Source organism: Saccostrea echinata, unplaced genomic scaffold, assembly GCF_033153115.1.
Source record: "Saccostrea echinata isolate AGI-Se365-2 ecotype Australia unplaced genomic scaffold, CSIRO_AGI_Sech_v1 ptg000065l, whole genome shotgun sequence".
NCBI classification, from domain to species: domain Eukaryota; kingdom Metazoa; phylum Mollusca; class Bivalvia; order Ostreida; family Ostreidae; genus Saccostrea; species Saccostrea echinata.
The window spans coordinates 698,572-827,258 of NW_026889814.1; the positions used below are offsets into that span (position 1 = coordinate 698,572).

General features: G+C 32.3%; 4 protein-coding genes, 1 long non-coding RNA gene and 1 pseudogene across 5 annotated transcripts; 4 read left to right on the forward strand and 2 right to left on the reverse strand.

Annotated features, from left to right (window-relative positions):
• The first annotated feature begins 1,277 nt into the window (after window positions 1-1,277).
• On the forward strand, window positions 1,278-17,325 carry LOC133176101 (uncharacterized). Its single transcript, XM_061311271.1, has 7 exons — window positions 1,278-1,425; window positions 5,544-5,725; window positions 6,566-6,624; window positions 6,735-6,804; window positions 11,751-12,020; window positions 16,397-16,433; window positions 17,109-17,325. Exons 1-7 carry the CDS (start codon window positions 1,278-1,280, stop codon window positions 17,231-17,233), a joined length of 891 nt encoding a protein of 296 aa, XP_061167255.1. The 3' UTR covers window positions 17,234-17,325.
• A 7,681-nt stretch (window positions 17,326-25,006) lies between these two features.
• On the reverse strand, window positions 25,007-28,313 carry LOC133176028 (uncharacterized; annotated as a pseudogene).
• A 9,562-nt stretch (window positions 28,314-37,875) lies between these two features.
• On the forward strand, window positions 37,876-40,782 carry LOC133176078 (uncharacterized). Its single transcript, XR_009719380.1, has 2 exons — window positions 37,876-38,310; window positions 40,344-40,782. It is a non-coding gene; the product is annotated as an uncharacterized LOC133176078 (long non-coding RNA).
• A 21,627-nt stretch (window positions 40,783-62,409) lies between these two features.
• On the forward strand, window positions 62,410-118,936 carry LOC133176085 (uncharacterized). The gene is made up of 4 exons (XM_061311257.1): window positions 62,410-62,517; window positions 115,369-115,617; window positions 117,911-117,953; window positions 118,436-118,936. The coding sequence occupies exons 1-4, from the start codon at window positions 62,467-62,469 to the stop codon at window positions 118,582-118,584; spliced, it is 492 nt and encodes a 163-aa protein (XP_061167241.1). The 5' UTR covers window positions 62,410-62,466; the 3' UTR covers window positions 118,585-118,936.
• LOC133176084 (uncharacterized) lies at window positions 70,115-88,792 on the forward strand. Its single transcript, XM_061311256.1, has 13 exons — window positions 70,115-70,375; window positions 71,451-71,591; window positions 71,900-72,017; window positions 73,406-73,590; window positions 74,553-74,697; window positions 77,869-77,943; window positions 78,986-79,148; window positions 80,056-80,195; window positions 81,345-81,419; window positions 83,779-83,841; window positions 84,029-84,085; window positions 87,123-87,164; window positions 88,500-88,792. The coding sequence occupies exons 1-13, from the start codon at window positions 70,367-70,369 to the stop codon at window positions 88,658-88,660; spliced, it is 1,374 nt and encodes a 457-aa protein (XP_061167240.1). The 5' UTR covers window positions 70,115-70,366; the 3' UTR covers window positions 88,661-88,792.
• On the reverse strand, window positions 96,448-109,202 carry LOC133176079 (uncharacterized). Its single transcript, XM_061311248.1, has 15 exons — window positions 109,001-109,202; window positions 108,493-108,604; window positions 106,495-106,727; window positions 105,121-105,255; window positions 103,397-103,567; window positions 102,670-102,806; window positions 102,237-102,348; window positions 102,050-102,130; window positions 100,748-100,928; window positions 100,493-100,582; window positions 100,318-100,380; window positions 99,998-100,055; window positions 99,462-99,524; window positions 97,716-97,897; window positions 96,448-97,456 (listed from the first exon to the last, which is right to left on the reverse strand). Exons 1-15 carry the CDS (start codon window positions 109,175-109,177, stop codon window positions 96,903-96,905), a joined length of 2,349 nt encoding a protein of 782 aa, XP_061167232.1. The 5' UTR covers window positions 109,178-109,202; the 3' UTR covers window positions 96,448-96,902.
• Window positions 118,937-128,687: the final 9,751 nt, after the last annotated feature.

The following is a 128,687-nucleotide window of genomic DNA, read 5'->3' on the forward strand; positions in this document are numbered from 1 at the left end:
TTTTCGCCCAATATCTGACATAATTTTCGACAGAATTTAATATAAAAGTGAAGTTCTGTCACCAAGTAAAAGATCAGGTTTCCCTGTATTTAGGACCTTTCAAAATGATTGCTTATAGGTCGTCATTTTCAAATATTATTAATATCAGTAGTAATGACTTGTGCAGCGGTATTATAGCTGAAAGAAGAGAAGAGCAAAAATACTCATTATCTGTGAAGTGTAAGGTTTGTTTATAATTGAACATCTTTGAAGCAACAACTTTGGAATATCTGTAGAGAATGCAAGGTGTAGACTTCACAACATCTATTCATTTGTTGAGTTTAAGGAACCGGCGGGTTTAATCGAAATTATTATCTTCTATTATGACACTTACCCTGTGTTTATGTTTGCAGATATCTTAGCTTTTAACTGCATTTTCTTTTTATTTTCATTCTGAAAGTTAGTTGCTGTATATGACAAAATGATAGAAATGCTAGAACAGTGTGTCATTTCTGAATATCAGATGTGTAGATAATAATGTGGAAATTCAAGCATTTAACTTTTTTAACGTAAGAAAACGTAATGATACTATTTCAATAATTTATGATGGAATAGCACTACTTTTCCCAAAACAGGGGAGACTGAGGGCAGGAAACTCCAAATCTACTTCCCCAATGTCCATTCGTCCTTGGCTAGCAATAATTCCATGACACACAAACAATTTGAATCATGGAATAATCAAAGGTCCTTTTTTTCTACAGGATCATTATTCTACGAGCAACACATGGAATAGTGACCACAGGAATCAAATTTCCACAAAAGCAAATATGTATTGTACAATAAAGGGGTAAATTTTCTACAACAAGAGTAGACCACCCTGTCATCTTTCCATGGGGATCACTATTCAAGAATTTAAAAAGTTCATTTTCTGACCTCCGTGGGATTCTTTTTGTTTGTTTGTTTGTTTCTTTTTTTTTTTCTTTTTTTTTTTTTTTTTAAATTTTTTACTCTAGTAAAACAACTGTTTATTATTATCAACATTTACTATTTTTTTATCTAATTAATTCTACACTGCAATGGTGTAAAGAGATTTTTTTTAAGTAGCTATCCATACTTATTAATTATTATTATTATTATTATTATTATCATCATCATCATCATCATCATCATTATTATTATTATAGAAATCCTTGTTTTTATTTTGACAATCTGCTGAAAGTAAACAAAACTACCAGAGAACTGCAAGTTCGGAATGCACAAGGGGAGGGACTTTCTTGTCACTCAGAACATTTGCATGCATGGGTGAACAAAGAAGTCCCAGAAAGCAGTCCCAGGAGCTGTTTGGACTGCTAAGTTTGTTTTCTAGAACAGTCCCACAGCGGTCCGTGAGCAGTCCCACATTGTGGGAAAGCAGTGTCAGTGACTGGTTTCTGGGACAGCTTGGATGTCAGGTTGAGTCTGGCTGGTTCTGCATGAAATGATTTTCCAGATAATTACAATGGCAAACGTTATGAATATATAAAATTGAAAAGTTGGTAGAATTGACTAAAATTGTCTTGAATATGCTACAGCTGAGAATGAAAACGATATTTTTTTCCCTACATTTTGCATTTCTTGGGTGGTCCTTTACCGTGCTGTGCAGTATAGTCAGCAGCAATCATTGGCATCATTAGGTGACAAAAATTTGTCAGGACGTGAAATATTTATCCTCAACAAGAGGCCCATGGGCCACATCGCTCACCTAAGTAACTTTGTCCATGCTGTTCTTTGCCAGATTTCCCCCTTTTAATATACCTATTGTGGCCCGCCCTATCCCCGGGGGTCATGATTTGAACAATTTAGAATCTACACTACCTCAGAATGCTTCCAAATATGACTCAGCTTTATTGGTCCAGTGGTTCTTGAGAAGAAGATTTTTAAAGAATTTTCTTATATATTTCAAGATAAAACTTGGACTCCCTATTGTGTCCCGCCCTACCCCCGGAGGTCATGATTTGAACAATTTAGAATCTACACTACCCCAGGATGCTTCCATATAAGTTTCAGCTTTTCTGGCCCAGTGGTTCTTGAGAAGAAGATTTTTTCAGATTTTTCCTATATATTTCAATGTAAAACTTGGATTCCCTATTGTGGCCCCGCCCTACCCCCGGGGGTCATGATTTGAATAGTTTATAATCTACACTACCCCAGGATGCTTCCATATAAGTTTCAGCTTTTCTGGCCCAGTGGTTCTTGAGAAGATTTTTTCAGATTTTTCCTAAATATTTCAATGTAAAACTTGGATTCCCAATTGTGGCCCCGCCCTACCCCCGGGGGTCATGATTTGAATAGTTTATAATCTACACTACCCCAGGATGCTTCCATATAAGTTTCAGCTTTTCTGGCCCAGTGGTTCTTGAGAAGAAGATTTTTTCAGATTTTTCTTATGTATTTCAATGTAAAATTTGGATTCCCTGTTATGGCCCTGCCCTACCCCCGGGGGTCATAATTTGAACAATTTAGAATCTACACTACCCCAGGATGCTTTTATATAAGTTTCAGTATTTCTGGCCCAGTGGTTCTTGAGAAGAAGATTTTTTCAGATTTTTCCTATATATTTCAATGTAAAACTTGGATTCCCTATTGTGGCCCTGCCCTACCCCCGGGGGTCATGATTTGAACAATTTAGAATCTACACTACCCCAGGATGCTTCCATATAAGTTTCAGCTTTTCTGGCCCAGTGGTTCTTGAAAAGAAGATTTTTAAAGATTTTTCTTATATATTTCAAAGTAAAACTTGGACTCCCTATTGTGTCCCGCCCTACCCCCGGGGGTCAAGATATGAACAATTTATAATCTACACTGCCCCAGGATGCTTCCATATAAGTTTCAGCTTTTCTGGCCAAGTGGTTCTTGAGAAGAAGATTTTAAAGATTTTTCTTATGTATTTCAATGTAAAACTTGGATTCCCTAGTATGGCCCCGCCCTACCCCCGGGGGTCATGATTTGAACAATTTAGAATCTACACCTTTATTAACTGAAAGTACGTGCCCCTTGAATTATCTATTTATCTTGCAATTTGTGCACTTTTGGTCTTCTTTGAAAAGTCTGAATTAAAAATCTTCACTCTTTAAGATTTTTTATATTGCTTTTGTAAAGAAGGCACCCACGTCCTTCCAAAAGAATTTAAATCATAATAGATGGACACATCAGGTCATATTTTTCAAAGAAAATTAAGGTCTTCGGAGTTATTCACCGGGCCATAAGACTTTGATTCTTATAACTTAGTTTAGGAGCATCACATCTTTCCATTTTTTCATGATTAAAAGTTTTCCCTACTTTTAAAATAATTTTCATAGAACATGTTTTTTCTTAATTTAGTGTACCAAATTTATTAAAAAATATTTGATTCATTTTTCTTTCCATTATTTTGGGTAATTTTTCTAAAATAGTTTCTTAATTCAGGACTAATGAAATATTTTTTTAATGATTGTGCTTGCCTTCTTCTGTCTAATTTAACTTTGTCTAAGACAATGACAATATTTTTTTAATTGATTAATCTCCTATTCTACCAGTTAGTTCTGTAGATTCTTGTATAAAATTCTCTTCAAGACATGATTTCCCTTTCTAACTTCAGCTATTTTCTTTTCTTATAGGCTAAGTTGGGAGTTGATTTTCCCCTTATTTCAATTAGTAATGTACAGTACCAACAAGACCCAACCTGACACTCAAGCAGTCCCAGAAAGCAGTCCCCGGGACTGCTCTGGGACCGCTGGAACTCCTCTAGAAAGCAAAACCAGCAGTCCAAGCAGTTTCTGTGACTGCTATCTGGGACTGCTTTTTTCACCCATGCGTCAAAATGAAAAGAAAGCCCCGCCCCTTGTGTATGGCGAATTTTGTACAGTACTTTTGTTTACTTTCAGCAAAGGACTTGTAAAAGTAAAATCAACAAGAATTTTCCAAAAAAATAACAAGTACGGTTAGTTACTGAAGAAAAATGAGATAATAATACGTCAATCGCCGATTTTGCACCATTGCAGCAGACAATCAATCAGAAAAATTAGTTAAATGTGGTAATAAAAAGTTGTTTTGCCAGTAAAAAAAAAACGGAAGTCAGAAAATGATTTTTTTTAATCCGTTTATTTAACGTAAATGCAGGTGTTTGAAACTAAACTATTTATTTAATTAATTAAAGCTGTTAAATTATGTACTCAAAGCTTACATTACTCTATGTCCTAAAGAAGGAAACAATCACGTCATTAAAGTTTTAAAAAATAATCAAAGCTACATGCTGCACTGGAAAGTGATTATTTTTAAAATCCAAAGGCCACTATCACGGAAAAAAAATCCAGTGCCTTTTTTTCGGCTTCAAAATAAAACCTAATAATTAATTCAAATAAAGACAATCTTTTTCTATGAAATAAATTTATCTGACATTATCCCGTCATATAAACAACGTGAGCAATTATTGGTTGATTTTTTTTCCCGGATTAATTTTCAACTTATAAATAAGTTTTAAAAAATATATAAAATTATATTTTTAAATAAATATGGTTGAAAATATCGAAATTTGAGTTTTATTTCTTATTTCTTTTTGTGTACGTTTGAAGAAAAGCAAGATACATGTAGCATCTGTAATGTCCGGCCGATCAAAAGCCATACACAGTGTATAAAATGTGTAAACACCTGGCTAAGGTTTCAATCGCCTTTGGACATGAATAGCAGACAGTTCACGCGTGTTATTTGGGCATCAGTGTTACACATCATTTACCATGCTGGTCGAAATGGCATTCATTTCGTTCTTCAGACTGCAAAACCCTTGTTTCAATAAATATGGTATATATGTTTTTCAGGATTATGTAATTATTAAATATCTGAGGTAATCACTTGCACGATTTACATGTATATGCACAGTGATGTAAGGGCTCAGGAAATATTTAAGTGAAATTGTTTTACATTGCGTAAAGATTCTTACAATAATTATATCGACAAGTCAATGAAAATGATAGCAAGAAAATATTAGTAGGCAAAAATTTGATAAAGAATTAACTGTCACCAGATTCATGATATATTTTCTAAAGCTTCAACGTCAATGAAAAACGTATACGGAGTAATATGGGAATCGGTCTTGCTCTATAATTGTAGGACCTATTTCAAAGTCATTAAATTCTAGACTAAGTCTAAAAATAAACCATTCATTTTATTTAGCACATAATTATTTTTTTATTAAAAAATATATGGTAACTATTATCAATAAATCAAATCTAATAAACAATTGGTTTAATTTGGTGTCAAATTAATATGCTACAGATGTAAATATTTAGTGTGAAAGTATCTTTTCTTCTATTATTATTTTTTTCTTATGTATACTGTAATTTTAATAATTATTCAGAAATAATTGTCACATACGAATTGTAAATACGCTGTACATGTGACATGTATAACACTTTTCCCCCTGAAAAAGTGTGTCATTAATTTCAACTGCTTTTATATTACTGACATTGTTTGTTGATACAATGTGTAATCTCAGTTACGACTAAGCTCTGCCCGTTGAATTATTAACCCCGCCTACTGGGACTGCTGAGACTGCTCTCTGGGATTGCTTGGGATACTTTCTGGGACTGCTGGGACCGCTTTGGGACTGCTCTGGGACCGCCCTTGGACTGCTTTGGGACTGCTGTGGGACCGCTGTGGGACTGCTTTACCAATCCCAAAGCAGTCCCAGAAAGCAGTTCCAGGGACTGCTCTGGGGCTGCTTTCTGTCAGGGTGGGTCTGTTTGGTACTGTATCTTAGAATAATTGATCACTTAAAAAAAGGGGATAAGCAGTATTAAAAATAGAATTAATATTTTCAAAATTATGAGAAGGCAAACTGAATTTCATATATATTCAATTAAAATAAGATTGTATTCTCTTTTTTCAAGTAGATATCAGAACGGTAACTGATGTCATGCTATATATTTATAGATACAAATTTAATAATGATTCTGAAATTTTGAAGTACTCAAATCTGGACTGTTAAATTTGTTCCTTACATTGTGTTCATTTAAATATTCAGATAAGACAATGAAATTGATATTTTGTACAATATTCAAAAGAAATTGTTATTGTTGCTGACGACTTCCACTAATGCAAATTTAATGTTAAGTAACACTTGTGATATAACTTATGAATCATCCTTTATTTTAATTATACATAGGTTCATGATGTTCCCTGCAGTTGGCTTCATTGCCATTCTCACCTGACAAGTTAAAAAAAAAATGCATTAATCTTGTTAATTATGATAAAAATAGCGGTAATTGATATGCACACAATGCATAAAAAGTTATGTAATTATGTCATTTATATTATGTATTTATAGTGCACGTACAGAGGAGAAATGTAAAACTAAGATATAAATAAAAAAGATAGCCATAACTTTGTATTTAAGAAAATACACTTTAAATGAAAAAAAATATGACAAATTTGGAATTATTTTTCGTTTTGACATTTCTTTGTTTTACTTTGGTAAGTATTGACATTATTTTTTATATATTGTTTAAATGATTTATTTTTGCTCATTGAAATAATTTGTTAATATTTACACTGGTTTGGCATGTACTTAAAGGCCGGGTCGCAGGGAGTTAGATCTACTTCAAAAGAGGAGGAAGGTAACCAAAAAACAAGGTAAAACTCTCTCTCTCTCTCTCTCTCTCTCTCTCTCTCTCTCTCTCTCTCTCTCTCTCTTAGCCAACTTTCAAAAAAAAAATTGCATTAATCTAAATCACTTCTCTTAGAGACTCTCTTAGACGGTGCTCAAGCAGAAAGACGATCCATCGTCTTGATGGAAATTCAAATGAAAAGCAGGTATAACTCTCTCTCTCTCTCTCTCTCTCTCTCTCTCTCTCTCTCTCTCTCTCTCTGTGTGTGTGTGTGTGTGTGTGTGTGTGTCAAATTATTAGCTCACCTAAGCCGAAGGTTATTTGTGCTTTTCTGATCGTAACTTGTCCTTTGTATGTCGTTGTCGTTGTTGTCGTCGTTGTTGTCGTTTTCATTGAAGACTTTTCAAAATTTCATCATCTCTAGAATCTCTGTGCCACTTTCAACCAAGCTTAAAACAGAGTAACCTTCGGTAAAAGGAATTCACATTTCTTAAAATATAGGGGAAAGTAATCAAGAAAAGGAAAAAAAAAAACAATTGGTTTCATTAAAAATTTCTCAAGAACCACTGGGTCAAAAAAGTAGAATTTTAGTGAAACCGTCTGACATAGTGTAGCTTGTGGGTAATGTTGGAGCCCGAGCAGGGTAAGAAATTTTAACATGAAAATACAAAGTAAATTTCTTGGATTTTTTTCTCTCTCATGACCAGCGGGACCATGATTAGATATATTTCTATTACGCAAGCCTCCGCAAGCGTTGCAGAAATCATGCCCCTGGGCGTAGGGTGGGACCACAATAGGGTTAAAATTTATACTGGAGTTTATAGGGCATTTCTTTAAAAATCTTCACAAGAACTACATGTATTATTAGAGATATTAATATGCAAGTATACCCAGGGCTTGTTGTAAAGTAAAACTCTGGTATAAAGAAGTCACTTGGACCTCCATATTTGCTTCTTTATAAGGCAATCAAAATCAACGTTAGAAACTTATTCACTATTCATTATTCGAATAGCGAACCGTATTCAGAGTTGGGTTCACTATTCAAATAACTGTAAGTGTCCATTTTTTTTTTTTTTTTAAAGTACTAGATTGTCTCAATTTAAGGAAAAGCTAATCAAAGATCTCACTTACAAAAGAGAGACAGAACTCCAAAACCAATATAGCTCTCCCGCCATCCTGGATTAAAAATTTTGACATTCATCTGTGGACAGGGAAGAGGTCTGGGAGGGAACCCTGACTTTCAAAAGGAATTGTGTTTACAAGACAGGTAACTTACTTAGTTCTCTCAACCACGACCAAAACATAGTAATGGGCAGTGTAGTTCAAACGCAACTTGGTTGTCTGGAATGTTAGAAGTACTCAAGACTGAAATATTATTTTGAATTATGTAAATAAAATCCCTGTAACTTTGATCCCCCTTTTATACATATGTATATCTGATATTCCTTAAAAATATTAGCTCAATAAATATCAAGCTCGGAAACATCGTAGTTCTTCACTCCAGGTTCTGAGATTTTTAGGTTCAGGCACAAGTTGTCAACGACCTCTACTCCGCAGCCTGGGACTATAATTTCAAAGTGGGATTCTAGTCGTCAATTTACATCAGTCAATTAAAAAAATCCTAGAGAACTTTTCTTTGGAAATAAAACATTACAAAATGACGTCAACTGGATTCATATGTCGTCCCTCCATTCTTCTCACAAACCTTTATTACTTTAACAATCCATAACATCATATTTATTGTTATTTAATGAGTTTAATATGTTCTTATTTATGTTTTACACTTTGCGTTGTCTACCTTATAAGTAAATCCCCACCCGGCCCTTTATACTTAGGTAATTATGTAAATTCTTTTCATAACTTTTGGGGAAAGTATTTATATAATCTAATTTATTGGGTTTATTGAATACATTTATTTCAACAAAATGCACTGATTTCATTCAAGATAATGATTTTCTTTATCTTAAATCTAATGAATTCATAAAGTAGTATCAGAATAAATTGCTTGTTACAAACTACATGTGTATTTGATTGACTGATACAAATAGAGAGCATATATTTTATCGGTATGGGAACAACCCCTTGACATCTAGCAGCTGTACTTTTATTTATTTTTACAAATTAAATTTTACACGTATCTATCTGTATTTCCATTCGTTATGAATGTTTTTAAGAAATGAGACTAATTTTTACTAAGCAATTATTAAGAAAGAGCTAATTGCGCCAAAATTATGTTATATCGTTTAATATAAGTAAAAATTAAACTGGAAAATAATTTAGTTTGTTATTTTTTTTTATTTTGCACAACGATTTTGAGAGCATGACGTGAGAAAATTCTTGAAGGTTGGTCGAGAAAATGGACCAGTGGAGAAAATGGCAGTAATTCGAATATTATCCTCATAAATGCATGTAGTCACGTTAGTAAGAAAATATTTCTTTATAAATCATGGTCATGCCCCCTCTCCCCCCCCCCCCCCCCCCCCAATTAATTTTGCTGATTTTTAATACATTGGTAACCTAACAACAAAACTTTATGATAAACATGATGACGTCAACCTTTCTGTAAACTTCCATTACTTATGTAGCAATATACCATTTCAACCTGCGTATTGAATTTATGTCTCCCTGTTAATTCGATACGCAAGAGCATCCTCTACGTACGAACATTCTTTAAAGTTAGAGGTGAAGTAAGCTATTGAAACAAGAATATCAACAGACTCGTTTGAAGTCAACATTTGGCAAATTATATAGTCGATACAATGACCTTGTCAGCAAATACAATCTATCATAAAGTCAAATGTTGACTGACATTTTCATTCAAATTATTATTTTTTTTTCACACTGAATTGTCTACGGATTTTTCCGTTAGTCCCTTCATGACAAGAAGCAGAAGGCGGGTGTCAATGAGTTTTTGCCAGGTACTACCCTCCAAAACTCAAAACGTTTAATTGTGCCCCCCCCCCCCGCTCCGATTGAAATTGCGTCCTACGGGCCTGAAATTTTTATTGAGTAAAAATATTAAATATCAAAAGAACATCTTGTGTTGAATAATACAACTACTGATTTCTTTTAAGTATTTGATATGATCTACTACAGCTCACAAATGCTCTATCGGAACACCACCACCACCCCACCCCCCACCCCACCCCCCTTTATTTCAAAGTTGCAGGATCAAAATGGGGAATCTCCTCTTAAAACAATCCAAACGACCAACATTTCTTATTGATTATGTTTAATGGACAGATTTTTGATAATGCTGACTTTTTTCCCTCTGGATTCATTTTAAAATGGAATGTTGCAGGGATGTTCAAATTCACTGTACTTTACGGCTCTAATAGAATTATGAGGAAAATAACGTATTTCATGGAATTCAATTTGAAATCATATGAAAAGTAATCCCGATACCTATATTAAATTTGATATTATTTCAAAGAAGAGGCCAAGAACATACAAATTACCGTTTTCTGGGAGACTATAGGCAATAAGGATACATTTCCTTTGTCTGATAATCAAAAAACTCCCATATTCATGACTGGTTTTCTTAATTTCTTATTGAAAATGACAGTTTAAAATATGTTTTTTTCATTTTGTTTCATACCAATTATGTCCCGAAACACCCTATTTGACAAAGCTTAAGTTATAAAACACCATTAAAGGAATTTATTGCTCAAATTTGAGAAATCTGTAGGCACCATTCATTTACTAGATCTTGGCCTTAAGCAACAATCATTCAAAAAATGCACATGCCTCTGACTAGATATGAGACTCAAATTTTGGGATTCTGTATGATATCCAGTCCCATGTACAAAGTTCACTTTGTAAGAGTATTTTGGTGTGGCTAGCTACTTTCTGTCTTGTTTGTAAGTGAGGTCTTCCATTCGCTTCTATAACATGTGTTAATTTGAGTCGATTTAATTTCTTGAAAAAAAAATTATTAGGACACTTACGGTGATGTAAATAGTGAACCAACCATAGAAGATTTATTGAATAGTGAATAATAAAACGTGAATAAGTTTTTAACTTCTGATTGACTCTTTGTAACCGAGTTTCTTTATATCCATATATTTACATTTACAAATGTTTTCTTTTATATAACACTATTAAAAGCAACGCGTATCTATATCCGTATAAACACGGGTTCCTCGCGTCATAAACGTTCGACATAATTACTCAGTGAGGTCATAAAGGGTCGACGCGCAATCAATGGATCAAATACGTGTCGTTGAGCTTGAAAAAATAAAACATTTCAAGCGTTAAAGATTATAATCAGGAAAGTATAAAATATGAATAAGTCATAAATGTAAATATAAGTAATAATGTATCATTTTTAAACATCTATCGGGATATAAATACGGGTTGGTACAAGATCAAATTTACAATAAAGCACTTCGGGCTTTATGGAATTTGATCTCGTGTCGAACCCGTATTCATATCCCGATAGATGTTTAAAAATGATACATTATTTCTTAAATAAGGAAAATAGTGAAAAGTCTTCTAAGGAATTCGTTAAAAAGTTCTTTATAACCGAGCTTTTCTACTTGGTGAGTTCTTTATAACCAACTCTTACTGAATCTAGTGATAAAATATCAACATGACCCCCAGGGGCAGGGTGTGGCCCCAGTAGGGAATTAGATGGGAATTAAGAGGAAATTGCGTTCAAAATGTTATATACTAATCTAGCAGGACCATGATTAGTGATATTTATATGCAAGTATCCGCAGAGAATGAAGGTTCTAATCTGTTCAAAACGTATGTGGACCTCGGTGAAAGGGTGGGGCTACAAAAGGGTATCAATAGTTTTACACGGGAATATATAGATAAAAATTCTTACTTAATCTTCCTTTATAAAGAACAATAGGGCTATGATTGGTGATATTAATATACAAGCATTGTAAGGTCATGTATATTGAAATTGTTCGGCCCCTGGATGGTTGGTTGGGGCCACAGTAGAAAATCGAACAAAATATCTTTTTTGAAATTCTTTTCAAAAAAAATCGTGATCAGTCATTTTAAACGCAAGCATCTTCAGGTAGTGTAGATTCAAGTTTGTTCAAAGCATTGCCCCCGAGCTAAGATGGCTCTGTGTTCTGAAGAAAAACAGTGCCAAGGTTTCTCAGGTGAACGTTTTAATCTATTGGTCTCTTTTTGAAGTCGGACTCAAGCGAATCCAAAGAATCTCAAAAATCTGATGAAAGTTATTTAAAAGAGGACCAAGCGTTGGCGGTCAGTAAAACTGAAGAGAGTGTGAATGTTAAAGATACAGACTCAATGACAATACCCAAAGAAGACAAATCTCCAATGATTACTGACGGTACAGACCTAACGCCAATTCATCAAGACACAGAAACTATGGATAGGACTGATGAAATATGCTGGGATTTTGAAAAGGAACGTTGCAAGGAAGTCCCCGAGTTATCATTGGTACGGGCAACGCTGTTTATGTATTCACCGCGCTTCCCTGCGGTGTTAATATCATCGTGATTAGTACCGGTGTCTCAGGTAAAAAAAAAAAACGCGTGCCCCCGCGGTTCGAACATCCAGGTAATCCTTTCAACCTATGGATCATGGATAGAAAAAAATTCTTAAGATAAATTGCGAGTTGTCTCCCTTGAAAATTATAAAACAAAACAAAAGAAAAGAAACTAAACATGGAGAAAGAGAGAATGAAAGAGAGAAAAATAAAGAATGAAAAAATTGACTAAAAAAATATAAAAAATAAAATACGTCTGAAACGTCAAATTATAAATGTGTAACCTACTTTTCTTAACGTAAGGCTATATGTTTGGATAATTATTATATTCAGATTCACTTAACGATCTCCTGGTCTTGATTAGATCGAATAGCTCTATTTGCTCGGTAACGTTGGGATAACACTGAGGGCTATCCTAAATACCCTCAGTATTACGGCAGGCTATTTTACCGACAGGTGAAGTTTATATCATAAGATAAGATACCCGAAGCAATGCAGGTGTGAATTCCTCAGGGCAGAAATAATGATATTTCTTTTACACTTGGAAAAGCCATCATATGGAAAACCGATTCATCTTTGTTTTTTAACAAATAATGAAATAATGCAACCTCTTTTTTTCAATACGTAGCCTAATTTGTATACTATTTGCATAGTTTACCTGTCTTTAATCTGAATGATCATAATAAAATTGAATATCGTAGATATATATTTATCAGTGCATAGAAGCTACAAATCTCCTCTTACACGCATGTTTGTATCTTAATTAGTAAACAAAATATTTACAGTTTTTCTTCTATAGTTATGTATGTGAAAAAGTGATTCTTTTGTATCCAACAATTAAGACAGGGAATGTCTAAGGTGCAGGCAACTTATAGAAGTTGAAGAATAAAAAGGGATGTCAATTTATTTTTCGGGGGGGGGGGGGGCTACGTGTTCTGATTCCTATTGATCTTTTCAAGCAAATTTCTACATCTACGGTGCATGTTATTTTGATACAAGAAACCCTCTTTTAATTCTGAGGTTAATGGTCAAGGCTACATGATAACTATACAAGATAGATGTTTTAAATAGGTTCGATGCTGAGTTTTGGGGAGATTTTTGTCCTGACCTCTGTTTAAAAAATCTGCATAATAGTTTAGTATACATGTATAAATAAATTTGGATTCTACAATGCCATTTATTTAAACTATAATCAATTAAAATCACACAATTAAAGTCCACATCAAAACCTTTAATTCAGGAACTCTATTTTGTGGCGGAAGTATTTTTTAGAGGATAATGTTCATTTTTTTCTCTTTCATGTAAATGTATTTACAACACCGCTAAATTTGGATTTCTATTTTTTCATGAAGGCTGCACACAGAGCTATTTTGTGCTTTGAAATGTTTTATGCTGTTCCCAAATTATTTTTCAATTAACTGTCACGGGTTCTGTCATCATAACATCATCGTGACAAATATAGCAAAAATATTGTGAAAGTCCAGAAAAAAAATAGCCCAATTTAAGCTTAAAATTAATATTATTTAAGTTATATCTAAAATTTACATAACAAACCTCCACTTTTCATTTTCGTTTCTGAAAATATAAGACATTTTCAACCATTCTGCTTTAATTCAGTAAAATCTAATACTTTAAAATGATTGTATTGCTTGTTAAATATTTGATGCCAGAAAAATATTTTATAAGTCCATAAGGGTCAAATAATTGACTCTACGAATTAATTTGAAACTTTTTCATTGCCATAAATTTCAGGTGTCTATTGATTGATTGATTGATTGAACGTTGTTTTACGTCCCGTTCGAGAATTTTTCACTCATATAGAGACGTCACCATATACCGGTGAAGGCCTTCAAATTTGCACCTTTACTCGGCACTCAGGGCCATCAGGCAATGAGGGCCGTTTATTGTACCAACGCCTACAGTGACACAGGGCCTCAGTTTTTGAGGTCTCATCCGAATGACCAACAACTTTCACTTCAAAGTGCCGAGCTCTTGGCGAAGGAACAGTTGCTACCTATTTTTTATCGACTTAGGTCAGTCGTGGCCGTGATTTGAATACACGACCTCCCGATCACGGAGCTTCATGTGTCTATTCAAGATAAAATAAGACTGTATTTGGTCCCATGATTTATTTGGATGAAAAAGATTGGAGGAAAAACTTTGAAAATTTGATTTATTTGTTAGACGTAACTACAGTGCAAAAAAGGTCAAATTAAATGCTCTGTAGCGCCAAGAAGCGCATTAACAACCATTTTTCCTTCTACCGACTGAGCTACCGTGAACGATCAGTACTTATTGAAGGACAGCAATTTGATTATTTCATTTGCACATTGAAAGCAAAGTATAACTGAATTAAAAAAAAGTGTGATACGGAATTATGAAAACAAAGTTAAGGCACGTTTTAAGAAAATAATAACCGATTTATTTTCCGACTCTGCATTTAAATAACAGACACAGTTTAAGGTCAATTTAACTATGGAAACATAGTAACATGAGGTTATTCAAGTTCAAAATCAGTGAAAATTTTAATTTGAACGTAAATAACATACAGTACCGACCAGACACAACCTTACAGAAAGCGAACCCAAAGCGTACCCCGGGTTCGCTTTCTGGGTTCGCTTGGGGTTCGCTATAGCTGACCTCGAGCGAACCCGGAGCGCACCCCGAGCAAACCCGGAGCGAACCCGCAGCGGACCCAGAGCGAACGCCGAAAAGGAACCCCAAATTCAGTAGCGAACCCGGGAAGCGAACGCGCGTTCGGTGTTGCGTAACAGAGCTGTCAATCAGGATTAGCGATAAGACAATCAGTGCGTTGACCTGTCAGCATGCCAGTTTGTCATTCGATGAAATTAAAACATTGTACAAGCAAATTGTGTTAATGTACAGAGTGAAATTATTATTAACATGATTATGAAAATTATATTTATCTTTTAATTATCCAGATGGCATGTTATATTTACACATTTATTTTCTTTATTTTTTATTTTATTTCTTCAGTGTTCCAAAGTCGATGAATTGCAGCAATAAATATTTTCAATCTAAATTATCTACTAATAAAGCTTTATTTCTTTTTAAAAATATCCACTCCTAAATATTTTTTACTATTTTGTGTAAAAAAAATCGTGCATTTGCGCTAACAGTCGTGAATGATCGTGTAACGTGAAGAATCGTGTGCGTGAAGGATCGTTCGTGTAACAGGTTTAATCGTAGGGAATCGTTCGTGTAACGTGATCGTTCGTGTATTGTCAACAATAACGTTGCAGCCACTGTACATGCACATGTATCGATCGCCGCAAAAACAACAATGATCGATTTCATTACTGTATTTGGAATATACAATGGGCGGAGCTTACTGGCGGCAGGATTGAAGCGGTGTCTGCTTCACGCATGAGTGCGTAAAGCGAACCCAGAAAGCGAACGCCGGGTTCGCTCTAACGGACCCAGAGCTGACCCCCAGCGAATGCAGAGCGAACTCAAAATTTCTGAAAGCGGACCCGTAGTGGACCCTGAGCGAACCCAGATATGCGCTTTGGGTTCGCTCTGGTGTTAGGTTGTGTCTGGTCGGTACTGTATATGATGTTTATATACACTCATTTCGTATTTTTATTTTTAGCTCAGATACGCCATATATAGATTTAAGAAAGACCATGTCCATCTGCATTACCATACTTTGACAAGATCATATCAAACGAATCAAACCGGTCGCGGTAACGTAGTGGTTGGACATTCGCTTCGTGACCAGAAGGCCGGGTTCGATTCTCTTTCGCCGTACATGTTGCATCATACCTTAAACGTAAACATAGGTAGAGACTGTTCCTTTGCAAAATTCCCGGCATTAGAAGTGAAAGTTACAGGCCTTTCAGATAAAACCTTAAAAACCGAGGTCTTGTGTCACGAAGGGCATTGGTACGATAAAAAACGCTCACTGCTCAATGGGCCTGAGCCCTTTATATTATGACGTCTCTATATGAGTGAAAATTTTAAAGTGGGACTTAAAACGGCAGACAATCAATCGATCAGTTGAACTACTAACAGTATATGAAGAAGATAGTCAACAGTAAGTCACACAGCTGCGAAGAATTCGGGCTACTGGTTGAACCGCGATGAACTGACCGCAGGTTGTGGAGAGCGGTTTAATACATAATCTGCGTTGGCAGCACTGTATTTTTGTCTTAATATACAAACCATATGTTTATTTCAAGACAAAACAAGTGGTATAATTAGAATGTATTTCAGATCAAGTCATATTTATGTCTTTTTTCGCTATTAAGTAGTTAATTGAATACTCAAGCTAGTATTATCAGACTGGTTTTTTTTTTATTTTCAGTGGGGAACCCGTTGTGACAGTGACGCTATTTGTGAAGGTAAGTTCCTTCTATCTTTGTTGGTAATATTTGTTGAATAGAAACACGCGTATAACTTTGAAATTACTCAGACTTCTATATATCCCAAAAAATTTTATTAAAAGCAAATATTACGTTTGTGTCATAATAACATTTCTAAATTTAAAAGTATCGCTATTGAATTTGAAAAATACTTATAGTTTTCAAAAAAAAAGTTCTACGGTAATGTTTCATAAGAAATCAAAGTTCATATAAAGTTTCAAAGTATCTCCAAATTCTACACTGGATATACGACGGGATTCTGTAAATTTAAAAAAATTAAATAAATTTATGAAAAAGGGATTTGCGGGAATCAGATGAAATAAATTAAAGCAAGTGTAAAACGCCTATTTATATGAATAGCTTAAGCTCTTGCTCAGACATGAAAGGAAATAATCTGCAACGTTTTCAATCTGCTAAGAGATGAAAGAGGGAAAACAATAAAAAGAATGAATTTTAAAAACAACATAAAGAATCTACCTTTTTGCATAATCAAATTATTTATTTAACCTGATAAGTATCGATCAATTATTTTTTCTTCTAAATTGTGTTCATTAAAAAATGCATTTGATGTAAAGCCATTATCCTCATTAGTAGTAGTAACATGCATACGTATCTAGAAATGCTCATGTGTTATTGTTTTTTTTCTTTGTTTAGAGCCTGAACCGTACCAAAACGGAAAATGCTGTGAGATACCTTGTGATAATTTTCACAAGGTTTGCCGGTACCCAACAGATGATTTCAGAAATTCTTTTATTACAGAGTACTATTGGTCAAAATAATTTTATTGATCAAGTGCTCATACGACGAATTGAATGAAACTTTCTTTTTACCTCGAAAATTGAAGAAATAAACCTATCCACATCCATTGACATTTTGATTATTATTCTCTGAGTTTATGCCTCTTGTTTTGAGATATTTTAAAAACACAGATTTTAATTATACGATTCCGTGTGATCTAAAAACAAAAGGCTTATGGTCCTGAAGTATTGAGGAAACGTCTACCTTATATGAAAGACTGATCCCTGTATCTCGTTTTAACGTCTGCAATTCTAAACCATCCATTAAACTAATGAATATAAAAATCAACCTTAGATACAGAAATCCATAATTAAGAAAAGAAAATTTATTACTCCTATAATATGTTTCATCACTCCAAAAGAATGATTACTTTAAAAAATATTTGTCTAACAGGTTAGGGAAAACTCAAAGAACAATTATCACCGTGCAAAATTGACTTTTTGAACAAATATTGTTTTGAACTTTTAATTTATCAGAGATTTATCTACTATTTTTCCTAACATAAACTGCAAATCGAATTATTCCTGGACAATGTGTTACTGAATTATTTTCTTAATTGCACAATGACATTTTCTGGACAATCGTTGAGAACATACAAATAAGCAGAATGTGACCGCCATCACTACCTTCTGATACCTTATTAAAACATTCATGAAATTATTTCATTGATCTTTCTTTCATGCCCATCCTATCAAGTCCCTTCAAGGAACAATTTTATTTCATCATTCAATTTGCTAATTGTTGTCAAAGAACTGTTTTATATACCAGTGTCTGAATTGTATGTAGCAGTTCGGGGGCCAGCCGCATTACCGGCCACTTCTGTCTGTCTGTCTGTCTGTCTGTCTGCAATAATTCCTTGATTGATAAAATAACTGCTAATCCTTAAAAAATAATAAATTCGGAAACCGTATTACTCGTTATTTTGGACTTATTTATTTTCCGAAAGAACCCTAGGAATACAGATTTACTTTTTCTTGCCCACGGCGCCGTTCATTCACCTAACAACATTCCCTCTTACCAGTTCAACGTCATATTATTTTGGACCCAAACTTCGTGGTCATAAATGGTGGATGAATCCTTAGGGTACAACGCCCTAATTAAGCTGCTCCATATATTTTGAACTAGTCTGATGCTGTACCTTAACCCTATGGCGAGTTCCCAAACGTTATCTTGACTTCACAGCAATAATGATGAACAACTATCAATTTCGGACAGCATTGTCAATATGTACCTTTCCTCCAACGTGTATTATTTTCCCTCGGATTGAAATGTCACACATTCACTGGTTTAAACGCGACCCGTGACTCTCGGCTATATTTCTATGTCCCGCAGGTTAGAACTGATATTTGGAATATGGCCGACGTGTTTCGTTTACATTTCGATATTAAAATCATTTATTACGGAAACCACTTTCCATAATGATTTCATTTTGAAATTAGAGTAGCGGGCCTTTTAAAAAATGGCGTCAGATTCGTTGTGACTGCATCACAAGTGATGGTAGCGTCAAGATTCGCTCAAACAAGAGAGTGAAAATGTATTGAATTAGAATTTAAGCAGAAACAAATTATTAAAAGGAAATAAAGATGGTCAAAGAATTATCAAGCTTGCATGACGGTAAAAGGTAACATTGATAATTTTGAAGAGTTTGACTCCATATGTGAAATTGGACGAATCACGCTACTGTCGATAGATAATTGAGATGTTAGGACACTTTAATTTTGAATTGATATATGTTAAATTCAATAACTTGATCATTATTTCTTGCAGGACCGTTGTACTACAAGGTTCGGGAGGAGGGTCCCATTGTTTTAAGAATAGTGTTTTGTTGTATAGTATTGTATATCATTCAAACGCCATACCCCCCCCCCCTTCCCACGCACACACTCACACTTTTTTACAGTGGGCTGGAAAGTGTGTCATGTTATTTCATTAAAAATTCCCAACAATTTAGAGAAGGATTCTAGCGCCGCCCGAGTTCAAACAGTTAATGTTTTTGTCTGGTTTGTCTTTTTTTTTTTTTTTTTTTTTGGTGCCTCCCCCTTTCATAAACGTTCCTATGGGCCTCTCTTGTGTTCATGTCTCTTACACTATGATCCTCGAGAAAATAAATCACTCATTGGGTTTGTTACTGGCTGTGTACAGAAATATATTGGCCGGTTTGATCAATCTCATAAAGGGCAAGGTAATGAGAGCATCGCCGTCTATGAGATTGATCAACCCGATATATTTCTGAACACAGCCAGTAACAAACCTAAAAAGTAATGAAAGACAACATAAATATCGTTTCAACAAGTGCTTTTAATGTCATAGACCTGGACACTTCGCCAAGAATTGCACTTTTTGCTGTGAACAAAAGTAAATGTCTAAACAGGTACGTGATCATTGCAGAATTCAAAAATGTTTCGAACAAACAAAAAAAACAGCTTCTCAAGTAATTTCCGTTTACAACATCAGAAAATCGGCCTTAAGTCATTTTATTGACTTTTCATCTGTTCTTAAACACAAACTTTCCAAGACAAAACAAACTAGAAAGATTCCCAGGATAAACTGTTAGGATTAATTTCAAAACTTCGTAAAACAGAAAGTGAATTGAAGTAGACCTGAAATCAAAATTGTTTGCTTGAAGAAACTTCCCGACGGAAAATCTCAGAACCTCAATCCAAACTGAAACACGCGTCCAAGAAAATAGTTTGTAGCGGCAATTTGAGGAGCTACAGAAACAACTCGACTGATTTCAGCAAGTTCACAAAATGGCTTCGGACAGAATTCATGGGGACAAAAGCTTCCAAATGTGTGGTTTTTACAGTTCCGGTTTATACAATGAACCTCCTCTACTGATGACTTTTCATTTACAACCGCGCGTCGTTATCTTGCATAAATCGAAGTATAAATTTAAGGATGAAGTTTGGATGAAATATATGGAGATAACGAACAGTATTCAAGCTCAAAAGTCCATAATCAATACAAAATAGGAGCAGAGCAAACACGGACCTCCAAACATCAGAGGTGGGATCAGGTGCCATGGAGGAGTGAGCATCCCCTGCCGACCGGTCACACCCGCCGTGTGCTCCTTGTCATGATCGGGAAATAACGGAAAAATCCGTCGACAATTCAGTGTGTAAATAATGGCCTAACAATTAGTGTGAAAAACGTCAGTCAGCATTTGACTCAATGATAAATTGTATTTGCTGACAAGGTCATTGTATCGACCATAGAACTTACGAAATGATGACTTTAAAGGAGACAGCTGATATTCTTGTTTCATCAACTTATTTGTCAATAATTTACCTCGTTTTAGAAATTGTACATACGTAGAGCATGCTCTTGCGTATCGAATCAACTGAGAGATATATACCCCGTATGCAGGTGATGAAGGTATATTGCTGCACAAGTAAGGGAAGTTGACGATTGAAAAGTTAAATTCATCACGTTTATCATAAAGCTTGGTTGTTAGATTACCATTAACGTCTTTTTCAAGTAAAATATCCAAATATGAAACAGATGTGTCAGACTCTGTGGTATCTTTTATCTCAAGTTCACAAGGATATATCGTATCGACACAAGGATATATCGTATCGTCGTATTTATTTAAAAAAAAATGGCTGATTTCTTTTTTTATTTGGGGGTTACTCATTATAAATGCCTTCATTGTACAAAACTCCGTATAATCTTCAACTTGTTTAAAAATAATTTAATTAAAGGATACGTCGATGAACTTTACAAACATGATATAGGGATATTGAAATTATACTAATGAATATTGACTCGAGTTGGCTGTACAAATGCATTTTTACAGGAAATGAGTGCCAATACTCAACAATATAAGGTCTATAACGCCTTTATTATATAGCTTAAACATTTTCCAATATATTTTTATTAGTTATTTAAATGAAATTAAATTAATGAGAACTATTCAATATCGGTGTATACATTTAAAGTGTGCAATATCAGCGTATATTCTGGAAGTGTTCAATATTACATATCATTCAAGTGACCCTACCAAACGTTATTATTTGCTTATTGAAACTTATAGGCACAAAATTATTAGTTAATAAATTAAAATTTTGAGTGGAAAAAGACACATCCTACCTAGCTGCTACTACCCATCTTAAGACCAGACGACAGTTTTTGTGTACAACGGCGCGTTCGATATTGAACGCTAACATGTACATACAGAATGTTCCGGATCATACTCGTGTACGTTATGCAAACTCAGCGTTCGTTAGAGAAATACCAACATCTTACGAACGAAGGTAACTCGCCCTAACTTCCCGTATCTCCGTTTCAGGCAGTACTCCTGTATCGGGGGTAGTTATTGTTTAAAAGTTTAAAATAGGAAGAAGTGTATGTTAATTATAGAATGGATACAGGGTTTTTATTCACTCTGGAAATTCTTATTTTCTTATTTTCTATATTCAATTCAGAGTCTATAAAAGCAGACGAACTGAACAGATGAAAATAAAACCACAATACCTACATATGAATCATGTTTGTCAAGTCAATGATTTAACTACAGTTCATTTGGACGAAAAGTTACTTTTACCATGAAGAAATCTAAATTCACATCCTGTATCAATGTTCATAGGCGACAAGACACTGGGACAAGGCGCTTAATCTCTTGTCAAATGTTAATGTGTGTTTGTGTCTGTGTGTGTGCGTGAGAGAGAGAGAGAGAGAGAGTAGCAAAGTCTCCGTTGATTTATGAACAATAACTGTTGTAAAGAATAAATGCCAGTCGGGGGACGTACCTGAAAACAATATTACCAAACAAACAAAGGGTGACACTACTTTGGAAAACATTTTTTTCTAAATTGCCTCCGATAATTGGTGCTGTTTTTTTTTTTACTTTTATCACAAGTTCATTCTCATAGGATTTTGTTTTCATAAAAATGATTAGTCACGATGGTTTTGGCGTGAATTTGATCAAGGCAAATATTGTGGAATTTAAACAGTGTAAAACATGGAATAGCTAGGTGTAAACACGTGATAAAAAGCATCTAGTTGTGTGTTTTATCCCCTTGCCAAGGCTTCGGGATAAAACACATAACTCATTGGATAAAAAGTAATTTCTAACCACAAATCATGGGAGACCCTATACACCCCCCCCACCCCCCCACAACCCCCCCCCCCCATATATATATATATATATATATATATATATATATATATATATATATATATATATATATATATATATATATATATATATATATATATATAAAGTACATATAAACTTTCAGAAAATTCAAAAAAATCAGTGTGAAAGTCTTATTCTATCGATATAAAAATACGTTGAAGTACAAGGAATTATTTGGGAGCATCCTGTTTTACTCTCGTCTGATCCACGGGCGAGAGGAGAAGGGGGGCGGGGGGGGGGGGGTGTCTTGTATATATACTGAAGAACCGTATTATATAAATAATCATCAACGTTTAGGGATTATTATTTTTTTTTATCACATGTTTATTCCTTTATACAATGGGTTTATCTTATAGGAAATCGTTTTAATTTCCACTGGCGTGACGTTACAATGGTTTTTGCATTATTTGATCAAGTTAAATTTGGCGGATTAGCATTCATAAAATAGTGTAAAACGTGATAGCGATGTGTAAAATATGTAATAAAAAGAATTCCGCATGGATTGTGGTTAAATATTATTATTATTTATTCAACACGTGATGTGTTTTTATCTCGCCGCTAAGGCTTTTTGATGAAAATTTATATCCAACCACAAACCGCCATGGGAGTTCCTACATTTATAACACTCTTTTAGTATATCATTACCTAATTTATCTGTATGAAAATAAGGATTTTCCAAAATCTGCATTTTTATTTAATTATACATTCAATTCAAAAACTATTATTAATAATACTGTTTTGGTAAATTGTAATAATTATGTTTACATCAATCGATTAATGAGAGTAGCATGAAATGAAAATCCATTTATAAGGGTTTTTTTTTAACTGTCCTTTCCCCTTCTTTCCGACAGACAATAAATGAACGATTGAATACTTCAAAATACGCCTTGTTGGCTCCCCGTCTTTCCTTTAAATGTCCACAGAAGTATATTGTAGAGTCACGGTAGCGACTACGACGAGAAGTAGTTTTGAAGTTTCTCGCAGGCATATTATCTATTGAAATTTCCATAACATCGACGAAGTTAATTATGCAACCGTGAATACAATGTATGAGCCCTTATTCTTGAATCCTTTTGTTACGTTTGTTCTTAAGATGTCGGTATTTCTCTAATAAGACGCCAAAATTTAAACCGCTAAAATTCTCTAGACTTTTAGTATTTTTTTTTTAATTAAAAACTTTCTAATTTTAGATAATAATATTCAAATATTTCTTATTCACTCTTCTTTCATATAACTCACTTTAAAAGGGGGGGTTCGTTTTTGTTTTGCAAATGTTCTATAATTTACTCTAAAATAGCCGTGTTCATATCAAGGGCCCATACGGATCCTGCAGTGCTCAGGGTAATGTATGCTGCTGAAACAAATCAGATCGCTTACTTTACCCCTTGTTTAGGAACTCCTCTGGTTTTTTTTTTTTTTTTTTTTTTTTTTTTTTTTTTTTTTTTTTTTTTACGTCAGCATTTTTGTCGGTTATTAGCAGACAAATGCCGCTATATTTTCAGTAAAAAAATAATAAATCCCATGGAAGAGCATAAATACCTTTGCAGTCTGAATAGCAGACGATCTGTGGACAATTAGACGATAAAATGTAAGAAGAATTACAATCAGTGGGATTTTATCTGTGATGAAAATTTGTAAACCTGATGTTACTTAAACTCTGGCTATTGTAGATACTGATTAAATCTTGAAAAAACGTAACTGTGATCCTGATAGCACACGTATTCTTTAATTGCCTTTTAATTTATATTCTTGAATTACGTTTTATTATATTTTTTTTATTATGTGATTAAGTCCTTTTAATTGAAAAGTACCCATTGGTTACTAATTAGTATTCGCCAAAGTAGTGATTTTTTTACAACGTAATCTTAAACCCTTAAGCTTTGTATTTCATTATAAATAATGTAAAAATATATCGTTTGTATGAATAATACACTCATTTGAAAACTTTATTCTAAATTTTATCCAGGACATGTTTTTAAATTAGCATTCTAAAGATAATGATTTGGAAAGAAAACATTTGGACATTTACAGCAAGCCTTTACATACTTTTCAAAATATAAGGAATTGTCTCTGTTAAAATAATAATTTTGCCACGTTTTATTTTTTTCTAAGAAAGAGTCATTAGGGAAATTTATTTAGATCTCTGAAAGGGCAATGCGACGCAGAAACTGATTTATATGGCTGCATTTTAAATGAACAATGCTATTTTCAACAATTTATTCTAATCACGTAAAGTGGCTATGAATTCGTTGAAAATTTAACGATTAAGGGGGAAGTAATTTTTTGATAAACAGATCAAAACGTTCTGTATAATAATTATAAGCAATGGACCATATGCCTTTATTTATCAAGGTCGTAAATGTGTGAATTAACTCAAAGATTTGTTATATATGTCTGAATAAAAATCTGCTGAAACAATGGATTCATAAAAGTGACTTACATTATTGTTAAAAATATTGGAAAAAGTATACACTATGCTCGCATTTTTTACAATTAGGGGGGTTGATTCAAACGTACGAGGGGTGATCAAAAAGTTCGCGAACTATCTCTATTTTTGTCATCTCGCCCAAGCAAAACTATTAGCTTTGTTTGATTTGCAGCAAAAAGATAAACACAGTTTGAATTGAAAAAAGGTCATTTATTAACAAAATGACGAAACTACTAATGCAGTATAATACTTTTGTAATGAGAATTACATAACACTCCATGAGAAAGTCAACTTAATGTACTTTGTAAAACTTCACAATATATACACTCTATGAGAAACATCTGACTAGTTCAATGATTATTGCAAAATCAAAGGTGGGGACCAATAAAACAGCCTTAATTACGTAACACTTCATGAGACAGTCAAATTAATGTACTTTGTAAAACTTTACAATATATACACTCTCAAGAAACATCTGACTAGTTCAATGATCATTGCAAAATCAAAGGTGGTTACCAATAAAACAGACATAACAAAATTACAGGTTTGGGAGGGTGGTGGGTGAAAACACTAAATAGCCAGCTTTCTACTACCGTAGAATTTCAGCTTTTGTTTACAAACTTTGACGTATTGCACTGCCACCTAACGGCAGTGTTACTCTGCAGGGAGATAACTCTCCCAACACACCAACTACAGCTCATGCCAAAAATGCATTTATTAACATAAATGTAATTTTTTGTCATCTCGCCCAAGCAAAACTATTAGCTTTGTTTGATTTGCAGCAAAAAGATAAACACAGTTTGAATTGAAAAAAGGTCATTTATTAACAAAATGACGAAACTACTAATGCAGTATAATACTTTTGTAATGAGAATTACATAACACTCCATGAGAAAGTCAACTTAATGTACTTTGTAAAACTTCACAATATATACACTCTATGAGAAACATCTGACTAGTTCAATGATTATTGCAAAATCAAAGGTGGGGACCAATAAAACAGCCAACGTATTACTAATAAGTATGACTGATTAGTAATACCCCCCACCTAATAGTTTAGTCTGAATTTTGGTTTTTAAGCCAATCTGTAGTGCCTCAGAATGAAGTTCCTGGTTGATAAGCTGCCAGGGCATAAGACTTGGGCTATCCGCTCTCCACAGTCGAAATTGCTCATCATAATACAAAGCGGCCTTTTCCCCAACATCTGCATTTAATTTCTGTACAATTGCCATGTACTTCATCATGTTGGAAGACTGGTTAGGAAATTTCTCACAATAAATTGACACAAAAATGTGGAATGCATTTATCCACTGAGTGAAAGATTTCAAATAAAACTTTTGCTCTTTGTGCTGAAAAGTTATTTCATTGTTTGCACCTTGCACTGCTTGTAATTTTGAATATGGATTCTTGAACAGGAGAGCGCCAAGTTGGATGTATTCTTCCGCCCAAATTTTAGCTTTCAATTTCTTGTCAATGCTTTGTCCTAAGGGACGACCTGAGTGTAATGGACCTGTTGCATTTTAAACATTACCTTGGGTACTGCTTGTCAAGGGTTGACTTGGCAGGGTTGCTGCACTGCTTGTACCCTGTTGACTAGGCTCTCCTTGATGGACTGTTGCTACAACATTGTTATCTGGGGGCGGTTGGCTTACATCCAAGCTGCATACGTTGGTAGGAGATCCTTGCTCTGTAGGCAGATGCGACATATCTCCCTTTAATTTCTGAGTAACCATTTCTACAATGTTTGGTACCATTGTTTGCAGCATCTGTGACATCAGATCGGAAACCTCCTTTCTAGTTGTATCATCTAGTCTTCTTCTTTTGCGTGCTGGCGGCATTTTGAGAGCTGAAATAAATATAGCTTTATTACAATACCAGTACTAACGTACTTTATGGCATTTAGCATTGATTAACATCAAAATGCAAAAAACAACTTGCAATTACCATTGCCAAGACAATTAAGTAAAATCCTTAGCAGGAATAAACTTTCATCTTTTTGATAAAATTCCTTAACAGGAAGTTCCTTAACAGGAAAAAGAAACTTATCATCCTTAGCAGGATGAATAAGCCATTATTCATTGCAAGGTCCTTAACAGGTCTTACATGTATTTAAAAATTCCTTAGCAGGAATACAATTTCATCCTTAGCAGGATAATTCAGAGACTTCTGATTCTAAGTTCCCTAACAGGAAGTTCCTTAGCAGGAAGAAACTTTCATCCTCCGCAGGGTAAATAGAAAACAATTGATTTCAAATACATAAATTCCTTAGCAGGAATAACTTTTCATCCTAAACAGGATATAAATGGATGATTGCAAATTCCTTTACAGGATTTAAAATAATTTAAAAATTCCTTAACAGGAATCAATTTTTTCAACCTAGGCAGAATAACTCAGCCTGCTTACCATAATCTTAAATAGGATATACCTGATATTTCCTTATTGTTAACATAATGAGAGAGACCGAAGACTCTGTAAATTATCTAACATGGTTAACACCACTGTCAGTACCTTAAGAGTATCCCTTCCAATTCTAGTCTTTGATTGATGCGAAAAACTTTACTGGCATGTACTGCTACTTAATCTGTAAAACATGTCTGTATGCATTAAATGTGAACGTCATACAAATTCATACGCAATGAAATTTTTTATATCAACACTGAGTGCAATATGTCACAACTATTATTTAAAATTTTCACAAAAGATACATATATATATAGTACTGTATATATATACAAAGCATTATGGATTAAAGTCATTCATCTGCTCACTATACTAACTTCAGAGTATGCAGAATGGCACCTCGAATGTTCCTATAATATTTATGGTAGCCAACAGTCTCATTTAAATGTACACCATCCTGCTTGTATATATCAGCCTGACTGTTTTTTAACCCCTTTAACTTCCAATACCTTAAATTTGAATGTTTAGACAATTCCTTCTTAAGAATTTTGTTTGCAAAACTCACAAAATTATTGTAAGTACAATCTGTTAAATATCTTGTTCTTTGACGAAACAGTAATTGGCACACTATTATTTCAAGGGAATATCTTTTTGCAAACAAGTTTAAAAGGGCCACATATCGCAAAATGATTGTATTTACTTCATCAAATGTCACTTCTTTAGAGTCTAAATCATTCCCACCCAAGTGTACAACAAGACCTTTCGGTTTATGTGTCTTTATAAAAACTTCAATTCTTTCAACATGTCGTGAATTTTTAATACATCCTCCTGGTATTCCATAACAAAGAACGGAGCAGTCTTCAATATCAAATTTTTTATCACGATAAGAAAGGAAAGTTGCTAGTCTTTTCACGTGTGAATCGCCTACAATCACAACATCGGTCATGTCGCTTCATTTACATATTGACATGTAACTGACCAATCAGCATCGAGGATATCTTTAGCACAGGCAGACAATATCTCTCAGATCCGTATTTTCACAGCGTCCACACAATTCAACCATAAATAACAGTTGTTTTGTTTGTTTGTTGTTTGTTTTTTAAATACCTACATGTATATACTATGGGTTTCCTCACGTTAATGATGCTTTTCTTGTAGCAAATTGTTGATGGTCAGTCCGCGCCAATTTTCACAATGGATGTTCACAATGCAACCCACGCTATTCGTTTTTCCGACGTTTCCGCCTTGGCTGAACACACACAATAGAAAAATTACACTACAGTACATCTACTAACTTGCGACATAAAATGGATCCCACTCACCGTGTTTGAAAACACTAAATAGCCAGCTTTCTACTACCGTAGAATTTCAGCTTTTGTTTACAAACTTTGACGTATTGCACTGCCACCTAACGGCAGTGTTACTCTGCAGGGAGATAACTCTCCCAACACACCAACTACAGCTCATGCCAAAAATGCATTTATTAACATAAATGTAATTATTTTCAAAACCACAATTCAGATCAGAATGAAATTTGGCATACATATAGTCATACATGTGTTCTATATATAGCAGTTTTATGTAATGTTTTGATCCATGTTTGTGACGTCACAATGTGAAAATGACGTCATTAGGTAGGTTACTTGTGACAAAAAATGATTGACTCAGTCGTACTCGAGCAACGAACTGCCGTAAAGTTTAATGTGTATCTTGGAAATTCCTTTGCAGTAGCATATAATACTTTGTACAAAGTTTATGAAGACAAAAGACTTGCCAGGAGTTCAATCATTAATTGGATTGATTGTTTTAGTGAAAGAAGGGAGATGGTTAAAAATTATGTTTGTTCTCTTGCCCAGTGAAAGCAAGCTGGGGAAGAGATGTGTCCACAGTTGAGCAATTTGATATGAAAGACCGCCAAGTTACAGTTAGAAAAATAGTTGAATATCTTAACAATAATACAGTTATTAAATCCCTAAAATATCGTTTACTTTAGAATTTAATCATATCAGATATGATAAAAAGAAGGCGCCATGTCTTATATCCACATTGGATAAACGACGCTCCCAAGACGGAAAACTCGGGTTGCGATGGTCACCATGCTCATTCTGGGAAAGGATATCCTTATCCACTCCTCCTATTGCCGAGATTTGGCCATTTTTGACAAGTTGACTGTTCTTGTTATAAAAAATAACATTCATGGTAAGAAATATAAGACTCGAAAAAATCTTTTACATCCTCTGAATGGAACGCTTCGGAGCATGTCACGTGACCGCCTGTATCACGTGATTTGCGCATGGGCAGAACTGTGGCAGATGTGCATTTAAATGGGAGGGGACTTCTTTAAAAAATAATGAACACTAAAACCTTATTTCATTTCTTTTATGGAAGTTATTCAATTAGTTCGCGAACTTTTTGATCACCCCTCGTAAAGTTCAACTGCTTTAAAATCTTTAATAACCTTTAATAATCAAATGTTTTCAAAAAAATTGACATACTAATACCCCTATCTACATGTATTTTGGTTTTTGACTTGAAACTTCATTTGACTATATAAAATACGTTTAAAAATATTAAGATAAACACAACATAAGATTTTGTCTATCGTCGCACGGCGAAATGTTACCGACGTCGTTATGACGTTACTTTTCATTTTCAGTTCATCTGCATATCTTTTTTTTTAAACTCTGAAGTGCCTCTTTTTAATATTCTTTACTGTCATTTTGATATCAACCGTCTTGTTTTGAGTTGTAGTATTAAAATTATTTGAACTTTGTCCAAATGTTATTTCTAACTTCATTCTCTCCCTTTTTTTTTTTTTTTTTTTTTTTTTTTTTGCGTAAATCTTATGTACAGACACGTGCAATAAGTCACCGGCAAAAATGGCGTCAGTGCGTTTGTTTACGTTGTGTTACGGGATTGCTTATATGGAAAATAAATATGATAAAATTATATACCTGTGTTCAGTATTTTGTCATTTCCCCCTTCACCCTGATTACTTTTCTCATACATCTTGGTAAAGATCTGTAGGGGCCCTGTATATATTCTAATTTTTTTTTTATTGTTAAACGCATGATTTATGACGTATATTTGAATTTGTACATTCGTACATATTCCGAATAAAGGACGAAGTTAAAGTGCTTTCATTCTCACAACTGACAAACAACGGATTTTATATATGTGAACTACCGAATTTATTTTTTGTCATTGTCCATTAGTTATTTAAATGAACTAAATGATATTAATATAGAAAAAGATGTTTAGAAACTCAATCTTTAAAAGTAATTCTTCGTAACCTGGATTCTCACATGCAAATAATCCGATATTTTCTCAAACTCACCCTTGATTTATAATTTGCGTGATAGAGTATGAATAAATACTGAGAACTTAGAATCCCTTGCAAAAAGCTGTTTTTGCTCTTTTTCCTGCCTCTTGCTCAGCAATTCGAAGTACCCAATTTTGCATGCTTGAAAAAAAAATATTGGAGAAAAAATAAGATTTTTCTTTGAAGTGTTGACGTTATTTAAATGACAATGGTTTGAGATTATGAAATTGTATTTGTTCAAGTAGTCCTTTTTAACGTGTCATTACCGAGTATGTAATAAATGTGACAGGGTCTATTCTCATCCTTACTAAAACCTATATAATTTAGAAACATCGTATCAGCCAGAGAGCCGAAGGCCCAAGGACTAATATGGCTGATGACTGATATGGGGTTTCATTTGGGAAAATATATATTCATTAATTGCTATGAAATCATAAGATTTTACTGTACAGTATTACTTTTACTTCATCGATATCAATGTTTTTCGTATGTTAATTATTGTTATTATTAACACTATAATTAATATAGTGTTGATTAGAAAAACAAACGTGTATAGAAGATGTAATGACAGGTCAATTTGTAAACAGAGCCAATCATAACCACATCGACCAAACCCAAACGTCAACAGACAGAAAGTAAAGTCCAGTTGTAAAGGAATCTGGTCTCCTGACCTAATATAAACATACAGGTTACCCGACCTAAATGAAGTTCAATTCTTATATACATCAATATCAGGAAAATTCTATTAATTTCAGTGGATATTGACATTTGAGATAAAACCTGAGACACGTCATATAGGTTACTATGTAAAGGTTATAGGCCGAAAACTGTCCATTCTGTGAGAAGAAAGAACTGTTGGAGGGCCGTTAGGCCCGACAATTGTTCTTTCTTCTCACAGAATGGACAGTTTGAGGCCTATAACCTACTTAAAACATTTACTCTATTGTGCTCATAATGTAATCTCTTAGAATTGTTTCTCATCCATTGTATTAAGTAAGCATTGTCTACTTATTGGACTGTCTCAGGTAAAGGTTGTTTTCAATCAAAAGAAACTTTCAATCATTTCAAACTTAGTGGACAGTTACAGGTAAATGTTATTTTTAAATAAACGAATTAAGAATATTTAACCACAATGCAATGAGATCCCAAAATCATTTTCTTGTGATTGTCAATGTTGAAAGAATGTCTTTTTCCGAGGGAGAAAGCATATTTCTGATGCAAATCAAATTCAGATATGATGAGCAATCCACTAATATTTCAAGCGATTTTTGGATTTTGAGCTTAGGATTGTCAAGATAATGAACTTTGAACTCAAAGTGGACGTTTTTTTTCAAATATTTCTCAACTTTTGGCCAAGGCTACTCAAGGATGCAGAAAAACAAAGGGAACGTAGAAAGATTTCCGTAATTTAATCAACTATATTTATATGATTTAGAAAAGGCTTTTCGCGAAAAACAGAGAAATGTAAATGGGCAGTGACTGTGTTCTTGAAATGTCAGGGAGAATGTTGCACTGTACCCAACGTTGATGTTTTCGACCTTAAAGACATCACGATGTTGGGTGATAAAGAAACCAACAAAGTTATAATTATTTTTCATCGCTGAAGTCATTAATGAATCGGGCAAAGACTACTGACCAAACGCCCTTGCATTCCTATAACAGAAGAAACGATGTGCTCCTGCAGAAAGTGGACAAAATTATTCGGAGTTCTAGTGAGAAAGAAGTAGCAATTGATTCTTGCCAGAAGCATTAAAAAGGAAAATTGACACCCCCGAGCGTGTTGTTGGTGCATGCTACATAGAATTCGGAGATATTTCCTTCAAATTGAAGTTTTGACATTCATTGTGATTTGGAATATACATTTCATCATTTTCAATTTTTGTTTTTGTGACTTGGAATATATATTTCATTACATTGTGAAACATGTTGGATTCATTACTTTAAATATTTATTTGGGTCTTTATTGTGTTTTTTAATCCATAAACTTACCTATAGCCGTCCAATAAGTTATTAAATACTGTCCATTATTTTTAATAATGGACAGATTTTTTAACTTATTGGACGGTTATAGGTAACTTATTAGACTGTCTTGGGCCTTTCAAGGAATAGAAAGTATTAAAAGAACTAAGGATGATGTCATACTAATGTTTTAAGATGTCATATTGTATTTATGTCTATCTGCCTCCAACCCATTAAAAAGAGAGCAACTCATCAATAAAGATAAAATAGGTCATTTATTGAAATATATGACAATAAAAAAAATAGAAATGCACATAATAGCCTGTTGCATAAAAGAAAAAAAATATGCTCAATCAAAAAGCCTGCAATCAGGCTTACAGTCCAACCAGAAAAAAAGTTGGTTAGAACAATTTATGCATTTGCTGAATACATTAATCGGTATGTACAACACGGAAATATTTGTGTTTAACGAAAAAAAAAATTGGACTAGTACATTGAAGGGACTAGAAAAAATATGATCATTACATATGAAAAAATATGTTATGGTGTGTTACATCGCCCCCTTAACAGATAGGGAAGATTTGTTGAGCAAATGGTAACACAAAAGGCGTGAGTGCAATGGCACTGTTCGAGCGTGCTAAGACGTGGATCGGATTACTGACTACTGTTAGATGTAACTAAGTCAAAAATGAATTGTTTTTGTTAAAAACTTTAATGATATACATCAATTTACTATTTACATTAGACCCGAACCTGTTTGGTTTTTATCGAAATTTTCTCAGACTGAATCGAGCTGTTTACAGACGGGGAGTATAAATGTGCATCCAAGTTTATATTAATAGTATGTAAATTACTGAGCTAAAAATAGTGGTATTCCATAGACAACACATGCCAAAATACATTAAACAATTTATTACCGAAATTTTTTTTAACAATATTTGACAAGGAAACTTAGAATATCTGGGTGTAACCTTAACGAACCCGCGTGTAGTTTTTGCAAGGAATGATAATATTATGCGAAGCACAGCTATTATTCCTAAAACAAGACCTATACCCGTTTAATCTTTTTTCTTTTCTTTAGCTTTTTTTTTTTTTTTTTTTTTTTTTTTTTTTTTTTTTTTTTGGCGGGGGGGGGGGGGGGTATAGGGCACTAGTAGATGGCTCAGAATTGGAATTCTAAAAAAGACGTTTAAGTGATCATGTATGGATTTAATTTCGTTGTCTAAAAAGGAACCATATTCAATGTATAGCCAAATTAATTGCTATTTATTATTTAATATCATTGATAATTGATAACAATGATATAAATGGAACCTAATCCCAAAGAATACTTTTTGTGTGTGTGTTTGCTTTTTTTCAAGATTTTATTACATTTAATTCACTATAATTAACTGATAAAAATCAATGCCATGAATAATGCATTGGATACCTAATACTATTGTCCACTTTTTTTTTTATTTTTTAAGTTCTCACTCTTAAAGATAGTTATTTATGAAGCAGCACATAAACATGTACAGTGTGCAAATACAGACTTAGCACAATAAGATTAATTGTTTCTGTAAATAAGAATTTTACGTTTTGTTTTCTAAGAAAGTCATAAGGAAGGTTTATTTTGTTACATGTCAGTGTAATACAATGCAGAAACTTGATTTATTTACTGCAATTTTAATGACGAAGACACAGTTTTACAAGATTTATTGGTATTACTAGGCCCCGTTAGAAAAGAAAATTGTAACATGATTAGCCTGCGGTCTTTTAAAGCCTAAAATATTTGGGAGGATCTTACTTTTATTTAAATGAAGCAACATGTAAAATCACTTTACATAATAATGCCTATCATAAACCTTTAACACGTTTTATTCATACGCTTTATGTTTGAATATCAATCTTCTGACACAATGCATGCATAGATCCACTATAAATACTTACATTGTTGTTAAAGCCCTGATCTAAAAATATGTTTGCAATACGTTCGCACTTTTAATATTTCATTATAAAAGCTATATTGATAAAGAATAATGTAGATATCTTTTTTATATATTTTTTTAACATTGTTTTTGCATTTTTCCTTAATTTTGTTTCACTTGCTTTATGCAACATAAGAATAAATTGAAATGGAAGATTGTCTATGATGTCAAGTACAGATAAGGTCAATACCAAAATTGTCTTATTATTCATTAACTACTCGTATATCACAGTAATAATTAAAGAGGCAGGATACTGCCCTAGAGTTTTGTTTGATGCATGTTACTAAAGCAGCCCTATCTCTCAATAATCCTTTAATCATTCTTCGTTTGCAGTAAAGGCTGCACCCTGAAGAAGATAAATATTTCCTTAAGGTATGTCACTCGTGAAATTTGTTATATCAAGGATTTTTTGAGAAGTATATTTTGGATAAGTACTCATATAGTATGACTCAAAATCGCAGAGAAAATGGGGGGTCAGTGTGCATCTAACTGAGCTACGGTACAATTAAGTTGACCTTTTTGCACTTAAATTGTAACTCTTTGGTAAATCACTTTAACCGTTATCATATTTTATCAGATGTAACCATGGCAATAAACATAATCTTATTTTACGTAAAATAGTTTGAATAATATTTAGCATTGAACAAATCACGCAAATTAATGCGCGTAAATTATTGTGTGACCTTTTTGCACTAAAAAAGGTCTCATATTTGGGGTATTTTAAATCTAAATAGGCAATAGAATATTTTCTTGTATCAAACTTTTTACGACTTAAGAGTCATTCTCTGTAAGCATCAAAGAATTTAGAAAAAAGTTGGAAATGGTACATCACAGATTTGGCTGATATTTTGCATGTAATGTAGAAACACCATGTATAGATCATATTTGGGGTCAACAGACAAATTTGAGTACCGGTTGCCATGGTTACCGAAACCGCCATTTTTAGCTCATAAATGAGCACCATTCTACTAGAATTATACCAACTTCATCTTAATTTTTTATTTTCTACACATTTCATACAGGATTAACAATTACCTATTCTGATGTATTATTTATAGAAGTAACTACCGCAATTAGTGTATCAATTCATTAGTTGGTCATGAATGAATGATCTTTCAATGAAAAGCGTCAATTTTTACAAATTTAACAAATTTTAAAAAATGCAGATTTTGGGCATTTTCTACAAATGATAGCAAAAAAATGCAGGCACTCCATAGCAAATAACCACCATCATGTAAAAGTTCATTCCATACTCAACAAAATATAAAATTTCTAGAGTGGTAATATTTCTTAAAATAAAATAAAATGAAAACAAAAATGGTTGCTATGGAGAATTTGGATTAATTTGTAGATTCCACATTTGACTGATTTTTTGAACATATCTGCTTTAATTAAATCATTAATGAAAAAATATCTCACTAATTTACCTTTTCAATTACTTAACATTTAAACAAAATAGAAATATAAAATTAAAAAAAAACACGTTGCTATGGCAACCAAATAGTTCAGGAACTATTCAAATAATCATTAATATTAACAATATAAAATAACCATTGCCACATTGCATTATTATATTTCTTCTTCTGAATCAATGACTAAATCAAATTAATCAACTTTTTCATTTCACTTTAAGAAATTCATAATTTAAAAAAAAAAAAACAGTTGCTATGGCAACCAAATAGTTCAGGAACAATCCCTATTATTATTGATATTATCAATGTACACATCATTGAATGCTATGTTTCTTCTTCAATAAAATAAATCATGCTAATGAACCTTGTCATTTCACTTGCATTTAAATAGAAATTCATTAAAAAAAACAGTTGCTTTGGCAACCACATTTAATTTATCATAGTTCAGGAACAGTCCCTATTATATTGATATTATCAAAATACAAAACTAGAGACTCAGTGCTTGATCAACTTCTAATCATGCACTTACCCTCACATACACAGACAAACACTTAAATTAATAAAATACAAATATATCAAAATTACTGCAACAGGAGTGGTTTTGCACTATGTTGTTTCCATGGAAACAAACAATAAATGGATGTATATTAAGCAAAAACTGCCCATATAAAATTCAGTGGAAATTCCCTTTACTTTCCTTTTTTGCAGTAGTATATATATAGTGTGACACCTCTCAACCACCCCCCCCCCCACTCCTCCCCCAATTGAAAGTCAATATTAAGTGGGAGGGCAGTAAGGAGAATGGAACAACCAAAGACTAACATGACATATTACTAGTACCATATATAATTTGTCATGCTCATCTCTGTTGTTCCATTCTCCTTTCTGTCCTCTATTAGTTTACTTTTTTGCTCATGCAAAATGAAACTGTGGAAGATATAATTGTCTGTCATCATACACTGATTAAATTTATTTTGATAAACACAATTCAAACATTTCAAGATTTTGTGATGTTGACCCTCCCTATTCATTGCATTGCTATTACATTTACTAATGTTGATTATACTCATTTACTCTGACATTGACCTTGGCCTGATTTTGCATTGACCTTGCTACCTTGAATTTCATACAACTTGAAGACAGATCTTCAACCATGCTAATGTTCGACTCTGAAATCATTACTCATGATTTGACCTAACCTGATCTATTTTTCTACTGGCCAGAGACTACCCTACCTGTAGGTTTAGTCAGACTTCAATAAAACTTGGTACATGAGTAAACTAAATCAAAAATCACTTTATTTATAAGAAGCAAAATTTTGAGTCAAGGAGCTAATTTTCTTCTTTTTTTTTATTATTATAATAATAAACTAGTAGTCTTGTTAGAGACATATTGAACATGTATTTTGACTTTAGGCAACAACAAAAAAATGATAGTCCTGTTTCCTGCTACCAGCTTGAAAAAAAATAGGGTAGGTAGATAGGAAAATTATTTTATTTTTTCCAACGGCTTTTTTTTTGGGGGGGGGGGGGGAGGGGATATGAACTAATATAAGATCAAATTAAACATGTCACAGGTCAATATTGTATTTCAAAATTTGATTTCATGTCTTTTGATGCACAACTCAAGTGGTATTTTATGAAAGTCCATTTTGAAAGGTAGAATTTCATGAAATGCTTGTTTTGTGTTACAGTGCAGGGAACTAATTTTGTTACAGCATCAATGCTGATTTGAATGCTTCCTTTGCTTGCTGATTTGAATGTTTCCTTTGCTTGCTGATTTAATGCTAGTTATCCTTATCCTGATCCTGATCTGATCCTTATCCTGATGCTACTTTTGCTGGTTCAAAACTAGGTCAATGCTAGTAATGCTACCGGAAGTAGGATTATCCTGGAGGAAGTGGATAATTTAATTTCAGCATTGCTATTTTAAGCCATAAAAAATATTTTTTTTGTAATTTTTATTTGTATATTGTATTAAATAACTTTCTTTTATCTGTTTACATTTTTTACCGAAAGAAATTTAGCGATTTTTAACGAATTTCGCTTTGTCAAATTCCAATCGTAAAATTGAAAACAAAAATGGCGACACAGTGAAAGTTGGAAGTAAATCTTGCGAAGTTATCGTAACAGAGTTGTTTGACAAAGGCTAGCTGCCCACTGCAATCCAGATAATTCTTATGAGGTATTGCTTGCACCCAACGATGCGATGATTTTCCCATTTCCGAAGCGATTTCGGAAGAAGAGCCCCAATGTGTTCAACGTGTGAGCAAGGAAACGTGATGGACAATGAACATGATGAAGTTTATGACAAACCCAGACGAAAATTTATCATGTTTCGTGTGAATATTTCAGCAAAAATATTATGCTTTAAGTTGTAAAAGCCGTTTCCAAGGAACCATCAGATCATCAGTACACTACCATGACTCAGAGGGTATGTAAACTATGTAAACAATGTTTTTTTTTTATAATTATCAAATTATCAGATTATATAAGGATGATGTGAAACAGATTTACAAATAAATAAACACTCAAAATTCTCAGCGATTCAGGCATTTAAACCCATGTGATTTTAAAGGTCAATTTTTACAATTGAGAAAGAATTATATGTATAATTTTTTAGAGATTCAGATGCAGTCTTCTGTAGTTAATTCACATGGTATCAAGTCAGTACATAACCTGACCGACTGATAACCAAGTCCACTCAAACCTAGTATGTCAACTCTAACCAAATCTATAGACTGGTATTGCCTGTCTCTTTCGTACGTTCATGTATATTGCGCATATCAGACAGGCAAGGCCAGTCTACCAAATCTAGAAGTCAACTGTTAAACAAAAGTATGGTTACGGAATTCAATTTACCCTTGCGGTCTTAGTTTTGAGGGGAGAAGTTAGGTTGTACCTTATCATGTAACTGACCTGTGCCTGGTTTACGAGTAGATTGTACATAAGGTTTTAAACAGATACATTATAACAACATTTTTCAAAAGGCAGAAAAGTAACTTACAATTAAGTACCTGAATAAAATGCTACAAGAAAAAGTAAGGAAAAAAGAAAGTTGTCCCAAGTCAAATAAAACTATTTTGGGATGGGAAGGGTTCTAAGGCTGGGATGATACAATTTTTTTTATATTGATACGTACATTGATATGTATCAATCATATTTGAGCTACGATACGATATGTATCAAATATTTTGAATTGGTCATGAAATCTTATTTTTGTATTGAAAAGAACAAAACATTTCATCCCAATTATGAATGATTTATTTAAAGACATAAGCTGTATATCCGTTGTAAAACAAACTTACTTCACGCAAGTGGTGTAAATTTTTACCGGTATGTATTTTAAATAAATATTTCTATTTAAGGACATACGCAATGTACCTTACCTACTGATAATTTTTCAAGATATTCTTAATTTAAGATTATAGTGCCATCAGAAGTTCGTAGACAAAAAATCAGCATGCACTTCCAGAGGTTTTGAAAAGATATCAATTGATGAAAATTCCTGTATAATTCATAATAGAGAAATATACAAAAATTACTAAGCATATATTCTAGATGTTTTGTTTATCAAAACTTGTTTTAGAAGAAGTGTACAATAGCATATATAGACATTAAATTGTAGCACACAGTTCCTTTAAGTATTGGAACTCAACTCCAGGGAAAAAGACAATAATGTTCAAACTACATTGCGTATGTCCTTCACGTCATGTTTATCATACATATATTAAACCCAAAATGTAAGTAAACAAAGAAAAACGCCTGAATTTTTTTGCAATATTTAAATATTTTTACATACATATTGATATACGTACCATCCTCACACAGAATTAATATTATCGATTAATCTTTTCAGCCCTAATGGCTCCTTTTAAACTTTACTGGAGTTAAAGAAAAAAGAAATTAAATTAATGCTTGAAACTGTGATCATTAATTTGACATTAAAAAGCAAAATTATGTTCTAAATCACTTCACCGTTCTAAGTTACTAATTGTGCCCCTATTTCATTGACGCAAGTACTTTTCAAGTTTAAGTAGTGCCAATTTATTTTCTTTTACCTGAAAAAAAAAAAATACTTGCTTTAAAACTTGTCTTAATACAATTTGCTCTTCAAGTCTGTATTCTGTATATTTGTACGTGCGATGTAGACGTAATTGTATAAAGTTAACAAAACTGTAGTTAGAACTGTATATACATTGTATTTTTAACATTTGGCATTTTATATATTTGAATTTATAATCTTTTTACTTTTATTATTTAAGCAGTCTGTTTGAAAGTAACAATAATTCAAGGATGAGTTTCTTAATCATATGAAATCTAAAAATCTCCAACCAAAACTTATATTCAGATTCTCTTTGGAAGATTGTTAATATCCATGCAAGAAGAGAAATTAAACTAATCAACTTAATTTACATTGATAACATTTTTAAATTAAATCATGACCTAATATCTCATATTTTTCAGGCCAATGATAGTAAACACTGCAGTAAGTCCACCAGGGATTGATGGCAAAAAAAGAGAATATTTTGAAGAATGATTTGGATATGCTGGCCTCCTCTTTGGACCTAAATCCAGCTGATGAAATTCTAACTGAAAAAATAGTGAGAAGCCAAGAACTAATAATCAACTTCTGTAAATCAGACAGTGGTGTTAAAACCTGTGTGATGAAGTGTGCCAAATTCATTGATCACATACTTGTACATTTTTAAGTTATCTCCCATGTAGATCTAAAAAGTAATGTACAGAGTTTAAAGTGGACTTCAAGTGCTTTCTGTATTGTACATGATTACATTGAGATGTATGAAAATTGAAATGCATGCCTGCTCTTTTGTACAGTCTTAAAACTGTTCATATGATTGTCCACATAATTGATTTTGTCAAATAAATGAACACATATATTTTACAGTAGTGTGATGTTTTAGGTACTAATAGAGAGATACATGTACAACAGGGAATTATTTAATCTTAGACTAATTATAAATCCTGGATTTTCAGAAAATTTTGAAATCAGGTGTAGTGCCTGAAAACTAACTTAGTTTTGCTTGAAATATCAGTTTTCACTGTAGTAGATACTGTCTAAATGGGTAAGTGTGTATATAAGAAACTAATATAATTGAATTATTGTTTATTTTTATTCATTCATGTTTTTATTGTGTTCCAATTTCATATTTTATTGTTTATTTTCAGTCATAGTTATTATTTCTAGGGTAAATGTCTTTTATGCAGTGTATCTGGTGTTCTAGTGTTGTATCTGTAGAAAATAATGACGCATGCGCAGATGGGGGTTAGTCGATGCCTGGCATCAAAAAACGACTAACCCCCATCTGCGCATGCGTCATTATTTTCTCCCTAAATTCTGCAGTTTTCTGCAATCAAACGGCGATATTAAAATAATCCATCGAATTTCCGTCATTAAATTATCCTACGACTCCACTGTTATCGCAAAACGTTCCTTCCGAGTTGTAGATATCCATTAAACATTGCCAACAACGCACGGCTTCATAGTCCCCATGAATGAAGACCCGACTAAAGAAATGACTCGCAGCAAACGAAAATACATACCGATGCGTATTCAGCACGACAACTGCAAACACCTACATATGTTTTCACAACCGTAACAACTTTTAAATCCAACGAAACGCCCAGAAAAACGCAGCGATGTAAACACTACCAAATTTACAGCAGCTTCCTAATGCAGACAACCACTACTCGACGTCACAGTCGTAAAATACGACGTCACAGGTACACTCTTTTCCCGAACTTTTCTAAAGCAAAATGGCGATTAAGCCTTGTACGTAATATAGGGCATACTGTCTTTGTTGTTCAGCACACGTACTTTTAATTGTTTGCAAAAAGTTCTCCTTTAACCAGGTAATTAAATATCACAAGAGGAAAGGAAACTGGAATGTCTTTAGTACAGAAATCGGTCTTTGAAAATTGAAGATCCATGATCCGCCCACTTGTTTCACCTCCAGCTAAGAGGTGCATATTTAGTGTGCAAATCTCGAGTTTTCAAGCCATTGTGACGTCACCCTCAATAATTTGTAACAGATCAGTGAAATCTTACAAATGAATCAATTAAAAAAAAAATAATAAAGAGTTAAACTGCGGAAATCATTAGTTTGAAGTCTTGGGTACTATAAACAAATTATTACTGATTAATCAGGTGTAAGGCACAACAATTCTCCACAAGGCAGCATTGATATAGTAGTACTTGATGTACATGTAAATATACTGTAGATCATCCGTTTATTTGAGATACCCCATCTGCCCCCGAAATGAATTTGTATTGAACACTTTTATCGATTGATTTGTGTATGATCAAGAACTAACGAGAAGTGGGTTGACTGGAACGGGGGGGGGGGGGGTCGACTTCTTGTCGTTTATACAGGTGCCTTAGCAAATGGATTTCTGTTAAAATATCTATAAATCCCCATCGATTTTATATGATACTGGATAACGATCCCCTTTTTTATATTAAATATTAAAAAAAAAAAACAATTCTAGATACCTACCCCGACCAGGAAAAATGCTCCCCTATGCTCGGTGAAATTCGTAAGTTTCTCTATTATAATATCGAAAGCCACACATGCTTTTGTTCACACTTTATTTATAGAGTCTTATACAAACAAAATTAAGATGTATTATAAGAATTTTTAGTGTGTTTCTGTTTGTATTTGTGTGAGGGGGGGGGTGTAGGGGTGTTTGCGGACATCCTCCCCAACATCCTCTTTGAATCCTCCATTGAGCACAGGTGCAAGAGACATTTCTATAAATATTTACCCTTGGTTCAGCCGAAATATATGGACATAAAACCGCTTTTTATAATTTTTAACTAGTCTTTATAGATAATAAGTTCGACTAAAATCTTAGCTATATTGTCACACTTGCCGAAAAATCGAAGTATATGGAATGAGTAAGATATATGTTACTGTCGACGTATTTTGAATACTTGTATGATATCCCCCGAATATACTATTAGTCGCTCCATTCTTTCCCTATAATTTCTAGTAGATCTGTCATTAACGGGGAAAAATTCTTCAAATATACGAATTCGGTGTAATACATGTAGCACATTTCCAACAAAACTCTTGTGCTACACATATCTATTTCATTATGAATAGCAATATAGAGATATAACATGCTCATCAGTTTTACTAGAACTATTATCCCTGCCAGGCCACCTGTGAAGGAAATGTCACTCAGAATTGCCGAGGAAAAGAAGGGCGGGGGTTACCAAACACTGCTCAAGGAAGTACTGCGCTTTTATTTCCGTTAAAAGACTCATGACTTAAATGACTTCCATTGCTCAATTTCTATCGTCTAAGAGAGCAGTTCTTCTACATTAAAAAATAACATTAAAAACATTTTGAAGTTTAAATCTTTGTTTACGATTTTTGTTTCAGAAAAGCTTATATATATTTTTTATCAAGTGAAAACTCGATCACTAAAAGATACTTTCATAAATCTATAGTCTGTCAAATGGTCTGTCTAGGTGCTGGCCGCGAGTGTTTTATTATGTTCTTCGCAAGTTAGATTCTTTCAAGAATCATTTTAATATTTATCAAAAACACCATGAGAATATTTTGTCGACCTATACTGAATAACCCATTCAACAAAAATAAAAGGGGGGGGGGGGGTTACAGTACTTGTATTTCCAGAAGTTGCATGTTATTTATTATTATTCTAATAACTGTCATCCTCATCGGAAAGTCTAAAACGAATTAAATAAAAGTAATTACATAACATGTCTTTGCCTCCTGAATTTTGTAAAGACAAAAAAAAATTAAGAGATTACACACACATTTCGTCCTCCTTTGAGTCTTTGACTCGCGCATCAAGCCTTGGCTTTCGATTAAATGAAATATAGTGATACTGTGTTTTGTATATTTTTATCTGATACCATTTTAATTTACCGAGTATGTAAAATTAGAAGTGAAAATCATGTTACAGAAATCTAAGGTAACGTATTATGTATGTATCTCAATACATGTACCTGCAATTCCATCTGTATTTAAAAAAAAAAATGAAGTGTCTGATGAGACTGCAGCTTTACTGTTTTGTACTTAAGGGCATTAGCAAGGTTCCTGGCTATTGTATTGAAGTCTCTTCAGCAGGTTTAATGGTACTAAATTGGACCCCCCCCCCCCAAATAAGTTTTGCAAGTTTTGCTATCTGATACCATTTTAATTTACCGAGTATGTAAAATTAGAAGTGAAAATCATGTTACAGAAATCTAAGGTAACGTATTATGTATGTATCTCAATACATGTACCTGCAATTCCATCTGTATTTAAAAAAAAAAAATGAAGTGTCTGATGAGACTGCAGCTTTACTGTTTTGTACTTAAGGGCATTAGCAAGGTTCCTGGCTATTGTATTGAAGTCTCTTCAGCAGGTTTAATGGTACTAAATTGGAACCCCCCCCCCCCAAATAAGTTTTGCAAGTTTTGGTATTTTTCTTTTATTTCTTTTCTTTTTTCGGGGAAGGGGTATGTTTGTCAAAATTTTTCAGATGTCATCAATTATCGTCCCCCCCCCCCCATTTCTTTAAAAACGATGCTTCGTGCTTGGTTTATTCCTCATGATGCCAGTAAATCATTTGTGAATTCTTTTGAATGAATTTGTTTTCTTTGTGCAATCCAGATAAAAAGTTTTGAAGTCATGGATTTTGTGGCCACAAACATGAATTAATGGTTTACCCTTTGTTTGTAAGAATAAGCATATACTCGGACGATCGTCCCTCTCTCCCTTTTTTTAAACACATAATCAATCCACTCTGTAAAGTATGCTTGATTATATTTTCACACAAAACGTCATATATCTAATATGTACTGTCATTCCATTTTTAAGTGATTATGCTAAATGCCCTTCATTTTCCAGCCCCACAAATACACAAATAAAGCAGTTAAGGATTTTTTTTTCTTTTGAAAGTAAAGATAATATCTGAATATCCTGTGAACTCCAGTTTAATGAATTACAAACACAAATATTAGCATTTGTTTAATATTTTAACTAGTGATTAGATACATGTACTTCATTTTGAGTTAGTCGTTAGGGTGGCGCAGTGGTTAGAACGTCTGCTCTAGAGTTGCGGAGTATGTAGTTGATCCTTACGTCGCGAGTTCGAATCCACTACGGGACGTGGAGACCAGTCCTTCGAATAAGATTATGTAAACCGAGGTCCCATGTCGCAGTAGGTGCTTGCACGAAAAAGATCTTTTACTGCTCAATGGCCCTGAGTGCCTAGTATAGATCAAAATTTGCAGCTCTCCACCGGCAAGTGGTGGCGTCTCCATACGAGTGAAAAATTCTTGAGAGGGACGTGAAACAACATACAAACAAACATACAGACAGACATTTTGAGTTATGTATACAAACTATTTAGATTTGAATGCATGCTTGTTAAATGAGATTGAATGTGCCAACAATCTTAACTATGAAACTCAGAAGAATTTGCTAGAGGAATATTTTCCCCCGACGAACTTACATGTAGATGGTGGCATAATGCTTTTGTATCGTCTGTCCTTCTATCTGTCTCTATCTGCAAAAACTTCAATTGAAATTTGAACTGCTTAGTTAAGCTCTCCATTTTTCTCATATTGCTGCCGTTTTAAGTGCTGTTACCTTACCTCTCCTGGATTAGCCCAATGTTTGTGTTTACATTAAGTACTGAATGTATGCATTTATTTATTTAAAATAATTTGAAGTGTATACTTTGCGTTCTCACCATCGGTAACATTTGAGGAAAATTCAGCGAAAATACAACACCATCAAAGTACAAGTGTGTTCATTTTAGGCATTACCGTGAATTTTAGAATATATCTTTTTCTTTGTTTATTATGAAAAACACTTAGTCTTCCTTTTGTCGATCCATTATCGGTCTTAAAATAGTAAGAACTATATAGATGGGTAGATTTCTGAAAGATGAATGGACGCTGAACAGAAAAAAAAACTTAATTAAAATGTTCTTGCTGCCATTTTGCCAATTACAGTTGGAGAAGGAAACAAAGAAAGAAATCGGCAGCAATCTTTCAACGTGTGATCATCATACTACCCTGGATCTATGTTACGTGATGATACCAATATTAATGATTATTACTGAAATGTGATGTATCAAAAATAAATTATCGTGGTGTAACAACAGATTTTACTACATATTTTCTCTCTTTATTATTTTTTTGTGATCGGTTCGCTAGCAACTACGTTACTCTTTTTTTTGCTGGAACACGCATGCTCGACCTCACGGTAGGGCATCCTGGGAATACAACTGTAGATAAACTGTACCATGACAATTAAATTTTCGTTTCATTATCTGTAAAAGATTCGTGCTTTGTTGTTTAACCTGTACATACATGTAAATGTACGAAAAGTAACAGTCACTTAGGTCTTATAATGCAAAGACTGAAGATATCAGTTAATTCTAAAATTATGATAAATATATAGCTTTTCTTAACTACTTTCCGACACGCTCGGATAACAACCTCGGATATGCTTGCCGGAAAGACCCGAGAAGATGCGATTGCTACAAAACAGTACCACACTGCATGGAATATTTTAAACTAGGTGCTCATTGGTTCTACTGATCTCTTATTTTTTACCTTAAAATTCAAAATACAGTAAACTACAGAATGCTTATAAAAAGACTGATGAGTAATGCCATTGCCGATGTGAAGCCCACTCTAGATTCACCTTTCTGAATTGACACCCCCCCCCCCAGTTCATCACTATGTCTTTTTTATTAATAATAATTCAATTCAATTCACTTTATTGACAATTACCATGTCGGCATACAGTCATGACATAAAACGAATTAACAAGAATAATACATACATATACAAAATGACAAATGTGAGTTGAACAAAATAATGTAGAGTATATTCACATATTTCTAATTATTCATTGCTGACTTTCTTTTCTGGTGTCAAAGCACTTTTTCAAAAAACAACATATCCTTCTAGCAGTTGTAATATTTGTAGGATTGACAATTTTTCTAATGGGATTATCACTAGTATATGTGTTTACATTAAATATATCAGTATAATTGCATCTAAATTGGTCATACTTTGAACAGTATAGAACAAAATGTTTTTCATCTTCAATAAATAATTTACATGAATAGCATAAACGTTTTTCTCTAGGAATAGGGGGTTTACAGTATCTGCCCGTTTCAATATACAATGGATGGGCACTGATCCTTAATTTTGTTAATACAGATCTAAAACTTTTCTTTAAAGGCAGCTTTAAATAACTTTGCAATTTGTATTCATTTTGAATTACAATTTTACTATAAAAAGCTAACTTTCCAGAGTTTGATTTGCTTATATTTTTCAGTTGTTCATGTATCTTGTTTTGGTAATGCTCTTGTAATTTGTTTTTCAAGGTTGTGTGAGAAATATCCAAAGAAGTGATATTTAATTTTTGTAGTAATGAAGACAGTTTTCTTTGCCAAGATATTCTAGATACAAGTTTTTTGTCTTCTTTTTTTGTCTTAATAATTAATCGATTCAGCAACTTAAACCAATGGTTCAGATATCTACTTGTGTGTTTTATGATGGCCACAGCGCTAGGTCAACTTTCTTTTTAAAGGATTTGCTCGTAGCTGATTCTATATTACGGCAAATATAAACAATAACGCTTACATTATACGACGAACTACTTTATTTGATATTATGCACTGACAGCTTAATTATAAATCTATCATTAGCATTTACTGAGATTTTTTTTTTTTTGGCAATTAATTTGAGATGCAATATTTATCATGTTTATGCAGTAAAAAAAGGCTAAAGTCTCCAAACTCAAAACACCTATTTCGAAGGGAGGGGGGTGGGTTGTACATTAGTACATTTCTTTTTCAACTGCAGGAGTTTGCGAGTGCTCGATCTTAATGCTGCAACAAAACGGGGGAGACAGCTACAGGAAGCATTTAAATAAAGATTTACAACCGTGAAAAACTATACTTAGACCCCCCCCCCCCCCGGTTTTCTACGGGGCTGCATTGTCAATAAAAAGAAATGTCTCTTTTTATACATCAGCTGAAACGAGACATTTAAAAATAGCATATAAAGACAAAAGGTTTACATTATCGATAATATTTAATCTACATAGTATCAACAAAATTAAGGAATTGTAAACCTCCATGTAAAGTGTTAAATGTTGTTCGAAGAAGAAATAATACTGTGCATATTATAAAAGCATCACTCCAGTCTAACAATTTTCCCAGCAAAAAAGAACAATTATATGATTTTGCTTACATAATGTTACCTTCACTCTCATTATTTATTTTATTTTTTTCCAAAATATTTTAGCAAAACGTGACATGATCTGTTTCCTATATAATATTGCCACGCGAGTACTACAAGTCGAGCCTGTGAACATCGACCAGGAAAACCATCATCAATGCAGGGGCGCTATATGGAGAGACAGGATTTACATTTAGAAGGATTAATTTATGTGAAATATAAACAAATTAATATTTCTTACATGATGGTGTGCTTTGAAACGTGTGATTATTTTCTGAGGTCAGGAGAATGAGGGGGCTACTCAAACAGAAAAAAAAAATCTTAAATTTTTTGGAGTAGCCAAGAATTAGCGAACAACCTACTTGGGAGCGGGTGTTAGGACATGCAAATGACTCATTTGATCACATTTTACCAGGTGTCCTAAGTGTCTGAGTTTTTTTTAAACGGGGGGGGGGGTCATTTTGGTTTACTTTGCTATTTAAATTTTATATCTCAGAAAATATCCGACGGTGGAGTTGGACACTCCAGATATCCCTCTAAATCTGCGCAATCATAGTTTGTCCGAAAAGAGTCCTTGTATGGACAATTTCATTCAAAGGCTTACAGCTCCTTCCCATTCCCATGTTGTTGAAATATGATTTATTCACCAATCAAGGGCCCTCAGAGGGCAAATACAATTATTACAATAAGATCACATTTAATTAGATAATATTAAAATATCGTAATATGGTAGAATATTAACCATGTTATATTTAACATGTAGGTATAAATGGAAGATTACAATACCACAAATAAGATACTCGTGAAAATGCAAGATTTGTAACATATCCACAATTGGCTGATGCTGGGACAAAAATATTGAGAAGGTAGAAAACCACATGAAGCTAAAGAAAATGATAATAACAATAGATTAGCATATAGTGATCGAGCTGCGCAACTTATTATCCATAAGCTAAGGCAGCATCCGACATCGATTCCAATGCAAATTACGTTACTTCCGTTTCGCACAGAATTATCTCACTCACCCACAAACAAACACGCAACTCTGATGCGAGGGGATAAAAAATACACAGAAAAGTCGAACAATTGTAAAAATCTATCATAAAGATGCACTTTTCTACATGGGAAGAAATTCTGTGGATTTTCTCTGGTGTAGCTGCATGTAGACTGAATTCAATCAAAGCGCAATTAACGCTGGCTTACGCTTATCTTTATATTATCCGAGACAAATGATGTCAACAGTGTTGAGGGAAGGATCCAAAACTTTTGCAGATATAAGATAAAAGCTTTAAATTTTATTTTTAAAGAATAATATGACGCCTTTAATTTTTTTTCGGAGAGGTGGGGGTGGGGGTGGGGGTGGTGGTGGCATAATTTCAATATTTTATGTGCTCAATAATAATAATAATACATTTAAAATGAAACATATAATTATAGAAAATAAAAGAGTAAACAATAAACAAAGTTAAATAAAAAGAAAATTAAAATAAATGTTGGAATTTGTATGTAACCCTTAATTTGATTTTAGAAAGTATTAGTATGCCACAGGTTACTAATTTTACCCCATTTCATTGACCTTGCAAAGCGCAGGGTTTTTCCCCCCTAAATATGTCTTAGGATTCGTACGGGGTCGGGGTGGACTGATTATAGGGCATAGATAGGAAGGAGAGTGTCTGGGGAAAAGAATTGAAATTTCAAATATTGAGAAATGTTGCCTTTGAACGTATGAAGGGTGTAAATAGGCGATGTTTACCTTCTTCTCAATGGGTAAGTGAAATATGCAGGGTATTGGGGTAACTCACAGTGTCTTAGAAAGACTTGCACACTGTGGATTCTCCAAAGATTCAGAAATATTTTAAGGCTATAATAAAAAATAAAAAACACTAAATTCCAAGGTGCATCAGACATGCCACTGAAGAAAATATTTAATTTTTTTTCTTAGATCCACCTCTCCAAGATTCTGCCATAAATGCATTGGGGGGGGGGGGGGGTATCTTTCTTTTGGAAATACTTTAGAATGCTCTATATATTTTTACTTTATATATTTTTGAGGTCTATTTGAATTTGAATTTAAATTGTTCAATATATTTTTTTGGAGCCAATACAAATATATACATATATTTTTTGATGATGAAAATAGTAAAAATTAAAAATATTTGAACTGAGTACTCGATCCGTTTTTTCGCGGGGGGGGGGGGGGGGGGGGGGTTCTGTCTAAAAAAAAAAAAGTTTGTAAAGTACAAGAAAAGAGGACACGGGGTGGATTAATCTGACTGGTGTATTCAAATACTATTATTAATATATTAATGACGCAGTATTTTTCTCTGTTCCCAGTCATTACAAATTTAAGAGTAATGTCACAAAGGCTTGGGAATTTGTTTATGGTACACAAGAATTCAAACTAATGTTTTCCACAGTTTAACTCTTTATTACTATTTTTTTATTGATTCGTTTATAAGATTTCACTGATCTGTTACAAATTATTGAGGGTGACGTCACAATGGCTTGAAAACTCGAGATTTGCACACTAAATATGCACCTCTTAGCTGGAGGTGAAACAAGTGGGCGGATCATGGATCTTCAATTTTCAAAGACCGATTTCTGTACTAAAGACATTCCAGTTTCCTTTCCTCTTGTGATATTTAATTACCTGGTTAAAGGAGAACTTTTTGCAAACAATTAAAAGTACGTGTGCTGAACAACAAAGACAGTATGCCCTATATTACGTACAAGGCTTAATCGCCATTTTGCTTTAGAAAAGTTCGGGAAAAGAGTGTACCTGTGACGTCGTATTTTACGACTGTGACGTCGAGTAGTGGTTGTCTGCATTAGGAAGCTGCTGTAAATTTGGTAGTGTTTACATCGCTGCGATTTTCTGGGCGTTTCGTTGGATTTAAAAGTTGTTACGGTTGTGAAAACATATGTAGGTGTTTGCAGTTGTCGTGCTGAATACGCATCGGTATGTATTTTCGTTTGCTGCGAGTCATTTCTTTAGTCGGGTCTTCATTCATGGGGACTATGAAGCCGTGCGTTGTTGGCAATGTTTAATGGATATCTACAACTCGGAAGGAACGTTTTGCGATAACAGTGGAGTCGTAGGATAATTTAATGACGGAAATTCGATGGATTATTTTAATATCGCCGTTTGATTGCAGAAAACTGCAGAATTTAGCGAGAAAATAATGACGCATGCGCAGATGGGGGTTAGTCGTTTTTTGATGCCAGGCATCGACTAACCCCCATCTGCGCATGCGTCATTATTTTCTACAGATACAACACTAGAACACCAGATACACTGCATAAAAGACATTTACCCTAGAAATAATAACTATGACTGAAAATAAACAATAAAATATGAAATTGGAACACAATAAAAACATGAATGAATAAAAATAAACAATAATTCAATTATATTAGTTTCTTATATACACACTTACCCATTTAGACAGTATCTACTACAGTGAAAACTGATATTTCAAGCAAAACTAAGTTAGTTTTCAGGCACTACACCTGATTTCAAAATTTTCTGAAAATCCAGGATTTATAATTAGTCTAAGATTAAATAATTCCCTGTTGTATATATAAAATTTTATGTCCAAGTTGTGTTTGTAGTACACATTTTTTCATAAAAAAAAAAAAAACAAAACAAAACATAAAAAATAATACCCCTGATATTTTTTTGTTAACACCAACATTCTAGATCTGCCTCTGAGATTATGTAGACAGGCAATATTTCTGTTACATGTAGTGTTCTTATTGAAGCATATGCAATCCTTTATTTCATGAATACTCTAAAAAAAAAAAATTGAATTTTTGATCACTTACACCCCAACTTAAAAAATGAAACACTAATTCATAACTGGTTAAATATTCACTGATGTTCCTACTTTTCACTAAATTTTTTTGTTGGATATACTTGCTTACACTATACAGAGTATATATACAGCATTTGAGCTAAGAATATTGTGTACTAGGTAACTGAATGGAATATTATATATGTAATGGTTAAATACTGAGTAAAGCCAAGGTTACTTGAGTTGTATAGACAAAAATAGTAATACCGGTATGTCCCCATTCATTGACATCTGAATATTTAAACTTGAAATAATAATTCTTTATTTGGATTTCATTTAAAATGTTTAATGAAAAATTCCATAATCTGCATTAAGAGACTGAATATGGGGGATAACACATTATCATGTAGGGTATTTTAGAATGAAGTAAATCATTCAAATACAGAAAAATAAGCTTACAGCTAAATGCCTGGGATAAACAGTTTTAATTTGTTATATGTTTACTTTCCAATGGGTTTGAAAACCACAGGGAATGAAAATCATTTCGCCATCAGCATGAATTCATTATAGCGTGTTCGTTATAACCATGTTTTACTGTATAGATATTTCTTCTCTTAAAGGCCATCCTTAAAAAATTGTTTGTTTTGAATTGCCGCCTGGGAGGTTTCAGACCCAGGAGGGAGGGAAATTTTTTTTTAACATTAAAGTTAAATAAAAAATTTATGATAAAAATCTCAATAAGCAGTGAACACATTATTTTCTGCCTTTTTGTGAAGGGTATCTCCCATCAACCAGGAACCCAGTTTTGCTTAGATCCAACACTTACATTAAGTGATTGGATGGCACATGTGATAACAGGCCAAGAATTGATTGAATAAAAAAAATCTTATTTTTGGTCAATAAAAATTTTCCAGGAGGGTCATTTCAATGAGGCAGGAGGCAATTCCAAACGAACAACAATTTTATTTTGGCCTTACATCATGGTACATTTGTAGAGATACATTTTCCTCATTGTTTAAGCCAATGGTTTAAATCATTCACTTATTATACTATGGTGTACCATAGATTTAGAGTTTGTGCTAGCCAGATATCTTTTGACCTTGATGATATAACATTAAAACTGTTCCTTCAGTACAACACAAATTTCACAATTTTAAAATTAAAACCTTAATATATGAAATTTACAGTAATATTTTCTATCAGTTTTTCTTGTACCGCCTTGGCAAAATGTTCAGTTTCTGAAAATATAACAAACTCATATATCATCTTTTCCAAATTTTTCTTTTACCACTCCTTAGAAGCAAGTTGTGCTGTAAGGCACAATATATTTGAAGTAGGGGGCAAAATAAAGGTTATTTTATGTTTATTGTAGAACAACACAGTATACATGTAAAATTTTAAGTTCATGGAAGCAATAAAAACAATATTCCCAGTGTCTAAAAATTGCAATTTATTTATAGTCAGTGCCAACTTGACCAAATTATAATTGATAATAAATGGAATCACAAAATGTCCCATAACAACTTTCAGAATTTTATGAAATGGTGTAATGATGGAATAATCAAATTAATAGTTTTACAATCCATGTCCTATATTCATACACTGCTTTTTCACTTGTTTGATAAATTTATGTCCACAAAGTCAAATAAATAGAATGGTGTTTGCATGAAAAAGTGAAGCTTTTTTCTTGACCATCAGCAAAGTTTTTTTTCAACAAGTTCACTTTCTTGAAAAACTGGGTTTTTTTTTGTAAGTTTTCACCATTTCATTATACTGTCCATGCCTTCTACTTTTAGGAATCAAGAACATTTCTCTTTTTAAAAAATATCATTTTCCAAACAGAATTTTCTTTGAATCATCATTCTCAGACTTCACTGTAGATTGCCCCAGTCCTTTGGATGAGACCATATAAACCGAGTTCCAGTGTTGCAGAAGGTGCTGGCACGAAAAAGATCTCTCACTGCTTATAATTAAAGGCCCATGTGCCGAGTACAGGTCTAAAATTGCAGCCCTTCACCGACAAGTGTTGGTGTCTCCATTATGAATGAAAAATTCTCATGTGGGATGTTGAAACAACAAACTGTAGACTGTTCATAGCACTCCATTTCTATCAAGTACTCTCATGTTCTTCCACTAAGAGCTATAATAAAGATAAAAGTACATTATACAAAGAAGCTAAGATTTATTAATTGATCATCTTATCTTTTTTACAAATCTTGCACAACTTAATTTGGGAAAAAAACACTATAATGATTTATATACTTAATTAATTCTGTTGATAAAATCTGGTGTATTTATTATAATTGAATTGAGATCTTATTTGCAAGGGTATTAATGGATTCAAGTACTTAAAATAAAATTCTACATACCAGGACAATTATACAAACTAGTTTACACAATGTACCACTATGATGAATAATGTGAAAAAGAATATGTAGTGTAAAAGTATTTTCATGCATAGATCCTCTCCAATATATTATTTTGTGTTATAATGATAATTATTTTTTAGCTACTTGAAATTGAAATTTTTTCTGGTAGATCTACAACATGTACATACACAAATTTATCTGCACATGTTTTTATAAAATTTAAGAACCTCCGCATTAAAAATATTTAAACAAGATTCGTTTAATGCTGTGAATAATACAGAATCAATTATTTGGTTTAATTATTAGGTTTCGTTCAATACACCTCTATGATTATCTTATCAAAGGCACTGCGACTTTTATTTCTGGCTTCCGTCAATTTTGAGGAAATTCGGATTGTGAATTACTTAGTACGTGTATGCACTTAAAACCCAATAAAAATTAAAGTAAATAGTTATACACCAAACATCATACTTTTATTGTATTGTTAAACTTATTTTTGTTGACCAAGTGTTACTACTTACCCTTTTATCACCAATTTCAATAACATCAAGCCGTGGCGAGGCCTCAACAGTGGACTCCATAGGACGTTTGGTGATCAGCTGATTCAGATTGAAAAATATCGCGGGATTATTGCTATTAAATTAATTTAATATTTATCTTAAGATTGTATTGAATAATTAAGAAGAAATAATGAAGAAATACACTCTATGTATTTGTTCCCGACTGAAATAAGAATATCTACTTGCTGTTTCGTTTTGTGAAAAACGAATCTGTATTATTAGTAAACCAGCATGATCCTGATTTTAAGTAGGTCAATGCTGGTTTTTAAATCTAGGTCAATGCTAGCTATGCTAGTTCTATCCTTTGCTTGCTGATACTGATCCTGGTAATGCTGTTTTTTAAATGCTGATGCTGATGCTAGCTCGATCCTGATGCTACTAATGCTTATGCTGATGCTGGTTTATGTAACAAAATTAGTTCCCTGCACTGTAACACGGAAACCGATTACTGTGATAGAATGATGAAATTCCGGAAAATCCCAATTTTTTTTCTTCCAAAACTAAAACTTTAGGGTCAGGCGCAAAAAAAGGGTCAGATAGGTAGCAGGAAACAAGACTAATTATTATTTTTTTGGCCTTAGTTAAAATTATTAAAGTTATGTTAAAGAAAACTACATATTCTTGCTGGCATGCCAAGAAACAAGAAACTGAACAATATGAAATGCTGACTTTAATGACAAATTACTCTCATGAACTAGAGGGTACTCTGTCTACCCAAACATTTTTTAACTTAATTGTCATACTCAATAAGATCAACAACAAAAACCTGTATTAACATACTTGATAAATCTAACAAACTTATAAATTAGTATTTTGCTCTAGTTGACAAATCATGAAATTTCACTGAGTAAAGATTTTGTTTAGTTGACTACTTAATGCCAACATGTATTTACTAAATAATACAACTAAGACATCCTTCACTTCTAATTTAAGGCATCAAGTAGCATCCCTATTATGCTTATTGTCAATAATGGTTGCATAATTTCATGAAAAAAATTATTTTGTGAATCTTCAATACAAAAAACATCCTCTTTTCATCTGTCCTGATTCAGCATTTTAAGATGATTTCACTTGTGCAATATCACATAATGTCATTGCAAATTTTTTCTCGGTTTTGATTATTCCTCTGTAAAATCACAATATTAAGCATAAATTTCTCAGTTCCAAATAGTATTCCAGCAATTTTGTGCACTGTTTCCTAAAATAAAAAAAACCCATATAGATCAATTAGCATTTACATACATAAACACTTTTGAAAAAAAGAAGAAAAAAAAACAAGGGCCATTAAATGCAAATAATGCATGAGATATGATTTAGTCCCCCAGCCCCACGCCCTCAACATCATATAAAAATATTACGCAGTGAGATCCCTTCTGTTCTCCCAAAACAAAGTCAGGAGCAACAATCGCAGCATACATTGACAAAAATCTGCATGCATCAATTTAATTGTATAAAAATATAGCTTCAATCATCCCCCTTTCTTCTCTATATTTTACACAAAAGCAAATCTTCACTACACTCTATGCACCAGATTATTTGAAGTTAAAATGAACATTTCAGCCTTTGCATTACCGAGATACAAAAAATTATATTTTGATTCTTTATATCAAATTTTATAAGGATATCTCATTAATTAATTTCCATTTGCAATTATATAATGTAATTAGAGATTATAAAACAAATTTCAAATTTCTAGTTTTTCCAATTTTACATAATTAGTTCTTAAATGAAATAGCACATGACACTAACCCCCCCCCCCCCCCCCCCGAAAAAAAAAATAACAATTAACCAAACAAAAATAAGCCCTGAACACACTGAAATGAACAAATCCTGCGATGTTGTGTTTTGTTTAGCAATGTGATGGTTTTACATGTGTTTACATTCTACCTGGATCAACATGTAAAAACAGTCAATAATTGAATGAATGCAAGACAGTAACTAGTTAACCCCCCCCCCCCACCCCTTATGCGAACACACACTGACATTTGATGTAACTTTGAAACCAATGTAGATTTTGTCATATATGCTGTATGGTTAACATACTTTTCAACAACAGATATTTATTATTATATGCAGTTTGAAACTTGACGATTATTAATTATTTTTTTTAATAATTGAATTCAAATGTCCTTGATGTTTCTTGGATACTTTGATGTTTTTTCTTATAGATATTCATACACTTTTATTAATTAATTTACTTATAATTAACAAACATGCATGAGTTAAGAGTTAATATTGACATAGGTAAATAATTTTTACAGGTTTTTGTGCTTTGATACTTGCCTAGTGATCTTATTACTGCCAGGTAGCTTTCAAATCAACATCACGGCCTTATCACCGAACGCAACTTAATTGTAGCTCAAGAATCCATGTAACTGATGTTGCTTCCTTATAAACATTTTGTTTCCAATGCTTCTATTGTTCTTGCAGTGCATCGGTAGGTGTCACACTTGGAATTTCAATGGGTGAAATCCATTTTCAGGCTTTTCACGACCAAACACATATATTTCTCAGACACAGTAAGGCCTGACCAAACATTTAACTTCCAGTAATATACGAAATACTATACAAAGTGGGTTTAAAATGACTGAAAATATCCAAACAGACAAAATCATGTTCTGCTCTCTACTTTCACTTTCATTTTCTTGAAATTTGGCTGAAGATTTCCGAAAAGGGAAACAACTCTTGGTGAAAAAGTATGTAATTTCAGAGATTTTTACAAAGTTTACAATTGATTTATTTTCTTAAATCAAATATTACCACTCCAATTTTTTGATATGTTCTTAATGATTGTTTAGGGTAAAATTAGGAGCATCAAAATATTCCACCAGTGCCTGCGTTTTTTGGCTACACTGTTATGTTTTCCCCACCTTTTGAATAGCATTTTTTGACATTACTTTGCATTTCTTGGCAGGTCAAAATTTTTTTTAGCAGTTTTCTTGTTAAGAAAATACGATTCACAAATAGCTTTAAAGATAAAAATTAATAAAAGTCATCGAAATTCATCAAATAAATATTAATGGGGTGAAATGACATTTGTTGTTATTTCCCACATATGTGCAAAAATAGGTGACCTGTTGCCATGGAAACAATGCAAATTGATCATTTGCAAAATTATTTTTTTTTAAATGGGCTTATAGTGTAATTATGTCACCAAGTTTAAACAAAATTGGTGAAAGTCTATTTCCAGCCCATTTTGATGCTTACAGAGACTGACTCTTAAGTGCTGATCGGTCAAAAGTATCGAGTAGTTTAAAATAATGAAAGAAAAAGTTAGGGTCAGTGATGTAAATTTTGAAATATTGGTCAAAATATGCGATTTTCTGGCAAAAAACTGTGTAAATTTTATCTTATCTTTTTTAATATATCTTCATTTCTTGGCAAAGTTTGTTGAGCGAAGGTGTAAATTTTGTCATAAAAATATAAATTGAGACCTATATTTAATATTCCAGGCATATCATAACGGAAAATATTCTCTGAGTAAAAGTATGTGAGGCTAAAATTCCCAGATATTTAATTCAATATATGTGTAGATTTGCAGAATTTTCTGCTAAATATCCTTCCACCACAAGAAATTGTCCCTTATAAATCTTACTTCTTTATGAATTTTTGAGCAGTTTTTTAATTGAATGTTGAACATCTTACATTGTTTAAATTAAATATGTTATAAAGATTGAATTGTATTAAATAGTTTTTAAGTAAGAGGTTCTGACTGAACTTTTCTAAAAGGCTGACGAGTGACATACCTTAAAATAAAATTTGAAAATAGCTCTCTCTCTCTCTCTCTATGAATACCCCCTGGGTACTGACAGTTCAGTGTAAGTATGATTGAATAGTTTCTACTGGTTATAGATTGTAATCCATTCCAGTATGGATACAAAAAGTTTACCATTCTAGTTAAAATGATTTTGTATAAAAATAAAACACGTTAGGCAGTTGTGCTAGTGCTAAATGTCAAGTTAAAAATATGAAGGAGAACGTCTATTGCATCAATTGAGGATGAAGTCGTAGGAGAAAGTCATGTATGAAATGAACCAAATCACATAAGAAATAAGTAATGCCCACACAACAAACAAGCAATGTCTGGTCAGAAATCAGTAAAGTTTTACATAAATTATGTAGAAAATCAGCGATGTCATTTAAGAAATATACTGTCTATTTTTCCGATGCAGAATCAGATATTTCATTTAAGAAATAATTAATATCATGAAAGAAATCTGTGATGTTATGTCAGAATTAATTTATGGCAATAATAAATATTTAATATTAGTAAAGAAATAGGTACATGTTCGAATTCAGAAAAGTTATTTATGAAATCAGTAATGTCATGTTTGATATCGGTACTATCATACATGAAATAAGTAATGTCATTAAAGAATCAGTAATCATGATAGAAAACAGAACTATGATTTAATAGATTATAGTCCTCATTTACTTACTCAGAAATACCATTTAAAAATCAGAATATCATGCTAGTAAAAGTAATTCATATGAAAATCCGTAAACCATGTGAAATCAGTCATTCATGTAAAACAATAGAACTGTTATATATATATATGTATATATATATATATATATATATATATATATATATATATATATATATATATATATATATATATATATATATATATATATATATATATATATATATATATATATATATATATATAATAGCGTTAAAGTTTTGTTATGTAGAAAATCAGTAATGAGTATTGAGAGGTAGAAAATCAGCACAAACACATGAGGAATCGGTAGTGTTTTCTGAAAAATCAATGGTGCCACATTAGAAACCAGTGATGTCATGTAGTAAATCAATACGTAGTGCAAAGAATCATAATTATCATGAAATACATTAGAAAATCGTTTCAGACATCGGAAATATCATCTCAAAATCAGAAATATAATGTTGGACATCAGAAATATCATGTTGGACATCAGAAAATATCATGCTGGACAACGGAAATATAGAACCTCAGAAATATCAAATACGAAGTATAATATGAGACATTAGATATATCATATATCAGAAATATCATTTAAGTCACTAGAAATGATAAATTAGAAATACAATGACATCAGAAATATCATGTAGAATATCAGAAATATCATGTAGAACATCACAACTAAGTTAATCATCAGAAATATTATGTACGGCTTCAAAAATATCAATTTTGTCATCTATGTTCAAATCAGAAATATACATGTGTAATGTAAGACATCAGTAATGTCATGCAAAAAATCATAAATATTACCAAGAACTCAGAAATATTATATCAGACAGCAGAAATGTCATTTAAGACATCTGACATATTATGTTAGGCGTCAGTAATATCATGTAAGACATCAGGCATATCATGTAAGACATCAGGCAAATGATGACTTACATCAGGCATATCATGTACGACATCGAAAATGTCATGAAAGACATCAGAAGTATCATGTAAAACATCAAAACTATCATGCCAGACATTAGGCATACCATGTAAAACATTAGAAATTTCAAGAAAGACATCAGATATATCATGTAAGACATGTATATATATATATATATATATATATATATATATATATATATATATATATATATATATATATATATATATATATATATATATATATAAAGCACTAAAAATGACCAACGACACGAACAATAATAATTGTCAAATTTTCGGGACGACCTGTCCCTTCCTCAGGACAACGGAAAAAGTTAAGAAGTCATAAAAACAAAGGAAATAGAGAAGCAAAAACAACTAGCACTACTACTAAACTACCAAACACTAAATATTTACAATATTACATGTTTAATTTGGTTTATAAACAGTTGTGAACAAAGAAATCCGGAGCGCTATGAATTGCGTCCGGTCTATCGGGTGTACTCTGGTGAAGTGTGATTTACATAATTGAACGAATTAATTATCGCTAATTAATTACCACCGACAGTAAATCGTACATTGTCTTATTCTCTCAAAATGGCGTAACTCTACATGATAAAAAGAAATTCAAGAAAGATAATATGGGAGGACAATTTTGAAATATGAATTTGGATATATTATAAATTTGGAAATCGGAAAAAAGAAATAAACAAAAATGTAAGTTGTAAATATTTGGGTAGGTTGTTCCAGGATTGCTAATACGAATTAACGGTAAAGTTTACACTAAACAGAGAGAATGAACTTGTTTGTTACAATCCGGGATTGGGTCTAGTTCACGTTCATCCTGGTGAAGTCATTAAGTTTGTTAATACCATTAGGGCGGAATGACTTCAGCCTGTGCATCCAGAACTTTTCCTTGCCTTTTCTCTGCGCGTCTGTCCATCTTGGATTATGGTCAATAACCACTACTGTCATGTCCTCCATTTGTGACCTTCAAGGTTGAAAAGATCCCCAACGGGTTCATTGAGTTTTTTGGTCCTAATGGTATAATGGTATATACATTTCCTTCCGTGACCTTTTATCTACTTAGTAGATCCGACACTTAGGATATACAGTGTTGTTGGTTTTTAGTGCTTTATATATATATATATATATATATATATATATATATATATATATATATACATGTAAGATATCAGAAATATTATATAAGACATCAGAAAAAACATGCTTGAAATCATAAATATGTTAAAATCAGGTACGTTAGGTCAGAAATCAACAATGTCATTACGAAGCAAAGATTGACATTACCAAGCTTATAATTAGTATTCATGAAAATATTTGAATAAGTACATTTACCAATAATTAAAATGACGTCTTCAAAATATATACGAGAAGCGTTTTGACTTGCAATTAATTATTCTATGTAGATACTGTAAAATCAAAACTGGGTCACATTTTTCAATATTTAATCGACTTAAACAATATCTTGGAAGAGATTATGTACAATTTTAAGACTTTGTCTGTTTTTAAAATCGTATGTTAGTGGAATGTAGGATAAACTGTAAGGCTACTGTATGGTAAATAATTATAATAAGTCTCAAATATATTTTAAGCGATTGAGGTCTATTGGCTATGATTTCGAGACAGTCTCTCATGAAAGAATCATTAATGACAATGTGATTTGACGATGTATATGACGTAACCTTGTAAGCATTTAAATATTTTAACAGTCGAACATTATTCATTGGGAGGCATGTGTATCCGATAAAATTGCCCAGATTAATGAAGCGTCTGGATTACTGAAACATACTTTGTAAATATAAAATATAAAAAGTTAAAATCTTTCTGACTAATTTCGTCCGGAAGTAAAAGAGTCCGGATGGTTATTATCTGGATTGTGAGGCTCCACTGTATATGAAATTTAAATTTTATAAAAAATACTTAATACATTTTAAAATTGCTGTTAAAGTTAATGCCATTTTATGATATGTTTTTGACATTACTTTTGCTTCACCCCTAAATTTAATTCTACTTAGATTCATGATGTTCCATAATTTAATTTGTCTTGTATGTCATTTTGCAAATGACAAGTTTAAAATAATTTTACTCTTGTTAATTATACAAAAAATGTTAGAAGTGTGATGTGATATAAAGTGCACATGCAGGAAAAAAATATACATGTATAAGCATACGGGATAATAACCATACTTTTTCATTAACCGACAGCTTTTAAAGGACGAGAAATATGACAACTTTGGAACTCTTTTACATTATGACTCTTCTTTGTACTATTTTCGTAAGTATTGATATTATTAAATTTATCTCCTTTGTGTGATGTATACTACCCATTAGATAAACCTATGCTTCATCCAGGGGTATGCTTTATCAATAGCTCTTCTGGTTTTGTTACAATCTCTTGCTTCAAGATGTAAATGTATCCAAACTTCTATTTGTGAAAATTCTTGCCTAATAAAATAAAACAAATGAGTAAAATGTTCGTTAAAAACAAGAATAGATTCATTATACTCAATGAAATGTCAAATCTTATCAATGTATCGTACTGGCTACTGCTATGAAGGATGTTATCACCACCCTCACAACCCCAAAAAATCGTTCTAATAGTTAATATTAGGCCTAATACTTTAGAAGTTGTAGGTGCGAAATTCCTTTAACCATGCAGGAAAGCCTAGCCACTTTCAACAATGCTTTCTTATATTATACTATAAGCAAATGAGTTACCATAGATATACAAATACTGAGTACCACCATCGCCATACACAGAATCAGAGAAGGATTCCTGATTCCTCGGTCCTTATTCTTGTGGGCTAGTTTTACAATGTATGACTTCCAGTCAAAATCAGCATGAAATAATTTTCTAACAGATTTAAAAGACGCAACAGATATCACTCCAAGATTTCATATTTTGTATTTAACTTTCCTTCGGCATGTCATCCTCAACAGGGCGACGTCATCAATTTACGCGGCATCGATTTGGGCAGAAGTTAATCAACATAATCGTACAGGGGTTATTTCAAAGTTAAAAAAAAAAAAAAAAAAAAAAAAAAAAAAAAAAAAAAAAAAAAAAAAACTAAAATCGTATTTGATATATAGAACATCTATTTTTGTGTGATTTTATATGGTGTTTGTAAGCACGGCAAACCTCGCGAATATTTACCATTTCAACTCGTTGGATAAAGCAATTATAAAATCACACAATTTAGATATCATGAAATATGAAATATGAGGATAGCGAACAGTAATCAAGCTCAAAATTCTATTGAAACAATACAAATTTTGAGCAAAGCAAACACTAATCTCTAAAAACATCTGAAGTGGGATCAGGTGCCATGGAGGAGTAAGCATCCCCTGTCAACCGGTTACATCCGCCATGAGCTCCTTGTCATGATCGGGCAAACGGAAAAATTCTTAGCATTTCAGTGTTAAAATAATAACCTAACAATTTGTATGAAAAATGTAAATATTCGACCTTATGGTAGATTGTATCTGCTGATAAGGTCATTGTATCGGAGATAGACCTTGCCAAATGTTGACTTTAAACGAGACTGTTAATATTCTTGTTTCATCAACTTATTTGTCAATTGTTTGCCTCGTTTTAGAAATTGTTCATAAGTAGGGTATGCTCTTGCGTATCGAATCAACTAGGAGACACATGCATATGATAGTGGTATATTGCTACATAAAAAAGGAAAGTTGACGATAGAACAGTTGAAATCATCACATTTATCGTAAAGTGTTGTTGTTAAGTTACCATTTACCTCTTTTTCTAGTAAAATATCCAAATATGGAACAGATGTATCAAACTCTGTGGTATCTTTTACTTCGAGTTCAAAGGTATATCGAATCAAAAGCCGGTCACGAGAACCTAGTGGTAGGGCGCTCGCTTCGTGATCGGAAGGCCCGGGTTCGATTCTCGTTCGCCGCGCAGCGTCAAACCTAAGACGTAAACATAGGTAGTGACTGTTCCTTCGCCAAGCGCTCGGCAATAGAAGTGAAAGTCACCGATCTTTCGGATGAGACCTTAAAAACCGATTTCCCGTGCCATGGTAGGCGTTGTCACGATAAAGATGCCTCACAACTCAATGGGCCTGAGTACCGAGGTTTAAATTTGAAGCCCTTCACCGGTATATGGTGACGTCTCTATATGAGTGAAAAATTCTTGAATGGAACGTGAAACAACATACAATCATACACAGCAAGAGATTTCTTTTCATGTAGTAGTTTTTAAATAGTATTCTGCTTTATAAGGATACAAAAATAGGTCTGCTAATAACGGGGCACAATAAGTACCCACAGAAATTCCGACAGATTGTTGAAAGACTTGATCTCCAAAAACTACATAGATATTGTCAGTCAGAAACTCAGGCATCTTTTTAATATCAACTTCGGAGTACTTGTGTTTTCATCAGAATTTTTTTTAACAAAATAATTTTGCAAATGACCAATGACAAGGAAAGTAAATGTACGAGTTTCATTTTTATTGAAAAAGCAGCTGTCTATTATGATGTTAAAAAGCCTGGACTTTAGTTTATCGTGGGGAATGGTTGTATAAAGTGTTGAAAAATAGTACGTTCTGATACTTTTGAATTTGGTAACATTTTGTAATTTCAAATTTTCTGAAGGTTCCTTCACGGTTTTCAGTATCCACATCTGATTTTATACCACTTCTCGAATATATTGCTGTACAATACTCCTGAAGTTTCTCCTTGACTACTGTTAATATTTTATTGAGGGGTAAAGAAAGAGGCTTGGTAGAAAATTTACTGTAAGGATTTTTATGTAGTTTAGGAATCCAATGTAGGTATGGTAATTCAATTTCAATTTGATTTTTGGAATATTAAATATTAAAAATATTTAAAACTGACATATGATTTAGAATAAAGATATCATAGCATAGCATATCATATATATTTTCAATTTTAAATCTTGTACAGAAATTTTACTGGTAACGAATAATTGTCAGTATGGAATCAATTTTATTCAAATATTATTAAAAGACAAAGTAACATGTTTAAAAATTTCTAACTAGGTAAATTCAATTAAAGGATAACTATTCTACCCCTTTGTAATGTCTTTGTAACATCGGCAAGATTATTTTCCACAGTATCAACATTAAATTTATATTAACATAAATCAACATAACGTTTTCATTTGAACGTGTCTGTCTCTTTTAGAAGGTGATTAAACAGAGCGACAACACAAAATTTTCATAAACATTCAAACGAAAAAGAGGTATAATCTATCTCTCTCTCTCCTTTCTAACTAATATTTAAGGTCTTCCGTCTTAACGGAAGACCTTTTAGTGATTCTACTGTTTCTTATTATTATTAAGGTCTTCCGACTTCCTTCGGAAGACCTTATTGTTTTCCTTCTGTTTTCTATTATTATTATTAAGGTCTTTCGACTTCCTTCGGAAGACCTTATTGTTTTCCGTCTGTTTTCTATTATTATTATTATTATTATTATTCTTTTTTTCATAGTTATGGCGATATCTCAGCTGTGAGTGCGCAGATTTGAGATTTTTTCCCGGAAGATGCATCATGTAAATATCTCCAGACGTGTTTTTCATTTTTTCAAAATTAACTTCCGTTCGCGATTTTTTGGGAAATTTGTATTTTTTAAATGGCATTTTGTCCAGAATTTTTCTCGAGAACGGCTAAAGATATGAAATTGAAACTCAATGAATAAATAGAACATCAAATTCCAATATGGGGAACGACCTTTATTTTTTCGTCGTCGGCACTTCCGGTCGCACTGTCTGGGGTTCGAATCCCGCTGGAGGCAGTTAATTTTTTTTCTTTGTTTCTCTCTTTTTTCAGTTGCTAATGACTTCTTTCCTTTAAAAACATGTATGGTAGTTTTTTTGCTGATTTTTAAAAGCTTTTTTTTGTCAGAGATTCTTTCGAAAACCTTTCGACATATACTGAATATCTTTGCATCTATAATATATCCTTCTAAAACTATTTTAAGTAATTTCATTCTTGTCCCCAAAGCCTGACCCATTCAAAAGTTGTCACCCCTTTTGCAATAAAACCTTGTTATCGCTACTCCTCCGAAACCATAAAACGCAGAGATTCCGAACCTTCATCAGTGTCTTTGACTCATTTAATACTCTCTTCATTCTATCATTGCAAAAGCATTCTTTCGTCCCTTGTATGAGTTATTGCCCCTGAAAGTTTATGCTGCTTACATTTAATGAACTTTTTTTTAAAACGGTGTATCCTAGAAACATGGGACCAACTGCATCGGCATATTTGACTTTGACCTTGAAATATAGGTCAAGGTCAAAGTCATTCAAAAACATAAGAAATTCCTTATATATGTGTAAAATATAGCAATTCACCAAATGACCTTGAACTTTGACCTAGACCTTTGGCCTTGACATTGGGTCAAATGAAAAGTAAGGACATGCATCCAGCTCCAGTATCAGGTAAAAACATAGAAAGTAAAGATTTCCTTGTTTTTTTTTTTTTTTTTTTTGGTTTTTTTTTTTTTTGGTTTTTTTAAAGACCTTTGACCTTGACCTTTGACCTTGACCCAAAGGTCACAATCAGGCTTAAAGATGTGAAAGCAGTTACAATTCTTAGTTTGAAAGAGGCATAAAATAAACAATTCATCCCCCCCCCTTCTTAAAAAAAATCATAACAACAACGTAGAATATTTCTGTAAAATTCAAACCAGACCTCGGATCGACACCATATTTGGTACAAATGTAGTATAGACCTCAGAGAAACTTTCTTGGGAGTTTTACGGTGAGTCTTATAAGTTTATAGAAGTCATGAAGTTTCACGGCAAATACTACAAGTTCTGTTGTGTTTGAAATTAAAGTGCAGGTGAACGAAGAAATGATCTAAACCTTTTATCGGCTATTTCTTCAGATGTCGTTAGTAGCATTCGATTTTCCTGATATGATACGACATTTTAATACCAAGCATTCTCTCTTTCTTTTACATTTGGAATTTATTTGATTTTTATTTAGAATTAATCAGTTTCCAGAAATAGCGATTTTCGGTATATTAAAAACAATTCTCGCTTTCATTGTCGTGCTTCCCTTCTAAAAATGCATGTTGGGAGTTTAATTTGTGCTACACATATTTAATTTAACCCAAAGAAATGCTTATTTAAATGTTTCATATTTATTTCAGGATATTCAGTCAGAAATGTTAAAATACGAACCCGATCTTTTAAGCTTACAACAAAGCTATTTTCAAAAAATTCAGCATGCTCACAATATCGATGAATCGGGCTACAGTCCATTAATACATTTTCATTAGGGAACAGTGTTAACGTTTTTTCACGCAGCCCGTCCCTTGCTATTTTATATACTGCTTGCAAGTTCAGGAACTATTTCCTTTTACGGAACTTCTTTCTTCCCCTACCGTTTCTAAAAATACGCTTGTATTTATTCTATAGTCTTAAACAATTAACTTACCCAAATTTATCGGAATGTGTAGCGCAGTGGTTAGCGCACCTGCCTTTCAAACCACGGGTTTTGAGTTCGATCCCACCTGGAGGAGGATTTTTTTTTTTTTTTTTGATTTTTTTTTTTTTTTTTTTTTTTTTTTTTTTTGCTTCTTTTTTTTTGGCATTTTTCTTTTTTTCAGCCTAAATGACACGAAAACACTTAAAAAGGTGGAAAGGCCTCTAATTGTTCTCTGAACAATTAGTTTACTAGTTATTATTAAGGTCTTTCGATATATATGATAAGATATGAATATGAAACTTGCTGAGGTGATAGAGCATAAAATGTAGATATGTTGGTCGACCATTATTTTCCGTCGTTCGTACTTCCGGTCGCAAACGGAAGTGAATTCAAAAATGTTAAATTTGTAACTTTTTTGTTTTTCAATATTTTTCTTTGGGATTTACAGGGTTAATAGAGAGTCTTCTAAAAATTCTAAGTATGTTTTTATCATTTTGATTGATGCATTTATTGCAAAGATATGACCGATCCAAACTTTCTCGTATTGTTGCGGGTTCGAATCCTGCTGGGGCGGGAGATTGTTTCTCTCTTTTTTCAGTTGTAAATGATATTTTTCTCTGTGAAGACGTGTATGATAGTTTTTGCTTATTTTTTAAAGCTTTTTTAACAGAGATTCTACAGAAATCCTTTAATAATCATGATCTATGTTGAAAGGCTGTGTTACATAAACGCAAACAAAAAAATGCCTTCAATAAAGTATTAAATGAAGTGAGGTAGCACAGTGATCTGGAGAAAAGTTAGGTCGGAAGACCACTTGTTGCCCTAGCAACAAGAAACGCATCTAGTTATTATTATTATTCTTTTTTCATAGTACAGCCCATATCTCAGCTATGCGTGGTTCAATTTAAAAGATTTTTTTCAGGGAAGATGCATCATGAATATATCTCCAGGGGTGTCCCTCACTTTTTTGAAATTCACTTCCGTTCGCGATTTTTGGGGAAAATTGTATTTTTTAAATTGAATTTTGTCCGTTAATTTTCTCGATAACGGCTAAAGATATGAAATTGAAATTCACTGACGTGATAGAACATCAAATGGAGATATGGTGAACGACCTTTATTTTTCGTCGTTCGTACTTCCGGTCGCGAACGAAAGTGAATTGAAAAATGTTAAATTTGTAACTTTTTGTTTTTCAATATTTTTCTTGGAAATTTACAGGGTTAATAGAGAGTCTTCTAAGAATTGTATGTATGTTTTCATCATTTTGATTGATGCATTTATTGCAAAGATATGACCGATCCAAACTTTCTCGTATGTTGCGGGTTCGAATCCTGCTGGAGCGGGAGATTGTTTCTCTCTTTTTTCAGTTGATAAATAATATTCTTCTCCGTGAAGACGTGTATGATAGTTTTTGCTTATTTTTTAAAGCTTTGTTAACAGAGATTCTACAGAAATCCTTTAATAATTATGATCTATGTTGAAAAAGACTGTGTTACATAAACGCAAACGAAAAATAACTTCAATAAAGTATCAAATGAAGTGAGATAGCATAGAGTTCTGGAGAAGAGTTCGGTCGGAAGACCACTTGTTGCCTTAGCAACAAGAAATGCATCTAGTTATTCTTATTTTTTAGACAAAAATTTGTGCACGCGATATTTCAAAAACTATTCGGTGGTTTTTCGTCAAACTTTCAGGAATAATGCGCTATTACATGGAATTGTTAATTTTGCAAAAAGTTTGGTAAAATTCCTTTTCGGTTCCAAGTTACGGACAATTTTCTGATTTTAAACTGAGACTGTTTCCGCGCAACTCCTCCAGAACAGCTTATGATATGAACTGGAGACCTATTAAAGATGAAAGACAATTACTTATAAATGTGCACCTGATTCGAACAGAGTTACAGCTCTGAACCGACAAAAAAGTTAACGGGGTTACAGCTCTCAATGCTGTCTGTGGTATTACCATTATACCACATACTATTGGGGTTAGCGTTCAGAACAGTAACACCAGACGCAATACGGAAAGTCTCTGGTCTTAACAGAGGAAAAACTAATTCGTACAAGTATTATTCATATTCATGATTTTTTTTTTTATGTAACAAAATGCATAAATAAATATATAAATATGATAAGGCCAAATATATCTGGATATGAGACTTTTGAAAACGATTTTGCTGAGCACGTACTGCACTTCTCCTAATAGAGTACCTAAGTTGTTTTTTTTCTTTTCTTAACTTTTATTTTTTTATTAATTTTATTGAGAAGAACAAATCAAGTTACAATAGTACGATAATTTATATATTTATTAAGTAATACATTTGAAATGTGTTTGTTTGTTGTTGTTTTTTTAAATATGATATATGATACAGTGTCGGCTGCATACCTATAAGACCCCCCCCCCCCCCCCCGTCATGTTTGTTATCAGTGCCAGATGCCCGCTCCTGCTGTTGACCATCACATGTGTACACTTTGATTTATTTCATATTTAGCCTATATAATAGCCTAGCAAATTATAAAATATTTAACAGACTGATGTAAAATTTTGTCACGTGATAATTTAAAGACGGGTGTTGATGATCAGCCTCACCGTCACTCGCCATTTTATATTGCACGTGCGCTTTACAAAGACAAAAGAAGAGAAGAAGAGAGTAATCAAGGAAGTTTAGTCAAGTTTTGTCAATCCTTTACTGATTTGAAGACTTAAAATGGAAAAGGTAAGTGTAAAACACCAGTTTGCTTATGAAAAATGTAGATAAAATAAAATGGAAAGGGGGGGGGGGGGGTCGCGGATTATTTTTCAGAATCATTGTAAAAAGTTTTGTACACTCAGTATTTATACATACATAATAATATGATGATAAATTTACATTTTTATATTGAATATTCACATAAACTAAAAGTAATCTCATACACAAGCTGTTTAGAAGAAGTGGTACCGTTTTAATGAATATATATATAGAAACAATTTCAGATTGGGAGGGGGTGGGCAAATATTTTCAGTTTGGACTCCAGGCACTGCCAAGTAAAAAAGTTCTCGGATGTAATTATTGAGATGACACATAATGGTTGTGTTTTCTATCGCATTTTTCAACAAAATAATAGGGGTGTCAGCGAGCTTGGCATGACCCCCCCTCCCCCCCAAGGTCTATTGAAAAAAAGGGGGGGGGGCTGTAGTGGGAAAATTCATGGAATTCCTTCCCATTGACCTGAATAATTAAATTGCTAGCCCCTGTCAGAAATTCTTCAACCACATACCAATTAAACCCCCTTTTATGATGAGAAAGATATCCATACTCTGTATAGGAATGCATTTATCATGTTTATAGATTTATATGCATGCATAGGCGTCGGAAGCAAATTAAAAGTGGGGTGGCTAATTGAAAGTGGGGGGCTAAACCAACGAAAAAAGGTAAGCCCCAATTTTCAATGCCTATATTATGTATATCTTTGCAAAAAAAGTAAGCCCCCCCTAGCCCCCTCCCCCCCCCCCCCCCACCAGTTCCTACGCCTATGGCATGTGTATTGCGTACTCATCAATTGACTTCTTTATATTATTAATGTACCTGTGGGTATCCAAAGTAACAATGATGAAAGGTACAAAAGTGAGGGTGTTTATTTTTTAAGTATATGTACATTTATGTAGTTGATTAATCTAAATAATTCTTTACATGTACACTTTGATAAATACTCACTATTTAATGTCCCAGAAAGATCAATTTTTATCTCAAATTCTGTTGTAAAACTGAGTATAGTGAAAATTTAGTTTTGTTCGAACATTCAATGTTTTAGCAAAAGAGAACAGAATTTACGCCAGAACAAGTGAGGATGCTGGAGGAGGCCTATGGACAGGGCACAAGGAAAGGAAAGGCCTGGTTAGGTGCTCACCAGGAATTGGCAGCAAAATTAAATTTAACAGAACTTCAAGTAAAGGTAGTTCCCTTATCCATTTATGCTTTAAATTTGTTTTTAGATAAATAAACCTTGGTACATGTACCATGTATTTGCCTCAGTTTGATCAAAAGCTCTAGGTTAATCCATATTTTTACAATAACAGAAGTACGTATTAATAATATTAATATTAAATGCTTGATTGTGGTGTTTTATTTTTTCATATATATATATATATATATATATATATATATATATATATATATATATATATATATATATATATATATATATATATACACACATGTATATATATATATATATATATATATATATATACTTTATTTCAGAATTGGTTGGGAAATTACCACAAATCCAAAAGTGGACATGGTAAATTGGTTCAAAGGAAGACACTCCCAGCAGTAAGGCCAACTGCTTATTCCTTATTTTGTAAGGAATACTCCAAGGGTAAGATCTGACTATTAAAATTTTAAAAAACCTTTTTTTAAACTTTTCCAATGAATTATAATTCACTTTGAAAATTATAGAATCTGGTAAATTTAATCCAATAACCAATCAAGTTTTGATATAGTTAAGTGACAGTTCCCTTTTTTAGGTCACCTGACTCACTCAGGTGACCTATTGATATATGTTTTCATCTGTTGTCGTTCGTAGTCAATCGGTCGTATACTTTTGAACATTTTTAGCTTCTTCTCTGAAACCACTGAACCAATTTCAACCAGTTTTGGCATATAGCATCTATAGGTGAAGAGGAGTAAAAATTGTGAAATCCATGGCTCTTGCCCCCCTGGGGCCTGAGGGGTGGGGCAAAAACCACTAAAATTAATGCAATCTTTAAAAATCTTCTTCTTTGCTCCTGGACATCAAACAGTCAAACTGTTCGCATGATTGCACATGTAAGAAGCAATGAGCCCTCTACCAAAATTGTGAAATTCATGGCCCCAGGATCAGGAGTTCCGGTGCTAGAATGGGGCTCTATTGAATTTAGTGAAAATGCATTATTTCTTAAAAAATCTTCCCCTCTGCTCGTGGGTATTAAGCCAATGAACTGTGTACATAGTTATGATGAGGAAGGGTGCCTCTTCCAAAATTGTGAATTTCATGGCCCCTGGGTCAGGGGTTCTGGTGTTAGGGCGGGGCTCTATTGATTATATAGTGGAAATGCATTAATTCTTTGAAAATCTTCTCTTCTGGTCCTGGGTTTTATGCCGATGATCTAAGTACATAGTTATTATGAGGAAGGGTGCCTCTTCCAAAGTTGTTAATTTGATGGCCCCTGGGGGGTACCTGTTGGCTGGGGGCCCCTAATGATTATATTCTGAAATTTAATTAATTCTTTTAAAATCTGCTCTTTGTTATTAATCAAAGATTTATGATGAGCAAGGGTACCTTTCCCAAAATTGTGATATGTGTGTCCCCAGGGTCAGGGATTCCTGTGAGGTGGGGCACTACTGATTATATGATGGAAATGCATTTTTTCTTTGTTCTTCTGCTCTGCCTCTTGGTATTAAGTAATCAAAGTAAGCATGCTAAGTGTAGAGTTATGATGAGCACTGGTACTGCCTCCTTCAAAATCGTGAATTTCATGTCCTCTGGTTTAACACAAGGCCCAAATTCAATTGCTACATGATACTCAGGTGACCTATAAGGCCCATGGGCCTCTTGTTTGTCAAATAATATTATTTGTATCTTCATTTCCTTTTTTATAACCGGATGCCACATACATTCATACATATATTTATTAAGTTTTATTAATTTAGTAAGAAAATTATTTTACATTATTATCTTGATTACATGTATGTTCTATTTCACTTGAAAAATACTCAAATTTGTAGATCATCCTGGCTTTAATCCTTCAATATGGAAAATGGAGTGGGAGGCAGCTGGAGAGAAGGAGAAAGAGAGGTACGCAAAGATGGCAAGGGAGATGTCAGAAGAGGGGGGAAGTGTATCAACAAATGATGATCCCACTACTCAGAAGAAGACCATTAGAACCCTTCTGAAGCAACTGGAATGGACTGTAAATACCTTAGATTTTGATATTTATATATTTAGTAGAGATTTTTGATTTTTTACAATTATTCATGTTAACCTAATTATTTTTGCCTCTACTGCTGTGGATTAATAATTGATTATGAAGGACTAATATTCATGGATTTCATGAATTTAATCTTGCCTATGAATTAACATATCCACAAGGGACATCTTACAATGTATCAGTACACTACAACGAATGTTTTGTAAATATGAAATCATTATGACCCCAAAATCCAGTTAAATTTTGGTTGTCAATGTGCAACAGAGACATTTATCTGAATTGGCTTCGGATTGAATCCAGGGACTCTGGCATGCCAGTCCAGTGGGTTAACCCACTAGTCCAAGCTAGTAGGATACCATGTACTGTATCTAATGTACACTACCACATATGAACCGACCACCACAGATTAATATGATTTCCCTTTATGATAGTTTAATCCAAGCTTGTTTTAATTATCACAATAATGTAAACAAATTAATTAATTTGTTAATATTATATTCATAAATGCATGCATGTACTAAGGTATGCATTGTTTATGTATATAAATTAAGTCACTCAAAACAAACTTATTTCCTGACTAGAAACAGACAGTATTTTTATAAAAATAGGAGGAAACTTATAGAAAAGATTTTGATTAAATGAAGTATTCAATTTTTCTCTATCAAATATTTTGGCTGGTATAATCATAATTTCAGCTAGGTAAAAATATCAGGTACTAGCAGATTTTGAAAGGCCTGTTTTATTATAACTGTCATGTTTATAATGTCATTTAATCTCCATTTTTTGTTGAAAAGAATCTGTTTTCATATTATATATCATGAAAATTATAAGTATCAGGTTTTTGCAGTCATCTTGGGACCAAAAAATGCTGATTTCTTGAATTCTATTTGAGTCTTCTTTTAATTGAACTCATTTTGATAATGTAAAATGATCTATATTTGTAGAGTAGGCGATTGGAAAATATGGGCTTGCCCAATTTCGCTTTGGTGGCTGAAAATAATACTGTCCACAGCGTTGGAACAGGGAGGGGTCGAGAATTCCTTGATCGTGAGGATATTGAACCAAATTTCAGCCGATTTTGTAATCAAGGTTAGTAGCCCTTACCAAAAATACTGCCTTCCTGCAAACATTTGCTGCAAGTCTGCAGCAAACATTGCTGCAAACCTGCTGCAGACATTGCTGCAAGCTTGCGGCAATGAAGCTAAAGAAACCATGACAGCCTATACAAAGCTTCTGTGTTTGCAGCAAGTTTGCGGCAGGTATGCAGCAAGCTTGCTGCAAACATTTTACCATGCAAATGAGGTTTGCTGCAAGTCTGCAGCAAACATTGGGTTTTCCAAATATGGAAACCTTGCTGCAAGCTTGCAGCAAACATTGCTGCAAGCTTGCGGCAAACATTGCTGCTAACTTGCAGCAAGCAATATATTTATTGTTTTCAGCACATTCCTACATACAAGCAACAAGTTTACAGAAAGCCTTTGTCCTGACCTTATTCTGTTAATTATAGAGAAAATCCACCATATGTGTCTGAAATGATGCAAGTTTCTGAATTGTTGACAGTCTTTCTTTTTGTTCCTAGACAAGGTTCCCATACTATTCTTAATTCAAATGTAATATACATGTACAGATGTAATAGACATGTACAGAAAAAATTAAGAACCCTTGCACATAACTCTATGTACATACAAATTAAAATTTTACAGTTAATACCAGTTTATTTGAAAACGTATAAATATTTATAAAAATTGGTTTTGAAACTTTAATACATTAAAGAAACATACAAATGTGATATTAAAATAAAGATTGAAAGTCATAAATAGATTTAGATTTAGCAAGTACAGCAGTTTTTCAAGAGATAATTGTTTCATATTAAGATAAAACAAAATCAGATCTTACCAATTAGATGTTTGTATGCCAATTAATGTAGTCCTACATCCAGAATTATGCTTTTGTAATCATTCAAAATGGTATATATTCCTAACAAAATACTGAAACATCTACAACTTCAATTCAAACATTTCAAAATGGCGAATTCTGTATTGACCTCAGTACAGTCTGCATTTCATTGGCTGATTTGTCTTGTTTACTGTTCTTGCGAACTTCCTGCAAACATTCAATTTGTTGACTGTTTCCTGCAAACTTGCTGCGAACAACAGATTCGCGTTTATGTTTCTTGCAATGTTCCTGCAAACATGTTGAGTTCCTGCGAATTTGCTGCAAGCTTGCAGCAATTGCTGCAATGTTTGCCGCAAGATCGCAGCTAGCGGCAATCATCTGCGAACAAGAAAATTTTCTTCCTGCGAACAATTTTGTTTGCTGCAAACTTGCAGCAGACTTGCTGCAGGTCTGCAGCAAACATAACAGTTTGGTAAGGGAGGTCTATAAATTGATATTGGTTTATATGTCAACTTTTGTAATAATCGATAAGGATTATGACAAAAAAATAAAATCTTAATTTTACTCTTATTCATACATGCACTTAATTGTTGATATGTGTATCATTATAAAAATACTGCATGTAGTTGAGTGTAACATTGAAAATTTTCACTCCAAGAAAACCATTGTCAACCGAGGCACAGCCGAGGTTGACAATGGTTTTTTCGAGGGGTGAAAATTTTCAATGTTACACTCAGCTACATACAGTATTTATTATATTATACTGAATGTTTTATACAAATACATATTACAGTGAACCTTGTGTGCATAAATTCTGCGCAGTCAATATTTTTTGGAATAACACCCTTTGAATCAGATTCTAATAATTTACGTGAAAGTATAATATCATGGAATACCACTTTTACCAAAAACAAACACCATGTGAAAGATTAAATATTTTTTGGGGGTAGGCCTACTATGTTTACATCCGATTTCCATTGAATTTTGGCCCATGAAGTTGCCTCACTCTTTGAAATGAAGCCTTAAAAATATACCAGCAAAAGAGGGTACATTTTGCCCCTTTGGCATATATCTTTGTATTTTATTGTCTATACATACCTATATGTGAAAGGAGAAAAATGTACTCAAATAGTGTGTTTTAAAACATTTGAAAATCTTGTTGGCCTTTCCAATCAAAATAAATTCACGTGCTAATTGAGGTACCAATGTGACATTCAAACCAACCAATCAGATTAATGAGTAGCATTTCAGGTGAATAATACAAAAATACAAATGCTAGGAAATTTTAGTATTTAAGAAAAAAAACAACTTTTTTTTTTTTGCTTTTGGATAGACAATATTATTTTTTCATGCATTTTAGTCAGATGAAATATGAACCATACTTTGCTATTAATTATTTCTATGCTCACAATTAAAAACAATTGTTTTATTGACATACTTTCTAGAATTCTATTTTTCTCCACTCCATTTGGCAAGGGATTGATGGACAATTGCCTATATATATTCCCTTGTATCAGTGAATACAAATTTTATGTGCATTTCTTGACTTGTCCCAAAAAAATAGACAGGTTCCTCACATCATCATTTATAAATGGCCTTTGTTGACCACTTAAAGTTTGAAATGTAGAAGAGATGGGATGTAAATTGACCTGAACCATATGTGTCTGTGATAAAATGCAAATTTGTTGTAAGCATCATTCATTCATTGGATTGGACAATTTTTGTCAATAAGCAACTCTTTGTGAACTGTGAAATAATAACAATAGCCCTTTAAAATAATTTCTCAGACCTGTATATCCTTCTTTAATACTTATCTGCCCATTACTTTCATCTATATTAATAAAAGAAAAAAGCCACAAACCAGTTATAGCTGTAATAGCTAGGGTCTAAAAATTCCTCTATAATGTGGCATTCCTACAACTTATAAAGAATACAAACTATAGATATTTATTTTCTCAAGGTGTTATTTTCCTTTACTCTTATTTCAAAATTACCAGATTGATATGAGGTTTATTATAATTCATCGTAGAAAAGGGGCCCCAGATCATAGTTCCGGGAATTCATCCTTTAGTAAAAAATATATTTTTAAACATAAATTCTTAGGTATGGAGAAAATAAAGTACATATTAAGTTAAGTGTATTTCATGGATTGTAAATTTTATGTTTTCCTGTATTTTGTACTTCTGCATTTTGTTATCCATTTGATATTTCGATCTGTCCCAGATTGAAGATCAAAGAAAAATTTTTTTTGTCTTGTCTGAAAATCTTTTTTTTTTCAAAAATATATGATGACCCTTTTTTTTATAATGAAATGAGAATCACAAAAAGGAAATATGTATTTTTAATAATCTTTATTTATTACAGATTATTCTACTCCAGAGAAATCAAAAGTCAATGAGCTGCGAAAGACAGTTCAAGTACACATGAACGAATTATACAGTTAGTATAGATTTTATGATCATTTCAAGTCTAGTGTATAGAAGTGTGTTGAATTTTTTTTTAATTGTTAAAATCATACAAATATATAATATATCTGAGATTTTTTATTGAACAGTATAGGTCAAAAGTGGTTTCAGTTTCTTCAGACCAGTTTTGTCCCTTAGCTACCATTTGGGTTCTTAGGGAGACGATGTTCCTTTTGTCAAAATCCGAAAATATATATTGCATATACATGTACATGTATAATAATAAAAATTAAGTTTATTCCTGCTTTATAGCTGAAATCTAATTAAATTGGAAATGAGTCATAAAATAAATGAAGGATTAATTTTTTATATCCCAATTCTGGAAAACATTTTAGTGTATCGACTTGGCTTAGCCAGAAATATGTCACAAACTTCAGTTTAAATCTCATTATAGATCGGTCTTGTTACATGACAAGAATTAATGTTGATGGATACATCAAGCACTGGCCCTATCAAAATGTGTGTTATTAACTACCTAATTAAATGATCAAAGTACAATATTAAGTCCCGAGAATTAAATTTTTCAAACTTCAGTGGTTTAAAGAAAAAAATCAGAAGTTTTAAAACTATCTTTAGTTCAGAATGTGTTGCAATGTTTTGAGTCTTAACATAAGTTAAACTCTCCAAATATGTTTATATGTGGAAATTTTAAAATAATCATTCAAAAAAAATTTTATACCTATCAAGTTTGTGAATGTAATGAATTTCAAAACATTCTCCAAAGAGATGTAATATGCTCTGCCTGCTTCTGTTTCCTATTTATTTTCTTTACTTTGATAGCTTGATAAATTTTTTAAATAAGATTCCTATTGAAAAAAAATGCTTTCCCAGGATATATATATATAAATATATATATATTGTAATTAATTTTCAAAAGCTTTATTTAAATTCCTCCAAAAATGTGTAGACCCGCAGCTAAGGTCAGAATTGTAGAATCTTTTGTGGGTTACTTTGAAGATGAACACTAATAGTTCATGACTGATACTATGGAAAATGATGTAAAGTTGTTTTAACAGGAAAGGCTTCAGGCAAAGCAGGGTGCTTTCCCTACAAGATGGTGCGTAAAGGGGATATTGTGGTGGAGGGACTTCCCCAGGCTGTCTTACCTTTGCACCCTCCATCACACTATGGAGAAGAAAAGCTGCAGCTGTTGTTATCTTGTCCCAGCATTTCAGTAAAGTATGTGTATAATAGTCATATTTGATCAAAAGTGTTTAATGCTTTAAAAAGCATTTAAAGGCACAGGGTTACACTGTATATGGTAGTCTCTTTATTTTGATAAAAAGAAAGAAGTAACACTCAGATGAATTTGCACTCTTAGCATATACCTATGTTCTACTGTAGAAATGCTTTGAACATTTCATTAAGCTTTAATTACATATAGTAGCTGATTCACATGTAAAGATCGAAATTCACTTATTCAAAGAAAATGTTTCCTTTCCTCTCTAACTCACAAGAAATTCAGAAGCTTAGATGAACAAGTTTGTCTACTTTATGTTTTTTTCATGGAGAACATCACTACTTTGAATGGGCATTTAAGCATTTCTACAGAAAAAAGACTGCTTCACTGCTCCTCCTTAATAGGGGAAATATTATATTTTCCTCCAGGGACATTTGGTAGGGTTTTGGAAGCCCAAACTTTGCAAAGGAAGGGTTGGTTTTGACTTAATTGGGGTGTTCAGAGGGTTTACTGAATTTTTCCTTATAGCTCGACCCTAATTTTTCACCAAAAAAATGATTATATTAGGGAGTGTCAAGAAGCTAGGCCAAGTGCATCATTTCAGAATATGTAGAGATTGCAGAGACTCAAACTTGATGCAAAGGTTGCTTATGGCCAGGGGATGAAATATCCTTAAACTACGACTGGTATTCTTGGACACATTTACACTGCTTGAAATCAATGAAATTTCATTTTTTGGGGTATATATTCAGTTTGTACATTTTTTAAATATGTTTGTATTGAATGTTTCATTATTATGCCCAATGGCCACAATTAGCTTCAATAGGACACATTTAGTTTTTTTAATATATTACATTAAAATTCCTAATTCATGCAATTATTTTGATTTTTTTCCCTATTATCAAGTTACCCACAGTCAGCAGAAGAACCTACAGATTCTCTATCCCAGGAACCATTCATTGAACACTCATCATCTGCATCCTCTAATGAACCATCTACCTCCTCTACTAGGCCATCATCATTGGAACCATTGCCTACATCATCATGTATGCATATATATCTGATTGGTAGTGATATAAAGCTTTCATTATAATGTATTTTCCTCGCTCACAGATGTTTTTTATGTAATCTTTAAACTGATACAAAATCTAGATTAGTAGTTTACTACATGTACTGTAAATGTTACCAAAAAAAATGTGACCAGTTACATCAATGTCTGTTAAGTAGCTTGAGCTACGTACTAGAAAAGAATGTTGATAACGTGTAAACTCAAGCTGCCTAGAAGAAATAACCCTGTTTACTTTACAATATTTCTAAAAATCATTTTCAGTAGGATTTTTTCTTAAATTTTGATTTTCAGAAATGATTAATTGTGAGGCAATGCTTAAGGAAGACAGTTGCCACAAAACATACAGTACATATTTTGATCAGGACACATCTTATTACTAATATTTTATGAGGAAATAAAAATAAGTACTTAGTAGGTAACAAAGGTTTTACAGGTAGAGCATATTCATCAGGAAAGAAAACAGAATAAAGAAGATTTTTTTAATAAAGAGTACAATCTAGAAATGCTTTGGAGGGATTCTGAATGCATATACAATGTCAATCACTTTCCTAGTGGAAATAAGTGTTCACTTCAATCCATTGTTTTATTTACACACTAATGTAGGTTAGATAACAGTACATGTTTTTCTGAGAAATATTCCCTTGTCAGTCTGAACAAATGTGTTGAAATTACAGTTTAACTTGCCTGAACTTAGATTTACTAGCCTGTTTATGTTGTGATGTAGAAATGAATGATTTTGTCTTCATCGTTTGCTGCATAGCAATCAAGGTGGTGCAAAATAGTTTCATATTCTATATGCCACAGTGACAACATACAAAAAATCCTGATTAACAAACGCAAGGGTTTATATACCACAATGTTGATAGATAGGAGATAAGAAAATAAATATGGCGTTTGCCTATTTATGAGTTGTGTTCAACTTTAATTTGCATTTTTAAAAAAAAAATACCGGATATTATATTGTTTGTGCAGCATCTGCTTCAACAACCAGTTTGATAGGTAAATTACTTAAAATGATTTATTTGTTGAACCATTGTAGGGTGGTTTGTCCATGGTGACTGTCATGTGAAACTAATATTACTCAATAAGGTACATGTGAATTAACATCTGAAAAAATGTTTTTCAGCACAGCATGCCACTACAGAGATGGAGGATGTGGGAAATGACCTTATTGGCATACTTGGAGTGACATCAGAACTAGGTATTCTGCAACTTGTAATTGTTTAATTTGTAATTTTAAGCACTTCAATTGCGGAAATTGAAATTTTTAAGGTCACCTCAGGTGACTTATTGTTACTGTTTTTGTTTGTCATCCTTTTTTAATCTATCATCAGTCGTCAGTCCACCATTAACTTTGGAACATTTTCAGATTTATCCCTGGAACCGCAGAACCAATTTCAACCACCTTTTACATTAAGCATCTTTGAGTAAAGGGAAACAAATTTTTTTGATTTTCGTTGTGCCTGTCCCACTGGGATCTGAGGGGTGGCACTAAAACCATAAAATCTTTAATCTTTAAAAAAATCTTCCTTGCTCCCAGGCATTGAGCAGTTAAACTGTTACCATGATTGTAATGCACATTGTTTCCTCTTTCAATTTTGTGAAATTCATGGCCCCAAGGTCAGGGTTCTAGAGAAAGAGTTGAGCTGTACTCTTATTGTGAAAATTAATGCATATATTTTTTTCTTATCATCTTATATTTAGCAGATAAACTTGGTGCATAGTTATGAAGATCAAGCAATTACTCTACCTTTACCAAAATTGTGACAGTTATGGCCCCAAAGGGGTTCTGGTGGTGGTTGGGGAGAGCTCTATTGATTATACAGTGATCGATTTTTGAATATTTATTTTATAATAAATATATTTAAAAACATTTCTCGCAAAAGATGTTACAAATGTGACAAAGAAAATTAAAAATTAAAACAAACAAACAAATTGTGATACAACACAGCAATAAAGAAGATTAAAACCGTTAATTATTGAAAATAATTAATTAAATCACACTGTAATCAATTATTATTATATATTTAAGAAAAGATATTTTTGTACTTGCACTGAAACTCAATTCATCACAAAAATATTACATTCATCATGGTGTTCTTATGTACATGCTACAAAATTAAATAAATTATTTTATTTGGCTTACACATGTACATGTAGCTTAAAACAGACTATAGTCTACCTGTAAGAACTATATGCGGTATATGCATATTTTTGCCCCCACAAAAGTCATTTTTTGATAATATCTTGAAATGTGCTGAATTGTATATATTGTATGAGAATTCTAAATTAGCAAAAAATGTTATAGTTTCAAAGTAGGTTATTAGCAATTTTTTCTTCTATGACATCACGAACTATTAGGATTTTGTGTTCTTTTTCAGGAACAGGAAAAAATGGACAAAATTTGTTCAATTTTTACTATAAAATTATACAGCGCAGGCCTGCTCCAGAACAATATTTACATATTTCATTGATATTATCATTCTACACATTATATCAAAATATTGAGTTGGAGCAGATTTGCGCTCGGTGACTTTTACTCAAAATATTGACATAATATACACCTTTTTCTGTATAAATCATGGAAATTTTGAATTTACGTCATTTTTCTGACGTCATATCTAACATTTGGCGTCATGGATTATGAAAATATTCAGTGCTTTGAAGTCTGCAGATATCCCCCTGTTTTAGAACATAATTATATATTTCTCCATCAAAGTTTGATTTTGGGGGCAAATATTGGTCATTACCGAATATAGTCCTTTATTTCTTTTGTTCTCAATATGCACCCCATTCCCACTTAGCCAACACACATTTACCTGTGTTTTACCTGTATTTTTTCAAAATGTTGACTAAGTGGGAAGACACCCTGAAAATGCACAATTTCTCTGACAATCCTTTTTTCTGTTTTGGTATAAGAAAACTAAATGTATCGTAATGAAAAGCACAGTGTCTCTTCTAAAATAGAGATTTTTCAGGACCCTAGGGCAGGAGTTAAATAATTTTAAGGTGGGGCTCTACTGATTGTTAGGTGAAAATGCATTCTTTTAAAATATTCATTGTTTCTGGGTATTTTGTAAAAATGGTGCATGATAATGATGAGCAAGGGTGTGTCCTCCAAAATTATGAATTTCATGCTCTTGTGTGGGGGTGGGGGGTCTGGTGTTATCTCTATAGACCAGGTTTTAAAATCTAATATCTTCGTAAATTAAATTTTCTTCAAAGATTAAGAGAAGCCAATGTTAGAGGGAACAAGATGGGTGCACTAAAAGTGCTGATCGAAGCACTTTTCTTTTGTTTAGTTTGCATCATGATAGTGACAACTGGGGGTATGTTAAGAAAATTAGATAGAGCTACCTTAAATTTTGTTATGGAGTATGTACTAGACTAATTATTTTGTTGATTCCTATCATCCTCCTTCTTTTGGCAACATATCTTTACCTGTTAGTTATTATTAGTCTTTACTTGTATCACAATGGATTTTTCATGGTGTTGTATTATACTTAGGTGACCATTTAACCCCTTGGGCTTTATTGTTAGAAACTTTGTCTATTTTTAAGGTACTGATGTGTCTGTGGAGGAAAGGAACCTTGTTTCCAGTGCCGTATTTGTGGAGCCGAATGGTAAAACTTTGATTTTTGAAAACTTTATTTAAAATAAAAAAAATAATAAAAAAATTAATTCATTTGGAATAATCTTCTATTTCTACCACAACTATTTTTTTCCAAAAGATTCACTAATAGTTATTTCAGAGGACTGAAAAAGAATTATTAGCATGAAGTTAACATCAAATTTTTTTTTTGTATTCAGAGAAGAAAATTAAGAAAGAAATGAGGAAAATGACGAAACAAAAAGGGAAAAGCAAAGGTAATAAAATATAAGATTATATATATATATATATATATATAATTTATATATATATATTTAGTTAAAGAATTAGCTCTATTAAATATTGCAGTTGTTTTTCCCGAGAGGTTTTTATTCTTGAAGAATTTTTTTGTTTATTGGTAATCTATTGCTGGAAGCTCAAGTGAGCTTTTCTGATTACATTTTGTCTGTAGTCTGTCTGTCTGTAAACTTTTCACATTTTCAACTTCTTCTCTTTAAACATTGGGCCAATTTCAACCAAACATGCTACAAAGCATCCTTGTGTGAAGGAGGTTGAAGTATGCATGTTCAAATGAAGGGCCAAGCCTTCTTTCAAGGGGAGATAATTCAGAAATAGTGCAAATTTTGTGGTATCATTTAAAAACCTTTTTATATGAAAAACAGGAGCAAAAAGGTCGAGGCTTATTTAAAACCTTCTTTACATAGTAAAAATTCAAATTCGTTTAAATCATGACCCTCAGGGGTAGGGTGGGGCCACAATTGGGGATATAAGTTTCACAGAAATTTATTAGGAAAAATCCTTAGAAAAATCTCAAGAGCAGTAAAGCCAGTATTAGTTGCATCACTACATAGTGTAAATTCATATTTGGTCAAATCATGACCCCCGGGGGTAGGATGGGTCACAGTGGGGGATCAAATTTCTACATAGAAATATATATGTCATATTGAATGAAGTGAGAATATTAATATACATTCATGGTCATCACAATTTTTTGAGTTGGAAGAAACACAGTATCTTACTCTTGCAATAGAATTATTTATACATGTAGGTACTATTGAAGCAATATTATTTTCATGCAAGTTAGTGACCATTTTCAAATTCTTTTATGGGTGTTATTTGGTTTTGATTTCACCTTAACAACAAGCAATCATGATTTATTATCCTCTTGTTGTCTCTGTCTTTAGTTCAATTAAATAAATGCAGATTTTTAAACAGGTGTCAACTAAGATTTTTTTAAACCACAAACTATCAAGTATTCTTTGGTTTTTTAATAACAAATTTGGGGCAAAGAGATAAAAAGAAAGATAAAAAAAAAAAAATTGTGAACTTCATTTGTTAAAGTGAACAGGAACTAATCTGACTGAACTCGAGCGTTGAAAACTTGAGAAATGTCAAACCCTAACTCTAAATCATAATTTCTGCTCATATTTTATGAGTTTTTTTTGTATTTTAGCAAGTATGATACCCTATTATGATACCTTCCAAGCATTTAATAAATCTGAAACTACAGTATATTGCAATTTTTTTTGAAGATTGGCACTTCTACTGAGAATAAGTTTTATATGAACCCTTTTTTTTTGTCTTTTCTTTTCTTCAGGGTCAATCATTCTCTTCTATTTGAATACATATAAAATATCCCTTTCAAAAAAAATGTCACAAAAGGCCCATGGGCCACAGTGCTTGTTTGGGATGAATTCCTAATGAGGCGTCAAATTACATTAGTAAACATTCTTTTTAAGGTCAAGATCTAGTAAATGAGTTTAGACTTTCTTCTTGGTGCTAGATTCATTATGACGTCATAAATGATTTAAACTTAATTTTTTCCGTACTTTACGGCTTCAATAGAATTATGTAGAAAATAAAGCACTTTCATGGAATTCAATTTGATATCATGTCAAATGTAGCCCCAATACCCTTATTCCGTTTAATATCATTTTAAAGTAGAGATCAAGAAGATATGAAAAACCGTTTTCTAAGAGACGGTAGGCAATATTGATACATTTCCTTTGCCTTAAATGGAGAAAACTCCCATGTTTATAACTGACTTTCTTCATTTTTCATTGAAAATGGGCAGTTTATAATATGTTCTTCTGATGAATTTACCCCAAAATTATGTCTGGATACACCTTATTTTACCAAGCTATATTCGTAAAGGATCATTCGTAAAGGAATGTGTATCTCAAATTTGAGAAATCTGTGGGCACCTTTATTCACTAGATCTTGAGCTTAATTGTAACAAAGTAAAAAGGAAATTATTAATAAATTTATTAAATAATCTTGAAAATATATTATCAAATATATCAAAAGGTTAGAAACATTAAAAGTTAGAGTTAAATTTTTACCTTTACAATATTATGATAAACTTAGATAAAAATGAAGTAATCTTCTTTACCCGGCCTTTTCCATAACACAAGTAACTTCAATAAGAATTGAAGAAATTAATTAATCTGTTTACCTCTACAATATGTAATAAAAATAGATAAAATTGTAGAAATCTAATGCCTTTACTCGGTTTCAAACCTGCATGATTGTAGCTTAATTGAAACAAGGATGATTAAAGGATTTTGATATTGAACTAATATAATTGCGTTTTCTGAGAGATTATTACACCGATATTTAAAATCAGGCCTAGAGGATTGTGTTTATGGATAAAGAGAGTTTTTTTTTTTTTTACTAGATATTGATATGATATTGTGCAAATAATGTGTAAACTGTTGTTTGCAAACTTTTTCTGCTTGAAATGAATAATAAAATGGAATTTGACATCCTTTGTCCCCACAAACTACAAACAGTTCTAAAATATGGATTTGTGGAAAAGTCTTGCATTTTTATAATGCCCTCACCATAAAATGGCCAGGGGCTTATAGTGTTAACCTGTTCCGTCATTGTGTCATCAATGACTTTCCGTTCATTATCTAGGCAACAGTTGCACACATTCAACTCAAATTTTACCTATGGCTATGTAATAGGAATATGCAGGTCAAGTTCAAATTTGGCTATGGTCCAATGATTTTGACAGAGTTATCCCTTTTGAACTTAGAAAAAAATAAGAATTTGTCAGTTTCCCCTTTCAAAATTTAGAAGGGATGTATGTATAAGGTTTAAATTGCATATGCAGGTAATTTCCTAAAGAATACAGGTCAAGTTGGAATTTGGTCATGGTCCAATGATTTTTGACAGAGTTATCCAACTTCAGAAAAAAAATCTTTTGTGCAAACAAATTTAATTCATATCTCTTTAGTTTTCATGTAGAATATTAATTTAATGTATCTATATTGCTACATTTCTTTATAGGTAAGGAATCAAAGGCAAAACAGAAGAAAATGGCATTTGATGGTATGTATATAAATTCACATTAACATCGATCTTTTAAAACAAAACTTTGGTGACAAGAAATTAAATAATAAATTTCATAATTGAATCTAGAAAAATACTAATATAAATCTTTCAACATACTGTACTTATATATGTATATATATACATTTGTGGTATCTCTCTATTATATAAACCTGCAGAGAACAAATATCTTCATACCTGTATGAAGTTTTTCTCAGGTCATAGGTCATTACGTGACCTATACTCACATGGAACAATAATATCTACATAAAAAGACATGTTCTGCTCAACAGTATTAGCATGCTTTTTATGTAATAGAATGTATAAAATACACAAATAAAATAATAATCCTTTACAATGTAAACAAGTAATTAATTCAGTTCTTTGATTTAATTTACATAGAGAATAGAAAACTAATAGTTTCATGTCAACTTCACAGTCTCAACATTTACCCTTATTTTTCTTTTAGTTAAATCCACATCATAAACTTTAAATGCTATTCTATATATTTTTTTTCATTAAACATCACCCATGATAATTCTGTTAATGTTGGAAAATATCAATGCAATGCAAACACGGCATAAAGAGCTGACAAACACTTTGGTTTACAAGCACAATTCAATCATCAAGAGCATTGTCTTAACAGTGTATGCTGTTGCCAGTGTCTCTGTGTTTACATCATAATAAATACGCCTTACAGGAATCAAAGATTTACTGTTTTTGATCAAATTTTATATTTGATTTCAAGTTAACTGGCTCTGACAAGTGTCTCCATCCATACCTTTTCAACTGAAATTAATTCCTCCAACTTTTGATTAACAAACTTCGGAGGTGTTTCTGTGACTTCAGCATCCAATATTGATTCTCACGAATTCAAAAATTTCCAGACAACAAACTGCTCACTATGGTTGATCACAAGTTGCCTATAACAAAATATTACTTTCAAAACAGAATCCTCTGTCTGATGAATTTGAAACATAACCGCTTTTCAAGCCGATTTGCACCTTGCGTAATTTTGTCAAAATCTATGATGTACAGTTAGTGCAAAATTTATACTCAATTATATTTGATTGTCCATCTCAAATGTATATATAAGTAATAAAAAATAAGTTTAAAAACTTCAATGGGAACTGAAGTGGGTCGGTACGTGATCAAATCTTCTGAGAAGGCCTATGGCCTTCACAGGATTTGATCACATGACCGACCCACTTCATTTCCCATTCAAGTTTTTAAACTTGTTATTCTTTTCTTAAATGTAATGATATATTTTTTGATGTATTTTGTAAAGAAAGGTAATACATGTTTTTAATTGCTACTTTAAATTGATAATTACAGACAATGAACCAGGATTCTACTATGTAGATGAAATATTAAGTGAAAGGAAGAAAAATGGAAAATCAGAATTTCTTATTAAGTGGGAAGGGTATGAAGATCCCACGTGGGAACCAGAGAGAAACATCCCCACACATCTTATTGAGGAGTTTAAGAATGTCTGAAAATTTAATAATTATTGTGTCTGGGAATGTGAATAAATTATTAGTAAGGATGGCAATTGTAAATTTTTTTGTAACCAGTTAGTTGTAGATTTTTTGGACAGAGTAACCAGTTAATGGAACAGATAAGACTTGTTTAGAACTTTATTTTGAAATATTGTATTTTATTCAGAGTTTTAATGCTTTTTAACTGCTTAAATTGAAAGTTGTGGGAATTTGGGGGGGAGGGGGGGTGCATACATATCAACCTCCAACTAATTTTTTCTGATCATTGAATGCAAAAAAGTGATAAAGTGCAAATTTTATTAGTCTTCTGTTTTTGTACTATTTGTTGTTAAATTTTACTGCCTCATCTTCCCTTAATTAAAACATTGCCAAGATAGCAATAGTGATGGCAATTTGCTAACATAGATACTTAATTTTAGGGATGTAAAAAAATTCCTTGTAAAACGTTGCTGAGTAGAAAATTTATTTTTAATTTATGCTAATAAGAACTGAAAGATTTTTTTTTCACACAGGGTACTCAAATTTTAATTAGTATTAATAGGGATATGATTATGAATTATGGAGACTTTTTGAGATGGCAGTTTGCCTTGTAAATCATTTAATGATTGATTTTAGCATTTGAGATTGAAACACTCCTCCTAGAAATAATGTTCAAGAAATAAATATTATTGATGTTTTAAAAGTACAAACATGGTGTATACTGCAAAAAAATGGTGAACTTGTTATGGAAATTGTTTTTGTTTTGTTTTGTTTTTTTTCCCAACTAGAGTAGATAGCTACAGTGTAATTACATAAAGGATAATTAATCTTAATGTTAAACAATAACAAAAGTATTTTACATAAATTTTAATTACTTAGCAAGAGGCCTAAATGCACATGTGTACCTATAATTCTAAAGAGCTACTTTAATTAACCAAATTTACCATTGATTGTGAATTGTGATGAAAAAAGGTGTATACTTGGAGATGATTTTAATTTCATCCCTATACCACATTCAACGTACTAGCTGTAACAATAAAGAGCTGAGAATACTCCATGTTTTATCATTGTCATACATGTAGAATATCTCATTATAGTATTTACTACATTGGTGGTGTTTTACAGTTAAAATGCATTTATTAGTACACAACAGTGGACAACTTTCAAAGTATATGTTGTTGTTGATTAATTTTATGTAATGCGTTTTCATTGTAAAATTTAGCTGATTTATTGTCCTTTGTGTTACTATGTTTAATGCTGATTCATTGTCCTTTGAGTTCCTGTGTTTAATTGATTGTCATTTTACGTGTTACTTCTTTTAATTATGAAACTATACATTTCAACTTGATGTGGGGAACTAATTAATTGTATGTGCAGTTCCTTTTTATGTCTCATACCAAATATGTATGTTTCTTCTTTTTATTTGTGTTTGTTTGCTATATATGTATATGTAAATTTTAATTGTGCTATAAGTGTTATGTTACCAGTTTGTTAAAGAGCTTTAAGCTATTGTTTTTTTGTAAAATGTATATAATTTGACTATAAATAAAATTTACTACTACTACAAATATTGGTCATTCTTGTTAAATTGAAGTCAGTAAATATTGTTTTAAACATAACCTTATTTACTTGCTTTAATTTTTATGGCAAAGAGATGTTGATCTTGAACATAGATCTTTTACTTCATAAAAAAATATGGAAATGGATGAAGAAAACCATTAATTCTACACTAGTTTTGAAATACCCTGTTGCTGAACATTTATTATTTTGGGTGAAACAAGTCTTGGTATTGAGAGAGAAAGGGATCTTTTCTATTTGTTCTGTATCATTACGTTTTCATAGTCAATCATGCTAAATGACTTCAGACTCCCATTCCTTTGCAAAACCCCAGAAATATGGCTCAATATTTGAAATAAAACCTTTGTTCTCTGATGAGTTAAAAGATTTCCCTTGTTATGCATGGAAATAAGTATAAAGCAGATATTTCTTTAAAATAAATCATTTGGGGGAAAAAAGAAAAAAAATGTAACAGCACATACTCTTCCAATTTTTTGGACTTCACTGACTTATTTCAACCGTTCAATGGGCATTACAGGTAATTAAAATGTTCACTCTCAACCACCATTGTTAATTTGCTTTTTTTATCTTTATGCGGCTGCATTGCTCTTTTCGTGCAAATTAAGTTCATGGGCATGATTTTCTGAACTATTTAGTGCAAAAAGTTCATTTTAGCCGCATTTGGTCAATGTTTTATTTTTATGCGGCTTAATATGCTCGTTTCCTGCTATTCATGGAACATAAGTATAACAGTCTCAATTATTTTATGAAAAAGTTTATTTTAAGCGGCATAAGGCCAATATTTTATTTTAATGGGACTGTTTTTCTCATTTCATGCTATTCATGGGCAATGGCATACTATTCACAAATATTTTTTTTAAAAAATGTTCATTTTCATCCGCACTTTGTCCAAATATAAAGTAAATGCGACGGAATTTGCGTATTTTATGAAAATAATGTTTATATGCAGAATGTACTAAAATATTTTGTGAAAAAGTTTATTTTCAACCGCAATAGGCAAAAATTTTACTTTTATGCGGCTGCATTTGCTTAATTCATGCGAATTAGGGTTCATGGGCATGATATTCCAACTGTTTTATGAAAAAGATCAATTTGCAGCCGCATGTGACCAAAATTTTATATTTATGCGGCTGCATTTGCTTATTTCGTGTTATTCATGGTACAATGGCATAATATTCATAACTATTTCACAAAAATGTTCATTTCCATCCGCACAAAGTACAATATATATCAAATGCGGTGAAATTTGTGTATTTTGTGAAAATAATGTTTATGTGCATAATATTCTTAACTATATTTTGTGGAAAAGTTTATTTTCAACCGCAGTAGCCAATATTTCACTTTTATGCGGCTGCATTTGCTTAATTCATGCCAATTAGGGTTCATGGGCATGATATTCCAACTGTTTAATGAAAAAGATCAATTTCAGCCGCATGTGACCAAAATTTTATATTTATGCGGCTGCATTTGCTTATTTCGTGTTATTCATGGTACAATGGCATAATATTCACAACTATTTCACAAAAATGTTCATTTCCATCCGCACAAAGTACAATATATATCAAATGCGGTGAAATTTGTGTATTTTGTGAAAATAATGTTTATGTGCATAATATTCTTAACTATATTTTGTGGAAAAGTTTATTTTCAACCGCAGTAGGCCAATATTTCACTTTTATGCGGCTGCATTTGCTTAATTCATGCGAATTAGGGTTCATGGGAATGATATTCCAACTGTTTTATGAAAAAGATCAATTTGCAGCCGCATGTGACCAAAATTTATATATTTATGCGGCTGCATTTGCTTATTTCGTGTTATTCATGGTACAATGGCATAATATTCATAACTATTTCACAAAAATGTTCATTTCCATCCGCACAAAGTACAATATATATCAAATGCGGTGAAATTTGTGTATTTTGTGAAAATAATGTTTATGTGCATAATACTCTTAACTATATTTGTGAAAAAGTTTATTTTCAACCGCAATAGGCAAAAATTTTACTTTTATGCGGCTGCATTTGCTTAATTCATGCCAATTAGGGTTCATGGGCATGATATTCCAACTGTTTTATGAAAAAGATCAATTTCAGCCGCATGTGACCAAAATTTATATATTTATGCGGCTGCATTTGCTTATTTCGTGTTATTCATGGTACAATGGCATAGTATTCACAACTATTTCACAAAAATGTTCATTTCCATCCGCACAAAGTACAAATATATATCAAATGCTGCGAAATTTGTGTATTTTGTGAAAATAATGTTTATGTGCATAATACTCTTAACTATATTTGTGAAAAAGTTTATTTTCAACCGCAATAGGCAAAAATTTTACTTTTATGCGGCTGCATTTGCTTAATTCATGCCAATTAGGGTTCATGGGCATGATATTCCAACTGTTTTATGAAAAAGATCAATTTCAGCCGCATGTGACCAAAATTTTATATTTATGCGGCTGCATTTGCTTATTTCGTGTTATTCATGGTACAATGGCATAATATTCATAACTATTTCACAAAAATGTTCATTTCCATCCGCACAAAGTACAATATATATCAAATGCGGTGAAATTTGTGTATTTTGTGAAAATAATGTTTATGTGCATAATACTCGTTACTATATTTTGTGGAAAAGTTTATTTTCAACCGCAGTAGGCCAATATTGCACTTTTATGCGGCTGCATTTGCTTAATTCATGCCAATTAGGGTTCATGGGCATGATATTCCTACTGTTTTATGAAAAAGATCAATTTCAGCCGCATGTGACCAAAATTTTATATTTATGCGGCTGCATTTGCTTATTTCGTGTTATTCATGGTACAATGGCATAATATTCACAACTATTTCACACAAATGTTCATTTCCATCCGCACAAAGTACAAATATATATCAAATGCGGTGAAATTTGTGTATTTTGTGAAAATAATGTTTATGTGCATAATATTCTCAACTATATTTTGTGGAAAAGTTTATTTTCAACCGCAGTAGGCCAATATTTCACTTTTATGCGGCTGCATTTGCTTAATTCATGCCAATTAGGGTTCATGGGCATGATATTCCAACTGTTTAATGAAAAAGATCAATTTCAGCCGCATGTGACCAAAATTTATATTTATGCGGCTGCATTTGCTCATTTCGTGTTATTCATGGTTCAATGGCATAATATTCACAACTATTTCACACAAATGTTCATTTTCATCCGCACACAGTCCAAATATATATTATATTATTTTTTATTAGTTGGAGCTGTTGCTTTCATATTTTACATATTTATTCCTTGTGACAAGGCCTTTTTTTGAGTTTTACCTACTTTTGCAAGAATTTGCCAAACTTTAACCTTGGCCATAACTTTTGAACAGTTAGTGCTAGGGCTTTCATACTGGACCTTTTATACTTCACATGTGTAGTTATTGTGACAAGACCTTTCCATGGAAAATTTTGACCTTTAGTTCGACCCTCTTTAAAACTTTTAATCTTGAGCCTTCATATTTCACATGTGTGTTTCTTATGATATGGCCTTCCTTTGTACACCAACTTTGACCTTTGGTATACTTTTGAAAACTTTAACCTTGGCCATAAATTTTGAACAGTTGGTGCTAGGGATATTATATTTCTCATGTATATTTTTAATGACAAAGCCTTCTCCTGGGTACCTTTAATTTGATCCTTGGACCTTTGATCTTGGCATTTGACCTGCATTTAAAAAAAAACAAAACTTTAATCTTGTCTAAAACTTTTTAATGGTCAGTGCTTGGGTTTTCTTATTTCAGTTATCTTTATTGAGACAAGTCCTTTCTTTGGGTAACAACAATTTTCTTGACCTTGGAGTTGACTTGCATTTGAGAAACTTTTACCTTCGCCAAAAGCTGCCATACAAGGGCATCATTAATTACTGGACACTGTAATATTTATTTTGCTTTTGGATATATATATATTTATATTTACAAAACAAATCAACCACACATTAAACTTCAAATCAGTAAACAACGAGAGTACTGATTATTAATAATAAAACAAATATTCATAAGAATGACCGTGTAATGGAGTATTTAAACCACAACAATTCAAAAGTTTCAATTTATGTCTACAATATCCAAAATATTAAATTAATATCTAATTTTCTAACCACTCTATGTATTTCCACTGAAAAGTCAAAATTGTTCATTAGTGGCAGTTTCTGAACATTATATCAATTTAATTCTGAACAAATCAAAAAGATGAAGTGAAAAGTAGGCCTATAACCAACTGCAATCTAAAACTTTTTAAAATAGTCTAATAACATCCTCTTTTCCTTCCCAGTGGCAAATGGGATAATAACATTAATTTTCATGTTCAAATTCAATTTATTCTCTCAAACCAATTATTGGTACATGAGGTTCTATGTACAATATATACAAAAAAATATACAAGATACAGGTGAAATGACGGAAACACATGTCAATATTGCAATAGATGTTGAATAATGGCTTAGATTAATCATTAACCAATCAGTGTACATGAATGAATCTAACATACGTAAGTCTCCACAGAAGTTTTGTTTAAATACCTTTTAAACATTTAAAAAAGATACAAAATCTATTGATGAAATGCAATTCTTTCTAGTATTTGAAAGCCAAAGAATGTGGAAATATTACAGGATGAATATGAAACAAAAACTATCATTTAATGCTGAACATTTATGAAAAGAAAGAAAAATTAACTTTTCAAGGGCAATAAATTTTCAAAAAATTGTATCATTGATAAAATGATGAAAATAGAACTTTAGTATAAAGACTCTAGCAAATGTGAACTCATTATATACCAAGACAATATATATATATATATATATATATATATATATATATATATATATATATATATATATATATATATGAAAAAAAAAACCCACATACAACTGGAAAATAGTGAACTATAAAACACTGTACACTATGAGGCAAATAATTTCAACTTACATATGAAATTTAAATTTGGTAAACAAGTCATTTAAATTGATTTAAAAATAACCTCCTTTTCTCCACACACAGCAAAAATAATTAAATAAATAAATAAATAAATAAATAAATAGAGGATATTCAATGTTTTGTAGATGAATATGGAATTTATTTCATGAGTGGGACAGGATTTTTTGATATTTTCACGAGTCCGAAGCACGAGTGAAAATATCAAAAAATCCTGTCTCACGAGTGAAATAAATTCCATATTCATCTACAAAACATTGAATTTTCTGTTTATTACATTTTCGTTGATTTTCCCTTTGCCTCTGTCTTCTCTTAACACAGTGTAATAGCTTGACGTCATAGTTGAGCGGTTGAGACGTCATAGCTTAGCAGTTGTGAGATTGAAAAACATTACTTAACATGGATTTTAGCAACATATTTGGGAAGAAATGTGCAGTTTTAGCTCTACCAAGATGGTTAGTTACTATCTCTATCTTATGACAGGCCAGAAATTATTTTTTACTTGCTTTGATATCCTTTCACACTGTGAGAGAATATCATTTTGGTATCCTTTCACGCTGTGAGAGAATATCACTTTTATTCAATTAATAAATCACAGTATTTCACTGTTGAAAATGTAATAAATATGTATATAAATTGTTTCAAAGTCTGGACAACAATATTTAGTAATTACAAAATTAGGGCAGAAAAATAAACAAACAAAAAAAAAAAACCTGAGAAAATGGTTCAATTAACGTGGAAGTAAAATTTGATCATTGCATTAGTAGAAAGACATAAACAAAGGTCCAGCTTCTTATCAACAAGCACACTAAAAAAAAAGTCCAGTAAACAGCAGTTAATTACAAATATCCATTATAAAAAAAATGGCAATAACTTTCATAAAAATGATATAATGCCCAATTACATTTGGCTGCATGTGTATTCTTTTTAGCACCTTGGTGGAAAGAAACTTTAAGTAAAACACTAATTCATTTAAAACACTAAATGTCTTGCACATATATATATAAATATTTACATTTAGTATTTTTTCCTATGAACTCCATTGAAAATTTAAAACATTCAACCCCCTATAACACACAAGAAACCTTGTCACAGGGAAGCAGAATACATATTAGTAACCACAAGCATTTCAGTACACCAGAACACCAAAACATATATTGTTTTGGCTCAATTCATTTAAGAAATGAATTTAATTTTTGAAGATTCATGAGGACATGAACTACGACGCTTCACGCCAGCATATTTCATGAAGCACGTTAGCGCTTCCTGATAAATATGCCGGCATGAAGAGTTGTAGTTCATGTGCCTCATGAATCTTCAAAATTAAATTCATTTCTTATATTTACATTATTTTTTCCACAATTTACGCAATTCAACTGTCATTTTTAAAGCAAAACAGTTTGCACTATAGTTTTGACGTCAAGTACGTTATTATGACGTAACAATGGAGATATTCATGCTCATCCATGGTAGTTCATGAGAAAATGAACAGTATTTGAATTTGCAAAGAATCTTAAGGAAAAATATTTGTAAATGTAAATATTAAACAATAAATACCTAATTCATTAAAAAAAAAAAACTAATCTAATATTCCAAAAATATAACAACTGTACCAGGTACATGGAGAAAAAAAAAGAGACAGATAGACATGATGATTATGGTACACCCTCAAAATAACTTTGTGGAGTTGCTTAGGGTTGGTTGAAATAACAATAATGATTTCATTCAGTGTCACTCTCATCAGATTCAGACAAGTCAGATACTTCACCAAATATACAATCTATATCAACAAAATCTGTCTGCAGAGGCATGTCAATGAAGGAATGAATTTGACTCTCAGCGCTTTTGGCAGAAAACTCAGACAATGATAATAAATATCTGATCCACAGTTCTTCTGCCTTCAGCTTAAACATCATAAGCATGTGTTTACGCCCAATTTGATATCTATCTTCTTGTTTAGATTCAACTATAAGATTTAATAATTTTTGGTTGGTATCATCAATATATTTAAGCAAAGCTTTAATTTCTGTATTTGTCATGTGTTCCTGTTCCATTGCATGTTGGTGGAGAGAGTAAGCCTGGCAAGCCTTAATTTTGCCATCATCTAGGATGGCTGTAATTTCCAAATCTTTGTAAATTGCAGCAGTTGGTATGCTGACTTCAGCAAAAGAAAAACTTTCACTGAAGTTGCTATTAAATTCTTTGAGACACTTCTTTATTCTCTCACTGTTGGAGGACAACTGCTTAGAAATTCTTTTTGTCATTTCTTGTCCATCTGTCCAAATTATATAAGAACATTAGAAAATTAGAAGTTGCATTCATGCTCAATTGCATACACAAATTACTAAAATTATGTAAAACACTGAAATAATTACAAAAACAAATTAAGGAAAATCATCTTATTAGGGTTTAAATGGTTGGGAGTCAAAACTCATCTTTACATATACATTAATTTTGAGATATTGATGTTAGAGATAAAGATGTTAAACTGTATTTAGCAATGAATAAAAGAAAGATAAACATTTTTTTTTTACCGAAATATTTCTTCAGCAAGGACAGAATGTACTGCCTTTCATTGGCAAACATTTGCAGTTTTTTAAGATGCCCATGTCTTAATTTATTTTTCGCAGACTCAGAAAGTTCTTCTTTCCTGGCATCCAAACTTTGAACATCTAATTGTAAAGTTTTCTTTGCTTTTTTCAATTCACTTTCTGTTCTGCAAAAGAATAAATAAAAAAATCTAAACATCAACAGTTTTAAAATTTATTACAAGCAAAAGATAAATCTTATCAACATGCTGTTTATTCTGCTATTTGGTGTCATAACAGTATTTCACTTGAGGTTCACGTCAAATCATGGCTGACGCAAAATAATTCCTGAATCTTCCCTTCCGATTCGGGCATTTTAACACGAGACTGGAGCTGAATTTTTTTATGAGATGAAAAACAACATGTAAACTTCCTGTATTGACTAGATTCATTATAATTTAGGGCGTGCTGATTTTTCTATATACTGAATTTGAGTGGGGAGTGATTAGGTCCTGGACTTGATTTTCAAGCACCTGCTCGACTTCGACCGAAACAAACTTGCATGCCTTGCTGGATGCCTGTGTATTTTTTGGTACTAAAATCTTTATAAAGAATTGTTTTACAAGATCTGAAAAGGAAACTTCTCAAAAGTTTGTTTTCAATTAATACCACCTACTCAAATTTGCGCATTTTTGGTAAGAATATATAGCAAAATTTAATACTGTTGTGCAACCGTGTTCCTTTACTAGTCACTTTTGTTAAAATTCAGATCCTTTTCAAAAAGTTTATATAGCTATGTTAAAAAAAAATATGCAAAATTAAGCTTTAAAAGGGGTTATAAACGTCTTTTCTCAAACTTTACTAGTTAAACCTTGTTATCTCAACTTGCCATGATTCCGATCAAACTTTAAAATGTATTCCAAGAATTAGAAAAAATGAAGTTAAAACATCAAGAAAAAGTGGTTGAACTTGAGACTGCCATTTCTCTGAAAATGATAATGTTTCTTTGATAACATGAAACTAAACCATAAAACTATTCAAATGGCCATGGACAGCAATTAAGTAATAAATTAAAATTACATTTTACTTAATTTTGAGAACAAGGGCACTGCAAAACATAGCATCCCCTTGCAAGGAGCATTTCTATAAATTAAGGCAGCACTAAACATCAATCCAAATGCAAATTATGTCACTTCCATTTCCCACAAAGGATAAACTAACCCACATACATGCGTTACTACATTCCCTTCCAACTCCGTTGTAAGAGGCTAATAAGAGCACTGCTAAGTGGAACATCTTGCAAACAAGCACATTCCTTATATGTACAGTGCAATAATACAAATAGCATTGATCCTCATATAAATAATTAGTTTTATGACATGTAAGCTCACAGGTCCACTCAATAGGGTGTTGATAAGGTGAATTTAACAATTAATAAATATGAAAAATCTAACAGTAAAGAGGTTTTTTGTAACCATATGCAAGGGACATGGAACAATTCTATGTAGTTTAATACAGCTACTGCAAAACTATTGTTAATTTCCCCAATGCATACCAGAATAACCACTTTGTAGTAAACCAGCTGAATTAAGAAAAAATCTTTTTAATTATATCAGCTAGAATTTAGGATTTCTATTAGGAGAAACATTTTCAATGAGTAACTGAATGGAAAAAGGTAGATGATCAGTATCCAAAAGACAGTCCAGTACTCAGTTACTTGTGGATATCACTAATACTTACACACAAACTTACTTTTGAATATGGCCTTTCAATAGTATTTTTTCATCCTCATCAAGGGAATCAGCCAACATTGTCCTGCAAATAATATAAATATCAAAATGTTTCATATCAAAATATATCTGAAATGAATACATGCAGATGCAAAGAAAAATATATTTTATTAATTTCAAATACATTCGAACCTTGTTATAATATTATGAGAGATATCAAAGATTCATGATATCAGGGTTAAAATACTTAAAGAATAATTGGTAAGGATTTCCAAATCACCTCCACATATCCAAGGTATTTAAGATATCAGTGTTTGAGATACCAAAGTTTAACTGTATATCTATAGCTTGTAAATAATTTCAATCCATTAATAACATTTAGTTCCCAATTAATCTTATACAATTTGTTAAAGATTATTCAACTTTAAAAAGTCTAAATAAATTCTTTAAACTACTAGCTACCACAAAACAATTATACTTTCCATTTGATTAACCAAAAAAAAATATTATTATCTATTAGAAATAACCATTTGAAGTCTTTGAAGTAATTCTACTTACCTCTGTGTAACAATCTGATTGGAAAGCCAACAGTATCTTTCATCTGGTGTTAAGGTGACTGTAAGAAATTGACAATGAATATAGCATTAGCTGGTTATACGAGTACATATGGGAAGTGTAAAAATACATGCATGCATGGTTCTAATGAGTCATGAAAAGACAAAAAAAAAAAAGAAAAAAAAAGAAGGATTTCATGATAATCAGGAAAATTCTGTTTCAAAGAAATAAATATGTTACATCTGTAAATAGCAATATACAATTTTACTCGATATAAAGAAAAAACAACTCTAAGCTCATTACTCAGTAGCATTCAATCTTACCAGAAACCTGTCTTCCACTTCTCGATAACTCTTTCCAGAGTAAAAACCATTCTGAGGAACTACCTTCAACAGATAAACATTTTTGATTTAGTGAAGTAAATTCATTGATAGCCTCTCCATGCTTCATCCTAATTATTTTTTTTACCTTATCAAATTTCATAAATTTATAGCATACCATCATGTTTGGCTTCAACAGCAGTGTACACATCTCTGGTTTCTTGTTGTATTTTTTTGGCTTTCTCCAGCATGGCCTTCAATCGTTCGCCTTAAAGTTATTTCAAAATTCAAATTATAAAACAACAAATATCAGTGTATCAAATAATAAAAATATGTTTACTAATAAATAAATCATACAGGAATTCTATAAATCTAATAATCTACCTCCAAAAATGGATAAGTTAAAGATATTGTCATGTAAAAAGAAATGTACCCAATTTTTCTTTTATTCTATTAGAATAATGTTCAAGTGCATCCACAATCAAATGTTGTCTATTTGAAACAGTCATTTCTTTTGTGATGGAACTGAATTTTCTGAGGTAGGACCACAATCTCTCTACACCTTCTCCATCATTTAGTCCAGTTCCTTCAACAAACCTCTGCCCATATTCAAGCTGAAAAAAGTTTTGGATCAATATATTACATTTTATTTGGCAAAATTTACTTTTTGGCTTTCAAAACAAAGACAAGTCTGGATATGAACATATTTAATTTAAATTGGGGATGATTCTAACTAGAAATTGTTATGCTGTAATCAATAGGGTCTGAATTTAAAGACAAAAAACTTAAAGAATTTAACATATTATCAACATATTTTGGAAATTGATATGCCAGTTAATTCACTTTGTTGACTGGTTTCCACTGTAGGGCATTCATCATCAAAACAATTAAGAAATTTAAGAATGAAAAAATTGCAGCTGACATTCTCACAAACAAGTTAAAAATAGGGTAGATTTTTACACTTGCAGATTTCATTTAAATCACATCAATAAATCTGTTTCACAATTTCAACTATTTCATTCACTCCAGTAATCACCTATGCCCCCTTAAACTTGCTATTTCCAATTTAAAAAAAATAATGCCAATTCTCCCAAACACTTAATTCAAAAAATATTCTTTTACAATAAGATATTACACAATAATTGAGAACTATATGTGTCGTAACACCATCAATGCCCCCGCAGGTAGCCAAAATTTCAAATGCCGTACTGATTAGAAATTGTGAGTTTTTAAAGAAATATAAATCTTTTCTAAGTACAATGGGGATAACTGTCAAAAATCACCAGACCAGGACCAAATTCGAACTTGACCTGTATTTTCTGGTAAAATATCTTCACATCTAGGCAATTTCTACCTTATACATACATCCTTCCAAAAGTTAGTGAGGGGAAAGTGAGAATTTCCTATGTTTGGCTAAGTTCAAGAGGGATAACTCCGTCAAAAATCATCAGACCACGACCAAATTCAAACTTGACGCATTTCTATGATGTATCCATATGTCAAATTTGAATTGAATGTGTGCAACTGTTGCCAAGATAATGAACGGAAAGTCAATGATGACGGAATGACAGAACAGGTTAACACTATATGTTCCCGACCATTTTATGGGGGATGCATTAGAACTAAATGCCGAAGAATTCCAATGCCTTCACAGTGTGCTAAACGATTAAATTTAGGCAGCTGCATTTGAAAACAATCAGCATACTTTTATATTATAAATTTTAATAAAGCATACCTGGCATGCCATATTATGTGCATAACTGTGAAAAACTGGCACAACAAACTTGAAATATGCCTGTAGGTCTTTGTTTTCTTTCTGTTTGACAAAAAAATGAAGTAACAATAAATAAAAACAGAGTTTTAATGAGACAGTTAGGTCAAAAATATTTCTAAATCTATATACTGATTTTTATTATTTATACCTGCAAGTGTCTCTTTAGGCTACATGCTATGTCATACATAATAGTTCCTGGTCTTTCATCCTGCTCAGAATTGTCAACCAAGTGTTGTAGGAGGTGCACTGAATATGCCAATCTAAATAAATTCAGTAGAATCTAATCATACTGTAACTTGTAGTACATTATTCAAATGAAATTTCATGACTTGTCAACAACTATTTACATATGTACACATTTAGTATTTTAAAGAACTGACAAATTTTCAAAAAAAAGAAAAAAAGAAAAAAAAAGGAACTAGTCTTTTTTCAATCACTGAACAAAGAACATTATGCACTACCTCTATACATAACCATACTTTTCCTATTTCCATTAATTGTTGCAGATTATAAAGTATATGATCTCATATCAATACACTCAAATATATGAAGTCCGTTTTTTTTTTTTTTAAATTAATTACCTTTCACCATGTTTCAGATTTAAAAAAATCTGTGGGATATCATGTTGGCACACAGAACCAAATAAACCAGTGATATCTAATTTATCAGTCTTCTTTTTAGAACGGATGATATTTCCTGCTTGAAAATCTGAGCAATTCTGAAACATAACAAGAACACATTAAAAAAAGTTGCTGCATTTTCATTCTAACTGCATACCTGAAACACTCTTTATGTCTAACAATGATGCAAGCTGTGTATATGATGTAAGATTGGAAATCACATGACAAAAACAATCCAGACTTTTGATAGCAACATAGCTAGCCAAGGGATTGTGAGCAAAGTAGCAGATTAGAAACCCTTGGCTAATAAAGATGTTGCAATGCATTATATGCATGATATTTCCTGCATACAATAGCCAGCAAGTTACATGTATTCATACTATGAAATTGAATCAAACTGACAATTACGATTTTATATGCATCACTATGAATTTGGTAACACTGATTCAAGAACAATAAAGATTGATATCACTAATACTAAATCACAGTTTTCTATAAATATGTATGTCATATTTTTTGGGAAAGATATGCCATTTCAGAAACCCAAAATATAAACATTTATCTTAATATAACAATCAAATCAACAACATTCCTCTATAAACTCATTTACTTTTTTTGCCTTTTCTAATTATGCTAATTAATTGATACAGCCTTATGTGAACCTTCTTCAATAAAATAAAACACTTACAATACTTTGCTTTTTGGTATCTAGACCATAAGTTGACACAAATGCGTCAACTTTGTCTTGGTCCATGAAAAATCTTTCTTTTCTTCTGGGTATGCCACTTCCCTCTCCTGATGATTTCTTATGTACAAGACCAAAGTTACCATCCAAGGAAAGTATTTTAGTTACTTCACTCTGAAAATTTATATTGTTAATATAAATACACCTTTTCATTATACTTACATTTTTTCCCCAAAGATCTGTTTAGATATATTTACATTTCCAAATATTTATCCTTAAGTTTCTTTGCAAATTAGAAGATTGTTCATTTTCCCATGAACTACTGTGGATGAGCATGAATATCTCCAATGTTACATCATAATACCATACTTGATGTCAAAACTATAGTGCAAACTGTTTGGCTTTAAAAATGACAGTTGAATAGCGTAATTTATGGCGACACATCAGAAAAATAATGTAAATATAAGAAATGAATTTGATTTTTGAAAATTCATGAGGTACATGAACTACAACACTTTACGCCAGCATATTTATCACGAAGCGCTAATGCACTTTATGAACTATGCCAGCATAAAGTGTTGGCGTCATAATTCATGTCCTCATAAATCTTTAAAAATTAAATTCATTTCTTAAATAAAGACAATTTATGATACTCTTAGACCTAGATATCTCATCATAAAAAAATGATTGCATTACAACATGTAAAATTTTAATTTGTATAGTAAAACTTACATTATCAAAACTGACAAGTGCCAGACTGATTGAAACAGATGGATTAGAGGGTCCAGTGGCTGATTTACTGAGAATTTAGTGTTTAGTGATTTATCATTAGAGATGCCCGATATTGAAATTTGCAGACTGGAAGTATACCATACTTCAGCATAAATTTTATGTAAAATTTTAGCCAATGTTAAATACACAATGCACACAAAAATCTTCATATCAAAGCAGTGTTTCACACCTCTATCATGTGGACAATTAATTCACTCCTCTGTCCACTGACAGTTATACAGTGAATGCTGCATTTCATTTCCGGAATTTTGCATAGCATTGCTGACATTTATTTTTTTCATTTCTGGGATTTTTGCAGGGTTTGTGAAAGTTCACAACACTTACATGTGCCTCAGGAAAAAAAATCTTATTTTCCCTTTATTAATAGCTATGCAAAACTCATTATTTAGATTTTAATGATTTATTCATCATCTATTCTTAAATATTTTTTTATAAGTAAAATCTTCAATCCTGCTTTCATTTCCGAAAAGTACTACATGAAAAATGTTGGAGATGAAAACTTTAAAATGTCGGAAATGAAAAGTTGAAAATTTTAAAAAAAATTCCAGAAATGAAATGCAGCCTCAGTGAAACTTGTAAAACCTGGATGCTGTATACTCTGAAATCTTGCAAATACAAAAATGTGAATACATTCACATTTTTTTTCTAATAATCTTTGTTAAAATAAGCAATGAGTAAATGTCACTTTTCAAGTGTAGATCTTATGCAAATATCTTACATGATCGAAGAAAAACTGGTTTACCCATACTAAAAAAGTCAAGATACTATATTTCAAACAATTTTCATCAATATACATGAAATATATACCCATATCTCCCATTGAAGTTACTGGTAGATATTTCAGTTTACTTAAAAAAAAAAAAAAAGGCTCAATCTGATATTGGAAAAGAAGTAACAGGTATCAAGATTCACTTTTATCATTTTTACACACATACCTCACTACAGATAGGGCATTCATTGGTACTTTCAATATGGTTCTCTTCATACATCTCTCTATTGTTAAACTGAGATCTATGGAAACGATATTCATTGAAAGAATCCCCAACAAGACTTTTGTATATATCTTTCACCTGTAGGTACAGAAACAAAATATTTAAGCTTTTTGCAATAAAAATATACATTTCAAAAGATAACTGGTTTTATTGATGCTGAAAATACTGTTCTTCAATAAACTGCTGCTTGATAAACTACAGTAAAACACGCTTATAGTGAACACGCTTATAATGAATTGAAACTTATAGCAAAGTGATTTTCATTTCCCATCAGACTTTAAAATATATTGTAAACTTAACAGATAAAACGAATTAGGCTTATAGCGAAGCAAAATCGCCTGTCCCTGGCACTTCATTATAAGCATGTTTTACTGTACTACAAAGGCAAAGATATATAGCACATCCATATATAATGTAAAATTGATTAATTTCACGGGGATTTATTTATTATAGTTTTCATGACATGAAGAGACTCAAGAATTCATAAATGTACACCCCCAACCCCAACCCCCCCCAACCCCCCAAAAATATTGAATTTCAATATTGCAGCATTAAAATAATGTTTCCTCTTTAATCACAAAATAAAATCTCTTTCAACAAGTAATGACTTTTCCTAGCCATAAAATTTTATCCCATGAAAATTAGTGATTTAACAGTATACAATTAATTGTATTCCAATTATATTTTGTTGTATTTAAATGACAATTTACTCAGATGTCATTCAGTTTCTGTCATCTTGATATAAATATTATTTCAGAATTTAATCATCATGCTAAAATAAAATTTATATGAATTGAAAGATTCCCTTCAGGTCAAGTTTCTTTGATTAAATATGACTCAAAAGTATATTCTTCAGTCTAATTTGAATTGCCTACTGTGACCTTTACCTTTAATGAAGATTTTAAACTCAACAAGGCAGTGCATGCATCTCATTGTGACATGTCCATTGAATAAGATAAAGATGTGAATTAAGATATAGATCCGATTGGTTGTCTGAAACTTTTACTCCTCTCAAAAACTTCCCTAAGCCCAAACTGACGCTGGCATAAAAAGCTCTTTCAAGTGTTATACCAGTAATTATTTCTTTTCTTTTCTTTTTTTAAACAAATTCCACTTCCCTCTTTTATCAATATTGCAATAAATAATGATACAAAGAAGACAACTGAGCAACATAATCATTACTACAATGCATCTCCTATCAGTCCTCTCTTAAATAGGATCTTCTATAAAGCAGTTGAGGTAAAGTTAATATATATATATATATATATATAGAGAGAGAGAGAGAGAGAGATATGTATATATAACAATAACAATTACCTCATCAGGTCGCACCATAACAGGAAATCCATTTTGAGATTGAATGATGGCATCACAGAAGGATTTTAAAGATAAATGCCCCTCAAGCTGAAGGACCACAGCCAATTCCATCAATTTAAAATCAAATGCAACACGGGGAGTTTCAGGAGAAGATGGCCAAAGTCTGTACCTGACCAAAGTGATAGACTCCTTCTCACACTTGCAAAATTGCATATTTATCTTATGTTGATGTCCTGAAATTCAATTAGAACCGATATAAATGTTATTTTCAGGGTTATTCTTTTTTTTTAATAATTGCTTGAATAATTTCATATTGTTTACAAATTTGCCAAGGAAAACTGTTAATGAGAGTGAAATTCATTATAACAAATAAACTATATACATATGGAGGCTCAAAAACCTAAAATACTACCATTTGTGTCTGCATGTTTTTCAAATTTCTTAATCTTGATGACTTTTACTTTTAAAACATTGGTACATAATATGTTTCATATAAGATCTTTGATTTAAATTTTGAACCCTTCTTTTGTGGCCCTTTCCTAGCTCTGAGGGTCAAGACATATCAAATAAACTTTAATCTGCAGTAGATGGGGATGCTAACATACAATGACACTTATAAATTTCATTTGAGACAGAATACACTTAACTTGCTAAAAGATTTAAGCTTTATTTATATGCAAATATTTGTACAAACTATTCTATGCCTGTCCTAGCCCAAGGAGTCATGACTTGATCAAAATTTAATTTTTTGTTAGGGTCTGGAACTAACCCTCATTCACTGTAATGAACTACAGGTAATGTTAGCAAGTTCACAAAGTAATGCCCCCTGGTGCAATATTTTTAAAATGCCTATTTGTAATCAATTTTTGCATGTGTGTCCTTGATCTTGCCAAATTGTCCTTGATTAAAAAAAGAAAAAAGGACATGATTTTAGGTTTCAAGTATTCGTTGAGTGAAAGATGGACATCCAATTTTTTTCCGTTAGAAAATACACACATCATAAATTTTACAATTATTCTGCCAGTGACCTTGAACTTGCCAGAATGAACTTGGAGCAAGATCAAGACACAACTGCAGGCATAAAAAAAATCTTTGTACCATGTATAAGGTTTAAGTGAATCTACATTACAAAGTACAGCTTGGAAAAGATTGCATATACAGACAGATGGCCAAGGTGATTACTATATCCCCACCCACCCACCTTTATTTGAGGGGGGGGGGGGGTATAAACAGCTTAAAGAAGGGACAATTAGCTCTCTAAAACCAATTCTCATTTACTCAGGAAACGATTCAATTTTGTACAAAATTTTAACATCTCACAATTGTGAATGTTAATTTAACACATTTGAGGTGTGTGCGTTTCTTTTTTTTCTTTTTTTTTTTTTTTACTTGACAAAAGTACCTCCCCTTAATCTGAAGTGGGCATTTAAAAACAAAAAAATATGCTTTTTCAGTCTTTCTTACATTCAACTGCAAAAAATAAGAAAAAAAATTAAAAAATTTAAAAAAAACATTTGGAGACATAGATTATAAACTACAACAAGAGGCCCATGGGCCACAGCGCTCACCTGAGTAGTTTTTTCCCCTGCTGTTATTCACCTGATTTCCCCCCTTTTAATACCTATTGTGGCCCCGCCCTACCCCAAGGGGTCATGATTTGAATAATTTAGAATCTACACAACCCCAGGATGCTTCCACTTAAGTTTCAGCTTTTCTGGCCCAGTGGTTCTTAAGTAGATTTTTTAATGACCCCACCCTATTTTTGTTTTTTCTTGATTATCTCACCTTGTTAGGGGGCTTGGCCCTTTATTTTAACAATTTAAACTTCCCTTCACCCAAGGATGTTTTGTAATAATTTTGGTTAAAACTGGCCCAGTGGTTCTTGAGAAGAAGTTGAAAATGTGAAAAGTTTACAGACGGACGGACGGACAACGGGTGATCAGAAAAGCTCACTTGAGCTTTCAGCTCAGGTGAGCTAACAATTAGAAATGTGGTTACCTGATAGGCTTATCACAGCAAGGATTTTGGTGTAGGTGGTGGGACATTCCTTATGATCTTCCCTTCCAATGCATGTTTCTGATGAATTCTCATATGGGACATACATATCATTCTTAAAAAGACAAAGGAAATTCAAAAAATGCATATAAACCAGAAGGGATATTTATAAACTTTAATTTTGTAATTTTTGTATTAAAGTAACGTTCATTTTAAGGAAGTTCATATAATTGTGAAAAAAAAATTAAAAAAAAAAGTAAATAAGGCCAAAAATTTGTTTGTTTGCCCTCTCCCAACCGAGGATAAAAAAAATTGGGTAGGTAGGTAGGGGCAAATATTCTTTTAGTCAAAAACACCTGCAAATGTGAAGTTAAAATAGTTATTAATGAATAAAGAAAAATTTGTTTCCTGGAGGTCAAAAAATTTTTGAATCAGGCTGTTTTTAGTCAGACGGTCGGAAGAGGGCAAACAAACAATTCTTTTTAAAGATGACCAGCTGATTATTATTTACTTTCCAAACACATGGCTTGTGAAAAAGCACTACACTGTGGAGTTTTGTGCAGCATGTTTCACAGTAGTATGCTGTTGGACCACAGTCTGGACAGTAGATAATATGCATCGTCTCCTTGCCACAAAAACAACATTCCCATGTTGATGGGCACATTTCCTCAATTCTAGCCCTTAGCATTGAAGGCTGTACTGTTTCCCATCCTTCTCGTTCTTTAGTTTTTCTGTATCCATAAGTCCTTACATCTATTTTTCAAAATAAAATTAATAAAATATTCTAAAGTTTGTAATACATAACAAATTGGTTCACATGCTTATCTCTGATAACTTTGTTGCTTTTCCTTTCTTGTTATTTTTTTACTAAGAGATTAGACGGTCTTGGAGGACCCATGATAGACAATGAGCAACAGATTTAAAGTAAACCAGAGAACTGTAATCCCTAAATCTCAATCGAGTCTGACACCTTGGTCCTGATGTTTGTCAGGAAAGGTTTCACAATTTTTTCCCACTTTATTCCCATGAAAAATTTTGACCTCATATTGTTGACCCACCCTTCACCCAAGAGGTCTTGGCTTAAGTGGTCTGAATCCACATAAGATGGGGATGCTTCAGTATCAACATGAAAACACTGGTCTTGATTTTTATAGAGGAATTTAGACAGTTCATAATCATTATATACATGTATTACCATGAAAAACTTGATTCTCGTTCTGGAAGTAAAAAAGAAATGTGGTGGTTATATTTAAAGTCCTTATTGCTATGAGGATGCATGTAAAATTAATTCATACAATTACCTTCCTGAACAACTGAAGTTGATGGCTGATCCAACAGTTCCTCTGTGGCAATTTTCTTTGGTTTCTTGGAACCTGAACATTTTGGCTCAGACTTCACAAATTCAATTTCTTTTCCCTCTTCCTTGTATTTAATTACTTTAATTTTTTGTGAATATTTTTTACTTCTAAGTGGCATCTTTGCTTTTAAGTGGCATATCTGAACAATAAAAATGAAAAATACCAACATGTAATTCTGGACATAATACACTCAATATTGACCAAAGCTTATCAACATATGACAATGATTTCAAATAATTATTTGACCTTGACATAGCCACTGCTTCACTATCTGATCCTCAGAATGTAACCAAGCTGTAGAGAATGTTAATATGTAAATGTTAACATAAATCAAAAAAAAAAAAAAATTATGTCTAAATAATACCTTATCTTAAAATATGGGATCTAGCTATCAATACATAATAGTGATGAACATGGGCATAAGAAAGGGGGGAGGGGCCTGTGTCCCCCCAACAATTTTTTTTTTGCAGACATAATGATATAGAATATTATAGAAAACAAAGCTACTATATTTTGTATAAATATGCTCGTGTCCCCACAATAAACAAGAGGCCCATGGGCTCATCTGAGCTCTTCCTGTTCTTAATCAGCAGATTCATCTTTCAATTGTGTGATACATTCCAATATAAATTGCCAGTTGTAGCCCCACCCTATCCCCGGGGTTTATGATGTGAACAAACTTCAATCTACACTATCTGTGAATGCTTCCATGTAAATATGACTATCATGGTTTTCCTGTTCTTGAAGAGATTTTCAAGCATTTTTTCTTATATGTATTCCAATTGCCCATTATGGCTCCACCCTATGCCCAAGGTCATGATTTGAACAAACTTGAATCTACACTACATGAGGATGCCTACATATTATGACTAATCATGACTATGCTGTTCCTTGGAAAAGGCTTTTTAAAAATATTTCCTTTGTTTTCCTATGCAATACTTTGATTGCCAATTTTGGCCCCACCCTTCCCCTGGGGGTCATGAATGTAATAAATTTAAAATCTACACTACCTGAGAATGTTTCTTTTTAAATATGACTGATCATGACTATGCTGTTTTTAAGAAGATTTGAAAAGATTTTTCCTATATATACCAATGTAAAACTTTGTTTGCCCAAAGTGGCCCTGACCTACCTCTGGGGGTCATGACTTGAAAAAAAAAATTCTTCTTTTCTGGCCCAAATAGTTCTTGAGAAGAAGATTTTTAAAGATTTTTAAATGACCCTAACTTTTTACTATTTCTTCATTACCTCTCCTTGGAAGAGAGTGTGGCCCTTTATTTGAACAAATTTGAATCCCCTTTACCAAAACAAACTTGTTGAAAGTGGCCCAGTGTTTCTGGAGAAGAGGATGCAATTGTAAAAAAGTTATTATCAATTTCAGTGAAGTGTGCCATTTGGCATTACGTGACAATCTATCTCGACAGATGCACCCAGCGTAAGCAATTCACGCCCCCGGTATAAGAACTGTGTGATTGGTCAAATCATTTTGTCAACATTGACACGGAAATAGTCTGTTGCACAAGCAACCAATCAGGGATAAGGAGAGACTACTATTTACCTTGAGTGCAGCTGTCCTCATAGGTTGTGTCGTAATGCAAAAAGGTACACTTCACTGGAATTAATAAAAATGACAACAACAAAAACGACTACAACTAACAACGGACTAGTTCTTTTTATGGCTTGTTATGGAATTCTTGGTGGTGCCCCCTCCCCAACTGAAAATATATGATTGTACTCCCTCCTCTAAACTGAAATTGCTTCCTTCAGGTCTGATAAATACAAATGAATAAGTAATGTTGAATTTAATTTAATATTACAAAATATTGATAGATGGGGTTAAGTCAGACATAGGTGTGAGCAAGTGTCATGTGGCTGTGGGTAAATACATTGTAGAGGCTAGTCCTTACTTTGCAAATTCATCTTTTCAAAAGTTGTGGCTTTGTGTTGGGTCAACCAAAAGGTCAAAAGGATCAAAAGAAATGATTTAGGGTGCAACAATATATATTGTGATGCAGTGGGGGATACACATGATATGATAAATCAATACATAAATATAAGGGTATTTGCAAAGACAAAATAGCAAAACTTATTTTGAATATAGAAATCTTTTTTGTAAGAATTTAAAAAAAAAGTGAAAATATTCATTTTGGTTTATTTTTGGTTACAAAGTAGGCTACTAAATAGACTAGGTCTATAATAGAAAAAGATTTTTTAAACATGTTAAAAAAAGTGTCATAATTTAATCTATATTTCCCTTCCTTAAAGATGTAGAAACTTCATGATGTATTGCGCCCCCCCCCCCAATTTGGCGGGGGGGTTTTTCAATTGAAAAGGGCGTACTGTCATTAATTTTTTTTTTTTTTCAATGACCCATGTTCTTGGGAAATCAAAATACAAGAAGCAAAGACCTTTTTCCTGTAAAACATGTTAAAAGACAAAAGTTGCAAAGGGTTCTCTACATAGACCTATAGGCCTAGATTAATCTCAGCGAGATTCGTAGAGACTAAAAGTGTTGGTACGGTGTCTCTGCGGTCACCAGACCAAAATTTTTAGTCTCTACGAAGCTCGCTGAGATAAGGCCTAGATGGGAATTGAGAAAGATGGCGGCCAAGGGACAAAACTTTTGAAAAGCGTGGCTTCAACTTTCCTCGAGTTAGTACCTAGTAAGGAGGATGAGAACGATTAAAACGAGCCCCCTTTTCAATCAGCTCTTAAAACATTTTCTTACCTTCTACTGGACTGTTGACAAATGTTGCAGAAAGGTATGCCTGCGCCTTTGACCCATGGTACTGGTGTCCATCCACGTGACCGTTCTGAAGCTCCATCTTATCACGTGACTTCACAATGGGTACGGATAACAGAGACATTAAACAGATAGGCCTATGTATCCTACAGAGTGCAATTAAAGATGACCCATAATTTTGTGGGTATTTCATTAGGAAGTGTTAATTTATCACGCAGAGATATTCATGTTGTATTGTTTCATCGATAATACCACTACTCAGAGAAGCAGCGAGGATTTTTTTTTTTGGGGGGGGGGGGGGTCCTTTATACCAGTCTGTTATACTGCACCGTGCTACATCTGCAGTTTTTTTTATTTTCTCTGCATGACGTGAACGTCCTACTTTTATAAAATAACAAATGTAGAAATTTTTATGGTTTATAATTAAAAAATATGTATATTATTTCTATCACAGTCAAATCTATATATAAGCCACCAACAGCTGATTAGCCTTTAATCATTTATATTAATTTGTAATTCTGAACAAATTATACGTATAGAGGAGTTTTAAAAAATACATGTACAATATTTATTATTTTTATAAATAATATACGGTCTATGCTTTAAGTACAACCATATACTAAATGTTAGGACCTATATAATTTATGCAATATGGATCTATAATGAATACAATTAACGTAAATCCTGACTTAAGCTTTAAATTGATAATGTGTTTGATGCACATGAAATATTTCTACTGATTCTGATTTAAGTATTGTGCATGAATATACGTAAGAGCTTGAAAAAAAAAAAATCAAACTGATTGTATTTTAAATATAGAAGATTAAAATAATTTAAAAAAAAAAAGGTATGAATACATATAGAGCAATATTACGAATCATATGTGTTCGTTTTTTTTTTTATTTTATATATATATATATATATATATATATATATATATATATATATATATATATATATATATATATATATATATATATATAAAATGATTTTTTAAAAGTAATCCGCGCGCAATACGTTCTGTGCGAAAGAGAGCGAGGCTTTCCGTATTGCGTCTGGTGTTACTGTTCTGAACGCTAACCCCAATAGTATACGGTATAATGGTAATACCACAGACAGCATTGAGAGCTGTAACCCCGTTAACTTTTTTGTCGGTTCAGAGCTGTAACTCTGTTCGTATCAGGTGAAATGTGCATAATCGCATTTTCGTGTGTCGTCGGTACTTCCGGTCTCTACCGGAAGCGAATTAAAAAAGTCATCTTTTTTAAAGTTTTTTTTTTTTTGTTTTTCATTATTTTTATATTATTTTAGTAGGGATAATAGAGACTCTTATCAAAATACTTAATATATAAATTGTTTTAAAAATTACCCACAGTGAGTAGTTTTGAAAAATAGATTTTAAGACAATGTTTTTGTACGCAATGTCTCGAAAACTATTCAGTGGTTTTTCGTCAAACTTTCAGGGATAATTCATTAATAGATGCTATTGTTACATTTGTGGTTCCAAGTTGTGGACATTTTTCTGATTTTAAAATGAATTATTTTTTCAGCGCAGGATCTTATGAACAGCTACAGAGATGAACTAAAAACTTGTTGGATAGAATAAAACATGACACTTAACTGTGTGGAATTGCATTTTCGTGCGTAGTCAGTACTTCCGGTCGCTTCCTGAAGTAAATTACAAATGTCAAATCTTTCACCTTTTTTGTTTTTCAATAATATTTTTTTTTAGTTTTGTAGGGATAATAGAGGTTCCTTTCATAATTCTTAATTTATAATTTGTTTTAAATTGTCCACTGGAAGTTGTTTGATAAAATAGATTTTTTTTTTCATCTTTTTTTATATTTTCTAACAAATGAAGATTTTTATAATAGTTCATAAGAGAGCGTCTCATGTAATATCACTTCTAGGTAAAGAATGGTTCGTCCAAATAGGAAGCGGCTTTAATTATTCGTATTTTTGGTAGGAATTTGTATATTCTTTATCTTAGTCACTAATACACTCATCTTCCTCATTCTTGAGTAATTTATAAGGCATTACATGACTAATTCATATGTTAGAATTGATTTTTGAAAAATATAGTTCCGTACACGAGAAAAATTTAATATTCCATTATCAGAATAACGATTAGTTTGTCCATTTTTCAGAAATGGTGGAAGACAGAGTCATGAAACTTTCAGGGTTAATAGATCTTGACTTGTAGTATTGAAAAACTGTTTTGGATTTTTCATATACCGTCACTTCCGTTGTCAACCGAAAGTAGTGTTAAAATATTTAGTTTTTGAGCTTTTTCCTTTTCTAACAATGGTTGGTGTTTATGACAAAGTCATAAGGAGAGTTTAAATTCATAATATTTTGACCGAAAAATGGTTCATATAAAACGGAAGTAGTCTAATAAAATGATTTCTTTTCATAAAAACGTTCAGGGATGATCGATCCGTAATATACCTTCTTTTCGAGCCCTTTCGGTCAAACCGGAAGTAAATTCAAATTGTCGAGCACATCCGAAAAACTATTACGTCGCAATTATGTGGCAATTCTGTTTCGAAATAGAGTTTTATTCCGAGGTTCCCTCAAACGTCTACTTAAATGTTTTTGTCTGTATCTCAAAGTAGAAAACGGCATGACTACAAGCGGAAATACGAAAACTACAACCTTTTGTTTTGCACCACGGAAAAAAATGATCCAAAACCAACGCCAGGCAACAATATCATGGTCAATCGGACGGAAGACCTCTCATTGCTCTCAATTAGTTTCTAGATTTTTACTTTTTTTTAGTCAAACTCCAGCAAAGCCAAAATATCCTGGAACTTAAATTCAGACCAGGTTTTGAGAGCCAGAATAACTGAAGATAGGGAAGTTGGTAGATACACATACACAATAACAAAACCGAAAGTAGAAATACCGCCATACATTCCTGATGATACAGAAACAATGCTAATGCTTACTGAAATAGAGATGACAGAGACTCCTGATGAAACTTGCTGGGATTTTGAAAAGGAACGCTGCAATGAATTCCTAAAAGAGGTAAATATTATTATTAACGTGAACAAAAGAAGTTAAGATGTTTAAAATTTTAAGGAGGGACCTATGTCGTTCAACGTCAGAGCAGCAGTGTTTGAAATCAAAATAGTGGGAGTCTTTTCCTACTTCAAATAAAAGTTTGCAGTTGACTTCTGCACTTACTTGCATAAATACATGCAATTGTGAATTGACACAGGAGTTTGTAAGTTAGCAGCTAATTAAGACCATATTAAAATATTATTTTTAATTTTATTTTGTAAAATCATTCAAAAAATTAAAGTTCATTTTTTTTTTGTTCACTTACTGTTTTAGGCATGTAATTCAATTATTATTATTTTAACAACTTGTTTACACAAGAAACCAAATGCCACTTTTTGACAAATTTTTCATTGTCCACCATGGCTGTTTGTTTTACAATTTTAAAGTGTGCTTGTTGTCTAATAAGATTGATTTTCAGCCTTCTTCATTCAGTGAGTTATTTTGTTGTAATGTATATTTTGAGATTTTTTTTGTAAATCAATAATTCATGTAAATTGTTTAAAATTTTATTTTTGGTTTTATTATTACGTAACATTATGTAATTGTTAAATTTTATTTTATTTGTATATACGCCACTTTTGCTCCTGATAGCAAATAAATCGGACGCAACTTTAATTGCTCTTTTTCTTGTTTAGATTATTCCGCTCAGCCAACACCTTTAAGGTATTTAGCTGAGTGTTGAAGTCGTCAGCCAGGGAAAAAAAGGAAAAATCCTGTTTAACCCCAACGAGAGTGTTCAAACTCCCATTCCCCACAAACATAAAGTTTAGGACGACTACTAAAAAGTGGCATTTGGTTTCTTGTGTAAACAAGTTGTTAAAATAATAATAATTGAATTACATATCTAAAACAGTAAGTGAACAAAAAAAATGAACTTTAAATTTTTGAATGATTTTACAAAATAAAATTAAAAATAATATTTTAATATGGTCTTAATTAGTCATTGAAGTAGATTAATAATAATTAACTATTAAACAATAATCAGATAATTTAAATTAGAAACTTATGAAATAGACAATAAAAAATAAAAATTACTTAGAGTAAAAATGCAAAAATAAAAACCTGATTACCTAAACAAGAAAAAGAGCAATTAAAGTTGCGTCCGATTTATTTGCTATCAGGAGCAGAAGTGGCGCAACGGACATACAACTTTGCTCAGGCCGAAACTATTTTTTTTTTCTTTGATAATAAAAATGACCAATCAAATTTTAGAATATAACGCGTAGTAATATTTTTGATAAGAAAATTACAAAAATTATAGGTGCGATATGGCACCTTAAGTTACACAAAAGTGGTACGTTTGATAGCGTGGCCAGGGGCTAGATAACACTAATTAAAAAACCTTTAAAACATTTTTAACACAAGGGATCAATCACGAGTTAGTCCCTTAAGATAAAAATTATTTTACAGTTACAACTTTGAACCCTGCAACCAGGTTGTAAATAATTCAACTGACCAGGAACAAATACAATTAAGTAAATATGAAATATATTCTCTGCAAAATATGACATTTTTACTGTACTTTTAAACCTTCTTAAAATTGTCTTAAAATGCAAACCTTAACAAAATAATTGAATATATTAAATAATAAAATTATTTAATTTTATGAAATAATTAAATTATTTTATTTGAAAAGTATATTTTAAATTGATCAAAAATAATTTAATCAGACTATTTCTTGTATTTGAATTTTATAAACTAAAAATTAATGTAATAAAATCTAGATAGTTATGAATGTCAAAAATAGCCATTTTTGCTTCGTGATACAAATATACCTGTATTACAAATTGGAGAAGCCAAGCAGATATATTTTGAAGATAACAGTTTTTGTTCTATATGATTTAGATCTTGCCATTGTCTCTTAATTGTCGATTAATAACTGATAGCAATTCGAAATTAGGAAAAAAATAAACTTCAATAGTTCAATAACATCTGAGCAAGACAAGTCATAATTTAGAACATTATGCGGCTTAGCAAAGATGTTTGTTAGCATTTTACACCAAAACCATCTGTTCTTGCACGTGCTGCTGCATGAAAATTATCATATGAAGGTATACGTTTTATTACCTGAGAATTATAAATAAGTGGAAAATATCCGATTCAAAATTTTCACACAGACGTTTTGGACATAGGTCCCCTGAAGACAAGCATAGAAAGATGATTCTAAGTGATAAGACATATCTTTTTTCTTTATTCTCATTTACTTTTTTTAAAAAAATGAAAATTAAACAGTGACTGTCATAAATATTTTTTGCAGCAAATGATGTTTTGTGGATATGATGAAGATTGTCATAGTCCATGTAAGTTTTTTTTTTTCCCCGAGCGGTGGGGTGGGGGGATTCGATGAATAGAAGTACACTTTAATGTTGATCATTCAATTTTAACGTAAGCATGTCTCAAAAATAGGATTTTTTTTTTTTTACAGTTTATTTATTCATTCAATGTATCTTAACTCTGACAGAAATATGTACGTTTCCATTAGTAACTGAGGATAGGAAATGTTTTACAAAAAGAAATCAAAGAATTCTGTTTATATATATATATATATATATATATATATATATATATATATATATATATATATATATATATATATATATATATATGGAAGGAAAGTTCACGTTTTTTGTCCACCTTTTATTTATTTATTTAAACATGTCATACCTTCTTATTTCCAATTTTCAATCTTGTAGTAATATTCAAGCAATTCTCATCATTTTAATTTGTAACACACGATTTTGTCCAGTATTTTTTTAAACACGTGTATATCTTCTTTGTATAGCAAACTCTGGAATCGATAACGAGGGAAAATGCTGCCAGATCCCTTGTCGCTCCCATGTGAATATTACAAAAGTTTGTCGTTGGCCAACAGATGACCGTGATCTCGTAAATTCTCTAACTCCATTATCCGCACGACAGGATTCTAGATGATACAATGGAATTCTTTGATCCAGTATCCAGATGGGAGAATAAATGAAACCTAGATTACAAGCATTTAAGTAAAGGACCATTTCCATATCTATTGACTACTTTTTTTCTCTTTTTTTTTTTTTTTTTTTTTTCTTTTCCCCCGAAAGTTATTCCCTAATATTCTTATTAGAAAAAAGAACACGCTGTTCAGTCATATTATGGATCTCAACGCACTACGAATTAATGGCCTTAGGAAACGGGGGCACGGGGGGCAGTGCCCCCTCCCCCTCCAATAATTTTGTGTATATAATACTATAGAAAACTTAGTTACTATATGCTTGTGCCCCTTCAATAAAAACGGCTGATGATCTTATGACCTTCGTTCTCTCTCTTTTTTTTTCTTTTTTTTTTAACTTGTCAAGGAATTTTGGTAGTTGATAATGCCCTCCCAACTGAAAATGTTTGCCTGTGCCCAACCCCAACCCCCAACTGAAATTGTTTCCTACGGGCCTTGAATTTAATGATGCAGAAATATTATGTAAAGTATAAAAGACTAAAACTTGCAAGAAAGAATGAGAAATTAACGTACACTCCAGATTTTCGTAAAAAAAAAAAAAACTATTGCAATTAAACAGCATCTCCAAACAGCTATCATTTTTAACCTAACACTGAGATACTGTATATATGCATAAATTAACCAACTCAAAATTCAGCGCAAACTTAAATTAGAAAACAAATTAACAAGTTCGAATCAAAGCGTTATATCAGGCTTTTGATATTGACATCAATTTGTGATGCAAAATATTGAGGTGTAAATAATCCATGCACTAATAATGTAAAGATAGTTCGTAAAAATATAGATTTGTAGGGTAGATAAAGACTTTTTATGGTGTGCAGGGTAGTGCAACTCTCGTTCCTCATTTTCAAATGTCAAAAGACTGTGGCAAGCCTCGAGCTAATGTTCTTAGAAAATGTCATAAAAACCTGAATTTTCGAAAGAAAGCAGTTCAACTGATCTGTAAGTAAGTATCATGTAGGGTGCATGTGGAGCTTGGAGCGTGAGATAAAAGATTTGTGTAATGAGGTCCGCCATGCTGAGATATTTGAGATAAGTTGAAAAAAAAAATGATTAAATTGTCTAATAGTCAATCTGAAGTAATAAAAAATGGAGACAGTTAACATTAGTAGTATTTTATGACCTGTGCAATACAATAAATAAAATTTAAAAACTCTGTTTTGTGAATTGTGCATATTTGTATAGCTAAAATCCTATTACGTTTTTAAAAAGCTCATTATTATTTAAATCAATATTCACTCTAGCATAAAAAAGCCCATCTAGAGAATCGCATTTGCTGCCTACGTGTAGGACTAGGTACGCCCTACACAGATATGTACGATACTTAAGTCCACCTGATCAATATACAGGGATCCCAGCGGGTCGACGGGGGATACTTACTCCTCCTAGGCACCTGATCCCATCTCTGGTGTTTCCAGGGGTCGATGTTGTTTTCCTGTTTACGATTCGTTTAATTTACTGGATTTATGAGATAAATCACTTGTTGTTATCTGCACCTTTTATATATCATCTATATTACTTCACATCAAGCGGGCATTATTTACTTGTTAGTCGCCCGCGTGGAGACAGTGGTTAGAGCGTTTGCTCTAGAATCGCGGAGTAAGGAGTTTATCCGTACGTCGCGGGTTCGAATCCCACTGCGGGACGTGGTGAATAGTCCTTCGGATGAGACCGTATAAGTTGAGGTCCCGTGTCGCAGTAACTTTTGGCATGAAAAAGATCCCTCACTGCTCAATGGCCTTGAGTGCCTAGTATAGCTCCAATTTTGCAACCCTCCATAGGCAAGTGGTGGCGTCTCAGTATGAGTGAAAAATTCTCGAAAGGACCCTTAAACAAACAAAGAAACAGACAAACAATCCAGCCCCCGAGAGCCTTCAGGTGTGGCTGTTCATATAACACGTCAAAGGGGTGAATGCGATAAATAAGAATGCATGTCACGAGTTTTATATCGGTTGCGTTGAAAAAAGAGAAAGACTTAATATTAAAACATATCTAAGTCAGCTTAACAGGATATGGTTTGTTCAAAGTTTTACAGAGTTCTATGATTTATATACAATGTATAGATTTAACTGAGAATGAAATTTAACGACGACGGACCTAATTCATTTCTGCAATAGATTTTTTATTTAAATTTTGATATGAGGTAAAGTGACTTTTGGTGAGTTAAAATCAATAAAAAAAATATATGGTCATCGATGTAGATTTTTAATGGGGAGCGTCTCAAAAGTTGATGATGGAAACCAATAATTACTATAGAAAGTAATGGGAAATTGCCAGTGTACGGTATAAAAGTGATCATTAAAAAAATTCTGCAATAGAATTTTTATTCATATTAAAGGATTATGTAAACAAGACAATTTACTAGCAAATTATGCCAAAAAATAAATGGGTCATCGGCCTTAATTTTTCGGTGGTGGGGGGGGGGGGGGCATGTCAAACTCTGGTGTAGGGCACATTTTGGGGGAAAATTATCATTGAAAATACCTTGGCCAAATAAATTCTGATGTTTCATGTACTTATTCTTTAACTTACTTTAACACTAAATAATGATAATAATTTAAAGTGGTTTGCCAATTTTAAAAAAAAACTCTAAGGATGGTGTCCAAGTATGATGTGCTATTATGTGCGTATAATACTCTAGGGATGGTCTCAAAGTATGATTTACGTGATCCGCGTCCTATAGGTCCCTGATGTAACAAATCATTATCTGCAAGCCTGTTCATTTCAGAAGTTTAAAGTTTTCTGAGCAAACTAAACTCTAATACATGTACATGTATATGATACAGTGTTTATCAAATTATAAATATGCATAGATGGTAAAAGGCCAAGTGAATTTTAAGGGACTGTTTCAAGATAGGACTTTTTGGTTTCTGTCTTGTTCCGACACTTTACTCAGTCTGTCTTTACTATCTATATAAACTAGAGCTTATTTAAGTCTTTTTTGTACAGGGTTCTGTATTTTTTGGACTAAGAGTTTTAAATTGAAATATGGCAAAATTTGGCATTCATAATCAAAATCATTTTAAATTACTCTTATAGACTCATTTTCCACTAAATATATGCTTTAATAGTCAACTTAAAAGACAAAATATAAATCTATGATTGAATACTGATGTCTTAATCATGTTAATGAACTATGATAAACTGTAGAATAAATATTTAAATTGTAGGAGTATCCTCTTTTCTTATCTTTATGAATTAATAATAATCTACAAATTCCAAGACTTTTGATAGTGATACATGTAAATAGTGAAGAAAATATCCATCAGCTTGTAATTTGGGAATTCCTACCCAAAATCTTTACAAAGATATATTATTTCAATTGAGAATTCATGTGTCTTTTTACAGGACGTGCATGCTATGGGTAGTAAACTCTACAACCTTTAAAAAAAACATTTTACAATTATGCACCTGTGTTATTTTACTCTAAGCCTGCTTCCATTGTAAAGAATATAAGGAGGTAACACACAGATATAATACTTTATTCATAAAGTATTTCACACTTCAGGAAGAAATGATGACAGGTATAAAAGATGTAGCTATGAAGTATTGAAAAAGTACCATTCAGTATCAAAATGTGCTGAAATATACAAAAATATTTTGTGTTTGTTTATAATGATTTCACTTCATTTACCTGTTAGGTATACAAACTTTAATTTTTTTAACCAAAATTTTATTACAGTTTTATTTTTTTTCTGATGAGAAATAACAAAAATGTTTTCATGTGTGGTAAAACTGGTTCACACCAACCGTACAAGTAACTACATGTATAGTACCTAAATATTTCATCACATCTGTAAATGTAATGAATAATGTACATGCTGTGTAAATGTACAACAACAATATGCAATTTGTTTTTAATTATATGAATAGTTTTCCCAGTGGCTAATCATGTATTCTGGTGCTGTAACAATACATTTGTGGAAGATGTACAAAAAACAGCTTTTACTGCTTTTTAAATCATTATGACATGCTCATGTATTTGAAAAACAAAATCACTCTTCCCGAAAATTGTTTGAGCTAAGTTTTCATTTACTTTTGTTACATACACCTTTCTGTCTTCATTGTTCTTCCTATGTACAAGTACACAACGAGCCATTATAAAATACATGTAATTGCATCTCTTAATTATGCTTGGAGGTTCCCAATTGTGGCCACACCCTACCCCTGGGGGTCATGATTTGAACAATTCAGAATCTTCACTGTATGGGTGTTGTGATCACCCATTTTGTGGAACGCTCCCTCCTTGTTCTTGGGTCGAGGGTTCCAGCCCAAACAGCAACACTAGCACTTGGCACAATAAAGTGAAAGTTGGAGGTCTTGGATCATGTAAGAGCAGGCATTGGCACGCTAAAGAACCTTCACTTCTCACTGGGCCTTAGTGTTGAGCAAAGGTCTAAATTTCAAGTCATTCACTGCATTTTGTGATTTCTCATAAGGGTTAAATAATCTTGCAAGGGATGTTACATGTAAGTTACAACGATCAATTCATGCTTTGATGCCTCGATGGAAATGCTGTAAATTCAAGTAAAATTTCTGCTAAAGATGGGTGCTCCAATAGATGCAGCAATTTGAGTTATATTGTTGTTTCTACCTGGAAAGAAATCCACAAAAAATGATTGTGATATTCAGATAAATAAATATTTAATCATTATCAAGTACATGTATACAGTTTACACATGTAACTAGTTATGATGATTTATTTCATTGTCCAAAACTTTGACTTTTATGTATTTTTTCTAAAGGAAAAAATTTAAAACATATTATTAAATATTGTAGTTTAAATATAATCACAATATGGGAACCAAATTAGGATTTACATGATGCAAACAATATATAAAATTAAGTACAATCATACATTTCAAAGTTAGGTGAATAAATAGATAGTAAAAAATACATGAATATACTCAAAGTCAAAATACATATTCAAACCCTAATAAAGCATATGATTAATGAGCATGTGCAGTGTACAAAGAACAGGGGAACAGCAAATAAGAACATATTTGAGTTGCGTCAAGCGAAAAGGGACCTTCGAGACATAAACGTAATTACGTCACAATAGCGCTTCAAAGACGTGACGTTTCATTTGTGCGTTTGCCGATAAAAAATACTCATACGATAAAGCAGAACAAAAATATATTTGCGTAATACATATGTTAATAAAAATAGACACGCCTATAACTGTCCCAAAAAATGTATAATCTCGTCAATTTATAGATTTTCTGGTAATTTTTCAAAAATAATATATAAACTAATTTAATTTTTGATAGTTCATGAATGGCTTTTTTCATCAGCTGTCAAAAATGTTCATGAACAAATCCATGTACGTGTTTTCCTCATTAGGTTCTGACAATCGCGTCTTTTTTGGCTGAGCTCCGTCTACAGATAAGTCAAGTGGTCCCCTGCATTTATTTCAATGTTTTTGTTATGTTTTTGTTTTCTTTTTTTTTTTTTTTTTTTTGGGGGGGGGGGGTTTACATGTAACGCATTCCAAGTTGTTTCTCCGGTAGGCAGAAAGGCCCGAGAATTTGCGACTCAATGCCCAAAGTTTGTCATCTGAGATTAAGTATCCGAATCAAGTTCTCTGATACTAGCATAGTTGCAATAGCGTTTTCTGTCAATACATATTATGGGGGGAGATAAAAGCAGCAGCTAGGAAGCTTTGTCTGTAGCCATATCATAAAGGATGAAGCGGCAGCCATGAACGACTTCACTTTTTGCGCAACACCCTGCGGTTTGAAAACTGGTGTAATAAAATGTGAAGGTCATAAACAGTGGTTATTTTCAAAATTAATTTGAGGTCTTGTATTCATTGCCTACATTAATTGCAATACTAGTAAATTAAAACTAAACACAGTAAATTTGGGGAAAGCTGATGTTGTTTAAGTCGAAAATTAAGAGCGATATTGGTCATCTAAAATTTTAAATCAGACTTACATGTATGTACATTAGTTTTATTTTCTGATTTGAAGTTTATTAATTTTATTTCAGGCAAATGCAGAAGTTCCGGACTATAAATATGATTTCATCTTGAGCTTACAAATTTTCATAATATCGTAAAATTTTAAATGGTTTAATTACCCCCCCCCCCCTTTTCTTTGGTATGTGCTAATGTTCGTTTTTTTATTACTACGGAAAGGGAAGACGTCGCGCACAATATTGGTGTTACTTCAGCCTTTCAAGGATTAATTCCTATTTTTATCTTTATTCTCTCTTAAATTTCTTTATTTTTTAAAATAAGTTATTTTTCCTTCCGATTTTTCTTGTTCAATTTCGTTTTTACGTATTTAATTTACTATATTAATTTCTTTTTTATTTCGACCATAACCACTTTGAAAACAAGTTCAAGTTCAATTTATTCACCCAAACCAAAATATTGGTACCTGCACCATACCCCCTCCCCTTTCTAAAAAAAAACCTGCTCATTTATTTGAACACTTTAAGTGCGGAATCATTGTCTTGAAATTCACATCACCAGTAAAGTGGTGTAGATTATTTTTTTTCAGACAGTATCTCAATAGTTCCATTTTCTTTCTCATATATTTATTTGCAGAGGATCCGGAGAATTTAATATTTAAAAGCTGTACATCCCCCTTGTTAGTGTTGCCGTAGACCTATCTCAATTTACACTGCGATACTGTAAAATCAATGCTTATTTACGCTTGTGACCTATCAATAAAATTGTCTGATTACTTCCTTTTTTTCTCTTTAATAAAAACTTTTAAAAATTCCATTCCACCAATGAAGTTGCTTTCTATACGTGTCTGTTTACTGCATATGATTTTAAAAAAAATTCAAGAAAGGAATGAAGAATGAAAAGTTAGGGGTTTTTTTTAATTTTAGTTATACGTTTTTTTAAAATTATATCCTACTATCATCAATAATTCATTACTTTATTTTTTTTTTTATATATTTTTTCTACATATAGCGTACACATATCGCTCGGAGCTCCTCGGATGGCTTGCACATGTACCTGTTTGGAGTGTAACGGAGTCAGCCGAGGATTGCCGATCGTACACACTATGCATAATGATCTATCTATCACAAAATATAAATACATGTAATTGAATCTTTTGCTTACAATCACATGCTGGAAATAAATCTAAAGAAATTTCTACCAATGACAGCCTGTATGTACATGTATATTACAGAATATATAGTTTGGAATTTCAGGGGTGAGGACCATTTCACACCTTCTACACGCACCCAGTAATATTGTCTTGTTCTCATTGACACTGAATTTTAAACTGATTATTTACATGTAACTGTATCAACTTCTATATTGAAGTAATGGTTAGATTGTACATCTGTAAGTTAGAATCATCATCCGGGACCCTTGACTTGAATAATAAAATAGAACATGAAAAAGAGTACCAACACGTGAAAAGGTGGCACATTAGCGTGATTAGAAAATCTTATAAATACGTCAATTATATTAACGATTTAAAAAATATTATTTGAAAGTCGAAGTAAACGTTTGACTTTGAATGCTGTCCGTCTGATTGTTTTGCATCAAGCCTAGATATATACGTAATCTGGGTTTTTTATCGGTATTTTTTAGCGCTGAACAAATTAATTAATTTTTTTAACATGAGAATAAAAAAAAAAAGCAAGTTTTTCTCTTTACAAAACTGTACAACATACAATATTTATCTTCAACAAAATTTATACAACTGCAAGCACCGAAGTAACGTGCCTTTGTTCCAAGTACAAAGTGCCGGGCTTATTTTCGAACTAGACCCCCCCCCCCCTTCCCCCGTCCCTAATGTACAAAAACTTTATTTCTTTTACTGATATACATGTATAGTTAAGTCACAATTATTGTGTGTACCGGTATATTTAATTTAATTTTAGCGTCTTAAATCGCTGTCATATAGGCAGGAAGCATCGTTGGGAGGGGGGAGGGCATTAAACAAATACGTTTAACCAACTGTATTTTGAATTGGGAGATTTTCCACATTTCAGTATGATTTTCAATTGAAATAAAATCATAGGACATCGTTTTTGAAAGACGTGTGAAATAATGGATAGGTAAAAATACAATGCCTGAAAGTTGCACCCCTAAAACATTAGTTCAGGGAAGTACAACTGTATCATTTCCATAAAAAATACATGTAGGTACTGCCTAAGGGTTTGTTTTTGTGGAGGTGGATTTGGTGATTATAGCGAAAGAGAAATAATACTTTGACCGGGATCAATCACTACATTAACAGTGATGTCAGATATTCATTTACCCCTTTGCGAGCATTAACAGTGATGTCAAATATTCATTTACCCCTTTGCGAGCAATCGTACTACTCGGTCATTTCCGTGAATAATAACTCAAGGAAAATAGCCGTGTTGTTACGAATGCCAAGGCGAAATGATTTCAGAGTAGGAACTTGTTTGGTTTTGTATAGTCAGCGGTCTGTCCCCTTGTCAAGGATCCTTTCAAATAAAAATTTTCTAGAGATTGAAGCATGGTTATGTTGATGATGTAGAAAAAAGGTGAGATAATGTCGAAATTGAATATATTCCTTGAAAATTAACTACTACCTTTATTACTTCTATATAAATGTACAGAATTATAGATATTTTCTTTCTTCAACCTTAATATTATCACTATTTTACAATGTATACAATCATATAAATACTAAAATTTGTTCTTAGATATTGAAAGAAAAAAACTTTTAAAAAACATCTAGAAAAAGTAATTTCTAATCAATACAAAAGGCTGATTTAGTAATGACGTTCCAATTAACAATAACGTTTTGTGACGTTATTCAACGTTTTATAGCGTCATCTTGTTAACATTGCATTGATTTTGTTTTAGAGTTTTAATTAGAATTTAAAAGGTATATAATAAAAAATTTGGTGTCAAAATATTCAGAAAAATTAACTCTTTCAGAAACGGTCAAAAACCTATTTTCGAAAATTTTGTCACGAAGGTCCCTTTTCGCTTGACGCAACTCATTTCACATTTATCCCCTTTTTAAACAAGAGTGATGTTTTCATTTTTCAAAAGTATCAGCACACTCAACTTACCTGATCATGTTGTTTGTAAATAAAAACAAACATGTGTTAGCTAGGGTTTTTTTTTCAACAGCAGGTATTTCTTCAGTACATGTATCTCTGTAGATTTTTTTCTGTGGTAAAAAAAAAAATCAATCATTAAATTTGAAATTCAAAATAGATGTGAATATTGTGATGTACAACCTAGCACCAAAACGACCAATTAGCATGATCTGCATCAGTGTGATTCAAGGATACATATTTTTAAAGCTGTTTAATCATGTTAATTTTTTCAAAGCTTTGTGCACTGTAAAAGATATGAAGGCAACTTATAATTTTGGAGGAAACAGTTTTGTGAGATAATTCAGATAAATATAATTATCATAGCTAAAACAAATGATTCAAGGGTTCACTTGTATAATATGGCACATAATAGCACATTTGATTCTGATGATTCAGCACTTTGGTAAAACAGGGAATGACCAGTTCCTATACAAATCTATACTTAAAAAGTCTAATATTTCCAATATTTTACTGAGTGGTCATTAAAAAAGGCAATGTTTGTCCTTGGAGTGGGATATTGGACCTGCCGATGAGATATTGGACCGGTTACATAACACAATGGACAGGATCAGCTAAATCTCATTAGCATTCCTTTGTGTTTGACAGTGACGGAATTGACCGATCATGAGTTTCATCAAAGTGCTGGTAAAGGAAATTTATATTAAGGAAGCCAGCACAAGATACATGTATTTTAAAAAATAAAAGGTATAGTAACAAAATATTTATTAACTGTTTACTCAGGCAAAATGTTTCGTTGACCTCTAAAACCAAACTGTTTGCCTTCGTCTTAACACGTTTCCTTTGAACCCAGTCAATAATATATGTATATTGTGAGATGGTATTGCACTCGCATCAAGACTGGAGGACTGACTGAGCAAAAAGAAAATTGAAAGGCTCAGGCATGTCAGGCGGCTTCGACATTGTGTCCTTGGAGATAATTTGTATTGAAAGTGGTTTATTCTATGACAAGAAGCTTTTGATGGAGATACTCTGG

Excerpts from the sequence above, each read along its gene's own strand:
- LOC133176079 (XM_061311248.1), bottom strand. The coding sequence starts at position 109,177 with ATGCTAAGGGCTAGAATTGAGGAAATGTGCCCATCAACATGGGAATGT. Across the intron at positions 103,568-105,120 it reads AATGCCCTATCTGTAGTGAG|AGTGAAGTAACTAAAATACT; the intron begins GTATGTGTGTAA and ends ATAAATTTTCAG. Across the intron at positions 100,381-100,492 it reads TGTTGAAGCCAAACATGATG|GTAGTTCCTCAGAATGGTTT; the intron begins GTATGCTATAAA and ends TATCTGTTGAAG.
- LOC133176085 (XM_061311257.1), top strand. The coding sequence starts at position 62,467 with ATGACAACTTTGGAACTCTTTTACATTATGACTCTTCTTTGTACTATT. Across the intron at positions 62,518-115,368 it reads CTCTTCTTTGTACTATTTTC|TCAAACTCCAGCAAAGCCAA; the intron begins GTAAGTATTGAT and ends ACTTTTTTTTAG. Across the intron at positions 115,618-117,910 it reads GCAATGAATTCCTAAAAGAG|CAAATGATGTTTTGTGGATA; the intron begins GTAAATATTATT and ends TATTTTTTGCAG.
- LOC133176084 (XM_061311256.1), top strand. Across the intron at positions 72,018-73,405 it reads TTGTAAGGAATACTCCAAGG|ATCATCCTGGCTTTAATCCT; the intron begins GTAAGATCTGAC and ends TCAAATTTGTAG. Across the intron at positions 73,591-74,552 it reads TGAAGCAACTGGAATGGACT|AGTAGGCGATTGGAAAATAT; the intron begins GTAAATACCTTA and ends CTATATTTGTAG.
- LOC133176101 (XM_061311271.1), top strand. The coding sequence starts at position 1,278 with ATGGGTGAACAAAGAAGTCCCAGAAAGCAGTCCCAGGAGCTGTTTGGA. Across the intron at positions 5,726-6,565 it reads TGGGGCTGCTTTCTGTCAGG|GCCGGGTCGCAGGGAGTTAG; the intron begins GTGGGTCTGTTT and ends ATGTACTTAAAG. Across the intron at positions 6,625-6,734 it reads GAAGGTAACCAAAAAACAAG|AGACTCTCTTAGACGGTGCT; the intron begins GTAAAACTCTCT and ends CACTTCTCTTAG.